General features: G+C 43.1%; 3 protein-coding genes across 3 annotated transcripts in view; 1 reads left to right on the top strand and 2 right to left on the bottom strand.

The window, feature by feature from the left end:
- Positions 1 to 15,881, bottom strand: part of trpc5a (transient receptor potential cation channel, subfamily C, member 5a) — a 100,655-nt gene extending 84,774 nt beyond the window's left edge. Inside the window, exon 1 of the mRNA XM_070993409.1 lies at positions 15,360 to 15,881. The gene's annotated coding sequence lies outside the window, so the exon portion shown is untranslated. The remainder of the gene's footprint in view (positions 1 to 15,359) is intronic.
- Positions 15,882 to 69,732: 53,851 nt separating this feature from the next.
- Positions 69,733 to 97,791, bottom strand: LOC139351753 (trichohyalin-like). Its single transcript, XM_070993757.1, has 10 exons — positions 97,206 to 97,791; positions 94,163 to 94,795; positions 91,107 to 91,739; positions 88,051 to 88,683; positions 84,997 to 85,629; positions 81,994 to 82,626; positions 78,992 to 79,624; positions 75,936 to 76,568; positions 72,880 to 73,512; positions 69,733 to 70,496 (listed from the first exon to the last, which is right to left on the bottom strand). The coding sequence occupies exons 1-10, from the start codon at positions 97,789 to 97,791 to the stop codon at positions 69,733 to 69,735; spliced, it is 6,414 nt and encodes a 2,137-aa protein (XP_070849858.1).
- A 25,131-nt stretch (positions 97,792 to 122,922) lies between these two features.
- Positions 122,923 to 137,076, top strand: LOC139351838 (GRB2-associated-binding protein 1-like). Its single transcript, XM_070993844.1, has 13 exons — positions 122,923 to 123,396; positions 128,444 to 128,572; positions 129,258 to 129,423; positions 130,080 to 130,272; positions 130,992 to 131,668; positions 132,634 to 132,716; positions 132,814 to 132,923; positions 133,119 to 133,414; positions 133,766 to 133,837; positions 134,874 to 134,970; positions 135,401 to 135,530; positions 135,760 to 135,894; positions 136,177 to 137,076. Exons 1-13 carry the CDS (start codon positions 123,322 to 123,324, stop codon positions 136,357 to 136,359), a joined length of 2,346 nt encoding a protein of 781 aa, XP_070849945.1. The 5' UTR covers positions 122,923 to 123,321; the 3' UTR covers positions 136,360 to 137,076.
- The last annotated feature ends 7,103 nt before the right edge of the window (positions 137,077 to 144,179 follow it).

Below are 144,179 nucleotides of genomic sequence, written 5' to 3'. Positions count from 1 at the left end.
CGGCTTCAAAGACGCCGGCTGCAGCCCGTTTCAACACATTAGCACATTGTCTTCCCTTGATGTCTCCCAGTAAGTGATGAAATCCGCTACCAGCTACAAATGCGAGCCCCTCGAGCACTCGCGGTTCAAAGTTGGACGGCCCTTACGACCAATAAGTCTCCTGGATTCACCCCGAAAGAAGAGGAAGAAAACTGTAAACTGCTGTGAGTCTGTCACAGTTGATGCTTGTTAATCTGTCTGGGATTAAATGCTTCATCTTTTAACAGGCAAATTAACACAAATGATTCCCAAACGTGAGGTGAGGCTTCCTCGCCGTGACCCCGTCTGTGGGATCAGCACGAACCCCTGCTGACAACGTACAGAATATCTAAATACAGGTTGAACTGCTGGACAACAGGTGCTTCCTGTTTCAGCGTAAAGCTTTAAACACTGGACCAATGTATTCTTTTTGGCAGCAATCTTTCATCATCCTCCTCCTCCTCGACTCGAGCCAGCACAGCATCCAAAGGTAAGACGTTAACTTGAACCGAAGGCCCTGTTTTATTTTCGGTGAAGTGGTTTCTCTCTCCTCCTAAAGCCCGTCTGTCAGGTAACAAGTGCCGAGTGTCCTTGAATTACAGCCCTCACGTCTGCCGGCTCATTCGCTGTGAGCTGCGCTGAATCTGAGCATCGGACATGTGCTGACGCTCTGCCTGATCTCAGCTTCCTGCCGTCAGCGGCTGCACGAGGAGACGGACGTCATGAAGAGGTTAACCAGAATCCTTAATTGGCTGAGAGGTCTGGAAAATGCTAAATACCATGTAAATCAATATAACGTCCCTATGAGCGCAGGTCAAATGACCAATAAAAAGTCTGATTGCTTCTGAAACAGCTTGATGAAGTCAGTTAGAGACAAATATTTCACAATAAGAGCTGGACCCTCTTTCCTGTGAGGTTTGAGCTCGTGTGAAAAGGTTAAAAATGGATTTCTTCACTTCTAAATTGATTAGTTAAGCTTGGCTTAAGGTGATAAAATCTGTGTTTCGGAGGGACCATGTTTTCTTATCATATTACTTTGTCATTACTACAGAGAAGCTGCTCTCATTGTCGACATCAGGAACGCTGGCTAACCTGTCGGCAGGTGTCTGTCTGTTAATGGATGCTCATTGGATGTTAAAGTAAATGAACTTGTGAGCTTTAATTTGCACAACAGGCGCCAGAAAAACCGCCGGTCAAGCAGTCGGCTCACCTGGTCCTCTTCCCAGGGTCCCGTGATCCAGGGTCCCATGTTCCAGGGTCCCATGTTCCAGGGTCCCGTGATCCAGGGTCCCATGTTCCAGGGTCCCATGTATCCAGGGTCCCATTTTCCAGGGTCCCATGTTCCAGGGTCCCGTGATCCAGGGTCCCATGTTCCAGGGTCCCGTGATCCAGGGTCCCATGTATCCAGGGTCCCATGTATCCAGGGTCCCATGTTCCAGGGTCCCATGTTCCAGGGTCCCGTGATCCAGGGTCCCATGTTCCAGGGTCCCATGTTCCAGGGTCCCATGTATCCTGGGTCCCATTTTCCTGGCAGTAGGTTTAGGGTTTCAGGAGGACCCGGGACTCTGGGATTATATCTAGGCTCCGTTTTGCTCACCTGCTGAGTTGTGAAACCTGGTGTCTTCCTCACGAAGGCAACATAACAGCATCTGTCCTCTGATCAGATTAGATTAGACTTTATTGATCCCTGGAGGATAACTGGCTGGCTGTGGGAGCAGCAGTAATGGGATTCATGACAGCAAAAAAAAAAAAAAGAACAAAAGCACTCAAACAGAATATAAAATAATCAATAAAGAGGAGAGCGTCATTTCAGCTCAGTCTGGAGCCAAGAGGCACTTAAAGAATGAGACGAGGAGACAATGGACATCTGGACAAACTGTTGATGAGCATCAGGTGGTACGATCCAAAGCTCCAGGACCGTCACTGACTGACCTCATGCTCCGTCAAACGCTGCTTTCAATGTCCAGAACGAACCTGAGCCGATCCCGAGCACAGTATCTGACATCACCTTCGTCCAGGTGAGCTCCGCCCCCTTCAGACCGGGAAGAGGAGCACGGACAGACACACAAAGGCAGGCGTCTCTGGTGTGATTGTCAGAGTCTGTTGTTTTGGACGGAGGCTCGCTGACTGGACGTCTGTGTGAACGAGTCTTTCGGCTAAATGACTCTAAAGCGGACCTCTCGGGGACGGCGGCGGTGTTCACACCTGTCTCTGAGCCAGGATCCCCGCTGAGGAGAAACCCTCCGACAGCAGCGAAACAGTCCGGTTTCACACTCACGCTGCTGATAAATCCCTCCAACACAAAGCCTTTTCTCTGACTGACGCTTAAAAGGGTCGCCGGTTTACAGGAAGTGCAGCGAGAAGGTGAACCGTCTGTCAGAGGCCATAAAGAGTGGACGTACAGGGAGACGTGAAGTGGACTGACAGCTGCCTTTGATTCACGGCAGCAGACTTCATGCTTTTACTGCCGGCTGGGATCCGCTCTGCGGCTGCAGTCGGATGTTTCTTTTCCTTTTCCTTTACAGCAATGACCCTTCAGCTGAAAGTCGCCCTCGGCCAGGCTGTCACAGCAGCTGCTGCTTAGAGAGGCCAGAAAAGACGAGAGAGGGCGAACAGCGTGGGTAAAACTGAAAAGCTGGTGGAGAACTTTTATGCTTTTTTGCTTCAAAAATGATATTTGCACAACTATTAAAACAGTTGCTAATTGATCGATCAGCTAATCAGATCAAATCAATCAAAATTCAGCTCCAATCAGACGCAGAGGTCAGAGGTGAAATCCTTAAAAACGTCTTTAAAGTTGTGATTTAAAGCCTCAAACTCTGCTTTTTGAACCACTCTTTACTCCCTTAAACATCATTTCCAGGGTGGATTTTCAAGATAAAAGAAGTGCTACGGATCCCCAGAGAGGCCAAAAATGAGCAGATGTGAGTTCACGAACCCGCGAGGAGGCGCGTTCGTGACAGGAGGCGAATGAGGAGGACGGGACGTCGCCGTGGTGCCGTCAAATCAGGTGCTTTTAAAGAGTGTGCCGAGACGAACCGTTAAAGGCGATAAACAACGATGAGTTCAGCAGCAGCACACACACACACACACACACACACACACACACACACACACACACACACACACAGTGAGTGAGTGTTAATTTTTAATCCTATTTGCAGGCTGCAGACGGCCAGCAGGAGAGAGCGAGGGAGGGGAGACATAACGCGAGAGAGAGAGATGGGAAATGATGAGACAGGCCATGTTAGGACGCATACACACACACACACACACACACACACACACACACACACACACACACACGCACGCACACACACACACACACACCCAGCAGAGGTGAGAAGATGTGTGAGAAGCAGAGGAGACAATGGGACAGGCGGACAGAGCGGGGACGACTGCTGCTGCTGCCACTTCAGGACATTTCACCAACATTTCAGTAAAACTCCTCCGACGTCGGAGCTCATTTCTCACATCGCCGTGTTTTGGTTCGTGACCGTCGTACTTTCACATCAGCGCTGCCAACGGCGGCTCGCGCTCGGCCTCCTGAAGATGATACTACATGGAAAGCACAGACTTCAGCTTGATGTAAGTGTCAGCGCTGCTGCACAGAGGAGGCGGAACGAACACAGACAACAAATGAGCAGCGACGACGTCAACTGAAAGTTGTTTATCAAGCTAATGTGGCCAAATGCGAAAATTAGCTGCTTTTCTGCTAACATGCACAAATATGCAGTTGCAAATATGCTCTGCGCCAGACTCCATTTTAAAAAACACCCTTTTAAACGCTTCATCGCTTGTCAGCAGTCGTTTGGTAACTTCGCAGGCGATCTGGCCTTGTGTGCTCTTAATTTGGCACACAGTTAACACTCATAATTCTGTTTTAATGAAAACTCGACTGCTGGCATTTGCTCCTGGTGTTTGCACTGTTTCGGAAGATGGAAATAACGGGAGTATCCGGCATTAGAAGTGACGTATTTTGCTTTTAAAGAAGTGTTAATTTATGCCGTCCTTGATGTGGATTCCTCAAAATAATACATAAATATTGTTCTGTGAGTCTAAGCTGGCATGTAAGCAAAGAAACTTTAAAGTATTGAATTTAAGAATGGGGTTTGGTGTGGTGGTAAAATGGGTGTTTAATCAGCTGAGCAGCTAATCAAAGGGAAACCCTGCAGGTATTAAGAAAGACTATCCAGAGCATTGCGCACAAAAAGGGCGGATGGAGCTGATATAAACTGGGAATCTAATCTTCAGGGAGCCATAAAACAGCATGTTTGACTGCAGTAGTTCAGGAGTGACACCTGTCTGGCTGCGCTGTCTGAATCTGAAGCATCGAGTTGAATAAATGAAGATTCAGATGAGCGCTCGCTCCTCGCAGCTTGTTCTGTGGCACCACCGCTGTCTCTAAATCTCTTGTCCTGGTGAGAAGTCGCCTCTGCTGACTGATTTTCAGCGTAAGCCTCTTTAACCGTCGGACCCTAAGACGAGAGCTTTAGATAGTTTTTGGGATAAATCCCTCTGCAGACCTGAAGACTTAGCTGAATTTAATGCCGCTTTCCAGCCGCTGTGGGTTATTGATCTCACTGCTACGTGTGAGACGCTGCACTCGGCTATTCTAATGAGAGTCATCCTTCATTTTGGTTTGTAAACCTTCATTATCGCAGGCAGCGCCAATTAGCCGACTTCTCATTAACACACTCGAGATGTTCCTAACGACCGATTCCACTGACATTAAAACAGAAGTTTAAAAGTAAGAAAACACTCAGGAAACAGTTGAAATTAAGCACATCCTCCAGTAATCAGATCATATTTCAGAGACTTTGAAATGATTTCCTTTTGTTCGGGCGTCTCAGTTTGGACAGACAGCAGCAGAAAAACAGCATTTTCGCACAGAGCCGGCTCAGAGTCAAACGTCTCTGTAATGAAGGTCCTCCTTGACGGTGCGTTAAAGTCAGAGAAGAGGACGTTTGTTATTCCATTTGTGGGATTTGACAGCTGCACACGCACCAGTCGCTCCTGAAAACACCGAATACGCACTAATACACTACACGGCGTCAGAGGAGGCAGGTATGCAGCTGCTGTCCTCCACACACGGAAATAAAATTCAGCCCATTATCTCCAAAAGTAATTGCCGTGTTTTTGTAATGGCCCTGCTCTCATTGTTCCTCAAATCACGGGTGACTGCTTCTCCTGCGCATTAAGGCGAAAATAAATTGCTTCATTTCTGCAACGAGACGCTCATTGTGCTGCTGCTGGTTTGTGTGTGTCGAGTAATGGACCGAGGACGTGTATTAGGTTTAAACATGTCAGGCCAGAGTCGATGGAGGGCTCTGCACTTCAGAGGATCATGTGGCAGAATGTGGCGACTGTTGCCCCGTTTCCTTCAATTATCATTAAGTCAGAGCGAGGGTCTGCTGCACCTGAGGCCCGGCGAGGACGAAGAGGTTTCAGGCAGTCCTGCTCGTGTGAGGAACGTTTCAGACGACCGCTCGCTTCGCATCTCCTCATTAGCTGTAATAAGTTACAGCTCAGCCGAGTGGCCCCGCGAGGCTGCGACGCTAATTGCACAGCGGGAAGAAAGAAAGTGGAAAATAGAGAGAACTTTGCTTTTCAGTCTGACCTGAGGGTGACGCTACGGGAGAGGACGCGGCGCTAATTAAGAAAACCTAATGTAATTATGGTCAGCTGTGCTTTGAGCTGGATGCTAACGTTAGCACGTTTGGTTCACATCCATCGGTTAAACAGTCAAAGATGATGAAACTGGGATTTTCAGATATTTTGTGCTCGCTCTTGTTATCCATCTTGTTTTCCAGCACACTTTGATCTCGAGTCTCACCATGGGCGACTTCACCGCCATAAAGGTCAACAGGAAGCTGCTCAGAACCAGATGGTGTGGTGTAATAAGTGATGTCAACACATCAGAGTTCAGGACAGTTGCTTACAGTTACTGCTAACAGCTGTCGAGTGCGGTTCGATAAAAACCATAAAACATACTGAATGAAAGCAGTATTGGAAAGCATTGCAGCCCTTGGTGCTACATCCAAACACAAACATGTGACCCTGTTTTCATTTACTCAACAGCTTTAAACCATCTGTTGCCTCGCAGCATGCTAACGTTAGCCTTCAGTGCTGAGTTAGCAGCCTTATGGTGGCCACAACGGCTAAAGAAGTGAAATTCACAACAAGATTGATTTTTACTGTCACTGGTAATGATTAAGAGGCGATCAGCCAATCCTGCACATGCGAGAGGTGGAAACCAAAGAGAGGCTTTCAGGTTCCTCGCTGCATGAAAACACACGTGCAGAACACAGGAAGTGATGCAAACATGAGCGCACGGACGCCGGGATGATGAATATTGATGGAGAGCTCGGATGTAAATGAAGCTGCTAATATGTTCACGTCAGCCGCTCAATGTTCAGGTTCATCGGGGTCGACGTGAAGAGGAGAAGGCGTCGTCCAGGTCACCTGCCTCATGAACTCCATCAGCTCCATCAATACAATCAGATAGACAGGGAGGGCTGTGTGTGTGTGTGTGTGTGTGTGTGTGTGTGTGTGTGTGTGTGTGTGTGTGTGTGTGAGGTGTTTTCCATCATGTCTTAATTTCCTGCAGCCTTGGATCATTAAAGGGTCAGTTCACTTTTTTTTCTTTGCTTTATCGCATTACGAACAAACTGACAACTAAAAAACCAAAAGAATCAAAGAGGACTGATCCACTGACAGGCTCATGTTATACGATACAATATTATATTAAATTATATGATATCATATTATAAATACTGGTGGACTCCCTCCCTCACTGTCACCTCTCTACTGATTCACAGTAAATCCAAAAATGCCCCAAAAACGTGGTCAAATATGCAAATAAAAATTGTAACATATGAATAACTTCAGCTTTTTATTTGTTGCAACATTTTACTTTATTTCTGTTTCTCATTATTTTCAATTTTTTCTTGACAAATCGAGTCTTTGCTCCACAAAACAGTGAAGAATGATATTTGCAGATATTTCTGTATCGATGTGTGTCAGCCAATCAGAGACAAGACATTTTTGTAAAGAGAGGTCAAACTAGCTAATGTGACCTTACATTGTTTGTCCACCAGAGAGCGCTGATGAGTTAAACGGCTCAGTATGAATCTGAATAAAATAAAAACTGTTAATGTTGGTTGATTATTTTCTGTGTGATTTAGGATGATTGTTATTATTGATTTCATTCCAGCGAACATCAGGTTTTTTGTTCAGCTGTAAAACGTATTTCCTCTTTGTTACTTTTGTACTTTGAGTGCTTCTGTTCTCTTTAAGTACACCACTCAGATACTACTCTGATAACCGATTAATGATTTAATGATGCAAAAATTCAGATTATTCTCGGGTTCCAGCTTTCTTCAAAACACGAAATCTGAAGACACTACCGAGGACTCTGGGTAAATGTCCATGACAGGATTTCTTTCTTCTCTTGCAAAAAACTGATTATTTAACAAAAAAAGTCATTTTGTCAGCTGCAGCCTGAACATCAGTAAATATCATAATAAATCCAATTAAAAATCACAGACTGGCCGAAAGTCAAAAACATGAAACTAAAACATCAAACTGAGGCTGAAACGGGTCCAAAATGAATCACAAGTACAAAACTAACTGTGTCCTTTCTGCACACAGAAGGCAGATGTGAAGGAGGGACACTGGCAGGTCTTCTGTCCACCTGCTGGTCGTCCATCACTGCGGGTGAAGAACGGCAGCAACATAAAGCATCATGTCCCGCATGTGTCCACCGGGAGCGTCTTTACAGCCCTGGCTTCACTCCCTCATTATTCTAATGGGGAGGGTCTTTTCAGCAGCACTGCAGCAGATTGTCTCCGCAGAGGAGACAGAGACCTGCTGAATGAACACAGACTGACTGTCCTCTCTCTTCACACCACCTTTATTTTCCTCTCTGACCTCTGAGCCTCATTTCTTACATCAAGTCTGGTCTGATGGGATCAACGCGTCGAATATCGCAGACCTTATTTGTGCCGGTTATATAATCAAGATGGAGCAAGAAAGTTCAATTTATTCTGAAATTCAGGAGCAACTTTCTTTAAACACTGATGGACAGAATCAAACATGATAACGTGACCACACTCATGCTGCTGTGTGGGACATAAAGTGGGATCAATACGTGCACAGAGGGGGCTGCTCAACAGTCACATCCACCTTAAAACGTCTAAAAATCAATATTTCTATCACATGCATCAGATGTCAAAATGGGGCTCGTCAGCTGAATCTGCAGCTTCCAGCTCTCTCATGGCGTCGTTTCGTCGTCTGCACACGACCTGCAAACAGCAGACGGACGCGCTCAGAGACGAGCTGCTGGACACGATGGAGCGTTTAGCGTTAAGAGTTTAATGTTAGCGCTGCGAAAACCTGCTTTAACGGGACAGTTTGTTAGCGCTCCACCGCTGTGCAGCTTCCTGGACGGTAATTTATTGAAAACATTGATTTTTTAAGACTACTGAGAGCTTTATCAAAGCAGAAACTGACCTGAAAGTAAATTTTTTATTCATCAAAACCCCCAAAATGTGAATGTTTTCATAAAGGACGACGAAAACATTCACGTCTGTCCGCTCAGCTCTGAGCTGATGAATAATATTACACTTTTAATGTTTTCACCAGTCTTTCCAAAGCTTTCTCTCTTTCTAACACACACACACACACACACTCACACACACACACACACACACACACACACACACACACACACACACACACACACACACACACACACACACACACCTTCCTCCAGCCTCGATGACTAAGCTGCAGAGGTCAAAGGATGCACATCAGATGTCTAGACAGCATTCTCCAGACAATTTGACATTACACCCCTTCACGGTGTTATTACAGGTGTGTGTGTGTGTGTGTGTGTGTGTGTGTGTGTGTGTGTGTGTGTGTGTGTGTGTGTGTGTGCCAGTTTTCAGCTCGTCCTGTTTGTTATGTAACAAAAACAAGCCGACAGACATTAACCTGTTCGGCTAATTCTCCTAAAAATAGCCGTGTTATGTGGCTGCACGGCTCAGCGGAGCGAGGCCCCGCTCGGCCCGGGCTGCCGGTTCGATTCCCACCGCTGACACCCGCACTGCTGCTTTGCACGAACAGGAAACGCCAATTAAAATGAGAGCGTCATTAACATCTCGCCGGTCAGAGTGGAAGTGACAGACCAGCAGCGGCGGACTTAACTGACCGCTGTCTCTCCGCCATCTGTCTCTGTCTCTGACGCCGTTTGACAGATCGTGTGACGAGAAACATCACTGGACTGCTTACACCTGTCCACACCTGTCAGAGCACACCTGAGCAGCCAGACTCAGGGAAACTAAACGTGTCTGGAGGACTGTGGTCTCTCGTGTCAGCCTGACCCTTCGTCATCATCTCTGCTCTGCTGTTCACACACAGCTCACATGAAACCAGAGAGATCTTTGAAAACCTGCATCAGAGCCTCATTTTCTGTCCACTAACGAGCTTTAAAACAAGCCAAAAAGAACCGAAAAGCAAATAAAAATCTTCATCTGCAGGTTTTTATGATATGATCTGGAAAAAATCTGGTTTTCATCAGTTTGTTTTATTCTTTCAGAGCTGCAACTTAAAGTTTGTTCATTATCAATGAACCTGTATGATATTTTCTCAATTAATCACACAATTAAGGTCAGAAAACAGTAAAATGTCTTTCAGATCAATAATGTCGCTCGACGAGCAGCAAACCAAAGCGCACACACGATCACACACAGCAAATTTTCATATTTCAGAGCTGGAAGCATCAAAATTCATCTTTTTATAGATTGATTCGATCTTGCAAAAGAAAAGTTACTATTTGCACTTATTGCTTGGCTGCGACCTCTAGTGGCCATATGAATTATGACAGAAGCAAAAGAGGAAGTCAGGTGACGAAGTATAAAGAGCAGGAAAGTCCACAGGTGGAGGACGGTGGACGGACGAGTCAAGCACACACAGGACTCAACGTGTCAGTCGTTCAGGTCTGAGGAAGTGTCCATTAAAAGACGTTGAGGCTCACGTGGACGCCAGCAGACGCACTGAAAGGCATCATTTCCTCGATGTTACATCAGCAACAGGAAGCTTGATTACAGAAGTCCATTAAGTCCATTTAGGGGAATGAAAGCCGCTGTGGTATCCACCAAACCATAAAAAGACACCCATAAACCCGTCCATAAAGACACGGAGCCGCTCCGAGTCAATACCTTCCAAAGTTCCACATATTGTGGTGCATTGTGGGAAACGTTGGCTCATTCGTTTCCTGCACAGGAAGGGACCCTGAGGTCGTCCCAGAGTGACGCCTGCTGGACGCCGAGGACTCTCATTGGCTAAAGGCAACAGCCAGTCCAGTGTGAATGAGGGAGAGGACGGCAGCACGATACGGAGACAGACGGAGCCTCGCTGAAGGTCCCGCTGCGCTGAGACGCACCGCACGTCCACAGATGAGTGGATCCTGTGAAGTGGTGGATTCATGGATTCACGCTGCTCGGTTAAAAACTGACGACTCCCCCTCAAAGCGACAGCAGAAGATAATCTGGGTGTCAGCTCGAGCCTGAGGCGCCGTCTGTCCCGGCAGTAATTCAACATTATTGGTTTTGGAGCAGCTTTCATGGATTCTATCTCATCATGTTTCCAAACAAAACTGCAGCTGCAACTCATAATTATTTTCAGTATCGATTAAACTGTGAAGCACTTCAGTTTATCTCGTAAAGAGTACAAAACTCAGAGACTGCAGTGATATGACAGAGAGGAAATAGAAAGTCCTCATGCTGGAGGAGGAAGAACAGGATATTTTTAGAGGTTCTGCCTGAAAAATGACTGATTATCACAACAGCTGTCAATTAATTTACAGCCAATCAGCAAATCGATTAATTATTTCAGCTTTAAACAGAGATTTGAACCAGCTGTGATCAACTCTGGACTGACAGCCCATCAGCAGGTTTGAAAAGCCTGTTTTCTTTAAAAAAAATCACCAAAATGACACCATTCAGAGTCAGAAACTGTAAATCTAAAACATGTCAATGGATTTTCCAACGGTCTTTGAACGAATCACGTGCCAGGAAACCAAATCTAACTGTTAAATAGTTCAACTTCAACAAAATCTGTTTAATTAATCTAATCGAACTCTCAATTCAGGAGGAGGAGCGGCCAGGAGGAGGCGACAGAGAGCTATTTAAAGATTTCACCCAGCTGGTTGCACTCATAGACTCCAAACACTCAAAGAATACTTGTGACTTGTGATTTGTGAGACCTCCATGATTGTGTTTACCTGTGAACACACACACACACACACACACACACACACACACACACACACACACACACACACACACACACACACACACACACACACACACAGGAGGGGATCGTGTTGATGCCGCTGTTTCGAAGGACGGGTGATGATGTCATTCTCCTCGCTGATTAATACGACTGCTGCCAGCTGTGTGTGTGTGTGTGTGTGTGTGTGTGTGTGTGTGTGTGTGTGCGTGTGTGTGCAGAGTGATCAGTGACGCAATTCGCTGATTAATAGCTACCGCTTCCTGTGCCATCAAAACAACTGCATTAACTGTTTCTGAGTGTGTGCGTGTGTGTGTGTGTGTGTGTGTGTGTGTGTGTGTGTGTGTGACAGAGCATTTATAACACACTGAACATCTCTTGTGCAGCTTCTCTAAGTACAGTATTCATCACTGTTAGTGAAGCCAACACACAAACAAATGCATCTGTGTGTGCGTGTGTGTGCGTGTGTGTGTGTGTGTGTGTGTGTACACTGCAGCACATGTTGGACGTGCAGTTGTTGTCATGCATCGATGCGTCCAGTCATGTGTGCTCAAATATACATGAATATGTAGTGTGTGTGTGTGTGTGTGTGTGTGTGTGTGTGTGTGTGTGTGTGTGTGTGTGTGTGTGGTGATCTATCGTCATATAGGCTGCAATCATTTGCCTTCAAATTGCCTCCTGAGAGGGTCATTGTGAGCGTCATTACAGCAGAGGAGAAGAGAGGAGATAGGAGGAGAGGAGACGAGAGGATGAGGAGAGAGGAGACGAGAGGATGAGGAGGGAGGAGACGAGATGATGAGGAGAGAGGAGACGAGAGAAAAAAGGAGAGAGGACAAAGAGAAGGGAGGAGTGGAGAGAAAGGAGGAGAGGAAGGAAGGAGAGGAAAGGAGACAGGGTGAGGAAAAAAGGAAAAGAAGAGCGAAGAGGAGAGAAAACAAGAGAAGAAGTAAGGAGGAGAAGAAAGGAGACGCGAGGAGAGGAATGAGAAGAATGAACAACGGGTGGTGGAAAAGATGAAGAGGAGAAGAGGTGAGTTATTGCTCAAAACAGGAGGAGAGGAGAGGAGGGGAGGAGGAATCAGAACAGAAATAGAGAATCAAGCTGGGAGACGAGAGGGAGGAAAAGGAGGTCGCGTGAGACACTCGACGTCGAGTGGAGCGAGGAGGAGAACAAGGAGCAGGAGGAGGAAATGAATGGAGGAAAACTGAAAGAGAGAATGCAGCGGAGGTGAAGGAGGAGAGATGGAGGAGCAAAGAGGGAGCAGCCTGGAGAAAAGCTCTGAGTGATGAGAAAGAGAGATGGAGGAAAAGGAGGAGGAGAAGCTCCACGGCGGGATGGAGCTGCCGGCGTCTCACTCTGCTGCACAAAACAATCACAAAGCAACCTCCCTCTACCGCTCCCTCCATCCATCTGCGTGAGAAACAAAAGACGAGTGGAGGAGGAGAGCGGGAGGGAGGGAGGAAGGAGAGGTGGAGGTCCTCACCCACACAGGCCAGAGTGAGACGAAAACCAGAAGAAGAAGATTGTGAAGTTTCTCCTCATCACTCCTGAGGAAGAGTCGACGCTAACGAGTGTCTGATCATTAGACTTTAATCATTAATTAATTAATTATTAATCAACGTTGCTTTTACAGTGAAAATTTACAGATTTACAGTGAAAATCAGAGAAAAGAAGCTGCTGCAGCTGAAAGTTCAGCTCATTAATCAATCGACTTGTTTGTTCTGTCAAAGGTGACAAACGTTACACATTTCCTCCTGTTCTGCTGAGTCGTGTTGTCTGAAGATATTTCTTATTTCCTTTGACCTGATTCCTCCGCAGGGATCAATGAGGTGATTGATCCTGATGGCGTCCTTCAGTTTCGTGTCACAGAGGAGCGAAGAAACGGAAAGATCCGCATTTAAGAAGCTGAAAATCAAACTGATTGGCACGCTAATCAATCGATCACTGCAGCAATGGAATACTTAAGATAAGTCCTTTCTGACTGTCTCTTACTGTAAAGGAAAATGTGTAAGTGGCTCCGTCCTCCGTGTCTGTCCTCTGTGTCTGTCCTCTGTGTTTGTCTTCTGCTGCTTTAAAACGACTTGATTTGTTAACAGATGACCCAGATTTTCTGTCTCCACTGGCAACCAAAGTTTGTTTTCTCGTGCTGAGTTTACAGCCGACGAAGAGCCTCTCGCATCGGTTACAGCGGAGAAAAGTTCCCGTCGAGGGCGAGAAGGCCGCAAACGAGCAGCTGAAACCTCCACAGGCCGCCATGAGCCACACGTCCTCAGAGGTGGTGACAGCTCAGCTCGTCTTCACTGTTCGTCTGCTTTTTTAAAGACATTAGGTCTTTTTTTTGCTGAAGCAACATTTGGATGGAGCACAAAGAAAGATGAGGAAGAGGGATGAAGGAGCACCACTGGGACAAACGTCCGAGCTGAAAAACGAGAAAAACTGCAGCAGTTTCTGTCCCAGGAGACGTCCAGTGTCAAAAAATAAGATGGTGCATCCACTGCCTGTCAGGACGATCTTTGTTAAAGTTGAGCATTTTCATGATCAGCATTTTTTAATCAGCTGTTTATTGTAAAAAAAAAAAATGCCAGAAAATGATGAAAATCGTCCAAAGAGTCTTTAAAGTGCTTGTTTTGTTTGATATTCAGTTAAAACTCAGAAAATGAGTGTTTTTGCTTGAAAAGCTCACTGGAAGTCACAGCTCTGCACTGGCCGACCATCATTCTGCATCACTGGACGAGTGGGGTCAAAACTGTGTCTGTCTCATTAACTGTCAGCCATCTTTGACCAGAAGCTGAAATTAAACCCGCTGACGAGCCCGCAATCCAGAATTAACGACTATCTCAAGATGCAATTAGGCACAATTATTGTTCATCCACTGCTGCATGTTCACACTGTAGATCTGCTGTTTGCCATCTGTGCTGAGGCTCTGCGTGTGCGTGCGTGTGTGTGTGTGCGCGCGCGCGTTGCGGCTGCAGAAACTTAATGTTTTGGCTGACATTTACAGGGAGGCTGCACTTTCCCTCAGGTGGACAGGGGAAACACTTAAGAGGGCTTTAATATGCAGGGAAAACCCTTTGGGCCCGCGTGCACGCGCCGCCGTGCACGGACACACGCAGGTTAACACCACAGCGCGCGCGCACACACATTCTGCAGCTCCATCAGTCTCTGTTTCTCTTTTTTGATTCTTCCTCTCATGCGCGTGAGCGTGCACACACACTGAGATCTGTGCATAAACACACATGCACATACACACACGCATGCACACGCGCAGAACCTGCACAACCTCCATCTCGTGCGCACGCAAGAACGCACGAACGCGCAGAGCCTACAGAGACCCACACAAACTCTGCAGCCCGCCCTCTCTCTCTCTCTCTCTCTCTCTCTCACACACACACACACACACGCACGCGCGCTCGCACGCACTTTCTCTGCACCCCCTCTCTCTCCAGCATTAGTCAATAGAGTCAGGATACATAAACCACCCACCAGTCACCCAAAGCATCTCCCAGCCGAGCCCACAGACAACCTGCAGCAGCGCGCGGCAGCACATCCACCAGCGCGCGCTCAGACGCTCAAAGCACATGAAACACGGGGAGTTTAAACGGGGCTCCGCGCGGCTCCACAGCGCATCCACAGCAGCCTGGAGGAGCCGCTCAAGTGCTGCGAAGGTGTAACAGTGTCAGGACATGTGGGAGGGATGCAGGGAACATCTTCCAACAGGCTGCCACGAGACCGAAACACCCAATCCAGTCTGAAACCACGAGCACTTCAAACAAGGCAAAACTCAGAAATCTGATCCGAGCGCAGCTCCAGCAGCCCCGTTCCTCTCCTCTAACAGCACACTCCTCATTATGGCCGACGGTTAATTGAGGGAAAGCGGGGTTAACGTGGCTCCAGGTAGCCGAGCCGTCCGGCCGCGCGCTGACCGTCACAGCTGCGCTTCATTAATCAATCACGGACGCTTACAGGTGTTAATTCGCGCCGTTTGAGGCTTTAATCCGGATGCGAAAGTCAAAGAGAGAGAGCAGTTGGGGGTTGGCGTCTCTTACCTTTAGTCCGGAGATCCTCTCTCTCCGTCTGCGTGGAGAACAGAAAGAAACGAACCGTCGCTCTCCTCCAGATGAACGGTTAGTCCCCTCTCCCGGGGGTCTCGCGCACCTCACGTGCGGCGGTTCCTCACTCTCCTCTCCTCTCTGCTTTCTGCGTGTATCTCAGTCCGTCTCTGCTCTTTTCTCGCGGGATTTCCTCCTCCGCCTTCCTCCCGTCTTCTCCTCCTCCTCCTCCTCCTCCTCTTCTTCCTCCTCTTCCTCCTCCCTCTCGTTCTGCTCGGCGGGGATCAGCTCGTCCTCCTCGCGCCACCTGCACGGGGACGGAGCGGCTCGCGACGCTTCTGCTCGCGGTGCTGATGCTGCGTCTCCGGGCGAGGCATCCTGATGCGCTGCGGCGGGGAAGAGGAGCGGGAGGAGACGCGCGCGCGCTCTCTCTCTGCCTGCCTCGGTCGTGAAGCTACAGGTGATGGAGAAGCCAGAGCGGAGCGCCGGTGCAGCTCCCCGCAGGGCGTCCCGGTTCCTGGAGCACGCGCCGGAAACGGCAGCGTCGCCGGTTTGAAACCGGCAGGAAACCACCGCAGACCCGCGCGCTCTCCACATTTCTGCACCGTTTAACGACTAATATGGAATAAAATGGAACATTTCTACTTTGCGTGTGATTTCAGAGTTTATGTACGTCTGACACACAAAACACACATCAGTGGATAAAATATGATGCAGTTTTATTGCTACATTTATATGTACTTGTACTGCACTCGAGTACTTCATGCTTTCACTACCTTCATTTGACAGGTTAGCTCAAGCTAACATCGGCAGAGATAACGCAGTACAATAAAATATACTACAAAGCTCACTGGGGCTTTGAGCTTTCATACTTTAAGTGCTTTTGCTAATAATGCTTTTATTTTGGTAAAATGTCAATGCTTTTACTTGCAGAGGAGTATTTTTACAGTGTGCTATTTCTACTTTTACTTATCCAATATCCAAATATTTCTTCAACAGCTACCACCTTAAATTACTGCGTATACGTTCATGCAGTAAAAATACTCACAATCTGCCTAATGAGCAGTTTTACTTGTACATTTTGAGTAATATAACTCTGGGCTGCTGGTCCAGGCCTCCCTTGCTAATTAGAGCTGTCAATCATTGCCAGGGGGAGGGCCCCAGGGGCAGGGGCAGCTGGAGATTAGAGGGTGCAGCCTGAATGCTGAGGAGGCTTTGAAGCGAAGGTCCAGGTCGACCTGCGCTGAAAGCAAATGATGACCCGGGGGACTCCATGAGGGGAAGGTGGAGGATCGGCGTCAAGAAGCAGCAGTCAGGACAAACAGGGAAGAAACCTCTGATGAACGGGGTCTCCAAAAACTGCTGACCGCGTCCAGCCATGTTACCAGATGACGCTCGCAGACTCAAACGTGACCGACGACGAAAAAAATCCCGTGAGACTGACTAAAGAGACTAATGAGACTTCGAGAGGCAGAGCGATGCTGACATCGTGCTAGCATGCTGCTGTTTCACAACTGCAATGTTTCCTATGTTGACCATGTTAGCTTAGCATGTTAGCATGCTAACATTCGCTAACTATCGCTGAGCAGACAACAGACTGCCTGTAGCTCTGAAGGTATTTGCTCATAAATCAAATTAAAACTCTGTCCTGACGATGGGGAACCAGGGGATCATCACAGTCTGCTGGATGTGTCTGATGGTGATGAAGAGCACGGCTCCTGATTTTACCTCCATTTTTGACCATGTTAGCAGAGTCTGTTAGCATCTGCGCAGAAGACTCAGCCGACGAGGTGTAACTCATGTTCAGCTATTCCAGATGTGCTGAAGGCACGTGTGCTAATCCCGTCTGCTAAGTGTTCCAAAGAGAATGAATGGGTGTGTGTGTGTGTGTGTGTGTGTGTGTGTGAGTGTGTGTGTGAGTGAGTGTTCATGGGAACATGTATAATCCATCATAACACAGACACCTGGTGCCACTACTATTACTCCTGCTGTGGTCTGGACAGTGTGTGTGTGTGTGTGTGTGTGTGTGTGTGTGTGTGTGTGTGTGTGTGTGTGTGTGTGTGTGTGTGTGTGTGTGTGTGTGTGTGTGTGTGTGTTTGTTTGTTCTGCCCAGTGTGTGGGAGTCGGTATCCATGGGACACCTGATTCAATTACTGTACCATCAGGAAGAGATGAATGGAAAGGGAGGAAAAGGAGAGAGGGCTGAGGGAGGAGAAGAGGAGGAGGAGGAGGAGGAGGAGGGAGGAGGGGAGGAGGAGGGGAGGAGGGGAGGAGGGGAGGAGGAGTGAGAAACAAGGCAAGGAAAGGAGTGAAGGGACAGGAAAGAGGAGGAGAGAGACATGGGAGGAGGATTCAGGAAACAAAAATTAGATTTAAAGACAGAGAGAGAAGGAGGAAGAGGAGCAAGGAAAGAATGGAGGAGGAGGAGGAGGAGGAGGAGGAGGAGGAGGAGGAGGAGGAGGAGAAATGGATGACAGAGCAGGAGGTGAAAAGAGAGATGGACAGAGGAGTGAAAGGAAGTGTGTGACATTTTCCAGAGCAGCTGCTTGTTGAAGTGGAAGCATTGTGACGAGTGTGTGTGTGTGTGTGTGTGTGTGTGTGTGTGTGTGTGTGTGTGTGTGTGTGTGTGTGTGTGTGTGTGGATTAGTCGGAGCTTAAACAGTGTCTACATATACATCAACACACACACACACACACACACACACACATACCGAGCCTACAGTACAGTTTGAGCTTTGCTACCATATTAGCAGACGTCCTGCGTTTTGATACGATGTGTGTGTGTGTGTGTGTGTGTGTGTGTGTGTGTGTGTGTGTGTGTGTGTGTGTGTGTGTGTGTGTTTGTGTGTGTGTGTGTGTGTGTGTGCGTGTGTGTGTGTGTGTGTGCGCGCGTGTGTGCTCATGTTTGACCTCCGTCTGTTTGACCTTCTGGTCAGAGCGTCCAGGTGTCAAAGTGAGATTTAAGGTGAGCTCAGAGGAACTTTCCACCTGCAGCAGGTGAGTGAAAACAGGCCGAGCAGCTCTGACATCAAAGAGCGGAAACAACTGAAGAACGACTGGAAAGTTCTCCGCTCTCTTCAAAATACGCCGCTGCAGTATTTCTCTCTCTGTCATGCTCAAATTCAGCTCTTGTACTTCGCTGACGCTGGCTTTCAAGCAGTCACTGAGTACTACTTCAGTAATACTTGAGTGTACTTGAAGTGCAAATTGTTGCTACATTGGCTCAAACTTTGCAGTACTACAGTGAAAATCAGCACACTCGCAGTACAATGTGTAGAAAATATACTATTACTACTACTATACTATACTACTATTATACTTCAAATGAAGTGCAATTAAAGTACACTTTAACATGCTAACAGTGTATTACAAAGTACACTTAAGTACAATTTATAATACACTTACAATACAGTACACTTTCATAAGTACTTGACTTGAAGTGTGCACAGTTAATGTATTCATTCTGAATACATTTTAGCAGTACTAGAAGTACACTTTTTAAGTATGCGTCAAACATACTTTAAATGAAGCACAAAAGCAAAAATGTACTTGTAATGACTTTTCTATACTTCAGTTTTCTACTACACAAACGTGTACTACCTGTTCACCTGGGACCTGCTGCATGTGAAGTAATGATGATGAAAAAACATCAAACTTTTCTTTCTTTGAATTTTTCTTCCTGATTAAAACCTGTAGAAACGAGAGGAAACATGGAGATGACTGAAAGCATTACTGCAAAGAATGAAGTATGTCGTGTTTTATGTGTTAAAGTAGCATCTTAGACAGTAAAAGTACTTATACTTGTGGTAATACTTGAACTTCAGTCCAATGAGGAGGGAGCAGTGAGAAGTAAAATGAGTCTTCTCAGATCTGACTGATCCTTCATCTCCCCCTGCTGGTTCATGAGTGAACTACACCACACAAACCTCCTCCTCCTCCTCCTCCTCCTCTTTTTCTTGCCCCATCACCACCTCTCCTCCTCACCCATCATCTTTTCTTTCTCCTCTTGGCCCTTCCTCTCTGACTTTTGCTCCTCTTTCAACTCATTGTCCTTCATCTCCTTACGGTCTCTCCTCCTCTTCCTCCCTCTTATTCTCTTTTCATCACACTCCTGCTCCTGCTGCTCCTCTTTCCTCCTCACCTCACCTCCTTATGCACTTCCTTTCCTCACAGCCTCCTCCTTCTTCTGCTTCATCGACTCTGCTCCTCCTCCTCCTCCTCAATCACGCCTCCTCCTGTGTTCACCGTCCCATTTTTCTCTCGTTAACGAGTTGGTGTCAGCCGTGACGTTCTGGTTAAACTGTGAGATCTGCCTCACTAACCGCTTCGCTTTGGTCCGACGAGCAGCAAATTAGGCCTGCGCATGTGTGTGTGCGTGCCTGTGTGTGTGCGTGTACGTGTGTGTGTCTTGCAAACATGCACAAGTGATGAGTGAGAGTTTCTGCGTGTGTGCACATGCTGTGATGCGTTCACGTGCGCTATTGTCTGTGGGCGTTTTGTATATGTGTGTTTGTGTGTGCGTGACAGGAAGTGTGTTCGTGATTGAGGAAGCTCTTATCACTTAATTAAGATGGAAGAGAGACTGAAAGAGAGGAAGCGGGCGAGGAAAACAGAGTCAGACAAACTAATAAGAAAACAAACGTGACTGAATAATAAATGTTAATCGAACAAAACATGGTTGGAGGAGGCGACACGAGCTGAGAACGCTCCTCGTCTGTGTCAGGATTCATCTCGCTGATGATGACGATGGTTCGGCGAGGAGCAGAGGGAGCAGAGCGCTGATTAAATCTCCATCGCTGTGATTATGGCGTGGCAGGGAGCTGCCAGGAGGAGCTCAGCCAACAGCGACTGCTATCATCTGCTGCAGTTAGCCCGGGTTCAACTCCCCAAATCCCGTCCTGACAAGGCAAGCTGCTCGCGTCACGCTGCTGTTGCCCGGAAACTTTCAGCACATTTACAAATCAGCTTCAGCAGCGCGGACTCATCGCAGCGCGGACTCATCGCAGCGCAGTCAGGCCGCTCGGGTTCGGTTTAAAGGTCGAGTGGTTCTGTGGTCTTTAGACGAGGTGAACCTGAAGCGATCGTCTTCTTGCATCTTGCAGCTCTGATGCGGCTCAGCCCGCCTGACACACTCTGAGCTCCTCGCCGATTGGTCGATATCTGCAGCGGAGGGCAGAGGCCGAAGGAGACGACTCACATTAAATTCTCCTGTGAACAGAAGACTTTGGCTGGAGGATTAGAAGCAGCTTCTCTTTCTCCCTCCATCCTCCTCCTCCTCCTTCATGCCTTGCTCTCCCTCTGTGTCTCTGTGGGTTTTCTGTGCCTATAAAAACCCGAATTGCTGGATTACGGAAAAGTCACCTCGGCCTGGCATTTCGGCTGTGAGACACACACGCTCGCTCGCAGACAGCTGAGGAGGCGCAGGAGTTCGGTATGACCTGATGGAGGCGCGAGAGGAGACAAAGGTTTAAGAAAGACGATTTCACGCTGCGCCCTTTTCTTCAGGTGTAGCTGAGGATAATTCACAGGCTGTGCTCATCGCTCTCCCCGGGGCGGCGAGATGAACTTGAGCAATTTGCGCTTTTCGGTCCGTAAAGGAGATTCAGTGATGAAGTCGGATGATTCCCAGACGTCCCTGAAGGACACCAGAGACATCTGTCCACCAGTTTCCTTTGGCTCCACTCGTCTCTGCTCAGGGTTCGTTATTTCTGCCGATCCCTCGGCTCTGTGGGACGTTTTACAGCCTTTCAGCTCGTTGTTTTGGCTTCACTGCTCTCACAGTGTGTAACTTCAGCGCTTCTATACGTCACAATCATTCACTGCGGCATGACATCGACAGCTAAATATCGCCGCGATGGAAACGGAAAATTCGAACAATTTTGCTTAAAGTTTTTCCACTCACTCGAGGTGGTTTTTGTCTTTTTCAAAAAGGTGTTCGTGCGCTGAACGGCAGGCGGAAACAGCTTTCAGAGCAAGTTCTGACGTAGCAAAAGTAAATCGCGTCAGCTGTTTCTGGCCAAAACCAGCTCACAGGGAAGAACAATTACAAACGAAGCGAATTCCTGGAGACCTCCTTGTTTCTCTCTTCTCTCTTTCATCTTCTTCTACTCTTTTTATTATCGCCCTGCGTAATGTCGCAATGCTGCCAACTCCTGACGAAACCACGCTGTCATAGCTAAGTTTATTCACTGTGTCTCACTTTAAATTCTACATTTACATCGAAGTTTTCCTGCGGCAGAAATGAGAAACTTCTCAACAAACGTTGAGGTTTCCAGCTACATGAAGTTTCGCAGCACATGAAGCGTCGATGACTTTGGCGTCGCCTTTAATGACACTTTGTTTTAATTGAGTTTACCGGCAAGAAAGAGCGAGTCGGGTAACATTAATCAAGAGCGAGTGAAATTAACGGCGACCCCGATGATGGATGCAACCAATCAGCAAGCATCGATTTTAGGAGGGAAGAGGAGGAGAGTGAGAAGAGGAGGATTCTGAAGGATGAAGAGGAGGGAGGAGGCGCAGCGTCACTGATGTGAAGCACCAAGGAGGAGGGACTCATTTCAGAGGAGCCAATTACACGAATGACCTGATGTTTATCCATCCATCCATTATCTATACCGCCTATCCCTTTCGGGGTTGCGGGGGGCTGGAGCCTATCCCAGCTACAATGGGCGAGAGGCGGGGTACACCCTGAACCAGTCGCCAGCCGATTGCAGGGCCACATGTAATGACAAACAAACATTCACACTCACACTCACACCTATGGACAATTTAGAGTCATCAATTAACCTAATGAGCATGTTTTTGGTCTGTGGGAGGAAGCCGGAGTACCTGGAGAGAACCCACGCATGCACGGGAAGAACATGCAAACTTCACACAGAAAGGCCCCGCCTGACCCGGGGATCGAACCGGCAACCTTCTTGCTGTGAGGCACGCGCACTACCTGCTGCGCCACCGTGCAGCCGACCTGATGTTTATATTTATTTAATTTCATTTAATCGTTTCTTCTCTCGTCATATTTTCATTCAACTATCTGATGTTCAGATTTATTTCGAGTGTTTACAGTTTTCCTGTTGGACACTGAACACAGCAAGTTCCTGTTTGCATCAGGTCTCACTGAAACGAGAGATGTTGCTTTAGTTCCATGTGAAGTGAGATATTATACAGCATTAAGAGGGGCTCCTGACCAATTTCTCGGGCCCCCGGAGGCCTGTGATCGGCCCCGAGGGAGGCAGAGTATAATCTGTGCTGTATCCTCTCCTATTCCAGCTTTACCTCATCGCAGCTCAGCCGTCCTCCTTTCACCTGAGCTGGTAAACAGATTAGCATCCTGTCCTGGAAACGCCGCCGCACCAATCCCATCAGAGCCCACCTCCTCTTTCATCCCGTCTGTGAGTCTGTGCCCGGCTCAGAGTGTTTGATAACAGTGGTAAAAAAGATGAAGAGGAGGGGGGGGCAGGAGAGGGGCAGCGTCTTCATCAGATGAATGCTGTTTCAATTTTTCATTTCTGCAGGGTGTGAGACGCACGCCAGTGAAGTGTGGAGCGCTGCCGAGGAGAAGGAGTGTGTGTGTGTGTGCGTGCGTGTGTGTGTCTGTGTGTGTCTGTGTGTGTCTGTGTGTGTGTGAAGGAACAGACAGGCCTAGATACCTGACTGACACAAAAACACACAGAGAGGCAGATTTAGTTCGACTCAGATGTCCTGCAGGCAGAATTAATCTTATTGGTTGAGCTCCCCGAGTGGCTGGAGGCCTTAAACGGCCATTTTTAGGACGTCAGCTGCAGCGAATGGATGTGAGACAGCGACATAACAAATGATCTCATGAAGAAATATACAGAAACACTTAGTGTGACGTTTCTTCAGCTGCTTAAAACCAACAAATCTGAACCGTAGCGAGTGAGAAGGTCAGGAACGATAAACACAGCAGTTCAGAAACCAAATTACAATGATGTGTTCAAAAGGAAAACAGGAGCAGTGTGTTTCTGTTCCCACTCGTGTCCTTAGGCTGACCTCTGCCCACGGTCCCTGCCTCTGCAGGAAGGCGCTGAACTATAAAATGGACACTAGATGGCGACAAAACACTTAGAAACTGAACATCTTCACGGACCATCGTGGACGGATGATTGATGATGGGAGATGAAAACACAGAGCACTCTGACTGACGTTTTCCAACAACGCATAAAATCCAAAGAGAGTCATTTCCTTCTAGAAAAACCCTTCATGTTTGAATGATGGGGTGTGACCGCTGCTGAGATATCTGACTGCTTTTGTCGCTTTGTGTTTCAGATTCCTGCAAACCAAAGCAAACACATTGAGTGGAACATGCTGCTGTTAAAGAGCCATCAAGAGCCACTATGACACTTATTTTATCTACATTACACTACACACTTATTTACTGCACACGAGGGGATATCTGCTGAGCCTGTTGCAAAATGCCTTCAGGAGTTAGAACTACCGGTGCAAACGAGGCCGGTCAGTTAGTCTGGTTTGCATAAAGTGCTGCTGTCAGATGTGAGATCCTGGTTAAACAAAGTTTTAATAATAAACCTAAAATTAACAGATGTTAAAAGCATCATTCCTCTGATGATGAATCAGGTGGAGCAGCTGTTTAGGCTGTTCAGTGTTTGACATGGCTGCACATCCTCAGTAATTATCCCCCATGGTCTATTTCACACAACAATAAAAGGCTGTCACTGAACTCTGAGAGTTCATTATGGTCAAACTCAGGCTGCCTTGTTAGTCCAAAACATGCTTTGCATCGGATCAGAAATGTGAGCACAGTCGAACACATGCTTTATGATTTCTGCTGCTCGAGGTCATCACACTCTGTTACCAGGCTGTGTGCAACAACTACAATACCCAGGATTCATTGCAAGGGCTGTGCTCTGAGATCCGACCCTCATGGCCAAAGAGTCTTTGACTGTAAGAAAAACTGTGTTCAACAAACTGCTTTGAAAAATGTGATGTTTGACTGCCGCTGAGTCCTTTACTCTAAAACATGACATTTCAAACGACGATCTGAACGAAGAAATGAAAAGACTAAATTATAATTGCACCTGATAAATCTCATCTTTGGTGAATCCATCAGATTAATTAAAGACTCAAACCTTGTGAGGAGAGTTTGTTGCAGGTCTTCCTTCCTGTGCGTCTCCACAGTCTGGACTGATGTCCTCCTGCTCTGCATTCACATTAATACATGCGTGTTAATGTGTTTCTGAGTGTGCACGTAAGACGAATGTGAGCAGGACTGAAGGGTCTTCGCATGCAGTGAAATCAATAATGACGTGGTCGCAATTATACTATAAATGACAGCAGTCAAATTTTCAGAGCACGGGGTCATCCGCAGAGCAGCAGCGCCGGCAGAGGCCCACTGCCTCGCTCAGAGGCACCTTCAGCATATCAGTCCTGGCTTTTTCTAATAACTGTAATAATACTACAATATTTTTTAATCATTTTCATTTTTGTCCTCTTGGTTGGACAAAGAAACAGTGTGAAGGTGTCACTTTGGGTTCTGGGTAGTTCTGATTTCTCATTATTTTCAGGATTTTTACAAACCAAACAACAAATTAAAGGAGAAAATAATCATCACTTAAATTCAAACGGTTCAAACGAGCTCCATCTCAACCAGCTGCAACAGAAGCTGCTTATACATTAATGCATGATGAATAATTATCTAACGATCTTATGCTGAATTACCGCCTTAATAGCTACAACCCTGATTCCAAAAAACTTCACTGATTTCTGTAAATATCTGCTTATTGTGAATCTGATGCAGCAACGCGTTTCACAGACTGAAAGTAAACCGGTCCACAGGTAAACAGGCTGATTGGTGACAGGTGAGAGGATCATGGTTGGCTATGAAAGGGGCGTCCTGGAAAGGCTCAGTCGTTCATAGAGGATGGAGAGAGTTCACCACTTTGTGAACACATGAAGGATGAAGGAGATGACTGATGTGAACACAGTTTGATTATTGATGATTGATCCTGCTTTTATTTATGTTGCAACTAACTTGTCTTTTATTGACAATTTTGGTACATTTTCAGCATCAAATCAGATGCAGAATTGAATATCAGGAGCTGATGGCGCCCATTCCAGCAGGAAGCGCTCTGGAAGCAAGAAGGGCATAAAGCTGCTCGGACAGGAAGTGACACCCAGCAGCACCATACAGATAATCTAACATTAAGCTGCTCATCTGAGGCAGTTTGTCATTCTGCCTCAGTGTCCTGATGTGACTCATGTCATGGACCTGTTTACAGTTTGTTAGACACTTTTAAAGCGTGACCACAGGGATGACTTTAGACGTTAGACTGCTTCTTTATTGATCCCAATTTTGAAATTATCTTGTTGCAGCAGCAATTAAACATACAGACGAACACAGAATGTTTATATGAATTGTTTAAGAAAGTAACAAAAAGTGACAAAAATATAGACAGGAATAACAAAAGATATAGTTATAAAATATGTATTATAATGTATTAGAATGTAGAATACATATTATACAATATTAAGTATATAAACATATATAAAAGTATTTACAGTAAAAAATTGTGCACTTTAGACTGGATGTGCAGTATTGCAGTAGTGCAGATAGTAAGTAAAATATTGGTGGATGAGCTGTTGAAGCTGCTGTTGCACAGTGTGATGCTCGTGGCAGGAATGACTTCCTGAAGCCGTCCTGGTGACAGCAGAGCTGGAGCAGTCTGCTGGAGAAGGAGCTCCGCTGTCTGTCCTCCAGGTGGTGAAGAGGATGTTCAGGGTCTGTCCAGTGTCCTCGTCTCCACCACCTCCTCAAAAGTGTCCAGTTTGCAGCCAATAGCGGAGCCGGCCTTCCCGATCAGTCTGCTGGTGTCCCGCCTCCTCCAGCACACTGCTGTCTGTTACTGGATGTTCATTCAGGGTGCTCAGGTATGTGTGAGGAAGATGAGGAGGAAGAGGAAAAGAAAGAAAAAAGCAGCATGCGTGAGAGGCACAGTGCATCCAGTTTGTCCTCATTCATTCAAATTGAGCCAATCAAATTTCAGTTTTAGTGCATTTTTAGAAAACACACTCTGGATTTTAGCTGTGACAGATTTCCAATGAGAGCAGCAGCACTGATGACGAACGACAGCCTACAAATGACCTGTGACACGAACAGGTGCTCATTCAAATCAGATGATGTCATGCGTCCCAGAACACCTGCCTGGACTGTGCGTGTGTGTGTGTGTGTGTGTGTGTGCGTGTGTGTACATGTGCATGCATGTGATCCGCTGCTTCTATCTTTGTGAGGACCTCAGGTTAAGGCTGAGTGAGGGCATTTTTGGAAAGTGTGTGTGTTTTGTCGTGTTCCCACCTTTCAAAGGTTAGATTGAAGTCATCATCCTAACCATCACCATCGCCATGAACGTAGGACACGAGGGACAGGAATGTCTTTGTGAATTTACGCACATGTACTTATGTGTACTATATTTTCCTTGTTGTGTATCTAATTGTGTATTTATCGGTACGTTATGTATTTGCTGTTTGTCAGCTTGTTTGTTTATTCAAATGAAACATATTTGAATTTCAGTGTCGTGATAAACCGCCTGTACAGTATATCCAGAGCACATACTCGGGCACAGGAGTCCACAGCGGGGAGACGCAGAGGGAGGAGGGTCAGGAACAAATCGTGATAAGGTTTGTCTTCTCGCTGCTTTTTATATCATCATCTTCTTAAATTCACATCAGTGTGAACGACTGACGGACAGAAAAGCCACTTCATCTTACTCAGCTGAGCCTGGCGTGAGACTAAAAACTCAGCTGACGTCTAATGAATGATGCATTTCAGCTGCATTATGGGAGATGTAGGATCCAGTGATTTTGAACCTCGACTCTCTTTTAACCTTTTATCTTTCTTGATATTATAATATTGCTCAGGAAATCACACTTAAAGGACTGTTGTTTGAATTTAGGCCACTCCACTCTTTGCTCTCCTCTCAGCTCAGTTTTGGTTGTCGCTGCTCCTGAGCTCCACATCAGCAGACACCAGATGTATTTCACTAACAAAGGCCACGCCACAGAGATACGAGTTTACAATCATTTAATATGTCTTGGGATGAAGGAGAGCAGGGATGATGAAAGGAGGGATGAAAGAATGAGGGTCGAGGGATGAAGGGGTGAGATCAAAGAGGACGAAAGGGAAAGGGGGTGGAACGAAGGAACGAAGGGATGGATGGTAGACTCTTGGATGAACGGGGTGACAAGACGAAGCCAGCGAAGGTAGAGGCTCAGGGTGGGGCAGCTGTCTCTTCTGATGTTCTTGGCTTTCAGTTAAGCCCCCCAGTGGTTCCTGTATTGAGATGGGAGACAAGAGAGAGAGAAAGAGAAGAGTAGAAGACGGGGGTTTGGGGGGAGATGAATGAATCAGGAGCGTCTAAATACCCTGGTGCGTAATTAAGGTGTGTTTGAGGCGTGGTCTTGTTCCTGAACTTCGTCATTGAACTTCGTTTATCGATCTTCGCCATCTGATCGTCGTGTCTTTCTCTTCCAGACATGTCGCTGAACTCGTCCTTGTCTTCCGCCAATCACTCCACTCCTCGTCCTAACCGTCCCTCCGTCACCTTCCTCCCGCTCAATGGAATGGAGTGCATCTTCACCGGACCAAGCGCTTTGAGCTACGCCGCGATCAGCATCATAACCATCGTCCTCTTACTCCCTCTCTACATCTTCATCCTCCACCTGGGTCTTCAACAATGGAGGAAACAGCGCTCCACCTCCACGGCAAGAATGACGAGTCACTCCGACAGCTTCACCTACCACATGGTCGCAATGGAGCTGTTCGGTGTGTTGGGGTGCGTCCTCTTCTGTGTTTGTACACAGGCTAATCTTTTCTATATGCGATTGGTATCGTTCTGTCTTGTTTCCTTCACCTGGTACGGAGAGATGTTCTTTCACGCCCTGACCTGTGTGGAGCGCTACCTGGCTGTCGTTCATCCCATCACCTACCTGAGCCTGAGAGGAGAGAGAGGGATCAGATGCAGAAATGTCGTCATCGGCTGCGTTTGGCTGCTTTGCTTCGGAACAACAAGCCTGCAGATTTTACCAAATGTCTCCTTTTTTCTGGACTTCTACCTCGTAATTTTCTCCTTGACCGTCGTCTCCTTCTGCAGCCTTTCTGTTCTCTGCATTCTGATTCGTCCAGGGCCAGGGGAAGGGGGTGGAGACAGGGGGAGAGGTCACAGTTCAAAGCAGAGGGCTTTCTACACCATCACGGCCATACTGGGAGTGCTGTTGCTGAGGTTCATCTGCACTCTGGTTTGGGTTGCTCACGTGTTGTTGAGAGGAAGTCTTGATTGTGTGATGATGGCGTTTGAAAACTGGTTTGGTATCCCCAGCAGTCTGGTCTTACCTCTGCTGTTTCTGCACAGAGCAGGAATGTTAGCATGTCGTAAGAACAACACAAAAAGAGGATGAGATTCAATTTGCATTCAATGAAATTACTTCAGATACAAGAAGCATATCAAACATATCCTCTTATATTGGAAGACAGTGGGGAGATTATGCTGCCTGAACAGATGTTTTGGTCACTTACTTTGCTGTTCATTTATTATGGCGTTAGCAATAAAAATTTAAAGATCCTCTGCTTTGTTCACCTACTCCTGAGAAAAATATGTTTCTTTAGCTGCTGGATATTCAGCTTCCTTCACTAGTTAGTCACTAACTCTGTGTGTCTGCTGTTGGGCAGGTAGTGTACAATGTAGAGAGCTATACAGTTGGGTGATAATCTCGTCATATCATGCAGTGTAAATTTTAGCAATGTTAATATACAGTTGTTTAATGGAGCCTTAATACTTAACACATTATATTACAGGTTTTGCATGCCTTTGCACCAATAACAGCAACATAGCAACATGCTCAAAATGACAATGCTAGCATACAGATCTTTAGCAGGCAGAAGAGAAAACCCTGTAGTTTTCCTCAGTGCATTTATAGATATGACTGGGATAACTGTCAAGATCATGTATTGATGAATTAAGACGCATATAGATATTAAACTTCCCTGCAACATATTTATCATATTATATATCTGTACTGCACCGTGTGTTTAAACTAAATTCTTACTCTTAACTTTTTAGTCTGGTCTTTATCTTTGTGTGTGGTTTCATAATCGTGGATAAGAAACAATCATCCAATGACAGAAACAAAACTGATGCTGGATATTTTTATTGTTGTTTTTGTTGTGTTCCTCTGGTAATTAAAGATGTTATCTTTTCTGTAATTAGTTCAAGTTGCTGTATAGTTTCTATGTGTTTCCTGTTATGTCACCTTTTCTTCACTGAATAATCACAATTAAACAACTATGAAATGTGGTTTGAACTGATTTATTTAAATAGAGATGAGTTTTTCCTCTTTGTATACTGACGAATATCTGTTCAAATGTTAGGATAGATAATTTACATGGTGTCTGAAGTGATGAGTGATGAATTAATGATGGCAAAATATATATAAAAATCCAAGAATGATTGAAAATGATCATGTCTAGTGTTTGGCCAGAGATGATAGTCATCATGCAAATGTAGGTTCCACTGGTTTGGTGTTATTTGTAGGCGCAACGGGTCATAAATACAGTTTCAGATATATATATATATATTGTTAACAGACAGAAATGAAGAAATAGAAAACAAGGGTAGAGATCACTGACAGATGTGGAATGACTTACAGCGCCGGACAGAGTCTGCATTAACCTCTGAGAAATCAGCGAGCTCCTTTAGCCCTATTTTCATTGACAAATTGATGAGCTGCTAATTTCAGGTCCTCATCCTGATTCAGACTTGTGTTTGTAACACAGCAGTTTTTCTGCTCTGTGTAGAAACAGCAGCGGCAGCACATAACAGAACCAGACTCCTGAAATCTGCACCACACAGCCGACACTGTAGCTCAACACAGAGGAAGAGGCCAGGGCCATGCAAACCAGATTCCCCCCAAACCTCAACAGCAGCACTGCCATTATGGACATGATGGTGATGAACGCCCTTTGCTTTAATTTGTCACCATTTTCCCTGTTCCCGCCTTCTTCCCCTGGCCCTGGACGAGTCAGGACACGGAGAACTGAAAGGCTGCAGAAAGAGATGACGATTAAAGAGAAAACCAAATTGCAAAAAAACAGGATCATGTTGAAGTTTCGGCTGATTAGAATTCTTAAGGCGATCAGTCCTGAGCATATTAACCAAACACACCCAATGCTGACATTTCTGATCGTGACCCCGACTGTCGTGCTCAGGCTCAGGTAGGTCATGGGGTGAACAACAGCCACGTAGCGCTCAACACAAGTGTGGACGTGAAAGAACATTTTCACACATGAGATGATGGCATACATATTACATCCCACCCCCATCATCATCTGGTGATCAGTGAAGGCACCACAACAGCAGACAATGGACGACAAGATGCCAATCAACTCCATGGCGACCATGTGGTAGGTGAAGACATCTATGGGATTCATGGCTGTGCTGCAGCGCTCTTTACGCCAGCGCTGGAAACCGAAGGAGAAGATGAAGATGAAGAGAGGGAGGAGAAGAAGGATGTTGATGACGGTGAAGGCAGTAAAGACGGAGGAACCAGGTGTGGAGTTGAAGCAGCTGTCGAGGAAAGAATTGTGGGAGGGGTTGGGGGTAGAATGGTAAGAAGGAGGGAGGGAGACATCAGGGGAAGAAGAGGCGTTCATGTACATTTCCATCTGCCTGAGAGAAGGAGAGAAAAACAAATGAGGAGAAAAGAGGACAAATCAAGAGAGGGAAAAAAGGGGGAAGGACAACAGATTAGATCAAATAATAGGCAGACAAGCTGTATTAACAAATAAAGGCCTGCCTCTAATAAAGGCCAAGTAAAAAAAACAGTTGCCTATTACAACACCTCACATTTTAGCATTATGTCCAATACAATGCACTAATTCTATCATTACAACAGCATCACCACTCTGCTGCTGCTTTTAACAGATATAATGTTTTTAAACTCTAATTAATTCTAGTAATTTCATTAAAAGCCAGCCTATGAAAGTATGTGCTTGCTTGCTGCATCAATAGGTGCGACAGAAATAATGTTTGATGTCATGTAAGCATTCTGTCAACTAGATGTAGTGCGTCTTTAAATAGCTAACAAATTCTCAAAAAACTGAACACAGTCTTTTGAACATTTTTCAAAAAAATAAAGGATGCCAACCTTGTCAAGAGCGCTTGTCTCTGAGTTCAGGGTCATTTGCAGAACAGTAGCACTAGTAGTGATACGTCTTGCCCAAGGACATTCTGGCAAGGCAAGGCAAATTTATTTGTATAGCACCTTCAACAGCAATGGCTATTCAACGTGCTTTACATAAGACATAAAGACGAGATAGGAAAGAAACACAAGGTGATATAAAGACACTAAAAAAGACACATAAATAAGATTTTAAAAGATTAGCACAAAGTAAAATTTATTTTAAAACAAGACAGAAATAGAGTAAGACATATTTAATAATAGACTAAAAAATTATAGTGCAGCAACAGTGCAATAGTGGATATGATAAAACAGTCCCAAATGTATCCTGATAAATGCAGCAGTAAACAAAAATAAAAGTCTTAAAATACAGTCAATCATGGACAAACGCTTTCACCTGTCAAGGTGAAATTCATATTAAAATTCCCCAAAGTTGAACTCAACATAAAGTGAAGATGCAAATTTGATCATGTGCTTCTCTAATGTGTGTGAGAGCTATGTGGTGCACAAAAAACTGAATGCTTACATAATAATATAAATCAGTGTGTTGTCTGTATTATTATATTTCTGTTGTTTTCCATACTCAGTATTAGTGGGAGCATGTAAATGTTGAACAGAAGAGGCCCAATAATGGCGCCTTGGGGGACTCCACAAGTCACTTTTGTGACCTCATATATGTAATTTCCAATCTAAACAAAGCAGCCCCTGTCCTTCAACTAGGACTCAAACCAGTTTAGTGGCATGCCGGAAAGTCCCACTCAGTCAGTGATGTGGCATGGTCGAAATCGTGACTGGTAAACAAGCCCTGTGTCACAGGGTTTATAATGCAGCATCTCTTAACAGTGGATGACTCTGTTACACAAATTTCCAGAACTTATAATTGTACCTGACAGTCAAATGAGCACTAAATTGGGTACTCATTCAAATCATCTCAGAACACTTGAGTATGTGGTTGTGTGATTTAAAATTCAATCCATTCAAGTAAAACAACTCTCATTTTTCTTCTCTCAACCAAAACATTGCCAAACCTGCAGACCAAATTCTAGTTGAGATACTAACAGTAACATTAATGAAAACTCAAAAAACATTTCCTGATACTAAAACATATATTATTTAAATGGTTTTTGAATGCTGAGTCAGTGCGTGCTGGTTGAAGTGGAATATATATGTAAAAATGCACATACTATTACATACTATATGTGGAATAAAAAGATGAGAAAATTCAGGATTTTTTAAAATACATGATGATTTATTATAACTTTCTTTCCACAGGGTCAGCAGCACATCAGGAGCATTGGCAGGGATTCAGTGTGTTCAACACAAAAGCACAACAAACTGAAATCAGAGACCAGGATAATGTGGACGTCCACAAAGTGCACATGAAAACATGTTAAGGGCCAAAAATTAAAACACCAACCATGCAAAGATCAATAATCCAGATTTTTTAATGTCAGCACATTTTTAGAGATTTAACAGTCAGACTGAACAGCAAACATCCTACTTTAACAGCACAGATACAGGATGTGCGACATCTACACATGATAAGTCCACTCAACTAATTACAAGCATTAAACATCAACTTGCATTTGCTGAACAAACATTTGATAAACCTTGATTTAAATTCTCCATTAAAATGGATATCTGACAGGATCTAAACGGCCTGTGCTCTTGTTGACTTTGCCATCGTCTATTCAAATGAATGAGTGTCACCGAGGCAGAACGCCTGCCTGCTCTGTCTGCTGTCAGGGACCTGCTGAAGTGCCAACACAGTTCTGGTGCTAATTTTGGCATGAAATTGACCGTTAGCTAAACCCTGACCCTGAACAGTGGTTAACAAATCATAGCTTAGCTGCAGTTTACTGTCAAGATTTGGATATCTAAACACAAACATCATAGGTTGAAAATAGTAACAAGCATGCAAGCGCAAAAAAACAGGGTTATATTAGCAAACAACCAACCTGAAGAAACAATAATAGAAAAAATAAGTGTGGGTCAGGCCTTGCTTTATGGTCAGTGGTGCCAATGTTTCTGGCTGAACACGTCTCCTCTTTTCGCAAGTGCAGAGGAAAAGTATTTATATTTTGGCTTTTTGCCTTTAATTGATAGTACATCTGGAGAAATATGTGTAGGAAAGGGAATCAAACTCAGTCCGCCGTGATAACCACATAGCCTTAGTGCATGAGCCATTGGCCGGCTGTACCAGGTGAGTTATTAGGGCGCCCCCAGAGGGTAATATTTGTGACCTTATTTGGCCGAGTTGCGAAAGGCCCTCTGACATAACAATACTTTATTTACAATTAATCTAAATATCCATCATCAACAGAACTTCCTTGATTTTTGGCAGGTAGTTTTATTTGCTCCTCATAATAATGTCACCAAATGCAAGTCAGGGTTTTTGCTCTCACAGTAATTATTTTCCATTTTTAGATACTTTAGATTAATCTAATCTGGTCCTTGTCCTGCTTTATTGTTCTTCTTACAGCACAGTAGTTTTCCTGCTCTCTGTAGAAATAGCAGAGGTAAGACCAGACGGCTGGGCAGACAGAACCAGAATATGGACAACAACAGAGCACATCTCTCATCCTTCCCAAGCAGCGGTGAGTCAGACAGAAAAGAGGTCACTATGTTCCCCCCAATCCTTAACAGCAGCACTCCCAGTATGGCCATGATGGTGTAGAACGCCTTCAGCTTTGATTGGTCAACCCGCTGTCTGCCCCCTCCCTCTCCCCCTGGCCCTGGACGAATCAGAACACAGAGAACAGACAAGCTGCAGAAGGAGACGACAGTTATGGTGAAGGTCATGGCGAAAATATAAAACTTGATGATGGGATCTTTGTCCGCTGCAAATATTTCACAGGCCTCCACAACAGACAGCAGCCAAACACAGCCGATGATGGCATTTCTGAGTCTGATCCCATTTGTCTCCTTCAGGCTCAGGTAGGTGATGGGGTGAACCACAGCCAGGTAGCGCTCCACACAGGTCAGCATGTGAAATGACAACTGTCCAGATAAGCTCAGGGAGAAAATGTAGATACCCACTATCAACATTTGTGTGAGATCAGTGTGGACAGCACAAGATGTGAGTATGGACCCAAAGACACTCATCAGCTCCATGACGACCATGTGGAAGGTGAAGACATCAGAGTGGCTCGTTGACTTGCTGGAGTGTTGGCGCCATTGTTGGAAACCCAGGTAGAGGACAAAGATGAAGAGAGGGAGGAGGATGAGGAGGCTGGTGATTGTTAGGGTATTGATGCTGAAAGCGCCAATTGTGGACATCAAGCAGAGCTGCAGTTGATCACTGACGATGGCAGGGGAAGAAAGAGGAGGAAGGGAGACATTGGAGGAGGAAGAGGAGTTGACTGACATATCACCTGCCGAAGGGGCAGAGATGGAGTGAAGAGGAGGGAACAGAGGAGAGAAAAGCAAAATTGTCAAGTGGAAATAGTGAAATGTAAAATGTGATGTGAGAATTAGCAGAATGAGGCACTACTTTGGTGCTTTGAGTTAAATGTTAATGCTAACATGCTGTCAATGACGATGCTAACGTGGTAGTGTTTAGCAGGCAGTACTCACCATGGTCACCACTGTTGTTTAGCGTGTTGCCATGCTAGCGTTTGCTAATTAGCATGGAAAACAGTGTGCAGCTCAGGCTGATGAGGATGCCATTATTTTTGCAGATATTGGGCGAAAAACCAAGTTGTGAGGTATCATGTAAATATATGTCCAATAGTTATTGAGACATTTTAGGCTGTATTAGTGATACTGACGGACCAACACCGTCATGCTGTCAGTGTGGCTAAAACGCACTCAAAGATTTGCAACATTAATTAGGACACAACGCTGTCAGATAAAGCATCTAAGCACAGAAAACCATTTAAGTTAGTCTGCTGAAAACTGAGAGATCATTTAAGGCAGTTTGACTGATAAAAGTTGCACTGAAACTGTCATTTTCATCTAATATGTACTCAAGCTGTATTTCAAATAACTGAAAAAGATTGTTCTGGTAAGCAGAAAAATATGTTGTGTGTGTAGAATTTTAACATTTAATGTGAAAAAAATGTCTATGAAAGATCATTAAAATAAACTCACCTGGTCTGTAGTTTTTAGACTCTGATCTCTGATCGACTGTCAGCTGCTGTGTCCTGGTGTGTGTGTGTGTGTGTGTGTGTGTGTGTGTGTGTGTGTGTGTGCGTGTGTGTGTCCATTGTGGCTTTTTTTGCATGTTGTATAACCAGTAAATATTGCTCGTTCACTTCGCATTGCTTCTGATTGGCAGCTGCAGTTTGCAGTTTGTCATCTTCCTCCTTCACAGGTGCAGAGTCGCTCCTTCCACTGCCTTGCTCAAAGACACTTCAACGCTCAAAGCTGTTGAAAGACCAACTTAAGGTCCTCAGTAAGTACATGCCACTGTAATCCTCCTCAAAAATACATACAAACGGGGAGTCATTTTTCAGTTATACGTCAAATTTTCCCCCATACCAGAATAAAAATGGGTGCAGTCACTTTGAGTCAGCTAACAGGACTGCTAGCCACACGGCTAACTGAGCCAACTCCCTTTTCTTTTTTTTACTTCTTATTATTGTTGATTTTGACAATACATAAAAGAAATTTTGGCAGAGATTATATAAATATATTATTGCATAGTAAAATTCATTAGTACTCATTTAAAGGAAAACATATTTTTTAAATAGTTTCCAGACAGGAGCTCTTTTCGATGGAGGCTCTGGTTGCCCTTCTGTCCCCATGACTGACAGTTGCTGTACTCACACAGGATCGTGAAATGGGATGTAATGTGATTGGTCGGATATTACACCATTAAGAAAAACTTCTTTCCAAATCAGTGCACGTGGGGTCTGACCACAGGGTCGCTGCTCATCAGGAGCAATGGAGGGGTTTGCTGTCGTCCCCAAAAGCACCTGAAATGCTTGAATGCAGGAAACTACAACATCCAGTGTAAAGAAAAATAATGCGCACACGAACACGTGTTAAGAGCCAAACATGAAAACACCGACCACATAAAGATTAGTTATTCAGATTGTTTAATGTTTTTTGGAGATTTAACAGTTTGACTGAACAGCAAACAATCGACTTTAACAGCACAGATACAGGATGTGCGACATCTACACATGATAAGTCCACTCAACTAATTACAAGCATTAAACATCAACTCTCATTTGCTGAACAAACATTTGATAAACCTTGATTTAAATTCTCCATTAAAATGGATATCTGACAGGATCTAAACGGCCCGTGCTCTTGTTGACTTTGCCATCGTCTATTGAAATGAATGAGTGTCACAGAGGCAGAACGCCTGCCTGCTCTGTCTGTGTCCACCGCTCTGACACACAGACCTGCTGAATTTGGGTATTTTTTCATTGGCTGAGGTGTCAGCTTTGATTGGTCAACCCGCTGTCTGCCCCCACCCACTTCCCCTGGTCACTGGAACATCAGTGTGGACACCACACCAAATGAGTGTGGACCCAAAGACACTCATCAGCTCTATGACGATCATGTGGAAGGTGAAGACACCGGAGTGGCTCGTCATCTGGCCGGAGCGTTGTTGGCGCCATTGTTGGAAACCCAGGTAGAGGACGAAGATGCAGAGAGGGAGGAGGATGAGGATGTTGGTGATGGTGAAGGTGATGGTGAAGAAAATGCTGACTGTGGAGTTCAAGCAGCCTTGCAGTTGATAATAGCCGCTGAAAGAGGACAAGAGGGGAGGAGGAAGGGAGGCATTGGAGGGAGAAGAGGAGCTGACTGCCATAACTTTGGGCAAAGGAGAGTCAGAGTGAAAAAGATGGAGAGAAACAAAAAATGGAAAATAGTGAAATCATGTAAGAGCTCTTCAGCTCTAACAGGTTAGAGCTCAAAGACTCAGTGAGGTTGGCAAGTTCAGAGTATCTTTACAAAGAATCAGTACTTTAAATGACAAACAACAAAGTACAAATTACTGGAGGCAAAAGTCTGGTGATGATATTTATATTTAAATTCATACTCAGAAATACAGTTTACAAAGAGAATCTGTGGAAAATGACATCAAATATGCGACCAGCTGTTTTTTCTTTCAATGAAAATACGATGAACCCTCTCTGCTGCCAGCTCCTCAAATGAGAGGACTTTTCTCCTTCATGTCTTTGTCAAATAAATATCTTCTGGTTTTGGAGTTTTGATCGAACAAAATGAGAAATTTGAAGACGTCATCTTGACTCTGAGAAGCTGTGATGGTTGTAAAATAATGATCAGCTGCCGCTGTAGACAGTAAAAACCCAAAGATGTCACCATGTCTTTAGAGGACACTCACCTCGTCTGGAGAATCTGTTTCTGACCTTCCGTCTGCTGCCTTTCAGAGTCAGTGACGCCTCAAAACTGATATCACACCAGATATACAGCGCGTTAGTGAGCTGCGAGTGTTAACATCAGGTTACGTTTGACAGCTGAAACATGAACAAACTCACTCTGAACTCTGAGGATGAAGTTTTACTGTAAACCTCAAATCAAAGCTGCTCTTCAAATCATTCCTGAGTTATTTATGTGGACTCCCACAACAAAACTTACAACAATGACCACATGAAGATTAGTTACAGGTGTCTTTAATGAAAGATGGTTTTGGAGTTCTAAGGGTTCTACTTTACAGCAAACTTTGAAAGCATTGAAACAGGATGTGACATTCACAAATGAAAAAGCCTTAAAATAAACAGTCATTAATGAATAATGTGAACATTTTATACACAAAGCCTTGACAATCTTTGATTTCAATTGTTTTTAAGGGTAGATCATGCATCATTTTCTTTAAAACAATGCATACACTCATACAAGTTTCTACCTTATCACATTTCTCTTATCACTAACACATATTATAAGACCCTCTGGCCTTTGTTGGCTGAGGTGCACATCAGCCCTCCAAAGTCAGGATCTTGTAGCTGTAACTAACTGAAAAGTGGATGCTTTAATGATGTCATCCACATGTCACTGCACACAATCTTAGCTCCTGTAAACTAATCTAATCTGGTCCTTGTCCTGATTTATTGTTCTTCTTACAACACAGCAGTTTTCCTGCTCTCTGTAGAAAGAGCAGAGGTGACACCAGACTGCTGGGCAGAGAGAACCAGAAAAAAGAGAACCATAGAGCACATCTGTCATTCTTGCTCAGCTGTGGTGAGCACAGAACAGTGGCAATCAAGTTCCCCCCAAACCTGACCAACAGCACTCCCAGTATGGCCATGATGGTGTAGAACGCCTTCAGCTTTGATTGGTCAACCTGCTGTCTGCCCCCACCCCCTTCCCCTGGTCCTGGACGAATCAGAACATAGAGAACAGACAAACTGCAGAAGGAGACAACAGTCAAGGAGACGACTATCATACAATAAGACATGGCGGTGGCGGTAACTTGGTCTTTAACGTACATGAGACCTATTCCTGAAGGACACAGCAGCCAAGCACAAACAATGCCGACATTTCTGACTCTGATCCCATTTGTCTTCTTCAGGCTCAGGTAGGTGATAGGGTGAACCACAGCCAGGTAGCGCTCCACACAGGTCAGAATGTGAAATAACATCTGTCCAGTTGCGAACATAAAGAAAAGGTAGATACCCACCGTCAACATTTGTGGGGCATCAGTGTAAGAACTACATGTGATGAGTGTGGACCCAAAGACACTGATGAGCTCTGTGACGATCATGTGGAAGGTGAAGACATCGGAGTGGCTCATCGTCTGGCCGGAGCGTTGTTGGCGCCATCGTTGGAAACCCAGGTAGAGGACGAAGATGTAGAGAGGGAGGAGGATGAGGATGTTGGTGATGGTGAAGGTGGTGATGCTGAAAGTGACAGCTGTGAAGTTGAAGCAGTTCTGCAGTTGATGAAAGATGTTGTTGGAAGAAGAGAGGGGAGACAGAGGGACGGAGACATCGGAGGGAGCAGAGGAGTTGACTGACATAACTGCAAGTTAAAAAATGTGAAATGGAAAACGTTTCATGAGCGTTAGCAGATCTGTGAGGTTCTACTTCAGCACAGCGTTGCTTTGGGCTAAATGCTAATGTTAGCATGCCAACACTCTCATAGTGGTGATGCTAACATTGTGATATTAAGCTGGTCGTGCTTAGCGTGCTCATCATCTTAGTTTAGGATGTTAGCATGCTAGCATTTGCTAATTAGAACTGAACACAAAGTACAGCTCAGGCTAATGGGAAGGTTATAGGTTCATATCCATCCCACTGTTGTGTCAGTGTGATGTAGTGAATGACCGACATTGCTGTGCTGCTATCATCCATTATGGACAGCTGCTTGTCCTTTGGAGGGTTGTGGGGGGATCTCAGCTGCCACAGGGCAAGAGGTGGAGTTCACCCTTTACAGAGGAAAACAACCATTCGCATTTCCAAGCAATTCAGAATCACAGATTAACCAAACCTCCATGTCTTTGGACTGTGGGAAGAAGCCAGAGGCAAGGAAGTGACTGCTGTGAGGCGGCACCTCACCACAGATTCAATGACAGAATTCATGGGTTCATATTAGTGGAATATAAATGTCATTTCTGAGACAGGGTTGAACTTCGATGTGCTTAAACAGCCGTAAACACTAGTGCCGCCAAAAATATCACGTTATTAACGCATTAACACGAATCAATTTTAACGGCGTCATTTTTTTTAATCGCGAGATTAACGCTCTTTGTGACCTAGTGAACTTGTGGTTTATTGTAAGCTGTGGCCACTGCTAGTAATGTAAGAAAAACTACAGAATCCGATTGTAAACTGGAAACAATAGGCACGCCCCACGCACGTGTTTGGTTTTGCCTGCTCGCTAGCTGTAAAAAGTAGGCTACTAGTTTGTGTGGATGTTAAGCACGAAATGCCGAAATGGATGCGAACAAGATTCTGAATGGAAAGTTTAGTTTCAAAAAGTTGCCGGATGGGTCGACACACAAGACCAAAGTTATCAGTGTGTATTGTCGGTGTGAACTGAGTTATCACCGCAGCACATCCAGTCTGAAACACCAGTTGATGGCCAAACACACGGCGAATGCGAATTCTCCGCCGCCTCCTCGTCAAAACCAGGCGACAATGGATGGCTTTCGACAGAGGCATGTGGATGCTGTTATGTTCAAAGGAAACTTAAGAAATGAAAGTTTAAGCCATGGTTTAACTGCACTATAGGCTGAGTCCTAGTTTACAATGATGTGCACTTTGTAACTTTATCTTGTATCACCCTGTTTTGATCCCTTAGAAAGGGCTGTTGAAGGGGCTTTTTTATAACCAAGTATTTTTTTTTGTCATCTGTTTATTGACAGTGTTAAATTGTGAGAGATTTGATTCATTCAAATGTGAATGACTGCTCAAAGTGAGAATGTTAGTGTGAGATATAACAATACATGTTGTTGTTTTCAATAAAAAAAACATTTGCACAAAGCAAGCCGATCCACTTTTCCATGTTGGTAAGAGCATTATGATGCTTAATATGATAATTAATGGGACCTTTAGAATAGATAAAAATGTCCGATTAATTTGCGATTAATCGCGAGTTAACTATAACATTCATGAGATTAAACGCGATTAAGTATTTTAATCGATTGACAGCACTAGTAAATACGCATGAAATTTGCACTGATGGTATGCAACTTTGCAAGAACATTCATTCCCTGTGTGGAGAAACACAACCTGTACAAACAGCTGGAGTCTGCCTGGACAACAGTTTGCCTTTGATACACCTGACGTTTCACGTCTGTGAAAGCTGCTTCTTTAAAATATCATCATTTCAACATGTAACAAGAGTAATAACAACAAGCTGTGTTTCAAACAATAAAGTGCAGATTGCTTCAGGCAGCATTATTTCATTCTATGTCATTTTAATATGTGAGATCAGATAAACTCACCTGGTCTGTAGTTTTTAGATTCTGATCTCTGATCGTCTGTCGTCCGTCTGTCTGGACTGTCAGCTGCTGTGCTGTCCACATATATGTTAATCTCTGTGTGTGTGTGTGTGTGTGTGTGTGTGTGTGTGTGTGTGTGTGTGTGTGTGTGTGTGTGTGTGTGTGTGTGTGTGTGTGTGTGTGTGTGTCCATTGTGGCTTTTTTTGCATGTTGTATAACCAGTAAATATTGCTGGTTCACTTCGCATTGCCTCTGATTGGCAGCTGCAGTTTGAGGTTTGTCATCTTCCTCCTTCACAGGTGCAGAGTCGCTCCTTCCACTGCCTTGCTCAAAGACACTTCAACATGTTATATTATTGGTATAATCAAAATACACACATCAACTGCACACAAACATATTTGAGAGTCATTATTCTCTCTGTCTATTATTTCTATCAATACATATATTAAAAAACTGATCAGTGAATGTAAACATTATAACATGAAGGTAAAATAGCAATCAGGTTTATTTACACTCATCCTCTTCTCAAATTTCACAAAACATGACATTTTTTATGAGATACAATAAATAATAATACAGTACAATTATTAATTATTTTGGAGGTGAGAAACGTCCTTTTCCTCAACTGTTCTTCACCTCGTGGATGTTTGACAGGATTCAAATGAGCTGTAACTTAAAACTGCTGTTTATTCAAATCAAACAACCATTTAGAGCAGAACACCTGTGTGTGTGTGTGTGTGTGTGTGTGTGTGTGTGTGTGTGTGTGTGTGTGTGTGTGTGTGTGTGTGTGTGTGTGTGTGTTGTCTTCATGGCCAAACATCATCACACTGTGTTTAATTGTTAAATCATGAATCATCCTTGTTACCAGGCTGTGAGTTGCAGTGACAAAGCACAGAAATAAAACAGAGTGGAGGAGAAGAGAATAACTGAACTGCTGAAGCTGAAACAAACATTCAATTGACTGCATCAAATCCAACTTCAGATGCTCGACTCCAACTCCTCTCCTCATTCAGCGCTCTGCTGGTTTTCCAGAAGAGCCATTACGGCCGTGAAGAGTCAAAGATTAAAGCAGCGACCACAGCAGCCACCACAGATTAGTCGCAGGTATCTTTTAATGGCAGTATGTTTGTGGAGTTCTAATAGTTACAGCAGATCTTCTACTTTGCAACACACTTAATCCAAAATGTGACATTTGCAAAAGATAAAAGTCTTAAAATGATTAATCATTGATGAATTATAAGCATCATGCTGACGTTACATTTGGTACACAAAGCCATCTGATCTGTCCATTGGTTTATGGACGGCAATTCTGAAGCCCTGAGTTTGGCAATATGGCCGTCACCATCTTGGTTTTGTGACGCCACTGTATTTAGATGAGAGGGTGGAGCTGCCATGGACACTCATTTCTACGTCTCTGTCCTGATCTGACTGAGACCCCGAAGACACTGTACATGTTAGACCCCGTCAAAAGATTCTTCTTTTAAAACAGTTAAAGTCTGCATTTTAAACTAATTCATGATGCTAATGTTTAGCATTAGCTTCGCTGACAAAATCAGTCAATGACAGGTGCCATTTAAGGTGGCAAAGCGATGTCCTTCAGCATAGAACTTGCTAGATTATTTTGGAAGTAGATTTATGGGCTCCTCATAATAATGTGAGCGTGTCACCTCATAGAATCCAGAGTTTTAATCTGTAACTATTTTTTTCTGTTCTCCTATCGCTAACGCATGCGATGAAACCCTCTGGCCTTTGTTGGCTGAGGTGCACATCAGCCCTCCAAAGTCACAATCTTGTAGCTGTAACTAACTGAAAAGTGGATGCTTTAATGATGTCATCCACATGTCACTGCACACAATCCTAGCTCCTGTAAACTAATCTAATCTGATCCTTGTCCTGATTTATTGTTCTTCTTACAACACAGCAGTTTTCCTGCTCTCTGTAGAAAGAGCAGAGGTAACACCAGACTGCTGGGCAGACCAAGCCAGAATGAGGACAACCACAGAGCACATTTTGCAGTCTCCCCCGTGTGGGGTGATGCATACAAGGCAGTGGTCACCATGTTCCCCCCAAACCTCAACAACAGCACTCCCAGTATGGCCATGATGGTGTAGAACGCCTTCAGCTTTGATTGGTCAACCTGCTGTCTGCCCCCACCCCCTTCCCCTGGTCCTGGACGAATCAGAACATAGAGAACAGACAAGCTGCAGAAGGAGGCAACAGTTAAGAGGAAGACTATGATAGACATCATCATGGTGACTGTGGAGACTTTGCCTTCTACAGACAAGAGACCTGCTCCTGCAAAGCACAGCAGCCAAACAAAGCTGATGATGGCATTTCTGAGTCTGATCCCATTTGTCTTCTTCAGGCTCAGGTAGGTGATGGGGTGAACCACAGCCAGGTAGCGCTCCACACAGGTCAGGATGTGAAATAACATCTGTCCAAGTGAGTTGATGGAGAAAAGGTAGATACCCACCGTCATCATTTGTGGGACATCAGTGTGGACAGCACAACAGATGAGTATGGACCCAAAGACACTCGTCAGCTCTATGCCGATCATGTGGAAGGTGAAGACGTCGGAGTGGCTCATCGACTGGCCGGAGTGCTGTTGGCGCCATCGTTGGAAACCCAGGTAGAGGACGAAGATGTAGAGAGGGAGGAGGATGAGGAGGCTGGTGATGGTGAAGGTGGCGGTGCTCAAAGCACCAACTTTGCAGTTAAAGCAGTTGTACATTTGCTGATAGATGCTGAAGGAGGAAGAGAGGGGAGATGGAGGGAGGGAGACACTGGGGGTAGAAGAGGAGTTGACTGACATGACTTTGGACAAAGGAAGAGACAGAGTGAAAAAGAGGGAACGATGGAGAGAAAAGCAAAATGAAAATGTTACGTGAGAATTAGCAGATCAGTGAGGCTGCGCTCGCCATGGTGCTTTGAGCTAAATGCTAATGTTAACATACTAACATGCTGACAATGGAGCTGCTAACGTGGTGAGGTTCAGCTAATGCTAACCATGGTCATGCCTTAGTTTGACACGTGTCATTCTAACATTAAGCACAAGGGAAGCTCAGGCTGGTCGAGACATTATTATTATTGCAGGTATTTGGTCTGCACTGACCAAATGTAGGTTTGTCCTCAACACTGGGAGGGTCATTCAACCATGTGATAGGCTCAGAAAGGCAGACCAGAAAGAAATGCATGTTACATTGAGATGGGCTCTGTCAGCACTGTGGACAGCACCGTGGATTTGCTCAAACCTCAATCAGACAAAAGACAAAAAAGTAAGATGGACTGAACTCGCGGAGCTGGGAGCCGAGGACAGACACAGACACACAGTTTGACGTTCGGTGATGTCACACAGTCAAAGCACACAGTCAACAAACACACGACAACAAAAACCTGCTTTTACTACATTAACCAAGCACACGCTGGTCTACAGCGACGGTAACAGCATACACTATTTATCGAGAAGAGGACAGACAGCAGCATCTACGACAAGCCTGAGTCCTCAAGCAACGATGTTTTCACCCTGCAGCTGCCGGTTTGAGTCCAATCCTGCAGAAATTATTTGGAATCCACCTTCGCCTGTGTGACATGTCCAACATCTGAACATTTGAAAGAACATTTGCTGCGCATGAAAACCTTAAAAAACCTTCAAGAAACAGTTTTCCTTTGATGAACCTGACATGTATATGAAACCTGCTTCTTCAAAAAAATGTAAACAACTGAAAACAGATCGTTTTATTAACAGAAATGTTTAGTTATACCTCATGAGATGTCAACAATTAGATCGTGAGATCGTTCAGATAAACTCACCTGGTCTGTAGTTTTTAGATTCTGATCTATGATCGTCTGTCTTCCGCCTGTCTGGACTGTCAGCTGCTGTGCTGTCCACATATATGTCAGTCTGTGTGTGTGTGTGTGTGTGTGTGTGTGTGTCCATTTAATTGTGGCTTTTTTTGCATGTTGTATAACCAGTAAATATTGCTCGTTCACTTTGCATTGCTGCTGCACTTCGCAGTTTGCACACAAACATATTTGACATTCTTGTTCTTTCCGTTTATTTAAAGCCAGCATTTACATTTTTTTTAAATATTTTTTCCATGTTTCCACTGAAACCTGTCTTTACTGAACAAACTGGACTGAAAACAGGACAGTTTCCATCAGACATCAACAGAATTTATTAATTTACCACAAACAAAAACCCTGCAGGCTGTTAGAACTCATCAAACACAGATATTTTGTATATTTCTTTATTAGATACAATAGATGACTCTGATGTGGAGACATGTCTCATCCTCAGCTGTTCTTCACCTCGTCTGTCCACTGGATACTGGTTTCTCTCTGCTGGACCGGCGGCTGTCCGGGGACCTCCTCCTCTGATGGACGCTGGTGTCTCATTGTGACGTCTGGATTGGGATCATCGTCCTCCGGGACATTCAGCCTGTCTCTCTCCCCAGTTTGCACGTCTCTCCATGTGTCTCTCCTGTGTGTGTGAATGTTGTGCTTCCTCTTTTGTCTTCATGTGGCCTGTCCTCCTCCGTCCAGGCCACGTGGCTCATGTTCTTCCTGTCTCGTGACACCTGAAGTAGCTCAAAGTCCTCCTGGATCCATGCTCGTCACCCGAGTTTTGCGGTCTTCAAATGTCTCTGTTTTTGTCTGTCCATGACATCTGTTGCATGTCCTTGAAGAGAGACCCCTCCTCTGTTGTTCTTCTTGAGGTTTCTTCCATTTTTCCCTCATCAGTCCAGTAAACATTAAACTAAAAGGCAGACCCACCCAGAAGTAAACTGATGGCTGTTCTTGAACCACTTGGAGTACATTTATGGTTCTGGTCTCTTTTGAAAGGCAAAACTCTGAACTTTTATCCCCAGCAGTTAAAACCACTATGAGTGCTGCTGCCATTGAGTAATAGAAGTTTGAACTCACTGAAATCCACATTTTTCACCTATAAACCCACTCATTAGGTGGAAAACGGAATGGGACCACACAGAGTTCAAGAAAAACTGGTAACAACACCACAAAAGCTGAATATTTTCATGTTTCCTTTAATGGTATATTCGCTAACAAAACCCACGGCAATAAGATTAACGGTGAAGGATGATATATTAGGATGAGGGTCAAGGGATGAAGGGAAGGCAGGGTGTAGGGAAGGAGGGATGAGACTTTAAGTCAGGGTAATATAACGAGTAAACTCAATCCTTCTATGATCTGAGCTCAGATGTGAGCTGCTCTGCTCTGATCAGTGTCCTGATTCGGTGTTGTTCTGCCGACGCAGAAGTTTTCCTGCTCTGTGTAGAAACAGCAGAGGTAGCACCACACTGCAGGGCAGACCGAACCAGACTCCTCCCAGCAGCATCCCACACTTGACATCCTCACTCATTACAGGGGAGCTGTAAAAGGCAAGAACGAGCAGATATCCCCCAAACCTCAACAACAGAGCTCCCATTATGGCCATAATGGTGTGAAATGCTCTTATCTTTGATTGGTGGACCCTCTCCCTGTCCGTGCCCCCGTCCCCTGGCCCTGGGACCCTCAGAGTGTGGAGAACACTCAGGCTGCAGAAAGAGACCACCAGTATGATGACAACTGAGACACATAAAGACAGGACCGTGCTGTAACTGCTGACCACTCCGCTTAGAAAAGCCGATGCAAGAAGAAGCAGCCAAATGCATCCGATGGTGACGTTTCTGATTCTGATCCCACCCCTGTTCCTCAGGCCCAGGTAGGTGATTGGATGAACAACAGCCAGGTAACGATCGACACAGGAGATGACGTCAAAGTAGATCTGTCCACTTGCAGTGACTGAGAAAAGGCGCACGCCCACCACTGTCAACAATGGCACGCCACCGAAGGTGCCGCAGCAATAGAGGAAACACCCGAGGACGCCGGCCATCTCCATGAAAACCATGTGGTAGGTGAAAACGTCAGTGTGACTCGTTGTGGAGGTTATGGAAGCCGAGCGCTGTTTCTGCCATCGTTGCAGACCCACGTGAAGGACGCAGATGCAGAGAGGGAGGAGGATGAAGATGTTGGTGAGGGAGAAAGTGATGAAGATGAAAAAGCTTGATATGTCGTTAAAGCAAAGGAGCGAGTCAGGATGGAGGGAGGAATTAGAGGAGGACAAGGAGTTGAAGGCCATACCTGTTTATATGAAGACGTGATGAGGAGAGACAAAAAGGACAAAAATGACAAAAATCGAAGTGAGACAAGATGAAATCATTCTAAATAATGAGAGAAACACATGACTGAAGGGTCAGGAAAACAAAAGGAGGAAGGGTTTTTACTGCCAACAAATGATGTAAAAACAAGTTTATATTGACCAAAGAAAGAACTTCAGTAGTTTAAAAGCAGACGCTCACCTTTTTTTCCTGAAACTCTGCTGTGTCTGCAGACTGGCTGCAGAGCTTCCTCTTTATACAGTATATGTTTATGCTCATGGATGGAGGCGTGTTTGGTTTGACGGTATTTGCGTGTCTGAGGATGGGCCACAGACAGTCTGGAGGTTTTTTGCATGTCGCAAAGCAACCAAAAGGTATTATTTGTATCGATACTTTATAAATCTGAGTAGGCAAATGTCCTGTTCAGGTCTTCTTTCCACGAACTCGTCAGACTGCAGGGTCAGATTCAGAACGCACTGACGGCTTGTTTGCATTTTGTTTATTGAAAACGATGATCAGCATCAGCTTCAAACACAGCTGACTGTAAGCATCCAAAAACAGACATTACTCTGTAATCAGTAACACTACATAAAGACAAAAGCCTTAAAGACGGTCCTCTTTTTGTGATGAACCTTTGAAGGTACGACCTTACGGCAAAGGGTCAAACTTAATGTACTGACATCGGCTGTCAGAGTACATGTGAAGCACAGATAAACAATATGACTTTACTCAGAAGGAGTTTATTTGGTTATTTTCCCTTGATATTTGTGCCTCCTTGAATATTTCCTCTGGTGCATGTTAATTGAGAAAATTCTGAAATAGACTACAAATAGATGTTGCGCACACAGTTTAATTTAGGGTCACGTTATCCTCATTGCCATTCCTTCAGCCAAACCAGGTGTCTTTTCATTAAACTTGTTGATCAATGATGTTTTTGTCTGTGTTAATGCCCATGCAGGTTTGGTCATTTCATCAGCGAAGACATCATCATCATCATTACCACATTAGTGCGAGGGTTGAAGGACGGAGGGAAGGCACGATGTAGGTATGATGGGATGAGGGCATGAGAGGTGGAGGGATGAAGGGAATGAGGGTTGGGGGTTGAGGGATGAAGGGGCGTCTTTTCATCAATTGATCTTTTATAAAAATGTCCACATTTCTTAAATAAAGACAGAAAAACTGCGGTACAAAAATGTAAACTCTCTGTCAGTTTTGGGCCTGGCTTTGCTCTGACATTGTTGCTGCAGTGGTCTGAGTGGCTGTGGGCTAAGCTGGGTCTGGGACTGTGACTGGCTGGGTGTCTAGCTAGCTACGCCCGCAGGCGCTTATGGAGCTTCTCAAGGAACTCTTTTTCAATTCATCATCAATTTTCTTTAAACTGCCACTACTCGAAATCTACACACTTGATGAATTTTGTGTTGAATAGCAAACAAAAACTGTAAAACCTTCCCATTATTGGCCTGGTTGGTTGGTTGGACCGTTCCAGATCGGTGCATTGTGGGACATGAGAAATGCGATACACTGGCACAGGAGATTTTCGCCAAATTAGCTTAGCGTTTAGCTTTGCAATTCCAGTAAGTATGGACACAAGAAACATATATTTATAAAGGAACGGTGGGTCAGCATAGGGCAAGCTATCCTGACATAATGTCCCTACGTGCTGTACAAACTCCAGATCCTACAGTTCCCATTTTGAACCTCAATGGCATCTTTGATCAGACCCTCCCTGCATGGTGCAAATACAAACCAGCCCCAGAGTGCAGGACAATGTTCCCATCCAACAGTTTACTTAAGTTAAATAACTAATCAAAAAGCATGTTTTGTAAATCCATTAATAATTCATTTAGTGTCTGAGCTGACATTCGTGGCAGTTTCCAATGATATAATATCCCAATGCAAATGTCAGTCAGTGTGTCTGTCCATTGAGAACATTTGTCAGAATCCAAATGACTTTGATGGAAGCAGTGGCTGCTGAGTATTCAAATCAATGAAGTGACTGAGCTCAGAGCGGCTTCCAGTCAAATATGAGCATGCAGGGAAAAGATTAAGATCATGTGCGGTTTGATTTTCTAACCTATAAACAATATGGATACGAATTAAACCATCATGTTTTGTCTGACTTTCACATGTTGAAGGATTTGTTCATTGGTCATTGATTACTGGTTTGAAAAGGCGACCACTACATGGTGTGTTTGTAGTACTTAAAATGGTCATGAGAGCATTTATTTTCTAAATTTGCACAGACTGAATTCAGCATCATTCAACATAATAATCCATCTCAACTTTCTTAGAAATCTGTAAAATATCAGTAAGAGTCAGAGCTGTCACTCTTCTGGTCACGTCTGAGTTCAAAGTCACACTGAAGGAGGTTCAGTTATGAGGAGAACGACTCGTCCTGTGACTCTGGACAGACCTGTCTGCTTTCTAACTGCATTAAGGGAAATGTAGGATACAGCATTTCTGAAGCTTGAGCCATGTCATACTGTCAAAAATGAAAACAACCACATAAAGATTAGTCACATTTTTTAATGTCAGTACATTTTAGAGCTACAATGGTTCAACTTCACAGCAAACATTCTACTTTAAAACAAACTTTAAAAACGCGGATACAGGATGTGACATTTACAAATCATCGAATAATAATAATAATAATAATAATAATAATAATAATAACCAAACAAAACTGGAGAAGTGACGCCAGTTAAAATTACAACTGTAAGAACACAAACCAACATTAAAATGCATGAAAATAAAGAGAGAAACACCCCAAAGCAGCGAGGCTGAACAGACTGCTGCTAAATATCTCCAAAATCACAGAATCACAAGCACAAACATGTCCCACAGTAGAAGAACAGCACACAGAAGAAGGTCACGAAGGGCCTCAGCATTGGGTCAGTTGTGGAGACCTTTCAGACCTCATGGCCTGAGTCGACTGAGGTGCACCAACAGCTGTCCAACATCACAGTTCTTTTCTCAGTTTCTCAGTTTTCTCAGTTTTTCTCTATCGCTGTTTTCTGTTCTTGGATCCTGTAAACTAATCTAATCTGATCCTTGTCCTGATTCATTGTTCTTCTTACAGCACAGTAGTTTTCCTGCTCTCTGTAGAAAGAGCAGAGGTGACACCAGACTGCTGGGCAGACAGAACCAGTAGCTCGACAACGACAGAGCACATTTTTCATTCTCCCCTGTCAGTGGTGATGCATACAGAGCAGTGGTCAATGTGCTCCCCCCAAACCTGATTGTCAGCACTCCCAGTATGGCCATGATGGTGTAGAATGCCTTCAGCTTTGATTGGTCAACCCGCTGTCTGCCCCCACCCACTTCCCCTGGTCCTGGACGAATCAGAACACAGAGAACAGACAAACTGCAGAAGGAGACGACAGTTAAGGAGACAACTACCATAAAAATGGAGACAATGACTATGGTACCGTGGCCTCTCACAAACAAGAGACCTGTTCCTGCAAGGGACAGCAGCCAAGTACAGCCAATGGCGACATTTCTGAGTCTGATCCCATTTGTCGTCTTCAAGCTCAGGTAGGTGATGGGATGAACCACAGCCAGGTAGTGCTCCACACAGGTCAGGACGTGAAAAAACGTCTGTCCAGATGCGTTGATAGATAAAAGGTACATACCCATCACTGTCAATTGTGTGACATCAGTGTGGAGGACAGCACAACACATGAGTGTGGACCCAAAGACACTCATCAGCTCTGTGACGATCATGTTGAAGGTGAAGACGTCGGAGTGGCTCATCGACTGGCCGGAGCGCTGTTGGCGCCATTGTTGGAAGCCCAGGTAGAGGACGAATATGTAGAGAGGGAGGAGGATGAGGAGGCTGGTGATGGTGAAGGTGGTGATATTGAAAGCTGCAGTTGTGGAGGTGAAGCAGGCCAAATAAACGTTGAGGGGAGAGGAGAGAGAAGGAGGAAGGGAGGCATTAGAGGAGGAAGAGGAGTTGACTGACATAACTAAGAAAAGAGAGACAAAGAGGGAAAGACAAGAAGAGGGTGAGAAATAAAATCATGGAGGGAAAATTCTGTAAGTTCTGTAAATTGTGTCTGACAATTTTGACGAAGAGTCTGCAGCCATGCGAGCAGCTGTCAGGTTGTACTTGGACACAATGCTGCTTTGAGCTAAATGCTAACACAGAATGCTCACCATAACAATGAGAACATGCTAATGTTTAGTTGTTCACCTTTACCACGGTTGCCATCTTGATGTAGCTTGTTAGCATGCTAACATCTGCTAATAGCTTCAACACAAAGTACAGCTGAGGCTGATGGGGAGGTCATTAGTTTGAGGTATCTGGTCACAAAACAAAGAACGATTTCAAGCTTTGACCTGGTTCATATTCCTCGTAAATATTCATCCCAACAGTTGTTTAGATGTTTGGCACCAGATGAAGGACTGACCTTTTGGTCATGCTGATAGCATGGCTGAAAATTCTACATGGATTTCATCACATTCAGATATTCATGCCTGCATGTCGAGAAGAATACCGTGCTGATGCTACGCCTTCATATGTGCGAACCTTTCACGCCTACGTGAGACAAACTGTGACACTGACACGATAACCTGTCCTGGATCAGGGGTCTATTGTGCGATATGGCCAGAGACTGAGCCAGGACGTTGACACTGGAGATGATGCTTGTGTCCTGAGTCCTGTGTGGTCAGCTTTAAGGAACAAAAGCATTTGATTCAGATTGGTGTAAATTCGACTTTTGGTTTAATGTTAATGAACTTCTGCTTTGTCACAGCAGCCTGATTCTATATTAAACCAAGACCTTCATCTTTTGTAAACCTTGACCAAGTGCAACCAGATCCTACCATCAAAAATACTTTGCTATAAAATTATTTGCTATAATCACATTTTCAATATTAGGATTGGAAATTGTGGCTGAAAATAATTGAAATACGCTCCGTAAGTCACTATTTTATTGATGTAACACCCTTTACATCCTTTATGTAATTATCCTTCATCCTTTATATTATAGACATGGCCTCAGGAAGACTTTGTGAACAAACACAAATATTTGCATCCTGTTTCTATTTATTTGTCCACCCTTCTTTGGAATCAGGGCTGCAAACCACAAAATTCAACAAGAAACATGAAATGACATCATTTGTCCTTCGTAAAAACCTTAAAAACACAACCTGTACAAACAGCTGGAGTCTGCCTGGACAACAGTTTGCCTTTGATACACCTGACGTTTCACGTCTGTGAAAGCTGCTTCATCTTTTCAACATGTAACAAGAGTAATAACAACAAGCTGTGTTTCAAACAATAAAGTGCAGATTGCTTCAGGCAGCATTATTTCATTCTATGTCATTTTAATATGTGAGATCAGATAAACTCACCTGGTCTGTAGTTTTTAGATTCTGATCTCTGATCGTCTGTCGTCCGTCTGTCTGGACTGTCAGCTGCTGTGCTGTCCACATATATGTTAATCTGTGTGTGTGTGTGTGTGTGTGTGTGTGTGTGTGTGTGTGTGTGTGTGTGTGTGTGTGTGTGTGTGTGTGTGTGTGTGTGTGTGTGCTCATTTAATTGTGGCATTTTTTGCATGTTGTATAACCAGTAAATATTGCTCGTTCACTTTGCATTGCTTTTGATTGGCAGCTGCAGTTTGCAGTTTGTCATCTTCCTCCTTCACAGGTGCAGAGTCGCTCCTTCCACTGCCTTGCTCAAAGACACTTCAACACACACGTCAAGCCCTTAATAAGGACACATCACTGTAACCTTCCACTGTCATCAAAAATACACACAGACTGAACACAAACATATTCTTTCCATTTCTTCCATCATTTAAAGTTACACATATTTTATTAAACTGGATTTACAGTGCTTAATGCCAATGCCACAGCTGCCCTAAATTAACAGCATTGGTAATTACCAAAATCATTTTTTATGTTTCTGTAATGGTTAATACACCAATATGTAGAAGCTCTGTAACTGAAATGATATTTTTCATGATAAAACATAATTATTATTGTTATCCACGAATTTTCAAATTTACTGATTTACAAAAAAAATGAAAAAATAGTAAAGCACATTATTATTTCTTGATTAATATGTCAAATTATATCATTGCTTGAGGACTCAGGCTTGTCGTGGATGCTGCTGTCTGTCCTCTTCTCGATAAATAGTGTATGCTGTTACCGTCGTTGTAGACCAGCGTGTGCTTGGTTAATGTAGTAAAAGCAGGTTTTTGTTGTCGTGTGTTTGTTGACTGTGTGCTTTGACTGTGTGACATCACCGAACGTCAAACTGTGTGTCTGTGTCTGTCCTCGGCTCCCAGCTCCGCGAGTTCAGTCCATCTTACTTTTTTGTCTTTTGTCTGACTGAGGTTTGAGCAAATCCACGGTGCTGTCCACAGTGCTGACAGAGCCCATCTCACTGTAACATTTCTGGTCTGCCTTTCTGAGCCTATCACATGGTTGAATGACCCTCCCAGTGTTGAGGACAAACCTACGCTCGGTCAGTGCTGTGATCCAGTGTGAAATGTCTCTGCAACCACTGGACGGATATTTACAGGAAATGTAAAGTTTGAATTTGGCCAATATTTGGGTTTGTGACCAAATACCTGCAATAATAATAATGTCTCGACCAGCCTGAGCTTCCCTTGTGCTTAATGTTAGAATGACACGTGTCAAACTAAGGCATGACCATGGTTAGCATTAGCTGAACCTCACCATGTTAGCAGCTCCATTGTCAGCATGTTAGTATGTTAACATTAGCATTTAGCTCAAAGCACCATGGCGAGCGCAGCCTCACTGATCTGCTAATTCTCACGTAACGTTTTCATTTTGCTTTTCTCTCCATCGTTCCCTCTTTTTCACTCTGTCTCTTCCTTTGTCAAAAGTCATGTCAGTCAACTCCTCTTCTACCCCCAGTGTCTCCCTCCCATCTCCCCTCTCTTCCTCCTTCAGCATCTATCAGCAAATGTACAACTGCTTTAACTGCACAGTTGGTGCTTTGAGCACCGCCACCTTCACCATCACCAGCCTCCTCATCCTCCTCCCTCTCTACATCTTCGTCCTCTACCTGGGTTTCCAACGATGGCGCCAACAGCACTCCGGCCAGACGATGAGCCACTCCGACGTCTTCACCTTCCACATGATCGGCATAGAGCTGACGAGTGTCTTTGGGTCCATTCTCATCTGTTGTGCTGTCCACACTGATGTCCCACAAATGATGACGGTGGGTATCTACCTTTTCTCCATCAACTCACTTGGACAGATGTTATTTCACATCCTGACCTGTGTGGAGCGCTACCTGGCTGTGGTTCACCCCATCACCTACCTGAGCCTGAAGAAGACAAATGGGATCAGACTCAGAAATGCCATCATCAGCTTTGTTTGGCTGCTGTGCTTTGCAGGAGCAGGTCTCTTGTCTGTAGAAGGCAAAGTCTCCACAGTCACCATTATGATGTGTTTCACAGTCTTATTCTTAACTCTTGTCTCCGTCTGCAGCTTGTCTGTTCTCTATGTTCTGACTCGTACAGGACCAGGGGAAGGGGGTGGGGCCAGACAGCAGGTTGTCCAATCAGAGCTGAAGGCGTTCTACACCATCATGGCCATACTGGGAGTGTTGCTTTTCAGGTTTGGAGGGACCATTGTTACCATTGCCTTGTATGCATCACCCCACATGGGGGAAAATGGAAGATGTGCTCTGTGGTTGTCCTCATTCTGGCTTGGTCTGCCCAGCAGTCTGGTGTTACCTCTGCTCTTTCTACAGAGCGCAGGAAAACTGCTGTGTTGTAAGAAGAACAATAAATCAGGTCAAGGACCAGATTAGATTAGTTTACAGGAGCTAAGATTGTGTGCAGTGACATGTGGATGACATCATTAAAGCATCCACTTTTCAGTTAGTTACAGCTACAAGATCCTGACTTTGGAGGGCTGATGTGCACCTCAGCCAACAAAGGCCAGAGGGTCTTATAATATGTGTTAGTGATAGAGAAATGTGATAAGGTAGAAACACGAGGGGCCTTTCCAAAAGTGCATTTCTGGACCTGAATTACAGCGCCACCATCTGGCAGATTAGGCTCATATTTATTCAGAGGCACTTGTGCATCATTTCAAGTTACTGGGCCGACGTTCATGTTTCTAGCTCACTGTAAGCAGAGAGCACCTCATGATAGCAGTAATAAACCGGCACACACAGAGAGTCTCTGCAGATCAGCAGTGCCAAACACTTGTATGAGGGTATACATTGTTTTAAAGAAAATGCTGCATGATCTACCCTTCAGTACAATTGAAATCAAAGATTGTCAAGGCTTTGTGTATCAAATGTTCACATAATTCATTAATGAGTGTTTATTTTAAGGCTTTTATCATTTGTGAATGTCACATCCTGTTTAGATGTTTTCAAAGTTTGCTGTAAAGAACCATTAGAACTCCAAAACCATATCACATTAAAAGACACAACATGTGGTCATTGTTGTAAGTTTTGTTGTTGTTGTTGTTGTTGTTTCTAGTTTCAAGCATTTCAAGTGTTTATGGGCAAGACACTGAATGCCTTCCAGTGCTGCTGATGTGCAAGGCCAGGCAAATTCATTTGTGTAGCACAATTCATACACCAGGCTTTGCAGAAGCATAAAAATACATTAAAATCATACATTTCAAAGAAAGAAAGAAAGAAAGAAAGAAAGAAAGAAAGAAAGAAAGAAAGAAAGAAAGAAATTAGAAGATAATAGAAAAATAAAAATAAAATACATTTAAAGGAAAAAAAACAGAAGCCAGTAAAAGACAATAATTTAGCATTTAGAATGATTAAAATCATTGAGCAGATATATTTACTTTAAGTAAAAGCTGTAGCAAATAATAATGTTTTCAACCCTGATTTAAATGAGCTGACACTTGGTGCAGACCTCAGGTGTGCAGGGAGATTGTTCCACAGGTGAGGAGCAAAATAACTGAGAGCTGCTTCACTTTGTTTGGTTCTGATTCTGGGAACACACAATAGACCTGTCCCTGATGACCTGAGGGGTCTGGATACCTCATGTGGGGTTAATAAATCTAGAATATATTTTGGTCTTAGACCATTTAATGCTTTGTAGACCAACAGTAAGATTTTAAAGTCTTTTCTTTGACTCACAGGAAGCCAATGTAGTGATCTGAGGACTGGTGTGATATGGTCCATTTTTCTGGTGTTTGTAAGGACTCGTGCAGCATTATTTTGAATCAGCTGTAGTTGCCTAATTGTTTTTTTTGTTTGCTTGTTTGTTTAAGCCAGTAAAGACTCCATTGCAATAGTCCAACCAACTGAAAATGAATGCACAAACAAGTTTTTCCATGTCTTCTTTGGACAGACATCGCTTGATTCTGGTTATATTTTTCAGGTGGTAGTAGGCTGATTTGGTAATGAGCTTTAAATGATTGATAAAATTCAGGTCAGAATCAATAATTACACCAAGATTTCTGGCTTTATCTGTTGTTGTCAGTGACATGGAGTTGACATGGAGCACTGATCTTTGACCTTTCATTTTGGGGCAAAATACAATCACTTCTGTCTTATCTGCATTAAGCTGAAGAAAATTCTGGCACATCCACCCACTGATATGATGAATACACTCACTCAGTGAAAGTAAGGGACTGTAGTCATGTGATGACACAGAAATATAAAGTTGAGTATCATCTGCGTAAGTATAAGAAATATTATGATGCTCCATAATCTGAGCTAGGGGCAACACGTAGATATTGAAAAGAAGTGGTCCGAGAATGGACCCTTGTGGCACCCCACACATCATCTTTTTTCATTCAGACACATGCTCACCAATTGACACAAAGTAGTCTCTATCTTGTAAATAGGATTTGAACCAGTGTAGTACAGTGCCAGTTTCTTTGATAAGTACCGTCTCAGTACTGTGGTGTCGACAAAATCCAGACTGAAATGCATTAAAAAGATTGTTCTGCATCATGAAAGCATGCATTTGTTGAAAAACAACCCTTTCAATAATTTTTCCAATAAAAAGGGAAGATTTGATATTGGCCTGTAGTTACTTTTTACTGAAGCATCCAGATTAGTCTTTTTTAGGAGAGGTTTTATTACTCCATTTTTAAGGCCTGGGGAAACTGACCAGACTGAAGAGAATTATTTATTATCAGCAACACATCTGGAGCTATGCAATGAAAAACATTTTAAAAAAACTTTGTTGGCAGAGTATCAAGCCAGCATGTTGTGGATTTTAACTGTGATACAGTTTCTGTCAGCCTTGTATGATCTAGACGGTTAAAATGTGCGAGATTAACTGGAGAACAAGAAGGCACAGATGGACTTATCATTTTGCCTGAGCTGAAGCTGCACACTGTTTGTCTTATCCTTGAAATTTTATCTGTAAAAAAGGCTGCAAAATCAATTGCATGACTTGTTGGATAGCAGTGTTGGATAGCCACCTGCGCTCTGCCTGTCTGCAGACTCTTTTCTGGACTTTGATCAGCTTACATTAATGCAGTTCAACAGAAAGAAGGCAGCTCAGCTTCCCTCGGAACAAACCAATAATTGATCACACTGATCTGGTTCAATAACGAGCAACAATAACAAGCTATTAACGCTCGGACGCAAACCCTGTGGTGTCATGATAATCTGTGTTAGTCATCAAGTTGTTTACGTGGTCTAACCTTGTTTACTCTGCTGTTTATCTGCTTATTTACATGATAATGATAATAATAATAATAAAAGCACTCATGATATGAATCTTCTCACTGACTGAAACAATACAGAGAGCCGCTGTGAGCTCAGCCACTTCATTTGATTTGAATACTCAGCAGTCATCGCTCACATAAAAGTCATTTGAATGCTGACAAATGTTCGTCTTCACAGAGAGACAGTGACTGACATTTGCATTGATGTATCATTAAGAAAGTGGCGCAGATGTCAGCTCAGATACTAAATAACTCAGGAATGATTTGAAGAGCAGCTTTGATTTGAGGTTTACAGTAAAACTTCATCCTCAGAGTTCAGAGTGAGTTTGTTCATGTTTCAGCTGTCAAATGTAACCTGATGTTAACACTCGCAGCTCACTGTGTGCTCTGCTCTCCAAGGAAAAAGGGAGCGCGAGGAGAAAATTTGCAGGCAGAAATGAACTGTGGAAAAAGTATCATGAAATCTGGATTTGTTTTACAACATGCAAAAACCCCACAGTCCTGCTTCCACCTGCTCCACACAAACACACACACACACTGTGTGTTAACGCGCTCTATATCTGGTGTGATATCAGTTTTGAGGTGTCACTGACTCTGAAAGGCAGCAGACGGAAGGTCAGAAACAGATTCTCCAGACGAGGTGAGTGTCCTCTAAAGACATGGTGACATCTTTGGGTTTTTACTGTCTACAGCGGCAGCTGATCATTATTTTACAACCATCACAGCTTCTCAGAGTCAAGATGACGTCTTCAAATTTCTCATTTTGTTCGATCAAAACTCCAAAACCAGAAGATATTTATTTGACAAAGACATGAAGGAGAAAAGTCCTCTCATTTGAGGAGCTAGCAGCAGAGAGGGTTCATCGTATTTTCATTGAAAGAAAAAACAGCTGGTCACATATTTGATGTCATTTTCCACAGATTCTCTTTGTAAACTGTATTTCTGAGTATGAATTTAAATATAAATATCATCACCAGACTTTTGCCTCCAGTAATTTGTACTTTGTTGTTTGTCATTTAAAGTACTGATTCTTTGTAAAGATACTCTGAACTTGCCAACCTCACTGAGTCTTTGAGCTCTAACCTGTTAGAGCTGAAGAGTTCTTACATGATTTCACTATTTTCCATTTTTTGTTTCTCTCCATCTTTTTCACTCTGACTCTCCTTTGCCCAAAGTTATGGCAGTCAGCTCCTCTTCTCCCTCCAATGCCTCCCTTCCTCCTCCCCTCTTGTCCTCCTTCAGCATCTATCATCAACTGCAAGGCTGCTTGAACTCCACAGTCAACATTCTTAGCATCACCAGCTTCACCATCACCAGCCTCCTCATCCTCCTCCCTCTCTACATCTTCGTCCTCTACCTGGGTTTCCAACAATGGCGCCAACAACGCTCCGCCCAGACGACGAGCCACTCCGATGTCTTCACCTTCAACATGATCGTCATAGAGCTGATGAGTGTCTTTGGATCCACACTCATTTGGTGTGGTGTCCACACTGATATCCCAGAAGTGACAGTGGTGGGTATGTACCTTTCCTCCATCAACACAATTGGACAGATGTTATTTCATGTCCTGACCTGTGCTGAGCGCTACCTGGCTGTGGTTCACCCCATCACCTACCTGAGTCTGAAGAAGACAAATGGGATCAGACTCAGAAATGTCACCATTGGCTGTGCTTGGCTGCTGTCCTTTGCAGGGACATATTTCGTGTTTTTCACAAGCTACGTTACCACAGTCATTTTTTTTTGTTTGTACCCTAACCTTCACCTTTAGTGTCGTCTCCTTCTGCAGTTTGTCTGTTCTCTGTGTTCTGATTCGTCCAGGACCAGGGGAAGTGGGTGGGGGCAGACAGCGGGTTGACCAATCAAAGCTGAAGGTGTTCTACACCATCATGGCCATACTGGGAGTGCTATTGGTCAAGTTTGGGGGGAACATGGTCAGCACTGTTGTGTATAACTTACCACAGCTGGGGAGGAATGACAGATGTGTTCTGTGGTTCTCTTTTTTCTGGTTCTGTCTTCCCACCAGTCTGGTGTTACCTCTGCTCTTTCTGCAGAGAGCAGGAAACTACTGTGCTGTAAGAAGAACAATAAATCAGGACAAAGACCAGATTAGATTAGTTTACAGTATATAAAAATAGAAAAAAATTGGAGAGCAAAACCCTGGATTGCATTCGGTGACGTGTCAGCAACATTATTATGAGGAGTGAATAAAGCTCCTCTTTATCAGTTCAGGAAGTTCTGTGCTGATAGAGATTTCCATCAGTTGTGGATAATGGATTGTTTTTCAGACAGCCAGCTGTGCGCCTCATGTCAGATCTGCTCTGTTCAGTTTTGTGACTTCCTGTTTTATTTTGAAGTCTTCCCCCCTGTGTCGGATTTTACTTTGCTTCCTGTGTTTTCTCGCCCTTGTGATTGTCTGATTCATTTAGCCTGTGTCCAACCAGTTCTCCTGTCTCTATAAGTCAGACTGTTCTTCTTTGCCTTTGTTTACACATAGCAGGGTATTTTGGAAAATTGATATTTTGGCTCCTCCATTTTTAAAAATAACATTGTGCACATTTTTCAAAAATGTTGTCGTTTACATGAACCCGGATAAATATGCCATTGAGCGCATCATAACTATGCCAAACCAATGGCGCAAGTGTAAACATGGGTCGCTTACATGACGTTAAGTATTCAGTCGCATGTTGCGACGTTTCGGAACCTAAAACGCCGTTTAACCCTGTTTACACCACCAAACCGCATGAAAACATATGCGTTTTCCCTAAGTGTAAACATAGGCTAAGTTTTTGTTGGTTCCTTGAATGTGGCGTTCCTGCTTCCTGTATGAGTGGTCCCTGGTTTTTCTGCTTGTTGGATCCGTGTCTAGCTGTTTCCCTGGAGCTTGCTCTTGTTTTTTGCTTTTTTTCCTGGTCCCATTATAACACCTCAGCCAATGAAAAAATACCCAAATTCAGCAGGTCTGTGTGTCAGAGCGGTGGACACAGACAGAGCAGGCAGGCGTTCTGCCTCTGTGACACTCATTCATTTCAATAGACGATGGCAAAGTCAACAAGAGCACAGGCCGTTTAGATCCTGTCAGATATCCATTTTAATGGAGAATTTAAATCAAGGTTTATCAAATGTTTGTTCAGCAAATGAGAGTTGATGTTTAATGCTTGTAATTAGTTGAGTGGACTTATCATGTGTAGATGTCGCACATCCTGTATCTGTGCTGTTAAAGTCGATTGTTTGCTGTTCAGTCAAACTGTTAAATCTCCAAAAAACATTAAACAATCTGAATAACTAATCTTTATGTGGTCGGTGTTTTCATGTTTGGCTCTTAACACGTGTTCATGTGCGCATTATTTTTCTTTACACTGGATGTTGTAGTTTCCTGCATTCAAGCATTTCAGGTGCTTTTGGGGACGACAGCAAACCCCTCCATTGCTCCTGATGAGCAGCGACCCTGTGGTCAGACCCCACATGCACTGATTTGGAAAGAACATTTTAATTGTACGTAATTGTGTTAAAAAGGTCAAATTTCCTTTCTTTCAAGCTCATTAAGGCAAAAGAAAATAAACAAACGCAAACTTTAAAGATGATGTTTTCTTATATTATCTTCTATTCAAGAGACATTAGATCATATTATTGAGCTTTAAGCATGATTTCAGTGGTTGTTTGTTTGTTTGTTTCAGGATTAATTAAGAGTCATTTAATTGCTGTTGACGACCTGGTGCCTTGACTATTTGAACTACTGAAAAAATAAGTTTTAAATTAAATGAACACCAATATACATTCAAGCCCAAAATTATTCATATGCCTGGCAAATTTTGAGTTGAAGTTACTTTTATTCAACCAATGAGTTTTTTCTTGATTGGAAATGATACTGGCATCTCCCAGAAGATAATAAGACGATGTATAAGAGGCATCATTGTGGAAAAAAATATTTCTCAGCTTTTATTTACATTTGAACAAAAAGTGGCATGTCCAAAATGATTCATACCCTTCTCAATAATCCTTGAGCCTTTATTGGCTATTACAGCGATCAAACACTTCCTATAATTGCTGACCAGCTTCAGTTTCCACTGGTATTTTTGCCCATTTTTCAACTTTAGCGATGAGCTCCAACTCTTTCAGGTTGGACGGTTTTCCTGCCATCACCCTGATCTTTAGCTCCCTCCACAGATTCTCTGTTCAAGTCAGGACTCTGGCTGGGCCACCGCAAAATGTTACTGTTTTTGTCCACTAACCATTTCTTCACCACTTTTGCTGTGTGTTTTGGGTCATTGTTGTGCTGAAATGTCCACTGGTGCCCAAGGCCAAGTTTCCCTGCAGACTGCCTGATGTTGTTGTTGAGAATCTTGATGTTTTGCTCTTTTTTCATGGTGCCGTTTACTGTGACTAGGTTCCCTGGTCCATTGGCTGGTAAACACTCCCAAAGCATTAGGTCCCCACCACCATGTTTGACAGTGGGGATGGTGTTCTTGGGATTGAAGGCTTCTCCTTTTTTAAGCCAAATGAAGGATAGATCACTGTGGCCAAACAATTCAATTTTTGTTTCATCTGACCACAAAACAGAAGACCAGAAGTCTTCTTCTTTGTCCAGATGAGCATTTGCAAAGGCCAAGCAGGCTTTTGTGTGCCTTATCTGGAGAAGTGGCGTCCTCCTTGGTCTGCGTCCGTGGAACCCAGCAGTATGCAGTGTCCGTTGGACTGTCATGACTGTCCACAAGCCAACTGCAGAGAGCTGCTGTTTTTCACCTGTTGAGTTGATTAAAACAGCTGTTCCCAATGAATCAGGGTCATTCGGACGCTTTAGAACAGTTTGGACGATTTGGAATGAATAGAACTTTGGATTTTCCCAGAGACTGTGACAGTTTGCAAAGGAATAATTTGAATATGAATAATTTTGGACATGCCACTTTTTTGTTCAAATGTAAATAAAAGCTGAGAAATATTTTTGTCAACAATGATGCCTCTTGTACATCGTCTTATTATCTTTTGGGAGACACCTGTGTCATTTCCAATCAAGTAACTTTCAGTCAAAATTTGCCAGGGGTACAGTATGACAGTATATTTAATATATATTCAAACCGTCCAGTCTCTAAATTTAATACATTTGGGTTTCAACATGATGTGTCCTGAGTTTTTTTTTTCCAGTATTTTGTCTCATGATGCACTTTGCAATGATGACGCCCATAAGATTAAGACGAGAGTGAGTTCGCTCAGATCCTTCAATTTATATCAAAATCAACATGCATGATGAATCAAAGTGGTTTCGAGCTGTTTTCATTGATTTTCTGTGCTTGTTGCCTTGTGTTGGCAGAAATGTGAACAATATGAGAAATGTAGAAATATAAAAAAAAACAAAAAAAAAACAACCCTACAGTTTTACCTTCATACTGTGTTTGTATGTGTTCTAATGCAGCAGTTCTCAACCCTTTTCACATCAAGGACCCCATCTGAATAGATTTTAGATTTTTGGTGTTTGTGTGTTTGAGCAAGGCAGAGGGAGGGTGCAATTCTGGAGAATGATGACATGTTAAAAACTAAAGCTGTAAATCAAGAGCAATGCAAAGTGGACAAGCAATATTGACGGGTTACACAACATGCAAAAAAACCCACAATTAGACGACTGCACGTACACACACACACACACACACTCAAACACACACACACACACACACACACACACACACACACACAGGAAAAGGAATAAAACATCTGTGGACGACACAGCAGCTGACAGTCCAGACACTCAGGCGACAGACGATCAGAGATCAGAACCTGAAAACTACAGACCAGGTGAGTTTATTGTCACAATCTCATGATGTCAGTGAATCATTTTAGACATCAAGCATCAAATTTATGTCGAATTTCCTCAAATTGTGGTTGTTGAAACCATTTGTTTTACAGTTGTTTTCTTAAAAAGGTGTGAAAAAGGCTTTTGAAGGTCTTGTTTTAGAGGAACAGGTTTCACTGACATGTCAGGTGTTTCAAAGGCAAACTGTTGTCTCCAGAGACTCCAGCGTGTTTGTGCATGTTGTTTTTTAAGGTTTGTCGTGTCAAACGGGCAAATGTCACTTCATGCTTTCATGTTTTCTAGTGTGATTTAACAGTGTTGGGAAAGTTCACTTTCTACATGAACTAGTTCAAAGTTCAGTTCACAAATTTTAAGATGAACTAGTTCATAGTTCTTTTTTCCATATGTTGCTACGAGCTGTTATTTTTCTAAATTATTGCCACAGCTCATATAGAACCACAGACAGCAATTATTTTGACTAGTTTTAACACTGTAATTATGCATCAGATTTCATCTTCATATCCAATTTTGAATCCTTATCCAACCAGGGTTTACATTAGCATTGAGGGGACACATATCCCTGGATATTCTTTTTGAAATCTGGCGGGCAAAGTTTGCACAGAAATGTCAGATTTTTCCCATCCTCACCAATCTTGTCATAAAACTCGTTTAAATGATCATACGATGCCTCCCTGCCACTTTGTTGCCTCCATGCTCCTTTTTGTTTTGATGATACATGTGGTGGTGCAACGCTGGTGGCTGGTGTTGCCAGATTGGGTGTTTTTTTTTCTGCTTCATATTAAGGCCTGTTTATGGTGTGTTTTAGCCAGGTTTTCTTCTGGAAGGCTCTATAAAAATCTGCCACCCTATTGAACAAAGTTAAACTGAGAGAGCGTGCCGTTCACAGACACCAGAATGAACGAACTCACAGTAACCTTCATCGGGCAGTAATATAGTATGTTCAGTTCACGTTCGCCCAAAATATGAACAAGTTTATGAACTATCATTCAATAAATACATTCAGACACAACACTGGATTTAAGTATGGTGGCTGACAAGGAGAAAATGCACTTCAACAGCCAAAAACATTTCTACTGGGCGAATTACTGCAGCCTCAGAAACGATCTGAAAATCTGAAAATCTAAAACAAATACAATGATGGAAGTAAAGCAGAGAAGAAAATGTTCAGAAAAAGATTTTAAAAAACGTACATTTTTACATCTGTACATTCCACTGTTCTCTCGTCTGACATCTCTCATGAGTTGAAAACCGAGCTGTTCCACTCAGTGCTCCCCCTAGAGGTCTGGAGAACGTCCACGACGTTGACTGGAAGTTTTTAGGTTTGGTCTTTGTGACACGTTGTATTGTTTCTGTATTTGCAGAGTGTTCACTCTTCATGTATTTGACTTCTGCAGTACATTTCTCATTTGGAGCACATTTCCGTTGTTGTATTTGTTTTGGAATTTGGTTCGTGATTTTGAACCGGCATCGTTGCTGAAGCTGCAGCAGGTTTTCTCCCAATGTAAATCTTTCAGGACGTCGTGGCGTCTTTGCCCTTTTCCCTTTTTTAATGCCTGATCAGCCCACTTTGGTTTGCACAGCACGACTGAGGGAATTAGAGGTGAACCTTTTAAAAAATAAAGATTTCTCACTAAAACACAGACTGGTTGGTCTCTCAGATACACTTCGGATTAAACATCAACTCAAAACACTGTTTTGAGTGCATTATCATGCTAAAATTAGCATTTAGCTCAAAGCACCATTATTTCTAAGCAGTGCCTCAATCTGCAAATTCTAAAATCACATTTCTTTATTTCCACTTGTTAATTTTGTTTTTCTCTCCTTCGTTCCCTCTGTTTCGCTCCATCTCTTCCTCTTGGCAGGCGGTATGTCAGTCGACTCCTCTTCCTCCTCCAATGCCTCCCTTCCCCCTTCTCCCATCTCTTCCTCCATCAGCATCTATCATCAACTGCAGAACTGCTTGAACACCACAGTTGGTGCTTTCCACGTCACTGGCTTCACCATCACCAGCATCCTTGTCCTCCTCCCTCTCTGCATCTTCGTCCTCTACCTGGGTCTCCAAGGATGGCGCCAACTGCGCTCCGACCAGAAGATGAACCACTCCGACGTCTTCACCCTCCATATGGTCGTCACAGAGCTGATGAGTGTCTTTGGGTCTATACTCATCTCTTGTGGGATCCACGCTGATCTCCAAATAATGTTGGTGGGTATCTACCTTTTCTCCATCAACACAGTTGGACAGATGTTATTTCACATGCTGACCAGTGTGGAGCGCTACCTGGCTGTGGTTCACCCCATCACCTACCTGAGCCTGAAGAAGGAAAATGGGATCAGACTCAGAAATGTCGCCATTGTTGGTTTTTGGCTGCTGGACTTTCTAGGAACAGGTCTCATCTTAGTGGAAAACTCAGTCCCTGTTGTCATCCTCTTTCTTTGTTTCATGGCCTTTGTCCTAACTGTTGTCTCCTTCTGCAGCTTGTCTGTTCTCTATGTTCTGATTCGTCCAGGACCAGGGGAAGAAGGCAGACAGCGCGTTGATCAATCAAAGCTGAGGGCGTTCTACAGCATCATGGCCATACTGGGAGTGCTGTCAATCAGGTTTGGGGGGAACATAGTGACCTCTACTCTGTACAGCACACTAGAGCTATTACAGAATGAAAAGTGTGGCGTATGGTTGTCCAGATTCTGGTTCTGTCTTCCCAGCAGTCTGGTGTCACCTCTGCTCTTTCTACAGAGAGCAGGAAAACTACTGTGCTGTAAGAGAACCATGAATCAGGACAAGGACCAGACTAGATTAGTTTACAGGATCCAAGAACAGAAAACAGTTAGCGAGAGGTCTGAAAGGTCTCCACAACTGACCCAATGCTGAGGCCCTTCGTGACCTTTTTCTGTGTGCTGTTCTTCTACCGTGGGACATGTTTGTGCTTGTGATTCTGTGATTTTGGAGATATTTAGCAGCAGTCTGTTCAGCCTCGCTGCTTTGGGGCGTTTCTCTCTTTACTTTCATGCATTTTGATGTTGGTTTGTGTTCTTACAGTTGTAATTTAATCTGTCGTGGCTTCTCCAGTTTTGTTTGGTTACTGTTACCTTATTTTCAGATTAGCCTGTTTATGAAAGGCACAATTACTAATCCTGTATCCATGTTTTGAAAGTTTGTTTTAAAGTAGAATGTTTTCTGTGAAATTGAAACATTGTAGCTCAAAAATGCACTGACATTAAACAATGTGACTAATCTTTATGTGGTCCTTGTTTTCATTTTTGACAGTATGACATGGCTCAAGCTTCAGAAATGTTGGATCCTAAATATCCCATAATGCAGTTGAGTAGACAAAAGACAGGTCTGTCCAGAGTCACGGACGAGTCGTTCTCCTCATAATGAGTCAAGTGATTTTCTTCAGTGTGACTTTGAACTCAGACGTGACCAGACTGACAGCTCTGACTTTCACTGATATTTTACAGATTTCTAAGAAAGTTGAGATGGATTATTACGTTGAATGATGCTGAATTCAGTCTGTGCAACAGTTCAGGAAATGAGATTTGAGACATGAGAGTGTAACATGTTGATACTTTTTTATAGATGAACATAGAATTGAAGACTGATTAAAGACATTGTTGACGATGTAAATCCCTTTACATACTTTATGTAATTATCCTTCATCCTTCATATTATAGACATGGGCTCAGGAACACTTGGTGAAAAAACAAAAATATTTGCATCCTGTTTCCATTTGTTTGTCCACCCTTCCACACGCACGCACACACACACACACAAAGATACACACAACCACCCAACCACCACAAGTGCGTGCAGACTTTGGGAAACATTTAAAATCTAACTTATTTGTGCTCACGAGTTTAAAGAAAAGTGTTTTAGTTGAATCAGAAACACAGTAAGCATAACATGAAAGTTCAGTTTAATACATGTGTAATATGTTATTATCTGAAGTTTACCACTATCATCAATATCATTAGTATATATTAGCACATTGTCCACTTTGTTTGTCAAAGACTAAATTGATTTGACTGAGGCAGTCTGCTGTTATGGTAATTGTAGACTCAATCATGAAAAGCCAGTGATGCTCATTTCTGGACTTGGTATTATGCATCCATCCATCCATCCATTTTCTATGCCGCTGATCCCTTTCGGGGTCGCAGGGGGGCCGGAGCCTATCTCGGCTGTCAACGGGCGGGAGGCGGGGTACACCCTGGACCAGTCGCCAGCCGATCGCAGGGCACAAGCGCACAATCATTCACTCTAGTTAGTTTTCACAACTGACCAAGCGGACTCGGTTCGATTGGGGAGCTGAAAGTCACAACATTGTTGCATTTATAACTAGTTTCGGTTCTGCATTCACACTGTGATTTCTAAAGCGCACCGAACTTTCTGAGCAGCATCACGTGGTTGAAAGCCTATCCCAACGGGTGAGAAGCCGGCTACACCCTGAACGGGTCGACTTTTTACCAACACTGGAAATAATTTTCCTGTAAAATAACAATAAAATGCTGAAAGCAGAAACACCAGCCTTACATTGTAATTCTACAGCCATCATACTTTTGATCGATATCACAGTCTATTACAGTTAAAATGAATGCAGTATATTTCTGTGATTGTTTGAATATTACACTAAAATTCTCCTCATGGGGTTACTTTAAATTACTAATACTTATATTAGAAATGCATAATTAATAGGCAATAATTCAATTAAATACCTCGAAATATTTTAAAAAAATCAAACTTCAATGCAATTAACATGTGAACTTCATTGTTCTCTGAGCATCAAAACATGCAATATTTATAAGAATGTGCAGACACAAAGAAACAAGGCCAAAGAGCGTCTGATAGAAATGACAGTAATAAATTCCTGAGACATAAATTTGAAATGATCTCCTTCCAAATTATTGCTAGAAGTCATTAATCGTACCATCTTGAAGTTGACTTCTGAACAATCAACTTGTAAAACGAAAATAAGTGTTCAACCTGTAAAGAATCCTCTGAGGGACACTTATGTTTTCTAGGTGTACTTCAATGCATTCTCTGCTTTCTATGATAATATCAAGAAAACCCCTCTGACAATATGCATCATTAGCAGCATTACTGTTCTGTTAGGAACATGTTGAAAATGTGTATGGAAACCATTTTGGAAGAAGAAGATTATGAAAAATATGCACCAGCAACATCTGGGGAGAAAAAAAGTTGTTGCTAACTCACTAAATTAAGATAGCTAACAGCCTCACAGACCTAACGTCATAATTTCTTGCTCTAGTTCCATTTTGTTTATTTGATATCTTTTTGAAACTGGATTTCTATATATGTGAACACAACACTTAATCTAACTGTAGTTAAATTGTAACATGAAACATACACAACATACACTTGAAAGCAGTTTTCAATGACATAAGTTCAGATTTATTTTCATATTTTTTTGATTTATTATTTATATCTTATTGTTTTTGTGGTTTACATGATTGGAAATTTTTATCTAACATTTTAGCTGATTATTTAGAATCTTTTCTTTATTCTTTATTGCCCAAATTAATTCTCTATTTCTTATTACTGTTCTTGGTTTAGTGTAGTCGCAAATTTCAAGTCTTGATTTGGAGTGACTTGACTTTCGAGCTGGAATTGTATGTCCTTCACTGCATTCTGTGCTGCATTCTTCACTGCAGCATCATCTTCCTCTGTGTGGGTCTGACTTAGCTGGATCATCCTAGAGTATCATATGGGACTTGGTCGGGTGGAGGCAGAGGTTTTAAGGTTTGAGGCAGGACGTACCCACCAACAGATATGTAAACATTAGAAGTTTCACGAACTGTGCTGCCTCTATTCAGTGCACCTGGGGTGCCACTGTGGGGAGTATCCAGAGGATGAGGTCTGCCAAGTCCGGTATCTGCAAGAATGTGACTGAGACCATCTTTGGTGGAGGTATTTACATCCTTGGTAGCTAGGTTGTATTTGGGTGGTTTGGAGATGGGAGGGAAGCGGGTGGATGCCAGGCTGTTGCCACAGCGCTCCAGTGTCTTCCTTAGGTCCTCATCGGCCTTGTCAATTGCATGCTGAGCATGCTGACGGAAGTTGCGGTCCCACTCATCATTCTGATGAAGCCTCATTATAGCTTCCTGTTTCTCAGGTTTCGGCTGCTGGAGGCGGGCATGGTTGGCGGCCCTGAGGGAGGCATTCACCTCATTTACGTACATTTTGCGTGCTTTGATCTCTTCATCCTTCAGTCTCATCTCCGCGATGAATGCCTCTGCATTCCGTTCGTCGTGCAGACGCTGCTCCATCCTCATTTTACGCTCCTCTCGTTCCCTTTTCTCTACGTTCAAGGCATGCTCTTCAAGATTCTTTGAAGCATTGCGGAGCGCTTGGACTCGAGAGTCAAGCTTCCTCATCATGCCTTCGTTGTGACACTTTTCAAACATGTTCACATCGACAAGTGACTTCCTGTCTGTCATGAATTTCGTCTTCTCTGCAGCGAGAGTATGGGACAGAGTATCTCTGTCATTCTGTCTGTAGTTTCCTGCCATGGGATCTTTGCTGTAAAAGCGAGTATGTGATGAAATGTCTTTCTGTAGCTCTATTACGGTCTGTACTGTGGTGCTGGTACTCTGACGATGCTTTTATAGCAAACTAACATCAAAGCAAACATCCTTTGATCTTGAGCTCTTTTATTTGGCCTTTGATCTAGAGCGATTCCTTTTCAAAGTTGAGACATTGTCGTGTGACGTCATCGCATGACGTCATCGCATGACGTCACGCTCGGAGTGGACAGCGCAACTGACCCAAAAATGCCGGGAAGAAATGACTCGTTAAGCCTCTGCAATCGGAGGAGCCGCATCCTATAATGGTGGAAATGGTGTAACATCAGCCATTGTATTAAATCTATGGTGAAAGATTTAAAGTAACGGCTACAAACAACACGACTAACAATTATTAAATCGGCGTTAACAAATGGAAATCTCATACAGATATCACATACTTGTTCAGCTTTTATTATTGACCTTATTCTTTTGATTGTTTAGGAATTTACTCAGTTCCATGATGCTTTTCAAATCTGTGGTGATGGTATATCTTTGCATTATAGTCAAAGATATCTAAAATCTGGTCCACCTTATTGACACGAATGATTTTCAGTTTTTCTGCTCATTATTTTTACGGCTACAGTCGTGTCCGTCCCATGTTAGAATTACAATTTAAAATTTCAAACATTATTCGGAAAAAAACTCTCATCCCTGCAGCACCACGGCCTGTGCCGATGTTGACATGCACATCCGTGGCGCTGATGAGGAGCGACGCGGAGGCAGCTGCAGAGAGCCACTGAGGATACGATGTTACCATCAACGGGCAGCTGATGACCTCCTGCAGAAACAACCTGCTGCGTTGGGAGCAAGAAACGGGCTTTGTTTTTGAACTCTGATTGTGCTTTTACTGTAAGAAAATCATGGCACTTCTTCCTGCGTATTAAATTAGGGTTTGTAGCCCCCATTTTTAAGACTCAAAATTGATATGAATTGAGGTGCCACATTTTGTGAAAGCAGAGGACTTCAAACAGATTCCACTGAAATGATGGTGTTAGAAATAACCATAGAAAACAATTACCAGTCTTAACAAAATACAACATTACAGTACCTTTGTCCTAAATAAAAAACAACACAAAGCACTTCACAATATCTTACGTGTCCACACGCACACATTGATTCACTGCTGGAAGTGCTACCACGCATGGCGCTACGCCGCTCATCAGGAGCACTTCGGGGCTTAGTGTCTTGTTCGTAATTCATTTCGGAGACGCCAGGGATCGAACTACCAACCCTGCAATTACTGGACAACATGGCTGACATGAGCCTCTGTCAGTGTGCATGTCACGGTCTCATAATAACTCAGCTGACAATAAGAATACAAACTTCTTTCTCAGTGTGTAATCCACACAAATCCTGAACAGGATGAGCTTCACCTGTTAATGTGATTTTGTTCACAACCAAAATAAGTGTTCAACCTGTAAAGCATCCTCTGTGGGACACTTATGTTTTCTAGGTGTACTTCAATGCATTCTCTGCTTTCTATGATAGTATCAAGAAAACCCCTCTGACAATATGCATCATTAACAGCATTACTGTTCTGTTAGGAACATGTTGAAAATGTGTATGGAAACCATTTTGGAAGAAGAAGATTATGAAAAATATGCACCAGCAACATCTGGGGAGAAAAAAAGTTGTTGCTAACTCACTAAATTAAGATAGCTAACAGCCTCACAGACCTAACGTCATAATTTCTTGCTCTAGTTCCATTTTGTTTATTTGATATCTTTTTGAAACTGGATTTCTATATATGTGAACACAACACTTAATCTAACTGTAGTTAAATTGTAACATGAAACATACACAACATACACTTGAAAGCAGTTTTCAATGACATAAGTTCAGATTTATTTTCATATTTTTTTGATTTATTATTTATATCTTATTGTTTTTGTGGTTTACATGATTGGAAATTTTTATCTAACATTTTAGCTTATTATTTAGAATCTTTTCTTTATTCTTTATTGCCCAAATTAATTCTCTATTTCTTATTACTGTTCTTGGTTTAGTGTAGTCGCAAATTTCAAGTCTTGAGTTGGAGTGACTTGACTTTCGAGCTGGAATTGTATGTCCTTCACTGCATTCTGTGCTGCATTCTTCACTGCAGCATCATCTTCCTCTGTGTGGGTCTGACTTAGCTGGATCATCCTAGAGTATCATATGGGACTTGGTCGGGTGGAGGCAGAGGTTTTAAGGTTTGAGGCAGGACGTACCCACCAACAGATATGTAAACATTAGAAGTTTCACGAACTGTGCTGCCTCTATTCAGTGCACCTGGGGTGCCACTGTGGGGAGTATCCAGAGGATGAGGTCTGCCAAGTCCGGTATCTGCAAGAATGTGACTGAGACCATCTTTGGTGGAGGTATTTACATCCTTGGTAGCTAGGTTGTATTTGGGTGGTTTGGAGATGGGAGGGAAGCGGGTGGATGCCAGGCTGTTGCCACAGCGCTCCAGTGTCTTCCTTAGGTCCTCATCGGCCTTGTCAATTGCATGCTGAGCATGCTGACGGAAGTTGCGGTCCCACTCATCATTCTGATGAAGCCTCATTATAGCTTCCTGTTTCTCAGGTTTCGGCTGCTGGAGGCGGGCATGGTTGGCGGCCCTGAGGGAGGCATTCACCTCATTTACGTACATTTTGCGTGCTTTGATCTCTTCATCCTTCAGTCTCATCTCCGCGATGAATGCCTCTGCATTCCGTTCGTCGTGCAGACGCTGCTCCATCCTCATTTTACGCTCCTCTCGTTCCCTTTTCTCTACGTTCAAGGCATGCTCTTCAAGATTCTTTGAAGCATTGCGGAGCGCTTGGACTCGAGAGTCAAGCTTCCTCATCATGCCTTCGTTGTGACACTTTTCAAACATGTTCACATCGACAAGTGACTTCCTGTCTGTCATGAATTTCGTCTTCTCTGCAGCGAGAGTATGGGACAGAGTATCTCTGTCATTCTGTCTGTAGTTTCCTGCCATGGGATCTTTGCTGTAAAAGCGAGTATGTGATGAAATGTCTTTCTGTAGCTCTATTACGGTCTGTACTGTGGTGCTGGTACTCTGACGATGCTTTTATAGCAAACTAACATCAAAGCAAACCTCCTTTGATCTTGAGCTCCTTTATTTGGCCTTTGATCTTGAGCTCTTTTATTTGGCCTTTGATCTAGAGCGATTCCTTTTCAAAGTTGAGACATCGTCGTGTGACGTCATCGCATGACGTCATCGCATGATGTCATCGCATGACGTCACGCTCGGAGTGGACAGCGCAACTGACCCAAAAATGCCGGGAAGAAATGACTCGTTAAGCCTCTGCAATCGGAGGAGCCGCATCCTATAATGGTGGAAATGGTGTAACATCAGCCATTGTATTAAATCTATGGTGAAAGATTTAAAGTAACGGCTACAAACAACACGACTAACAATTATTAAATCGGCGTTAACAAATGGAAATCTCATACAGATATCACATACTTGTTCAGCTTTTATTATTGACCTTATTCTTTTGATTGTTTAGGAATTTACTCAGTTCCATGATGCTTTTCAAATCTGTGGTGATGGTATATCTTTGCATTATAGTCAAAGATATCTAAAATCTGGTCCACCTTATTGACACGAATGATTTTCAGTTTTTCTGCTCATTATTTTTACGGCTACAGTCGTGTCCGTCCCATGTTAGAATTACAATTTAAAATTTCAAACATTATTCGGAAAAAAACTCTCATCCCTGCAGCACCACGGCCTGTGCCGATGTTGACATGCACATCCGTGGCGCTGATGAGGAGCGACGCGGAGGCAGCTGCAGAGAGCCACTGAGGATACGATGTTACCATCAACGGGCAGCTGATGACCTCCTGCAGAAACAACCTGCTGCGTTGGGAGCAAGAAACGGGCTTTGTTTTTGAACTCTGATTGTGCTTTTACTGTAAGAAAATCATGGCACTTCTTCCTGCGTATTAAATTAGGGTTTGTAGCCCCCATTTTTAAGACTCAAAATTGATATGAATTGAGGTGCCACATTTTGTGAAAGCAGAGGACTTCAAACAGATTCCACTGAAATGATGGTGTTAGAAATAACCATAGAAAACAATTACCAGTCTTAACAAAATACAACATTACAGTACCTTTGTCCTAAATAAAAAACAACACAAAGCACTTCACAATATCTTACGTGTCCACACGCACACATTGATTCACTGCTGGAAGTGCTACCACGCATGGCGCTACGCCGCTCATCAGGAGCACTTCGGGGCTTAGTGTCTTGTTCGTAATTCATTTCGGAGACGCCAGGGATCGAACTACCAACCCTGCAATTACTGGACAACATGGCTGACATGAGCCTCTGTCAGTGTGCATGTCACGGTCTCATAATAACTCAGCTGACAATAAGAATACAAACTTCTTTCTCAGTGTGTAATCCACACAAATCCTGAACAGGATGAGCTTCACCTGTTAATGTGATTTTGTTCACAACCAAAATAAGTGTTCAACCTGTAAAGCATCCTCTGTGGGACACTTATGTTTTCTAGGTGTACTTCAATGCATTCTCTGCTTTCTATGATAGTATCAAGAAAACCCCTCTGACAATATGCATCATTAACAGCATTACTGTTCTGTTAGGAACATGTTGAAAATGTGTATGGAAACCATTTTGGAAGAAGAAGATTATGAAAAATATGCACCAGCAACATCTGGGGAGAAAAAAAGTTGTTGCTAACTCACTAAATTAAGATAGCTAACAGCCTCACAGACCTAACGTCATAATTTCTTGCTCTAGTTCCATTTTGTTTATTTGATATCTTTTTGAAACTGGATTTCTATATATGTGAACACAACACTTAATCTAACTGTAGTTAAATTGTAACATGAAACATACACAACATACACTTGAAAGCAGTTTTCAATGACATAAGTTCAGATTTATTTTCATATTTTTTTGATTTATTATTTATATCTTATTGTTTTTGTGGTTTACATGATTGGAAATTTTTATCTAACATTTTAGCTTATTATTTAGAATCTTTTCTTTATTCTTTATTGCCCAAATTAATTCTCTATTTCTTATTACTGTTCTTGGTTTAGTGTAGTCGCAAATTTCAAGTCTTGAGTTGGAGTGACTTGACTTTCGAGCTGGAATTGTATGTCCTTCACTGCATTCTGTGCTGCATTCTTCACTGCAGCATCATCTTCCTCTGTGTGGGTCTGACTTAGCTGGATCATCCTAGAGTATCATATGGGACTTGGTCGGGTGGAGGCAGAGGTTTTAAGGTTTGAGGCAGGACGTACCCACCAACAGATATGTAAACATTAGAAGTTTCACGAACTGTGCTGCCTCTATTCAGTGCACCTGGGGTGCCACTGTGGGGAGTATCCAGAGGATGAGGTCTGCCAAGTCCGGTATCTGCAAGAATGTGACTGAGACCATCTTTGGTGGAGGTATTTACATCCTTGGTAGCTAGGTTGTATTTGGGTGGTTTGGAGATGGGAGGGAAGCGGGTGGATGCCAGGCTGTTGCCACAGCGCTCCAGTGTCTTCCTTAGGTCCTCATCGGCCTTGTCAATTGCATGCTGAGCATGCTGACGGAAGTTGCGGTCCCACTCATCATTCTGATGAAGCCTCATTATAGCTTCCTGTTTCTCAGGTTTCGGCTGCTGGAGGCGGGCATGGTTGGCGGCCCTGAGGGAGGCATTCACCTCATTTACGTACATTTTGCGTGCTTTGATCTCTTCATCCTTCAGTCTCATCTCCGCGATGAATGCCTCTGCATTCCGTTCGTCGTGCAGACGCTGCTCCATCCTCATTTTACGCTCCTCTCGTTCCCTTTTCTCTACGTTCAAGGCATGCTCTTCAAGATTCTTTGAAGCATTGCGGAGCGCTTGGACTCGAGAGTCAAGCTTCCTCATCATGCCTTCGTTGTGACACTTTTCAAACATGTTCACATCGACAAGTGACTTCCTGTCTGTCATGAATTTCGTCTTCTCTGCAGCGAGAGTATGGGACAGAGTATCTCTGTCATTCTGTCTGTAGTTTCCTGCCATGGGATCTTTGCTGTAAAAGCGAGTATGTGATGAAATGTCTTTCTGTAGCTCTATTACGGTCTGTACTGTGGTGCTGGTACTCTGACGATGCTTTTATAGCAAACTAACATCAAAGCAAACCTCCTTTGATCTTGAGCTCCTTTATTTGGCCTTTGATCTTGAGCTCTTTTATTTGGCCTTTGATCTAGAGCGATTCCTTTTCAAAGTTGAGACATCGTCGTGTGACGTCATCGCATGACGTCATCGCATGATGTCATCGCATGACGTCACGCTCGGAGTGGACAGCGCAACTGACCCAAAAATGCCGGGAAGAAATGACTCGTTAAGCCTCTGCAATCGGAGGAGCCGCATCCTATAATGGTGGAAATGGTGTAACATCAGCCATTGTATTAAATCTATGGTGAAAGATTTAAAGTAACGGCTACAAACAACACGACTAACAATTATTAAATCGGCGTTAACAAATGGAAATCTCATACAGATATCACATACTTGTTCAGCTTTTATTATTGACCTTATTCTTTTGATTGTTTAGGAATTTACTCAGTTCCATGATGCTTTTCAAATCTGTGGTGATGGTATATCTTTGCATTATAGTCAAAGATATCTAAAATCTGGTCCACCTTATTGACACGAATGATTTTCAGTTTTTCTGCTCATTATTTTTACGGCTACAGTCGTGTCCGTCCCATGTTAGAATTACAATTTAAAATTTCAAACATTATTCGGAAAAAAACTCTCATCCCTGCAGCACCACGGCCTGTGCCGATGTTGACATGCACATCCGTGGCGCTGATGAGGAGCGACGCGGAGGCAGCTGCAGAGAGCCACTGAGGATACGATGTTACCATCAACGGGCAGCTGATGACCTCCTGCAGAAACAACCTGCTGCGTTGGGAGCAAGAAACGGGCTTTGTTTTTGAACTCTGATTGTGCTTTTACTGTAAGAAAATCATGGCACTTCTTCCTGCGTATTAAATTAGGGTTTGTAGCCCCCATTTTTAAGACTCAAAATTGATATGAATTGAGGTGCCACATTTTGTGAAAGCAGAGGACTTCAAACAGATTCCACTGAAATGATGGTGTTAGAAATAACCATAGAAAACAATTACCAGTCTTAACAAAATACAACATTACAGTACCTTTGTCCTAAATAAAAAACAACACAAAGCACTTCACAATATCTTACGTGTCCACACGCACACATTGATTCACTGCTGGAAGTGCTACCACGCATGGCGCTACGCCGCTCATCAGGAGCACTTCGGGGCTTAGTGTCTTGTTCGTAATTCATTTCGGAGACGCCAGGGATCGAACTACCAACCCTGCAATTACTGGACAACATGGCTGACATGAGCCTCTGTCAGTGTGCATGTCACGGTCTCATAATAACTCAGCTGACAATAAGAATACAAACTTCTTTCTCAGTGTGTAATCCACACAAATCCTGAACAGGATGAGCTTCACCTGTTAATGTGATTTTGTTCACAACCAAAATAAGTGTTCAACCTGTAAAGCATCCTCTGTGGGACACTTATGTTTTCTAGGTGTACTTCAATGCATTCTCTGCTTTCTATGATAATATCAAGAAAACCCCTCTGACAATATGCATCATTAGCAGCATTACTGTTCTGTTAGGAACATGTTGAAAATGTGTATGGAAACCATTTTGGAAGAAGAAGATTATGAAAAATATGCACCAGCAACATCTGGGGAGAAAAAAAGTTGTTGCTAACTCACTAAATTAAGATAGCTAACAGCCTCACAGACCTAACGTCATAATTTCTTGCTCTAGTTCCATTTTGTTTATTTGATATCTTTTTGAAACTGGATTTCTATATATGTGAACACAACACTTAATCTAACTGTAGTTAAATTGTAACATGAAACATACACAACATACACTTGAAAGCAGTTTTCAATGACATAAGTTCAGATTTATTTTCATATTTTTTTGATTTATTATTTATATCTTATTGTTTTTGTGGTTTACATGATTGGAAATTTTTATCTAACATTTTAGCTTATTATTTAGAATCTTTTCTTTATTCTTTATTGCCCAAATTAATTCTCTATTTCTTATTACTGTTCTTGGTTTAGTGTAGTCGCAAATTTCAAGTCTTGAGTTGGAGTGACTTGACTTTCGAGCTGGAATTGTATGTCCTTCACTGCATTCTGTGCTGCATTCTTCACTGCAGCATCATCTTCCTCTGTGTGGGTCTGACTTAGCTGGATCATCCTAGAGTATCATATGGGACTTGGTCGGGTGGAGGCAGAGGTTTTAAGGTTTGAGGCAGGACGTACCCACCAACAGATATGTAAACATTAGAAGTTTCACGAACTGTGCTGCCTCTATTCAGTGCACCTGGGGTGCCACTGTGGGGAGTATCCAGAGGATGAGGTCTGCCAAGTCCGGTATCTGCAAGAATGTGACTGAGACCATCTTTGGTGGAGGTATTTACATCCTTGGTAGCTAGGTTGTATTTGGGTGGTTTGGAGATGGGAGGGAAGCGGGTGGATGCCAGGCTGTTGCCACAGCGCTCCAGTGTCTTCCTTAGGTCCTCATCGGCCTTTTCAATTGCATGCTGAGCATGCTGACGGAAGTTGCGGTCCCACTCATCATTCTGATGAAGCCTCATTATAGCTTCCTGTTTCTCAGGTTTCGGCTGCTGGAGGCGGGCATGGTTGGCGGCCCTGAGGGAGGCATTCACCTCATTTACGTACATTTTGCGTGCTTTGATCTCTTCATCCTTCAGTCTCATCTCCGCGATGAATGCCTCTGCATTCCGTTCGTCGTGCAGACGCTGCTCCATCCTCATTTTACGCTCCTCTCGTTCCCTTTTCTCTACGTTCAAGGCATGCTCTTCAAGATTCTTTGAAGCATTGCGGAGCGCTTGGACTCGAGAGTCAAGCTTCCTCATCATGCCTTCGTTGTGACACTTTTCAAACATGTTCACATCGACAAGTGACTTCCTGTCTGTCATGAATTTCGTCTTCTCTGCAGCGAGAGTATGGGACAGAGTATCTCTGTCATTCTGTCTGTAGTTTCCTGCCATGGGATCTTTGCTGTAAAAGCGAGTATGTGATGAAATGTCTTTCTGTAGCTCTATTACGGTCTGTACTGTGGTGCTGGTACTCTGACGATGCTTTTATAGCAAACTAACATCAAAGCAAACATCCTTTGATCTTGGCTCTTTTATTTGGCCTTTGATCTAGAGCGATTCCTTTTCAAAGTTGAGACATTGTCGTGTGACGTCATCGCATGACGTCACGCTCGGAGTGGACAGCGCAACTGACCCAAAAATGCCGGGAAGAAATGACTCGTTAAGCCTCTGCAATCGGAGGAGCCGCATCCTATAATGGTGGAAATGGTGTAACATCAGCCATTGTATTAAATCTATGGTGAAAGATTTAAAGTAACGGCTACAAACAACACGACTAACAATTATTAAATCGGCGTTAACAAATGGAAATCTCATACAGATATCACATACTTGTTCAGCTTTTATTATTGACCTTATTCTTTTGATTGTTTAGGAATTTACTCAGTTCCATGATGCTTTTCAAATCTGTGGTGATGGTATATCTTTGCATTATAGTCAAAGATATCTAAAATCTGGTCCACCTTATTGACACGAATGATTTTCAGTTTTTCTGCTCATTATTTTTACGGCTACAGTCGTGTCCGTCCCATGTTAGAATTACAATTTAAAATTTCAAACATTATTCGGAAAAAAACTCTCATCCCTGCAGCACCACGGCCTGTGCCGATGTTGACATGCACATCCGTGGCGCTGATGAGGAGCGACGCGGAGGCAGCTGCAGAGAGCCACTGAGGATACGATGTTACCATCAACGGGCAGCTGATGACCTCCTGCAGAAACAACCTGCTGCGTTGGGAGCAAGAAACGGGCTTTGTTTTTGAACTCTGATTGTGCTTTTACTGTAAGAAAATCATGGCACTTCTTCCTGCGTATTAAATTAGGGTTTGTAGCCCCCATTTTTAAGACTCAAAATTGATATGAATTGAGGTGCCACATTTTGTGAAAGCAGAGGACTTCAAACAGATTCCACTGAAATGATGGTGTTAGAAATAACCATAGAAAACAATTACCAGTCTTAACAAAATACAACATTACAGTACCTTTGTCCTAAATAAAAAACAACACAAAGCACTTCACAATATCTTACGTGTCCACACGCACACATTGATTCACTGCTGGAAGTGCTACCACGCATGGCGCTACGCCGCTCATCAGGAGCACTTCGGGGCTTAGTGTCTTGTTCGTAATTCATTTCGGAGACGCCAGGGATCGAACTACCAACCCTGCAATTACTGGACAACATGGCTGACATGAGCCTCTGTCAGTGTGCATGTCACGGTCTCATAATAACTCAGCTGACAATAAGAATACAAACTTCTTTCTCAGTGTGTAATCCACACAAATCCTGAACAGGATGAGCTTCACCTGTTAATGTGATTTTGTTCACAACCAAAATAAGTGTTCAACCTGTAAAGCATCCTCTGTGGGACACTTATGTTTTCTAGGTGTACTTCAATGCATTCTCTGCTTTCTATGATAATATCAAGAAAACCCCTCTGACAATATGCATCATTAACAGCATTACTGTTCTGTTAGGAACATGTTGAAAATGTGTATGGAAACCATTTTGGAAGAAGAAGATTATGAAAAATATGCACCAGCAACATCTGGGGAGAAAAAAAGTTGTTGCTAACTCACTAAATTAAGATAGCTAACAGCCTCACAGACCTAACGTCATAATTTCTTGCTCTAGTTCCATTTTGTTTATTTGATATCTTTTTGAAACTGGATTTCTATATATGTGAACACAACACTTAATCTAACTGTAGTTAAATTGTAACATGAAACATACACAACATACACTTGAAAGCAGTTTTCAATGACATAAGTTCAGATTTATTTTCATATTTTTTTGATTTATTATTTATATCTTATTGTTTTTGTGGTTTACATGATTGGAAATTTTTATCTAACATTTTAGCTTATTATTTAGAATCTTTTCTTTATTCTTTATTGCCCAAATTAATCCTCTATTTCTTATTACTGTTCTTGGTTTAGTGTAGTCGCAAATTTCAAGTCTTGAGTTGGAGTGACTTGACTTTCGAGCTGGAATTGTATGTCCTTCACTGCATTCTGTGCTGCATTCTTCACTGCAGCATCATCTTCCTCTGTGTGGGTCTGACTTAGCTGGATCATCCTAGAGTATCATATGGGACTTGGTCGGGTGGAGGCAGAGGTTTTAAGGTTTGAGGCAGGACGTACCCACCAACAGATATGTAAACATTAGAAGTTTCACGAACTGTGCTGCCTCTATTCAGTGCACCTGGGGTGCCACTGTGGGGAGTATCCAGAGGATGAGGTCTGCCAAGTCCGGTATCTGCAAGAATGTGACTGAGACCATCTTTGGTGGAGGTATTTACATCCTTGGTAGCTAGGTTGTATTTGGGTGGTTTGGAGATGGGAGGGAAGCGGGTGGATGCCAGGCTGTTGCCACAGCGCTCCAGTGTCTTCCTTAGGTCCTCATCGGCCTTGTCAATTGCATGCTGAGCATGCTGACGGAAGTTGCGGTCCCACTCATCATTCTGATGAAGCCTCATTATAGCTTCCTGTTTCTCAGGTTTCGGCTGCTGGAGGCGGGCATGGTTGGCGGCCCTGAGGGAGGCATTCACCTCATTTACGTACATTTTGCGTGCTTTGATCTCTTCATCCTTCAGTCTCATCTCCGCGATGAATGCCTCTGCATTCCGTTCGTCGTGCAGACGCTGCTCCATCCTCATTTTACGCTCCTCTCGTTCCCTTTTCTCTACGTTCAAGGCATGCTCTTCAAGATTCTTTGAAGCATTGCGGAGCGCTTGGACTCGAGAGTCAAGCTTCCTCATCATGCCTTCGTTGTGACACTTTTCAAACATGTTCACATCGACAAGTGACTTCCTGTCTGTCATGAATTTCGTCTTCTCTGCAGCGAGAGTATGGGACAGAGTATCTCTGTCATTCTGTCTGTAGTTTCCTGCCATGGGATCTTTGCTGTAAAAGCGAGTATGTGATGAAATGTCTTTCTGTAGCTCTATTACGGTCTGTACTGTGGTGCTGGTACTCTGACGATGCTTTTATAGCAAACTAACATCAAAGCAAACATCCTTTGATCTTGAGCTCTTTTATTTGGCCTTTGATCTAGAGCGATTCCTTTTCAAAGTTGAGACATTGTCGTGTGACGTCATCGCATGACGTCACGCTCGGAGTGGACAGCGCAACTGACCCAAAAATGCCGGGAAGAAATGACTCGTTAAGCCTCTGCAATCGGAGGAGCCGCATCCTATAATGGTGGAAATGGTGTAACATCAGCCATTGTATTAAATCTATGGTGAAAGATTTAAAGTAACAGCTACAAACAACACGACTAACAATTATTAAATCGGCGTTAACAAATGGAAATCTCATACAGATATCACATACTTGTTCAGCTTTTATTATTGACCTTATTCTTTTGATTGTTTAGGAATTTACTCAGTTCCATGATGCTTTTCAAATCTGTGGTGATGGTATATCTTTGCATTATAGTCAAAGATATCTAAAATCTGGTCCACCTTATTGACACGAATGATTTTCAGTTTTTCTGCTCATTATTTTTACGGCTACAGTCGTGTCCGTCCCATGTTAGAATTACAATTTAAAATTTCAAACATTATTCGGAAAAAAACTCTCATCCCTGCAGCACCACGGCCTGTGCCGATGTTGACATGCACATCCGTGGCGCTGATGAGGAGCGACGCGGAGGCAGCTGCAGAGAGCCACTGAGGATACGATGTTACCATCAACGGGCAGCTGATGACCTCCTGCAGAAACAACCTGCTGCGTTGGGAGCAAGAAACGGGCTTTGTTTTTGAACTCTGATTGTGCTTTTACTGTAAGAAAATCATGGCACTTCTTCCTGCGTATTAAATTAGGGTTTGTAGCCCCCATTTTTAAGACTCAAAATTGATATGAATTGAGGTGCCACATTTTGTGAAAGCAGAGGACTTCAAACAGATTCCACTGAAATGATGGTGTTAGAAATAACCATAGAAAACAATTACCAGTCTTAACAAAATACAACATTACAGTACCTTTGTCCTAAATAAAAAACAACACAAAGCACTTCACAATATCTTACGTGTCCACACGCACACATTGATTCACTGCTGGAAGTGCTACCACGCATGGCGCTACGCCGCTCATCAGGAGCACTTCGGGGCTTAGTGTCTTGTTCGTAATTCATTTCGGAGACGCCAGGGATCGAACTACCAACCCTGCAATTACTGGACAACATGGCTGACATGAGCCTCTGTCAGTGTGCATGTCACGGTCTCATAATAACTCAGCTGACAATAAGAATACAAACTTCTTTCTCAGTGTGTAATCCACACAAATCCTGAACAGGATGAGCTTCACCTGTTAATGTGATTTTGTTCACAACCAAAATAAGTGTTCAACCTGTAAAGCATCCTCTGTGGGACACTTATGTTTTCTAGGTGTACTTCAATGCATTCTCTGCTTTCTATGATAGTATCAAGAAAACCCCTCTGACAATATGCATCATTAACAGCATTACTGTTCTGTTAGGAACATGTTGAAAATGTGTATGGAAACCATTTTGGAAGAAGAAGATTATGAAAAATATGCACCAGCAACATCTGGGGAGAAAAAAAGTTGTTGCTAACTCACTAAATTAAGATAGCTAACAGCCTCACAGACCTAACGTCATAATTTCTTGCTCTAGTTCCATTTTGTTTATTTGATATCTTTTTGAAACTGGATTTCTATATATGTGAACACAACACTTAATCTAACTGTAGTTAAATTGTAACATGAAACATACACAACATACACTTGAAAGCAGTTTTCAATGACATAAGTTCAGATTTATTTTCATATTTTTTTGATTTATTATTTATATCTTATTGTTTTTGTGGTTTACATGATTGGAAATTTTTATCTAACATTTTAGCTTATTATTTAGAATCTTTTCTTTATTCTTTATTGCCCAAATTAATTCTCTATTTCTTATTACTGTTCTTGGTTTAGTGTAGTCGCAAATTTCAAGTCTTGAGTTGGAGTGACTTGACTTTCGAGCTGGAATTGTATGTCCTTCACTGCATTCTGTGCTGCATTCTTCACTGCAGCATCATCTTCCTCTGTGTGGGTCTGACTTAGCTGGATCATCCTAGAGTATCATATGGGACTTGGTCGGGTGGAGGCAGAGGTTTTAAGGTTTGAGGCAGGACGTACCCACCAACAGATATGTAAACATTAGAAGTTTCACGAACTGTGCTGCCTCTATTCAGTGCACCTGGGGTGCCACTGTGGGGAGTATCCAGAGGATGAGGTCTGCCAAGTCCGGTATCTGCAAGAATGTGACTGAGACCATCTTTGGTGGAGGTATTTACATCCTTGGTAGCTAGGTTGTATTTGGGTGGTTTGGAGATGGGAGGGAAGCGGGTGGATGCCAGGCTGTTGCCACAGCGCTCCAGTGTCTTCCTTAGGTCCTCATCGGCCTTGTCAATTGCATGCTGAGCATGCTGACGGAAGTTGCGGTCCCACTCATCATTCTGATGAAGCCTCATTATAGCTTCCTGTTTCTCAGGTTTCGGCTGCTGGAGGCGGGCATGGTTGGCGGCCCTGAGGGAGGCATTCACCTCATTTACGTACATTTTGCGTGCTTTGATCTCTTCATCCTTCAGTCTCATCTCCGCGATGAATGCCTCTGCATTCCGTTCGTCGTGCAGACGCTGCTCCATCCTCATTTTACGCTCCTCTCGTTCCCTTTTCTCTACGTTCAAGGCATGCTCTTCAAGATTCTTTGAAGCATTGCGGAGCGCTTGGACTCGAGAGTCAAGCTTCCTCATCATGCCTTCGTTGTGACACTTTTCAAACATGTTCACATCGACAAGTGACTTCCTGTCTGTCATGAATTTCGTCTTCTCTGCAGCGAGAGTATGGGACAGAGTATCTCTGTCATTCTGTCTGTAGTTTCCTGCCATGGGATCTTTGCTGTAAAAGCGAGTATGTGATGAAATGTCTTTCTGTAGCTCTATTACGGTCTGTACTGTGGTGCTGGTACTCTGACGATGCTTTTATAGCAAACTAACATCAAAGCAAACCTCCTTTGATCTTGAGCTCCTTTATTTGGCCTTTGATCTTGAGCTCTTTTATTTGGCCTTTGATCTAGAGCGATTCCTTTTCAAAGTTGAGACATCGTCGTGTGACGTCATCGCATGACGTCATCGCATGATGTCATCGCATGACGTCACGCTCGGAGTGGACAGCGCAACTGACCCAAAAATGCCGGGAAGAAATGACTCGTTAAGCCTCTGCAATCGGAGGAGCCGCATCCTATAATGGTGGAAATGGTGTAACATCAGCCATTGTATTAAATCTATGGTGAAAGATTTAAAGTAACGGCTACAAACAACACGACTAACAATTATTAAATCGGCGTTAACAAATGGAAATCTCATACAGATATCACATACTTGTTCAGCTTTTATTATTGACCTTATTCTTTTGATTGTTTAGGAATTTACTCAGTTCCATGATGCTTTTCAAATCTGTGGTGATGGTATATCTTTGCATTATAGTCAAAGATATCTAAAATCTGGTCCACCTTATTGACACGAATGATTTTCAGTTTTTCTGCTCATTATTTTTACGGCTACAGTCGTGTCCGTCCCATGTTAGAATTACAATTTAAAATTTCAAACATTATTCGGAAAAAAACTCTCATCCCTGCAGCACCACGGCCTGTGCCGATGTTGACATGCACATCCGTGGCGCTGATGAGGAGCGACGCGGAGGCAGCTGCAGAGAGCCACTGAGGATACGATGTTACCATCAACGGGCAGCTGATGACCTCCTGCAGAAACAACCTGCTGCGTTGGGAGCAAGAAACGGGCTTTGTTTTTGAACTCTGATTGTGCTTTTACTGTAAGAAAATCATGGCACTTCTTCCTGCGTATTAAATTAGGGTTTGTAGCCCCCATTTTTAAGACTCAAAATTGATATGAATTGAGGTGCCACATTTTGTGAAAGCAGAGGACTTCAAACAGATTCCACTGAAATGATGGTGTTAGAAATAACCATAGAAAACAATTACCAGTCTTAACAAAATACAACATTACAGTACCTTTGTCCTAAATAAAAAACAACACAAAGCACTTCACAATATCTTACGTGTCCACACGCACACATTGATTCACTGCTGGAAGTGCTACCACGCATGGCGCTACGCCGCTCATCAGGAGCACTTCGGGGCTTAGTGTCTTGTTCGTAATTCATTTCGGAGACGCCAGGGATCGAACTACCAACCCTGCAATTACTGGACAACATGGCTGACATGAGCCTCTGTCAGTGTGCATGTCACGGTCTCATAATAACTCAGCTGACAATAAGAATACAAACTTCTTTCTCAGTGTGTAATCCACACAAATCCTGAACAGGATGAGCTTCACCTGTTAATGTGATTTTGTTCACAACCAAAATAAGTGTTCAACCTGTAAAGCATCCTCTGTGGGACACTTATGTTTTCTAGGTGTACTTCAATGCATTCTCTGCTTTCTATGATAGTATCAAGAAAACCCCTCTGACAATATGCATCATTAACAGCATTACTGTTCTGTTAGGAACATGTTGAAAATGTGTATGGAAACCATTTTGGAAGAAGAAGATTATGAAAAATATGCACCAGCAACATCTGGGGAGAAAAAAAGTTGTTGCTAACTCACTAAATTAAGATAGCTAACAGCCTCACAGACCTAACGTCATAATTTCTTGCTCTAGTTCCATTTTGTTTATTTGATATCTTTTTGAAACTGGATTTCTATATATGTGAACACAACACAATCTAACTGTAGTTAAATTGTAACATGAAACATACACAACATACACTTGAAAGCAGTTTTCAATGACATAAGTTCAGATTTATTTTCATATTTTTTTGATTTATTATTTATATCTTATTGTTTTTGTGGTTTACATGATTGGAAATTTTTATCTAACATTTTAGCTTATTATTTAGAATCTTTTCTTTATTCTTTATTGCCCAAATTAATTCTCTATTTCTTATTACTGTTCTTGGTTTAGTGTAGTCGCAAATTTCAAGTCTTGAGTTGGAGTGACTTGACTTTCGAGCTGGAATTGTATGTCCTTCACTGCATTCTGTGCTGCATTCTTCACTGCAGCATCATCTTCCTCTGTGTGGGTCTGACTTAGCTGGATCATCCTAGAGTATCATATGGGACTTGGTCGGGTGGAGGCAGAGGTTTTAAGGTTTGAGGCAGGACGTACCCACCAACAGATATGTAAACATTAGAAGTTTCACGAACTGTGCTGCCTCTATTCAGTGCACCTGGGGTGCCACTGTGGGGAGTATCCAGAGGATGAGGTCTGCCAAGTCCGGTATCTGCAAGAATGTGACTGAGACCATCTTTGGTGGAGGTATTTACATCCTTGGTAGCTAGGTTGTATTTGGGTGGTTTGGAGATGGGAGGGAAGCGGGTGGATGCCAGGCTGTTGCCACAGCGCTCCAGTGTCTTCCTTAGGTCCTCATCGGCCTTGTCAATTGCATGCTGAGCATGCTGACGGAAGTTGCGGTCCCACTCATCATTCTGATGAAGCCTCATTATAGCTTCCTGTTTCTCAGGTTTCGGCTGCTGGAGGCGGGCATGGTTGGCGGCCCTGAGGGAGGCATTCACCTCATTTACGTACATTTTGCGTGCTTTGATCTCTTCATCCTTCAGTCTCATCTCCGCGATGAATGCCTCTGCATTCCGTTCGTCGTGCAGACGCTGCTCCATCCTCATTTTACGCTCCTCTCGTTCCCTTTTCTCTACGTTCAAGGCATGCTCTTCAAGATTCTTTGAAGCATTGCGGAGCGCTTGGACTCGAGAGTCAAGCTTCCTCATCATGCCTTCGTTGTGACACTTTTCAAACATGTTCACATCGACAAGTGACTTCCTGTCTGTCATGAATTTCGTCTTCTCTGCAGCGAGAGTATGGGACAGAGTATCTCTGTCATTCTGTCTGTAGTTTCCTGCCATGGGATCTTTGCTGTAAAAGCGAGTATGTGATGAAATGTCTTTCTGTAGCTCTATTACGGTCTGTACTGTGGTGCTGGTACTCTGACGATGCTTTTATAGCAAACTAACATCAAAGCAAACCTCCTTTGATCTTGAGCTCCTTTATTTGGCCTTTGATCTTGAGCTCTTTTATTTGGCCTTTGATCTAGAGCGATTCCTTTTCAAAGTTGAGACATCGTCGTGTGACGTCATCGCATGACGTCATCGCATGATGTCATCGCATGACGTCACGCTCGGAGTGGACAGCGCAACTGACCCAAAAATGCCGGGAAGAAATGACTCGTTAAGCCTCTGCAATCGGAGGAGCCGCATCCTATAATGGTGGAAATGGTGTAACATCAGCCATTGTATTAAATCTATGGTGAAAGATTTAAAGTAACGGCTACAAACAACACGACTAACAATTATTAAATCGGCGTTAACAAATGGAAATCTCATACAGATATCACATACTTGTTCAGCTTTTATTATTGACCTTATTCTTTTGATTGTTTAGGAATTTACTCAGTTCCATGATGCTTTTCAAATCTGTGGTGATGGTATATCTTTGCATTATAGTCAAAGATATCTAAAATCTGGTCCACCTTATTGACACGAATGATTTTCAGTTTTTCTGCTCATTATTTTTACGGCTACAGTCGTGTCCGTCCCATGTTAGAATTACAATTTAAAATTTCAAACATTATTCGGAAAAAAACTCTCATCCCTGCAGCACCACGGCCTGTGCCGATGTTGACATGCACATCCGTGGCGCTGATGAGGAGCGACGCGGAGGCAGCTGCAGAGAGCCACTGAGGATACGATGTTACCATCAACGGGCAGCTGATGACCTCCTGCAGAAACAACCTGCTGCGTTGGGAGCAAGAAACGGGCTTTGTTTTTGAACTCTGATTGTGCTTTTACTGTAAGAAAATCATGGCACTTCTTCCTGCGTATTAAATTAGGGTTTGTAGCCCCCATTTTTAAGACTCAAAATTGATATGAATTGAGGTGCCACATTTTGTGAAAGCAGAGGACTTCAAACAGATTCCACTGAAATGATGGTGTTAGAAATAACCATAGAAAACAATTACCAGTCTTAACAAAATACAACATTACAGTACCTTTGTCCTAAATAAAAAACAACACAAAGCACTTCACAATATCTTACGTGTCCACACGCACACATTGATTCACTGCTGGAAGTGCTACCACGCATGGCGCTACGCCGCTCATCAGGAGCACTTCGGGGCTTAGTGTCTTGTTCGTAATTCATTTCGGAGACGCCAGGGATCGAACTACCAACCCTGCAATTACTGGACAACATGGCTGACATGAGCCTCTGTCAGTGTGCATGTCACGGTCTCATAATAACTCAGCTGACAATAAGAATACAAACTTCTTTCTCAGTGTGTAATCCACACAAATCCTGAACAGGATGAGCTTCACCTGTTAATGTGATTTTGTTCACAACCAAAATAAGTGTTCAACCTGTAAAGCATCCTCTGTGGGACACTTATGTTTTCTAGGTGTACTTCAATGCATTCTCTGCTTTCTATGATAGTATCAAGAAAACCCCTCTGACAATATGCATCATTAACAGCATTACTGTTCTGTTAGGAACATGTTGAAAATGTGTATGGAAACCATTTTGGAAGAAGAAGATTATGAAAAATATGCACCAGCAACATCTGGGGAGAAAAAAAGTTGTTGCTAACTCACTAAATTAAGATAGCTAACAGCCTCACAGACCTAACGTCATAATTTCTTGCTCTAGTTCCATTTTGTTTATTTGATATCTTTTTGAAACTGGATTTCTATATATGTGAACACAACACTTAATCTAACTGTAGTTAAATTGTAACATGAAACATACACAACATACACTTGAAAGCAGTTTTCAATGACATAAGTTCAGATTTATTTTCATATTTTTTTGATTTATTATTTATATCTTATTGTTTTTGTGGTTTACATGATTGGAAATTTTTATCTAACATTTTAGCTTATTATTTAGAATCTTTTCTTTATTCTTTATTGCCCAAATTAATTCTCTATTTCTTATTACTGTTCTTGGTTTAGTGTAGTCGCAAATTTCAAGTCTTGAGTTGGAGTGACTTGACTTTCGAGCTGGAATTGTATGTCCTTCACTGCATTCTGTGCTGCATTCTTCACTGCAGCATCATCTTCCTCTGTGTGGGTCTGACTTAGCTGGATCATCCTAGAGTATCATATGGGACTTGGTCGGGTGGAGGCAGAGGTTTTAAGGTTTGAGGCAGGACGTACCCACCAACAGATATGTAAACATTAGAAGTTTCACGAACTGTGCTGCCTCTATTCAGTGCACCTGGGGTGCCACTGTGGGGAGTATCCAGAGGATGAGGTCTGCCAAGTCCGGTATCTGCAAGAATGTGACTGAGACCATCTTTGGTGGAGGTATTTACATCCTTGGTAGCTAGGTTGTATTTGGGTGGTTTGGAGATGGGAGGGAAGCGGGTGGATGCCAGGCTGTTGCCACAGCGCTCCAGTGTCTTCCTTAGGTCCTCATCGGCCTTGTCAATTGCATGCTGAGCATGCTGACGGAAGTTGCGGTCCCACTCATCATTCTGATGAAGCCTCATTATAGCTTCCTGTTTCTCAGGTTTCGGCTGCTGGAGGCGGGCATGGTTGGCGGCCCTGAGGGAGGCATTCACCTCATTTACGTACATTTTGCGTGCTTTGATCTCTTCATCCTTCAGTCTCATCTCCGCGATGAATGCCTCTGCATTCCGTTCGTCGTGCAGACGCTGCTCCATCCTCATTTTACGCTCCTCTCGTTCCCTTTTCTCTACGTTCAAGGCATGCTCTTCAAGATTCTTTGAAGCATTGCGGAGCGCTTGGACTCGAGAGTCAAGCTTCCTCATCATGCCTTCGTTGTGACACTTTTCAAACATGTTCACATCGACAAGTGACTTCCTGTCTGTCATGAATTTCGTCTTCTCTGCAGCGAGAGTATGGGACAGAGTATCTCTGTCATTCTGTCTGTAGTTTCCTGCCATGGGATCTTTGCTGTAAAAGCGAGTATGTGATGAAATGTCTTTCTGTAGCTCTATTACGGTCTGTACTGTGGTGCTGGTACTCTGACGATGCTTTTATAGCAAACTAACATCAAAGCAAACCTCCTTTGATCTTGAGCTCCTTTATTTGGCCTTTGATCTTGAGCTCTTTTATTTGGCCTTTGATCTAGAGCGATTCCTTTTCAAAGTTGAGACATCGTCGTGTGACGTCATCGCATGACGTCATCGCATGATGTCATCGCATGACGTCACGCTCGGAGTGGACAGCGCAACTGACCCAAAAATGCCGGGAAGAAATGACTCGTTAAGCCTCTGCAATCGGAGGAGCCGCATCCTATAATGGTGGAAATGGTGTAACATCAGCCATTGTATTAAATCTATGGTGAAAGATTTAAAGTAACGGCTACAAACAACACGACTAACAATTATTAAATCGGCGTTAACAAATGGAAATCTCATACAGATATCACATACTTGTTCAGCTTTTATTATTGACCTTATTCTTTTGATTGTTTAGGAATTTACTCAGTTCCATGATGCTTTTCAAATCTGTGGTGATGGTATATCTTTGCATTATAGTCAAAGATATCTAAAATCTGGTCCACCTTATTGACACGAATGATTTTCAGTTTTTCTGCTCATTATTTTTACGGCTACAGTCGTGTCCGTCCCATGTTAGAATTACAATTTAAAATTTCAAACATTATTCGGAAAAAAACTCTCATCCCTGCAGCACCACGGCCTGTGCCGATGTTGACATGCACATCCGTGGCGCTGATGAGGAGCGACGCGGAGGCAGCTGCAGAGAGCCACTGAGGATACGATGTTACCATCAACGGGCAGCTGATGACCTCCTGCAGAAACAACCTGCTGCGTTGGGAGCAAGAAACGGGCTTTGTTTTTGAACTCTGATTGTGCTTTTACTGTAAGAAAATCATGGCACTTCTTCCTGCGTATTAAATTAGGGTTTGTAGCCCCCATTTTTAAGACTCAAAATTGATATGAATTGAGGTGCCACATTTTGTGAAAGCAGAGGACTTCAAACAGATTCCACTGAAATGATGGTGTTAGAAATAACCATAGAAAACAATTACCAGTCTTAACAAAATACAACATTACAGTACCTTTGTCCTAAATAAAAAACAACACAAAGCACTTCACAATATCTTACGTGTCCACACGCACACATTGATTCACTGCTGGAAGTGCTACCACGCATGGCGCTACGCCGCTCATCAGGAGCACTTCGGGGCTTAGTGTCTTGTTCGTAATTCATTTCGGAGACGCCAGGGATCGAACTACCAACCCTGCAATTACTGGACAACATGGCTGACATGAGCCTCTGTCAGTGTGCATGTCACGGTCTCATAATAACTCAGCTGACAATAAGAATACAAACTTCTTTCTCAGTGTGTAATCCACACAAATCCTGAACAGGATGAGCTTCACCTGTTAATGTGATTTTGTTCACAACCAAAATAAGTGTTCAACCTGTAAAGCATCCTCTGTGGGACACTTATGTTTTCTAGGTGTACTTCAATGCATTCTCTGCTTTCTATGATAGTATCAAGAAAACCCCTCTGACAATATGCATCATTAGCAGCATTACTGTTCTGTTAGGAACATGTTGAAAATGTGTATGGAAACCATTTTGGAAGAAGAAGATTATGAAAAATATGCACCAGCAACATCTGGGGAGAAAAAAAGTTGTTGCTAACTCACTAAATTAAGATAGCTAACAGCCTCACAGACCTAACGTCATAATTTCTTGCTCTAGTTCCATTTTGTTTATTTGATATCTTTTTGAAACTGGATTTCTATATATGTGAACACAACACTTAATCTAACTGTAGTTAAATTGTAACATGAAACATACACAACATACACTTGAAAGCAGTTTTCAATGACATAAGTTCAGATTTATTTTCATATTTTTTTGATTTATTATTTATATCTTATTGTTTTTGTGGTTTACATGATTGGAAATTTTTATCTAACATTTTAGCTTATTATTTAGAATCTTTTCTTTATTCTTTATTGCCCAAATTAATTCTCTATTTCTTATAACTGTTCTTGGTTTAGTGTAGTCGCAAATTTCAAGTCTTGAGTTGGAGTGACTTGACTTTCGAGCTGGAATTGTATGTCCTTCACTGCATTCTGTGCTGCATTCTTCACTGCAGCATCATCTTCCTCTGTGTGGGTCTGACTTAGCTGGATCATCCTAGAGTATCATATGGGACTTGGTCGGGTGGAGGCAGAGGTTTTAAGGTTTGAGGCAGGACGTACCCACCAACAGATATGTAAACATTAGAAGTTTCACGAACTGTGCTGCCTCTATTCAGTGCACCTGGGGTGCCACTGTGGGGAGTATCCAGAGGATGAGGTCTGCCAAGTCCGGTATCTGCAAGAATGTGACTGAGACCATCTTTGGTGGAGGTATTTACATCCTTGGTAGCTAGGTTGTATTTGGGTGGTTTGGAGATGGGAGGGAAGCGGGTGGATGCCAGGCTGTTGCCACAGCGCTCCAGTGTCTTCCTTAGGTCCTCATCGGCCTTTTCAATTGCATGCTGAGCATGCTGACGGAAGTTGCGGTCCCACTCATCATTCTGATGAAGCCTCATTATAGCTTCCTGTTTCTCAGGTTTCGGCTGCTGGAGGCGGGCATGGTTGGCGGCCCTGAGGGAGGCATTCACCTCATTTACGTACATTTTGCGTGCTTTGATCTCTTCATCCTTCAGTCTCATCTCCGCGATGAATGCCTCTGCATTCCGTTCGTCGTGCAGACGCTGCTCCATCCTCATTTTACGCTCCTCTCGTTCCCTTTTCTCTACGTTCAAGGCATGCTCTTCAAGATTCTTTGAAGCATTGCGGAGCGCTTGGACTCGAGAGTCAAGCTTCCTCATCATGCCTTCGTTGTGACACTTTTCAAACATGTTCACATCGACAAGTGACTTCCTGTCTGTCATGAATTTCGTCTTCTCTGCAGCGAGAGTATGGGACAGAGTATCTCTGTCATTCTGTCTGTAGTTTCCTGCCATGGGATCTTTGCTGTAAAAGCGAGTATGTGATGAAATGTCTTTCTGTAGCTCTATTACGGTCTGTACTGTGGTGCTGGTACTCTGACGATGCTTTTATAGCAAACTAACATCAAAGCAAACCTCCTTTGATCTTGAGCTCCTTTATTTGGCCTTTGATCTTGAGCTCTTTTATTTGGCCTTTGATCTAGAGCGATTCCTTTTCAAAGTTGAGACATCGTCGTGTGACGTCATCGCATGACGTCATCGCATGACGTCACGCTCGGAGTGGACAGCGCAACTGACCCAAAAATGCCGGGAAGAAATGACTCGTTAAGCCTCTGCAATCGGAGGAGCCGCATCCTATAATGGTGGAAATGGTGTAACATCAGCCATTGTATTAAATCTATGGTGAAAGATTTAAAGTAACAGCTACAAACAACACGACTAACAATTATTAAATCGGCGTTAACAAATGGAAATCTCATACAGATATCACATACTTGTTCAGCTTTTATTATTGACCTTATTCTTTTGATTGTTTAGGAATTTACTCAGTTCCATGATGCTTTTCAAATCTGTGGTGATGGTATATCTTTGCATTATAGTCAAAGATATCTAAAATCTGGTCCACCTTATTGACACGAATGATTTTCAGTTTTTCTGCTCATTATTTTTACGGCTACAGTCGTGTCCGTCCCATGTTAGAATTACAATTTAAAATTTCAAACATTATTCGGAAAAAAACTCTCATCCCTGCAGCACCACGGCCTGTGCCGATGTTGACATGCACATCCGTGGCGCTGATGAGGAGCGACGCGGAGGCAGCTGCAGAGAGCCACTGAGGATACGATGTTACCATCAACGGGCAGCTGATGACCTCCTGCAGAAACAACCTGCTGCGTTGGGAGCAAGAAACGGGCTTTGTTTTTGAACTCTGATTGTGCTTTTACTGTAAGAAAATCATGGCACTTCTTCCTGCGTATTAAATTAGGGTTTGTAGCCCCCATTTTTAAGACTCAAAATTGATATGAATTGAGGTGCCACATTTTGTGAAAGCAGAGGACTTCAAACAGATTCCACTGAAATGATGGTGTTAGAAATAACCATAGAAAACAATTACCAGTCTTAACAAAATACAACATTACAGTACCTTTGTCCTAAATAAAAAACAACACAAAGCACTTCACAATATCTTACGTGTCCACACGCACACATTGATTCACTGCTGGAAGTGCTACCACGCATGGCGCTACGCCGCTCATCAGGAGCACTTCGGGGCTTAGTGTCTTGTTCGTAATTCATTTCGGAGACGCCAGGGATCGAACTACCAACCCTGCAATTACTGGACAACATGGCTGACATGAGCCTCTGTCAGTGTGCATGTCACGGTCTCATAATAACTCAGCTGACAATAAGAATACAAACTTCTTTCTCAGTGTGTAATCCACACAAATCCTGAACAGGATGAGCTTCACCTGTTAATGTGATTTTGTTCACAACCAAAATAAGTGTTCAACCTGTAAAGAATCCTCTGAGGGACACTTATGTTTTCTAGGTGTACTTCAATGCATTCTCTGCTTTCTATGATAATATCAAGAAAACCCCTCTGACAATATGCATCATTAACAGCATTACTGTTCTGTTAGGAACATGTTGAAAATGTGTATGGAAACCATTTTGGAAGAAGAAGATTATGAAAAATATGCACCAGCAACATCTGGGGAGAAAAAAAGTTGTTGCTAACTCACTAAATTAAGATAGCTAACAGCCTCACAGACCTAACGTCATAATTTCTTGCTCTAGTTCCATTTTGTTTATTTGATATCTTTTTGAAACTGGATTTCTATATATGTGAACACAACACTTAATCTAACTGTAGTTAAATTGTAACATGAAACATACACAACATACACTTGAAAGCAGTTTTCAATGACATAAGTTCAGATTTATTTTCATATTTTTTTGATTTATTATTTATATCTTATTGTTTTTGTGGTTTACATGATTGGAAATTTTTATCTAAGCTTTTAGCTTATTATTTAGAATCTTTTCTTTATTCTTTATTGCCCAAATTAATTCTCTATTTCTTATAACTGTTCTTGGTTTAGTGTAGTCGCAAATTTCAAGTCTTGATTTGGAGTGACTTGACTTTCGAGCTGGAATTGTATGTCCTTCACTGCATTCTGTGCTGCATTCGTCACTGCAGCATCATCTTCCTCTGTGTGGGTCTGACTTAGCTGGATCATCCTAGAGTATCATATGGGACTTGGTCGGGTGGAGGCAGAGGTTTTAAGGTTTGAGGCAGGACGTACCCACCAACAGATATGTAAACATTAGAAGTTTCACGAACTGTGCTGCCTCTATTCAGTGCACCTGGGGTGCCACTGTGGGGAGTATCCAGAGGATGAGGTCTGCCAAGTTCGGTATCTGCAAGAATGTGACTGAGACCATCTTTGGTGGAGGTATTTACATCCTTGGTAGCTAGGTTGTATTTGGGTGGTTTGGAGATGGGAGGGAAGCGGGTGGATGCCAGGCTGTTGCCACAGCGCTCCAGTGTCTTCCTTAGGTCCTCATCGGCCTTGTCAATTGCATGCTGAGCATGCTGACGGAAGTTGCGGTCCCACTCATCATTCTGATGAAGCCTCATTATAGCTTCCTGTTTCTCAGGTTTCGGCTGCTGGAGGCGGGCATGGTTGGCGGCCCTGAGGGAGGCATTCACCTCATTTACGTACATTTTGCGTGCTTTGATCTCTTCATCCTTCAGTCTCATCTCCGCGATGAATGCCTCTGCATTCCGTTCGTCGTGCAGACGCTGCTCCATCCTCATTTTACGCTCCTCTCGTTCCCTTTTCTCTACGTTCAAGGCATGCTCTTCAAGATTCTTTGAAGCATTGCGGAGCGCTTGGACTCGAGAGTCAAGCTTCCTCATCATGCCTTCGTTGTGACACTTTTCAAACATGTTCACATCGACAAGTGACTTCCTGTCTGTCATGAATTTCGTCTTCTCTGCAGCGAGAGTATGGGACAGAGTATCTCTGTCATTCTGTCTGTAGTTTCCTGCCATGGGATCTTTGCTGTAAAAGCGAGTATGTGATGAAATGTCTTTCTGTAGCTCTATTACGGTCTGTACTGTGGTGCTGGTACTCTGACGATGCTTTTATAGCAAACTAACATCAAAGCAAACCTCCTTTGATCTTGAGCTCCTTTATTTGGCCTTTGATCTTGAGCTCTTTTATTTGGCCTTTGATCTAGAGCGATTCCTTTTCAAAGTTGAGACATCGTCGTGTGACGTCATCGCATGACGTCACGCTCGGAGTGGACAGCGCAACTGACCCAAAAATGCCGGGAAGAAATGACTCGTTAAGCCTCTGCAATCGGAGGAGCCGCATCCTATAATGGTGGAAATGGTGTAACATCAGCCATTGTATTAAATCTATGGTGAAAGATCTAAAGTAACGGCTACAAACAACACGACTAACAATTATTAAATCGGCGTTAACAAATGGAAATCTCATACAGATATCACATACTTGTTCAGCTTTTATTATTGACCTTATTCTTTTGATTGTTTAGGAATTTACTCAGTTCCATGATGCTTTTCAAATCTGTGGTGATGGTATATCTTTGCATTATAGTCAAAGATATCTAAAATCTGGTCCACCTTATTGACACGAATGATTTTCAGTTTTTCTGCTCATTATTTTTACGGCTACAGTCGTGTCCGTCCCATGTTAGAATTACAATTTAAAATTTCAAACATTATTCGGAAAAAAACTCTCATCCCTGCAGCACCACGGCCTGTGCCGATGTTGACATGCACATCCGTGGCGCTGATGAGGAGCGACGCGGAGGCAGCTGCAGAGAGCCACTGAGGATACGATGTTACCATCAACGGGCAGCTGATGACCTCCTGCAGAAACAACCTGCTGCGTTGGGAGCAAGAAACGGGCTTTGTTTTTGAACTCTGATTGTGCTTTTACTGTAAGAAAATCATGGCACTTCTTCCTGCGTATTAAATTAGGGTTTGTAGCCCCCATTTTTAAGACTCAAAATTGATATGAATTGAGGTGCCACATTTTGTGAAAGCAGAGGACTTCAAACAGATTCCACTGAAATGATGGTGTTAGAAATAACCATAGAAAACAATTACCAGTCTTAACAAAATACAACATAACAGTACCTTTGTCCTAAATAAAAAACAACACAAAGCACTTCACAATATCTTACGTGTCCGCACGCGCACATTGATTCACTGCTGCAAGTGCTACCACGCATGGCGCTACGCCGCTCATCAGGAGCACTTCGGGGCTTAGTGTCTTGTTCGTAATTCATTTCGGAGACGCCAGGGATCGAACTACCAACCCTGCAATTACTGGACAACATGGCTGGCATGAGCCTCTGTCAGTGTGCATGTCACGGTCTCATAATAACTCAGCTGACAATAAGAATACAAACTTCTTTCTCAGTGTGTAATCCACACAAATCCTGAACAGGATGAGCTTCACCTGTTAATGTGATTTTGTTCAGGTCTTTTAATTAGAAGCCTTTTATTGAATATGTGAGTGTAGCTGTAACAATAGTGTGTACAGTCACGGAAAAAAGGAACTAAGACAGACGGATGTTTTTCTCATTGTTGCTTTCTTTTCTGGATCGAGTCCACACACTAACTATGTGATTTCATGTTTACAAATATTTACAAGACAACTCATGCAAAATGTCACAAACAGATAAGACGTACCATAAAAAGGGGCGTCTAAAATAACTTGAATACATTGTGCAGATTTGGACAGCAGCAACAGGGAATTGTTGGTTGGTGGGTTTTGTGGGGTTCTCGCTTGTCAGCGTAAAGGCTGAAGTTTCATATAATCCTGTGATACTGTCTATATGTGCACAGTGTCTCAAAGGTAAAATCACCAGTGCATTCTTTGTTTGTTTAGACTGTGTTTATCTATTGTTGGAATTTGGATGAAAATGCATCTCATTTTGGGGACAACATTCCTTTTTCTTTTTCGTTAATGTTACAAACATTAATGAATCACACAATATTTTGCGCTATATACTAATATCTCACGTAGGCTGTATTTCTCTATGTAGTTAATTTATTTTAGGTGCTTCTGTGGTGACAATTCGAATTTGTGCGGCAGATTAGTAAACCTGAGCGAGATTTCATTTATCTCATGTACTGAGTGCAAGGCGAACACAGCAGTCAATGCAATGCAACACAATCATTCTTGCTGATACTCTTTGTCCACCCTTATTGTATCCTGTTTTATGTTTATGGAAATGAAGCTGAGAGAAGTCAATCCTGTAATATTAACAGCAAATGCTGGAGCACCTGCTCCTTTGCCCCTTGATGCCCAAAGTGCCCTTTTGTCAAAGTGATTTTTTTTTTGTGTGTGCGTGTGTGTGTGTGTGTGTGTGTGTGTGTGTGTGTGTGTGTGTGTGTGTGAGAAAGTCCGTCTGTGTGGCCCAAAATAATAAAAAATAAAACAAATTAATAATAATTTAGACCTACCTTGCCCTCACTCTGCCGTCGCTGCCCTGACGTGCCCTGCTGCTGATCGCTGAGCTGCTGGAGACGTACGGCCACTGCCAGTCTCGTGAAACCGAAGTGTTTGTCATGTGTTATTTTACTGTCAAGCTGTTTTTTCCTGTGTTTCTGGAGGCAATGAGGCATAGACTATGTTATTTTACTAAAACTATGCAATATGCATATTCACATAATTTTGAACTATTACAGTATAAATACAACAATAATAGAAAAATTTGAATTTTGATTTTCTCAACCTCTCATTTAAACATATCAGTACTTGTTTGTTTATAACATTTACACACAAATTAAATATAATATGCATTCAAATTATAGAACTTTTAGAACCTTGCTGTCAAAGTCGATAGTCAAACTGAATAAAAGCACAAAAATATTTAAATACATGATTTCTATATCATTTAATTATTTTTCTACTTTATTAATTTAGCACTAGGAATAATAAAGGGCAGATTATGAATTCAATTCAATTCAATTCAATTTTATTTGTATAGTGCCAAATCACAACAGAAGTTGTCTCAGGACACTTTCCATTTCGAGCTGGTACAGACCAAGCTCTTTGGATGGATTAAATTCGTGGCTAGACAGTAGTAGGCAGTAGTACAATTTTTGAAAAGGTATGAAATGTCATATCAGCAGCAGCCTCCTCACCAACCCCCTCAACAGAAGCTGTTTAATGTACCCCATCAGGTAAAACAGAGACTAACGTTGCTTTGCACTGGCCTCTAACAGATATGTGAGGTGTGGACGATGATATGGTATGTAGTGATTCCATGTTACATTCTTTATGAATATGGGTTGCTACCATTCAACAGGTTACATTGCAAGGTATGTTTCTGTATGGTGTTTCAAATTCGTGCTCCATGTGCCCCCTTTTAACTTTGAGCACCTGCCCTCCAAAGGTCTCTGCACGGCCCTGAAACGGAGTGAAAACTTGTGCACGTTTTTAATCAGCCGCATTCTGTTCCTCTGCAGTTCATCATTGCTGGAGTTGTTTCCAACTTGGATTATTAGCCGTAAGTACGACTCAACGCAAACCGAGCAAAACATACAGTTGGTAAAGGTGATTATTAGCCGGATGTATGAAGTCAGTAATGAAAGACGAATGTGTGGCTCATGTTCCACGTGTCCCTCATCCTTAACGGTGGCTGTATTGTTGCAGCTGTAGTTGCAGCTTGTCTGATAAATGTTGACGTGGCTCACTGGAGTCCAGAAAATGAGCAGCATTTGAGGGTAAGACCATGCAACTGATACGACCAAATGAAACACGTCAAACTGCATATGTAGCTATAAATATTGACATAAATAGAACTGATAGATTCTTGATGGTCTGCATGTTTTTAACAGATGGAGCTGCTGGGGTTCAAGGGTTTTCTCTCTGCGGTCCTCTGCTTCTGCTTCTCAAAAGAGAAACGCCAAGATCAAGCTGTTGAAATTATTTAAGAAGAAATCGGAGAATACTTTTAACTAATTGTTTGTGTGAAAGGACCAGGGGCCTATACATGTGTGCTTCAAAGAAGTTCTGTATTAGCAAACGTTTTATTTTTATTTTTTTTATTTTATTTTTGTTCTTTTGTTTTTTTGTACGTCTCTGTGTCTTTCTGTTCTGTCTGTGAAGGAAAAAGCATTTTTTTACCATCTCCAGAATAATACAATCCAGTGAGCACATACTGTTGGGTTTTTGTTTTTGTTGTTTTAACTCAGAGGGTTAACTCATCTTTTGCGCATAAAGAATTAACTTTTTTCCCTGTGCTGTGAAATGTTCACAAGAAAAAAAATCATTTTCTGATGCAACACATTTTAATCTTAACAGGTACATGTTTAGAGATTGTCCCGCAGCACAGGACAGCGTACCAGAGACCGCAAACTAAGATACTGATATCATGAATATATATATGAATAATATATGAATGATTATACACAGAAATGCAATACTACATATTGCAGAATATCAAAAGAATAGAAGATAAATTAGATAGAAATGGAAATGCATGAGGAATGGCTTTTTAATTCTATTTTCCTGCATTCTTTTATTTAGATTTTTCACTGAAGTGAATGATGTCAATTTAATATATGAGATCAGATAAACTCACCTGGTCTGTAGTTTTTAGATTCTGATCTCTGATCGTCTGTCGTCCGTCTGTCTGGACTGTCAGTTGCTGTGCTGTCTACATATATGTTAATCTGTGTGTGTGTGTGTGTGTGTGTGTGTGTGTGTGTGTGTGTGTGTGTGTGTGTGTGTGTGTCCATTTAATTGTGGCCTTTCTTTGCATGTTGTATAACCAGTAAATATTGCTCGTTCACTTTGCATTGCTGCTGATTTTATTATACTGGATTTACATACACATATATCAATCCAGTTTAACAAAATATGTACTTATATGTATGGATAAATATAAATACAATATAATAAAACATCTATGACTTTGAAATATGGAAGACATGGAATGCGACTCTGCACCTGTCGGCCTGACGTGTGTGTGTTGAAGTGTCTTTGAGCAAGGCAGTGGAAGGAGCGACTCTGCACCTGTGAAGGAGGAAGATGACAAACTGCAGCTGCACGAGCAATATTTACTGGTTATACAACATGCAAAAAAAGCCACAATGGACACACACACGCACACACACACACACACACGCAAACATATATGTGGACAGCACAGCAGCTGACAGTCCAGACAGACGGACGACAGACGATCAGAGATCAGTATCTAAAAACTACAGACCAGGTGAGTTTATCTGATCTCACATATTAAAATGACATAGAATGAAATAATGCTGCCTGAAGCAATCTGCACTTTATTGTTTGAAACACAGCTTGTTGTTATTACTCTTGTTACATGTTGAAAAGATGATATTTTAAAGAAGCAGCTTTCACAGACGTGAAACGTCAGGTGTATCAAAGGCAAACTGTTGTCCAGGCAGACTCCAGCTGTTTGTACAGGTTGTGTTTTTAAGGTTTTTATGAAGGACAAATGATGTCATTTCATGTTTCTTGTTGAATTTTGTGGTTTACAGCCCTGATTCCAAAGAAGGGTGGACAAATAAATAGAAACAGGATGCAAATATTTGTGTTTGTTCACAAAGTCTTCCTGAGGCCATGTCTATAATATAATGTCGCACAATAGACCCCTGATCCAGGACAGGTTATCGTGTCAGTGTCACGGTTTGTCTCACGTAGGCGTGAAAGGTTCGCACATATGAAGGCGCAGCATCAGCACGGTATTCTTCTCGACATGCAGGCATGAATATCTGAATGTGATGGAATCCATGTAGAATTTTCAGCCATGCTAACAGCATGACCAACAGGTCAGTCCTTCATCTGGTGCCAAACATCTAAACGACTACTGGGATGAATATTTACAATGAATTATGAACCAGGTCAAAGCTTGAATTCGTTCTTTGTTTCGTGACCAGATACCTGCCAAACTAATGACCTCCCCATCAGCCTCAGCTGTACTTTGCGTTGAAGCTATTAGCAGATGTTAGCATGCTAACAAGCTACATCAAGATGGTGACCATGGTAAAGGTGAACAACTAAACATTAGCATGTTCTCATTGTTATGGTGAGCATTCTGTGTTAGCATTTAGCTCAAAGCAGCATTGTGTCCAAGTACAACCTGACAGCTGCTCGCATGGCTGCAGACTCTTCGTCAAAATTCTCAGACACAATTTACAGAACTTACAGAATTTTCCCTCCATGATTTTATTTCTCACCCTCTTCTTGTCTTTCCCTCTTTGTCTCTCTTTTCTTAGTTATGTCAGTCAACTCCTCTTCCTCCTCTAATGCCTCCCTTCCTCCTTCCCTCTCCTCTCCCCTCAACGTTTATTTGGCCTGCTTCAACTCCACAACTGCAGCTTTCAATATCACCACCTTCACCATCACCAGCCTCCTCATCCTCCTCCCTCTCTGCATCTTCGTCCTCTACCTGGGTTTCCAACGATGGCGCCAACAGCGCTCCGGCCAGACAATGAGCCACTCCGACGTCTTCACCTTCCACATGATCGTCACAGAGCTGACGAGTGTCTTTGGGTCGATACTCGTCTGTTGTTCTGTCCGCACTGATGTCCCACAGTTGACAGTGATGGGTATGTACCTTTTCTCTATCAACTCATTTGGACAGACGTTTTTTCACGTCCTGACCTGTGTGGAGCGCTACCTGGCTGTGGTTCATCCCATCACCTACATGAGCCTGAAGACGACAAATGGGATCAGATTCAGAAATGTCGCCATTGGCTGTGCTTGGCTGCTGTGCTTTGCAGTGGCAGGTATCATGTCAGCAACAAGCCATGTTACCTCAGTCATTCTCTTCATTTGTACCCTAACCATCACCTTCACTGTTGTCTCCTTCTGCAGCTTGTCTGTTCTCTATGTTCTGATTCGTCCAGGACCAGGGGAAGTGGGTGGGGCAGACAGCGAGTTGACCAAGCAAAGCTGAAGGCGTTCTACACCATCATGGCCATACTGGGAGTGCTGTCGATCAGGTTTGGGGGGAATATACTTTCCTGTTCTGTATGTATCACCACTGATGGAGGAGAATGAAAGATGTGCTCTGTGGTTGTCTATCGTCTGGTTCGCTCTGCCCAGCAGTCTTGTCTTACCTCTGCTCTTTCTACAGAGAGCAGGAAAACTACTGTGCTCTCAGAAGAACAATAAATCAGGACAAGGACCAGATTAGATTAGTTTACAGGATCCAAGAACAGAAAACAGTGAGAGAGGAAAATTCTCTAAGGAGCCAGTAAAGCTACTTGCTAACAGTCGAGGACGTTCTGCATTTCAGTTTGTCGTAGAAATAGAACTGTGATGTTGGACAGCTATTGGTGCACCTCAGTCAACTCAGGCCATGAGGTCTGAAAGGTCTCCACAACTGACTCAATGCTGAGGCCCTTCGTGACCTTCTTCTGTGTGCTGTTCTTGTACTGTGGGACATGTTTGTGCTTGTGATTCTGTGATTTTGGAGATATTTAGCAGCAGTCTGCTCAGCCTCACCGCTTTGGGGCGTTTCTGTCTTCATTTTCATGCATTTTAATGTTGGTTTGTGTTCTTACAGTTGTAATTTAAACTAGCGAGGCTTCGCTACAGCTTTGTGTGTGAGGCTTCAATGTGATTCTAAAAATTCATCAATGATTATTATTTTAACACTTTTGTCATTTGTAAATGTCAAATCCTGTATCCATGTTTATAGAGTTTGTTTTAAAGTAGAATGTTTGCTGTGAAGTTGAACCATTGTAGCTCTAAAATGTACTGACATTAAAAAATGTGACTAATCTTGATGTGGTCGTTGAAGTGGTCATTTCCACTGAACGTGTCCTGTTCTGGTAATTTTCCACTCAGCTCTGGCCCACAAATAACAGCCTACATGACTTCCTCCTGAAATCATTATCTGATCCCCGGCTGATTTTGTAAGTTTGCCACCTTACAAAGAAATGAATGGTGGATAATTTTCATGGTAGGTGTATTTTAGCGTCTAGAGTGAGACAGAATATCAACAAAACATCTTGAAAAAACACATTATATAAAGATTAGAAATTGATTTGCATTTGATCGTCGGAAATAAGTATTTGATCCCCTACCAACCAGCAAGAATTCTGACAACAGTCACCAAGAAAACCATTGGTAACACACTTCACTGTAATAGATTGAGATCCTGCAGTGCCCGCAAGGTCCCACTGCTCAACAAGGCACATGTACAGGCCCACTGAAGTTTGCCAATGAGCACTTGAATGATTCAGATAAGGCTTGGGAGAATATGCTGTGGTCAGATGAGACCAAAATTGAGCTCCTTGGCATCAAGTCGACTCGCCATGTTTGGAGGCAGAGAAATGCTGACTATGACCCCAAGAACACCATCCCCACTCTCAAGCATGCAGGGGTTCACATCATGCTTTGGGGCTGTTTCTCTGCTTAGGGTACAGGAAGACTTCACTGCATTGAGGGGTCAATGAACGGGGCCATGTACCGTAGAATCTTGGAGGAGGATAACCTCCTTCCTTCACCAAGAATACTGAAGATGGGTCGTGGATGGGTCTTCCAGCATGTGCAATGACCCAAAACATATGACCAAGGCAGCAAAGGAGTGGCTAAAGAAGAAGACCATGGAGCGGCCTAGCCAGTCTCCGGACCTTAATCCCATAGAAAATCTGTGGAGGGAGCTGAAACTTCGAGTTGCAGCCTCGAACCCTTAAGAATTTGGAGAGGATCTGTAAAGAGGAGTGGACCAAAATCCCTCCTGAGATGAGGGCAAACCTGGTGACCAACTACAAGAAAAGTCTGACCTCTGTGCTTGCCAACGAGGGTTTCTCCACCACCTACTAAGTCATGTGTTGCTTGAGGATCAAATACTTATTTCACTTGATCAAATGCAGATTAATTAATAACTGTTATATCATGTGTTTTTCTGGGTTATTTGTCAATATTCCATCTCTTTCTGTTAAAAAAAAAAACCCAACCATAAAAAATTATACACTGTCCATTTCTTTGTGAAGGGGTAAACATACAAAAATCATCAGGGGATCAAATAATTATATCCCCCACTGTATATGAAACAAAGCAAATATATGAATAAAAAAGGATATATATGAAGACAAATATGAAATCTCCACCTTTTGCTTTGGACAAAATGCTACAATTGTCCTGCACCTCAACTGCTCAAATTATTAAAAACAACTGTAGCCCCCTCACTCAATTCTATTTTGTTTAGTAAAGGATTATATGACACACACCTTTAATGCCCTTTTGCATGGGAGATGAATTGGTGAGAGCTAGAAAAAAAAACAAATCAATTTGGGATCTTCAGTGCTGTAACAGTTAAAGGAAAATGACCTCCACTAAAGTGCTAAGAGGCCCGGTTAGCTTACTGAATAGCTAAACTGTGGTGTGAGCTTAAACTCCCATGCATCAAATTTTAACAACACATACCTTATATTTTTAATCATAAAAAAATAACAATATTTATTTTAAAACTCCAAATAAAATAATAAATGAATTAAATCATATTTAAATAATACTCGGGATTTGTTACTCAGTTAATTGGTACCATAACCGTTAGCGCGCGGTTGGAGCTCATGTGAAAACCTTTGGCGGAGAATTGTCTGTACTCACAGTCCCGTGGACACTGTAGAAAGAAGATGTAACAGTCAGTTCAAACCATCTGTCCATTGGTTAGCTGAGTGATGAGGAGAAGCAGCCCTGACGCCTGGTCTGCGTGTGCAGGAGCAGGTTTCTCTGGCAGCAGCGAGTCCTGAGCACCTCTACTGTGGCAGTGTCCGAAGCACACTATCAATAAGATTCAAAACCTCTAATAAACACACTATCTGTAAACCATAAATTTACACTTCTTTACAGTTTCCAGAATCCATACTCACTCAGAAGCTTAAACAAAAACGTGCTCCTCACAGGCTTTCAGTCTCGTTCTCCCCCAATCCAGCAAGGTCACAGCTAGCTAGCGAACAAAAGTCCACACGTGGCTATGATATACGTGCTAACAAAACAACATTTCGGACTGTATATTTCTTTCACAACATGGCTAATTCTCTTGTCTCAACAGGCTACATTCATTTAACAAACAACCAGCCCTCTTTTATGACTAAATACAGCAATTTCACACAGTTTAAGAAACTTACAAACAGCGCTCGACGTCTCTCTCTTCCTCCTGTTTCTGTCTCGTTTCTCTGCATTTACGTCTGCAGCGCATTCTGTGTTAATTCCCGCCCTTCCAAGAATCCGGTAGGTTACCAAAATTATCCCGACTTGGCATTGATTGGCTATAACAACATGGTGCCATCTGACTAACCAATGTACAACAGAAACAGGACCTGAAAAGTTCAAGGTCTACCCAAACCGTGGGATATTTCAACACTTTTCCAAAATCACACAATCCACTTATTTATGCCAAAAAAATTAACCCAAATAACCCGTGACGTTACATATTTAAAGAAACAATATGTAACAAAAAATTAGCAGGGCACTACACAACTGAGATCAAGCAAAGTTAAAAAATGTAGATGAATACTTACTTCCAGAAAATTTGGGGACTCACAAGAGACAGATGAAAAAGTGAAAACTGGTGCAGCAGTGGCCGAGAAATCCTGCTGTTCAGAGTCCAGTATGGCTCAAGCTTCAGGAATGCTGGATCCTACACTTCCCATAATGCAGTTCAGTAGAAAAAATACAGCTGAACAACTGATCGTCCCTCAGTGTGAAACAGTGACAGCTCTGACTTTCACTGATATTTTACAGATTTTTAAGACAGCTGAGATGGATTATAATATTGAATGATGCTGAAGTCTGTGCAGCAAGTCAGGAAATGAGACTTTGAGACTGACATAAACTTAGAGACAAATGCTGACATCTAGTGGACTCTTTAAGTACTACAAGTACCATTTGTCATAGCCTGAGCTTTTTTGCTGAGTTAGAGAAGAACATGTGCTAATGATCATCAATTTCACATGTTTTTATATCACTCACTCATTTGAATTATATGAAGACTTAAATGTATACATTATGAGTTTTGAGCATTGGGTAGCATTGTTCGGTTAGTGTTAAGTGTCCAAAATGAAAACAACCACCACATAAAGATTGGACACATTTTTTTAATGTCAGCACATTTCAGAGCTACAATGGTTCAACTTCACAGCAAACATTCTACTTTAAAACAAACTTTAAAACATGGATACAGCGTGTGACATTTACAAATGATAAAAGTGTTAAAATGATAATCCAATAATAATAACAATAACCCAACAAAACTGGAGAAGTCACACCAGTTTAAATTACAGCTGTAAGAACACAAACCAACATTAAAATGCATGAAAATAATGAGAAAAACACCCCAAAGCAGCAAGGCTGAACAGACTGCTGCTAAATATCTCCAAAATCACAGAATCACAAGCACAAATGTGTCCCACAGTAGAAGAACAGCACACAGAAGAAGGTCGCGAAGGGCCTCAGCATTGAGTCAGTTGTGGAGACCTTTCAGACCTCATGGCCTGAGTTGACTGAGGTGCACCAACAGCTGTCCAACATCACAGTTCTATATCTACGACAAACTGAAATGCAGAACGTCCTCGACTGTTAGCAAGTAGCTTTACTGGCTCCTTAGAGAGTTTTTTTCTCTCACTAACTGTTTTCTGTTCTTGGATCCTGTAAACTAATCTAATCTGATCCTTGTCCTGATTCATGGCTCTTCTTACAGCACAGTAGTTTTCCTGCTCTCTGTAGAAAGAGCAGAGGTGACACCAGACTGGTGGGCAGACAGAACCAGAATATGGACAATCACACACCACATTTTTCATTCTTCCCTATCAGTGGTGAGTTATATAGAACAAAGGTCACCATGCTACCCCCAAACCTGATCGACAGCACTCCCAGTATGGCCATGATGGTGTAAAACGCCTTCAGCTTTGATTGGTCAACCCGCTGTCTGCCCCCACCCACTTCCCCTGGTCCTGGACGAATCAGAACATAGAGAACAGACAAACTGCAGAAGGAAATGACAGTGAAGCTGAAGGCTATGAAACAATAAGTTGCAATGTCCTTTAAATGTTGGTCATCTGCTAACATGAGACCTGTTCCTGCAAAGCACAGCAGCCAAGCACAGCCAATGGCGACATTTCTGAGTCTGATCCCATTTGTCTTCTTCAGGCTCATGTAGGTGATGGGGTGAACCACAGCCAGGTCGCGCTCCACACAGGTCAGCATGTGAAATAACAACTGTCCAGATAAGTTGATGATGTAAAGGTAGATACCCACCATCATCATTTGTGGGACATCAGTGTGGACAGAACAACATGTGAGTGTGGACCCAAAGACACTCGTCAGGTCTATGCCGATCATGTTGAAGGTGAAGACGTCGGAGTGGCTCATTGACTGGCCGGAGCGCTGTTGGCGCCATTGTTGGAAACCCAGGTAGAGGACGTAGATGTAGAGAGGGAGGAGGATGAGGAGGCTGGCGATGGTGAAGGTGGTGGTGCTGAAAGCTGCAGTTGTGGAGTTGATGCAGTTTTGCAATGAAGGAAGATTATTGGTGGAGGAAGAGAGGAAAGGAAGAAGGGAGGCATGAGAGGAAAAAGAAGAGTTGACTGACATAACTGAGAAAAGAGAGACAAAGAGGGAAAGACAAGAAGAGGGTGAGAAATAAAATCATGAAGGGAAAATTGTGAAATTCTGTAAACTGTATCTGAGAATTGCTTTTGATGAAGAGTCTGCAGCCATGTGAGCAGCTCTGCAGTCTTATTCTGCATTAAACCAAGACCTTCATCTTTTGTGCAGCCACTGCCTAAGAAGAAAAACTATTTACTATAATATTTGCTACAATCACATTTTCAATTGCAAGTCACTATTTTAGTGATATCTTACAGTAAGTATCAACATGTTACAGTTTGCCAGACATGATAATCAACACGTTGTCATCGTCTTAACATGTGGTCGTTAACAGTTAATTATGTTCTCCAAAGTGTATTTGTTTCAGAAAAGCAGCGTGAAATGAAGTGAAATACTTCCATGAACATATCAGGTACATCATGTTGAATGATGTAGGTTGAATGAAGGTTGATACACCCTTTCTGTAATTATCATTCATCCTTTATATTATAGACATGGCCTCAGGAACACTTGGTGAAAAAACACAAATATTTGCATCCTGTTTCTATTTATTTGTCCACCCTTCTTTGGAATCAGGGCTGTAAACCACAAAATTCAACAAGAAACATGAAATGACATCATTTGTCCTTCATAAAAACCTTAAAAACACAACCTGTACAAACAGCTGGAGTCTGCCTGGACAACAGTTTGCCTTTGATACACCTGACGTTTCACGTCTGTGAAAGCTGCTTCTTTAAAATATCATCTTTTCAACATGTAACAAGAGTAATAACAACAAGCTGTGTTTCAAACAATAAAGTGCAGATTGCTTCAGGCAGCATTATTTCATTCTATGTCATTTTAATATGTGAGATCAGATAAACTCACCTGGTCTGTAGTTTTTAGATTCTGATCTCTGATCGTCTGTCGTCCGTCTGTCTGGACTGTCAGCTGCTGTGCTGTCCACATACATGTTAATCTGTGTGTGTGTGTGTGTGTGTGTGTGTGTGTGTGTGTGTGCGTGTGTGTGTGTGTGTGTGTGTGTGTGTGTGTGTGTGTGTGTGTGTGTGTGTGTGTGTGTGTGCGTGTGTGTGTGTGTGTGTCCATTTCATTGTGGCTTTTTTGCTTGTTCTCTTTGCATTGCTTCTGATTTGATAATACTGGTTTAATATACACACCTCAATATACCTACCTTATTGAGGGCCTGACGTGTGTGTGTTGAAGTGTCTTTGAGCAAGGCAGTGGAAGGAGCGACTCTGTGAAGGAGGAAGATGACAAACTGCAAACTGCAGCTGCCAATCAGAAGCAATGCAAAGTGAACCAGCAATATTTACTGGTTATACAACATGCAAAAAAGCCACAATGGACACACACACGCACACACACACACACACACACACACACACACACACACACAGATTAACATATATGTGGACAGCACAGCAGCTGACAGTCCAGACAGACGGACGACAGACGATCAGAGATCAGAATCTAAAAACTACAGACCAGGTGAGTTTATCTGATCTCACATATTAAAATGACATAGAATGAAATAATGCTGCCTGAAGCAATCTGCACTTTATTGTTTGAAACACAGCTTGTTGTTATTACTCTTGTTACATGTTGAAAAGATGATATTTTAAAGAAGCAGCTTTCACAGACGTGAAACGTCAGGTGTATCAAAGGCAAACTGTTGTCCAGGCAGACTCCAGCTGTTTGTACAGGTTGTGTTTTTAAGGTTTTTACGAAGGACAAATGATGTCATTTCATGTTTCTTGTTGAATTTTGTGGTTTGCAGCCCTGATTCCAAAGAAGGGTGGACAAATAAATAGAGACAGGATGCAAATATTTGTGTTTGTTCACAAAATCTTCCTGAGGCCATGTCTATAATATGAAGGATGAAGGATAATTACAGAAAGGATGTAAAGGGTTTTTCATCTTCTACAATGTCTTCAATCAGTCTTCAATTCTATGTTCATCAATAAATCGACCTCCCTCTGTCTGACATGACGTACCTGATATGTTCATGGAAGTATTTCATGTCATTTCACGCTGCTTTTCTCAAACAGCAAATACACTTTGGAGAACATAATTAACTGTTAACGACCACATGTTAAGACGATGACAATGTGTTGATTATGTGTCAACGTCCCGGCTCAGTCTCTGGCCATATCGCGCAATAGACCCCTGATCCAGGACAGGTTATCGTGTCAGTGTCACGGTTTGTCTCACGTAGGCGTGAAAGGTTCGCACATATGAAGGCGCAGCATCAGCACGGTATTCTTCTCGACATGCAGGCATGAATATCTGAATGTGATGGAATCCATGTAGAATTTTCAACCATGCTAACAGCATGACCAACAGGTCAGTCCTTCATCTGGTGCCAAACATCTAAACGACTCCTGGGATGAATATTTACAATGAATTATGAACCAGGTCAAAGCTTGAATTCGTTCTTTGCTTCGTGACCAGATACCTGCCAAACTAATGACCTCCCCATCAGCCTCAGCTGTACTTTGTGTTGAAGCTATTAGCAGATGTTAGCACGCTAACAAGCTAAATCAAGATGGTGACCATGGTAAAGGTGAACAACTAAACATTAGCATGTTCTCATTGTTATGGTGAGCATTCTGTGTTAGCATTTAGCTCAAAGCAGCACTGTGTCCAAGTACAACCTGACAGCTGCTCGCATGGCTGCAGACTCTTCGTCAAAAGCAATTCTCAGACACAATTTACAGAACTTACAGAATTTTCCCTCCATGATTTTATTTCTCACCCTCTTCTTGTCTTTCCCTCTTTGTCTCTCTTTTCTTAGTTTTGTCAGTCAACTCCTCTTCCTCCTCTAATGCCTCCCTTCCTCCTTCTCTCTCCTCGCCCTTCAACGTTTATTTGGCCTGCTTCACCTCCACAACTGCAGCTTTCAATATCACCACCTTCACCATCACCAGCCTCCTCATCCTCCTCCCTCTCTGCATCTTCATCCTCTACCTGGGTCTCCAACAACGGCGCCAACAGCACTCCAGCCAGACAATGAGCCACTCCGACGTCTTCACCTTCCACATGATCGTCACAGAGCTGATGAGTGTCTTTGGGTCGATACTCGTCTGTTGTTCTGTCCGCACTGATATCCCACAGTTGACAGTGATGGGTATGTACCTTTTCTCTATCAACTCATTTGGACAGACGTTTTTTCACGTCCTGACCTGTGTGGAGCGCTACCTGGCTGTGGTTCATCCCATCACCTACCTGAGCCTGAAGAAGACAAATGGGATCAGATTCAGAAATGTCGCCATTGGCTGTGCTTGGCTGCTGTGCTTTGCAGTGGCAGGTATCATGTCAGCAACAAGCCATGTTACCTCAGTCATTCTCTTCATTTGTACCCTAACCATCACCTTCACTGTTGTCTCCTTCTGCAGTTTGTCTGTTCTCTATGTTCTGATTCATCCAGGACAAGGTGAAGTGGGTGGGGGCAAACAGCGGGTTGACCAATCAAAGCTGAAGGCATTCTACACCATCATGGTCATACTGGGAGTGCTGTCGATCAGGTTTGGGGGGAGCACATTGACCACTGCTCTGTATGCATCACCACTGATAGGGGAGAATGAAAGATGTGCTCTGTCGTTGTCTAACTTCTGGTTCTGTCTGCCCACCAGTCTGGTGTCACCTCTGCTCTTTCTACAGAGAGCAGGAAAACTACTGTGCTGTAAGAAGAACCATGAATCAGGACAAGGATCAGATTAGATTAGTTTACAGTACCCAAGAACAGAAAACAGTTAGTGAGAGAGGAAAACTCTCTAAGGAGCCAGTAAAGCTACTTGCTCACAGTCGAGGACGTTCTGCATTTCAGTTTGTCGTAGATATAGAACTGTGATGTTGGACAGCTGTTGGTGCACCTCAGTCAACTCAGGCCATGAGGTCTGAAAGGTCTCCACAACTGACCCAATGCTGAGGCCCTTCGTGACCTTCTTCTGTGTGCTGTTCTTCTACTGTGGGACATGTTTGTGCTTGTGATTCTGTGATTTTGGAGATATTTAGCAGCAGTCTGTTCAGCCTCGCTGCTTTGGGGTGTTTTTCTCTTTATTTTCATGTATTTTAATGTTGGCTTGTGTTCTTACAGTTGTAATTTAAACTGGTGTGACTTCTCCAGTTTTGTTTGGTTACTGTTATCTTATTTTCAGTTTAGCCTGTTTATGGAAGGCACAATTACTAATCCTGTATCCATGTTTTTAAAGTTTGTTTTAAAGTGGAATGTTTGCTGTGAAGTTGAACCATTGTAGCTCTAAAATGTGCTGACATTAAAAAATGTGACTAATCTTTATGTGGTCGTTGTTTTACTTTTTGACACTTAACACTAAACAAACAAGGCTACTCAACGCTCAAAACTCATTATTCATAACTTTAAGTCTTCATATAATTCAAATGAGTGAGTGATATAAAAACATGTGAAATTGATGATCATTAGCACATGTTCTTTTCTAACCCAGGAAAAAAGCTCAGGCTTTGACAAATGGGGGTTGTAGTACTGAAAGAGTCCACTAGATGTCATTTCATTTGTCTCTAAGTTTATGTCAGGAAGTCTCATTTCCTGACCTGCTGCACAGACTGACTTCAGCATCATTCAACGTAATAATCCATCTCAACTTTCTTAGAAATCTGTAAAATATCAGTGAAAGTCAGAGCTGTCACTCCTCTGGTCATGTCTGAGTTTAAAGTCACACTGAAGGACGTTCAGTTGACTCATTATGAGGAGAACGACTCGTCCGTGAGTCTGGACAGACCTGTCTTTTATCTACTGAACTGCATTGTGAGAAGTGTAGGATCCAGCTTTTCTGAAGCTTGAGCCATACTGGACTCTTGTGAGTCCCCAAATTTTATGGAAGTGCAAGTATTCATTTACAGTTTTTAAGCTGTAGTGATCTCAGTTTTTTTTTTTTTTGTTTTGTTTTGTTTTGTTTTTTTTGTTGTTGTTGGTTTTTTTCCCATAATTTGAGCAGTTGAGGTGCAGGACAATTCAATCATTTTGTCCAAAGCAAAAGGTGGAACTTTCATATTTGTCTTCATTTATGTCCTTTTTTATTCAAATGTTTGCTTTGTTTCATATACCTGCTTGTTGTTAACATTTGCCTGATGCGGATGTTCAGGGTTCAAATGGTGCCTGAACGGGCTTGCAGTCTGTTACTTTGAAATATTTGGGGTTGACCTTGCCATGATGTCTATAAGGAAATGTGGAAGATACAAAGGTTGTAGCATTTGTGCATGTTCCCGAGTGCGTGGCTTACCTCCCTTCTGCTGCATTAAAGTGCTAACAGTGTGCAACACTAGCTAACTTTGGCTTAGAACTGGAGTATGTTTACATCAACAAACACCAACAGGACTGCAAAGTATGCATGTGAAATACATTGATATGATGGCTTTAGCTAGCTAGTGTTAGCTAATGTTAGCTTGCATGTGTCAAAAGAGATTGACATCCCGACTTACGAGGCTTAAAGTTATGCATAATGAGTTTTGAGCATTGAGTAGCCTTGTTTGGTTAGTGTTTTGTGCAAAATGACCATAGTACGATTCGTCACATTTTTTAATGTCAGCACATTTTAGAGCTACAATTCACAGCAAACATTCCACTTTAAAACAAACTTTAAAAACATGGATACAGGATTATTAATTGTGCCTTCCATAAACAGGCTAATCTGAAAATAAGGTAACAGTAACCCAATAAAACTGGAGAGGCCACGCCAGTTTAAATTACAACTGTAAGATCACAAGCCAACTTTAAAATGCATGAAAAAAAACACCCCAAAGCAGTGAGGCTGAACAGACTGCTGCTAACTCTTCACTGCAAACACCAGCAGTGCTTTAGCAGAAGATGCTGACTGCTTTGCATCATGATCGCTGACAGAGGGACAGAGTGCTCAAGTGATTATTGTGGTACAAGCAGGAACTAAGACAACACTTTGTCCCGCTGTGTTGTCTCTTATGCCAGGATCAGATTACATGATTTTTTTTGTCTTAAACGATGGTCACCGGGTCATCAGTGCCATAAACTTGTGCAGTGTCTTGGTGGGGTGACTGGCAAGACTACACATATGACCCCAACCAATCACAGCACGTCTTATTACCATGGAATTAGTAATGATAAGTATGTTCTTGCTGTTTGGACCGGGGACAATGTGACGACAGCACAGCCACGACGAAATGTTTGATCCAATGAGTTTGATCCTGGCACCAAGTGCAAACATGTCTATTGTTGTTTAAGGCAGCAACAGCTAAAAATAAGAAACTCAAAAATAACCAGGGAATGGAGTAACTAAATGAAGGGCCTCAGCATTGGGTCAGTTGTGGAGACCTTTCAGACCTCATGGCCTGAGTTGACTGAGGTGCACCAACAGATGTCCAAGTGTCAAGTGTTAGCAAGTAGCTTTACTGGCTCCTTAGAGAGTTTTCCTCTCTCACTAACTGTTTTCTGTTCTTGGATCCTGTAAACTAATCTAATCTGGTCCTTGTCCTGATTCATTGTTCTTCTTACAGCACAGTAGTTTTCCTGCTCTCTGTAGAAAGAGCAGAGGTGACACCAGACTGCTGGGAAGACAGAACCAGAAGTTAGACAACCACAGACCACATCTATCATTCTCCCCTGTCAGTGGTGATGCATACAGAACAAAGGTCACCATGCTACCCCCAAACCTGACCGACAGCACTCCCAGTATGGCCATGATGGTGTAAAACGCCTTCAGCTTTGATTGGTCAACCCGCTGTCTGCCCCCACCCCCTTCCCCTGGTCCTGGACGAATCAGAACATAAAGAACAGACAAGCTGCAGAAGGAGACGACAGTTAAGGTGAAGGTTTGGAAACAATAAATCATAATGTTGCTGAAATGTTGATCATCCAAATCATGATACCTGCCACTGCAAAGCACAGCAGCCAAACAAAGCCGATGATGGCATTTCTGAGTCTGATCCCATTTGTCTTCTTCAGGCTCAGGTAGGTGATGGGGTGAACCACAGCCAGGTAGCGCTCCACACAGGTCAGGACATGAAAAAACGTCTGTCCAGATAAGTTGATAAATAAAAGGTACAGACCAACTATTATTATTATTTGTGGGACATTAGTGTGGACAGCATAACACATGAGTGTGAACCCAAAGACACTCATCAGCTCTGCGACAATCATGTGGAAGGTGAAGACGTCGGAGTGGCTCATCGTCTGGCCGGAGTGCTGTTGGCGCCATCGTTGGAAACCCAGGTAGAGGACGAAGATGTAGAGAGGGAGGAGGATGAGGATGCTGGTGATGGTGAAGGTGGTGATATTGAAAGCTGCAGTTGTGGAGGTGAAGCAGGCCAAATAAACGTTGAGGGCAGAGGAGAGGGAAGGAGGAAGGGAGGCATTAGAGGAGGAAGAGGAGTTGACTGACAAAACTAAGAAAAGAGAGACAAAGAGGGAAAGACAAGAAGAGGGTGAGAAATAAAATCATGAAGGGAAAATTGTGAAATTATGTAAATTCTGTAAATTGTGTCAATTGTGTAATTATTATTAAGAAACGTGAAATGACATCATTTGTCCTTCATCAAAACCTTAAAAACACAACCTGTACAAACAGCTGGAGTCTGCCTGGACAACAGTTTGCCTTTGATACACCTGACGTTTCACGTCTGTGAAAGCTGCTTCTTTAAAATATCATCTTTTCAACATGTAACAAGAGTGATAACAACAAGCTGTGTTTCAAACAATAAAGTGCAGATTGCTTCAGGCAGCATTATTTCATTCTATGTCATTTTAATATGTGAGATCAGATAAACTCACCTGGTCTGTAGTTTTTAGATTCTGATCTCTGATCGTCTGTCGTCTGTCTGTCTGGACTGTCAGCTGCTGTGCTGTCCACATATATGTTAATCTTTGTGTGTGTGTGTGTGTGTGTGTGTGTGTGTGTGTGTGTGTGTGTGTGTGTGTGTGTGTGTGTGTCCATTGTGGCTTTTTTTGCATGTTGTATAACCAGTAAATATTGCTCGTTCACTTTGCATTGCTTCTGATTGGCAGCTGCAGTTTGCAGTTTGTCATCTTCCTCCTTCACAGAGTCGCTCCTTCCACTGCCTTGCTCAAAGACACTTCAACACACACACGTCAGGCCCTCATTCAGGACACATCACTGTAACTTTCCTCTGTCATCAAAGACACACACATAGACTGAACACAAATATATTTGACAGTCATTTTTCTTTCCATTCATTTAAAGCCAGCATTTACATTTTTTTACATTTTTCCACTGAGGTTTGTCTTTATTAAACAATCTGGATTGTCTCAACACTTTATTGTCACAGCGTTTAACACAGGATGTGGTTTTCTTCAGACATCGAGAGGCATACACTGTAATTTTCTTTATTAGATATTCTGATGCTGGGAAACGTTTTATTCTCAACTGTCCTTCACTCATTTGTCCGTTGAAGTGGATGATTCAAATGAGCTGTAACTTAAAACTGGTGCTTATTCAAATCAAACAGCCAAGAGCAGAACACCTGTTTCTGTGTGTGTGTGTGTGTGTGTGTGTGTGTGTGTGTGTGTGTGTGTGTGTGTGTGTGTGTGTGTGTATGTGTCGCTTGTTGTCTTCGTCCCCAAACAATCTGTCAACCAGGCTTTAGTTCTGTCTTTATTAATTTTGGGTCAAATTTGACTCATTTAGATTTTTTACTGCAGTTTGTCACCTTGACATTTTATGTTCATAAATGTCTGATCCTCTTTATGCCAAAACAACACATTCTCAACGTTTCATTAGATAAAAGCGTCTTACGCTGCATTTCTTACTGATATTGTTAATTTTGCTGAGTGTCCTTCTTGTTTTAGTAATCATCTCATGCTTCGTAATACATCCTTTATTACATAGTACTTTCACTGCCACTAGATGTCGCACTGGAGAATGTCATGCCAATCAAATGAGTCAACGTCACCAAACCTCATTGACAAAAACAGTAATTTAAGAAAGAGTAAGTTCGAGATAGATCTGAAAATATTCTCAATCTGCACACTGTTTCCCCAATGAATAGAGATTGCTGGTAGTTTTATTTTTTAACTGCATATTAGTCTCATCTTTTGTCGTCAACAGTACTGCCTGTTGATGTAGTCACGGATAGTATTTAATGGCATCTTGTCATCACCTTGTGATCGTCATGGAAAATGAGGTGGCTCACAAACATATATCTTAGATATGCTCCCTAGACTAACATATAGTTAAGGTGTTAAATAGAAGTTGAGATGAAGACCCTGACAGCAGTAATTGTTTTAGGTTTTTCTGTTACTGCATCCCACACATGGACAAAGGCATCTGACGGGAGAGAGATTAATCCGGCGTGTGGATGTGTGTTTGTGTAACAGGTCCATGTGGACATGTTGACATGCGGACATCTCATGAAACCAGTAAAAATCACTTCTTTTGTTTCCTCGTGCTGTCGGTAAATGATCTTTCCATACGTTGTTCTGTCAGGTTCAAGGTGCAGGGAAAAGCCAACCTACCATTACCTGAAGTACTTGTAGTACTTAAACGGGGCCACTAGATGTCAGCATTTAGCTCTAAATTCATCTCTGGAAATCTAATCTCAATCATTCAACACTACAATCCATCTCAACTTTCTTATGAATGTGTAGAAACATCAGTGAAAGTCAGAGCTGCCACTTTTCTGGTAATGTTCGACTGAAGGAGGTTCAGTTGACTCGTCCTGTGAAGACAGTTTGTCCTCTGTGACTCTGGCGGGAGCTGTGTGGGTTTCTCCTGAACTGCATTGTGGGAAATGTAGGATCCAGCATTCCTGAAGCTGGACTCTATCTGGAACATCTGTTTTTACTGATATGGCATTTGATATTTGGTCGAACCAACCTGAAAATGAACATGCAAGGTTTAGACAGATTATGTTGTGTAAGAAATCACTGCTTTATATGCACCAATTACATTACAGTTACTACTCCAAGAAATATGTCATTATTTCAATAGTTTGGACATGGACTTTTATATTTATGTGTCTTTTTGTAACACAGGCTTAAGTAAGTTTTCTTTCCAGATTCATACACATGGAGGTCACATCCAGTTGGATGCAAAGACAGTGTGGACGCCCACAACGTCCACACGAATACATTTAAGAGTCAGAAATTAAAATAACGACCACATTGAGATTAGTTAGTCAGATCTTTAATGTAAGCACATTTTAGAGCTGTAATGGTTCAACTTTACGGCAAATGTTCTACTTTACAACACACGTTAAAAACATCAATACAGGATGTGACATAAAATAATTAATCATTAATGACTCATAAGCATCACATCAAAGTTGCATTTAACACACAAAGCCTTGACGATGCCTGATTTAAAGTCTACCTAAAGGACTGTTGAGTCCTGAAACGAATCAGTCATATAGTCCACAACAGCTGGCTGCTCTGTCTGTGTGCACTATGGATGCATGTTTTGCTCAAGCCAGGTGTAGCTGAACTTGGGTTTGGACGATGTGTTAAAAGTGGAGCCGCTGCCCTGATATTCAGGCCACGATTGATGTGCCATTGCAGTTTTTGTATTCCTTTGGGCACAACCATTAGCTAAGCCCTTCCCCATGTTAGCAGAGGCAATAAGATCCGTCCAGCTGTTGAGCTGCCTTGAAGTCAACTTTTACCTGACATTATGCTGGTCTTGGAGAGGTCTGCTGGAACATTATGTTAGCTAATTTTAGCGATCGTAGCTAATGCTGAAAACAGTGGCAGAGAGAAACAGACTTATTTAGGATTTGTAGACGAACTTGCAGAAGCCATCTCTGCAGGTGTGCGGTCATGTTAGATGATTATTGTAGCGTCGACGTATTCGTCCACATACGGGAGTAGGTTAACGTTAGCGACAAAATTTACTCTGCAGCAACCCCAGCTAATATTACCTGAGAAAGTATTACATCTGACAAACTCTCTGGTAACTTGTCATCCTAAAAGCCTTTACTCTTGTAAACTCGAGAGAGATGTTCAACAATCAAGCCATCATGTTTTATGCCTGATATTTATTTGCTTTTTTTCACTTCATAGTTCATGTTTAAGGATTTGTTCAATCATTAGTTTGTTCTTTTCTAATGGGGGAAAAAGTGAACATACTATTACATGCAGTCCTTGTAGTGCTTAAAACAACCACTAGATGTCGGTATTTATCTCTAAATTAATCTGAGGAAATCTCACTTCTGAGCTGCGTCACAGTGAAGTCAGAATAATCCATCTCAACTTTTTTACAACTCTGTAAAACAGCAAAAAGGGTTTGAGCTCTTGAGTCTTTATGAGGAGAACTAAAACTAAAACTAAACCTTAAAGTTTGTATCCTGTGGCTCTGGACAGACCTGTCTTTTTTCCACTGAACTGCATTATGGGAAATGTAGGATGCCTTCATATATAACTTTCACGACAACAACCTTGTCGCTCCAAAAGTTGCATCATTCTATACATTTGTTGGAGCTTGCAAAATGTAATGAATGGACCATCTCTTCTTTACCTAATACTTTGTCCATATTTGTCCCATAATTAGTTTGCACATCATATGAACAGGTACGATCATGAACAGTGTTGGAGAGTACAGTTACAACTCCAAATGTTCATGCTAATAAAGTTCTTGCAGAGAGATATCGAAAAATCACCTGGATCCATGATATTACATGATTTCACTCTGCTAGCTCAGCCTGCTGGCGCTTAATTGTGCATGAATAATATCCCACTGTTTTAAGTCATTTCCTGTGTCATCATAACATTCATAAATATCGATGCTCATTTCCAGTGTCCCCAAATTCATGTCTTGTGGTAAATTATATTTTATTGTTAAACCCATACACAGTAAAAGCTAAGCTAAAGCTAACCTTAACCCAAGTCTGCACGCTAAAATTTTGTGATCTACATTAGGAAGGCGAGTCCCCACAATGTGAGTGTATAAACAGCCCTATGTCCTCGCAACGTGAGGAATACATGTAAACACACACACACCTTTGGTTTTCATCACTTTTGGGGACACTATATAGACTTACATTAATTTCTTGAGGACTTACCCGAACCAGAGCCAGAACCACTACCTGCCCTTACCCTAACCTTAACTTAAACCTAACCCTATCCCCAGTCTTCCCCTTAAAATTTAATGATTAACATTATGGGGACCTGTATTTTGTCCCCATAAATACAGTGAGTCCCCACAATGTGACTGTGTAAACAGATTAATGTCCCCACAACATAAGGAATACAGGGCATGGGCACACACACACACACACACTTCTCCACAGGGGGAGTTTCCTGTTATACTGAACTGGAGCAGAAGGGGAGGAGTGAGGAGGAGGAGGAGGAAGAGGAAAAAGTGGGAGGAGAGGAGGGAAGGAATGTCCGAGCAGATGCATTGTGTTCGGTTATCACACGACCAGAGAGAGAGAGGGTGAGGAGGGAGGGAAGAGCAGCTCTGCTGGGAAGTAGTAACTCTCTCAAAAGGAGGTGTGACTCAGCCGTGGAGAGAGGAGCGGCTCCTTCATGTGTGGATGGAAACTGTCGGAGACGTGGATCAGTCGACCAACAGACCTGCAGCAGCTCAAAGCTGATCCAGACACCTCTGACGTGTTGAGGAGTGGACGCCTGGAGACCAAGCTGAAGCTGCATCGATGATTTCAAGTCTGAAAGAGGCCTGAAGAGTGATGGCAAGTCTAATGGATCAGTTCAACACCTGATCAGAAGCCTGATTGAAAAGTCTGTGCCAAATTGACTGATTTGACACTCGATTGGTTGAGTCTGACTGGCTCTTAATTGACTTCGTGGGAGTCAGCTTTGACAGCTGATTGGGAGCCCAGTCGATTGATTGGAACCTGCTGGAGTCTGTTTTGGCATCAGGATGAGTGGAGCAGAGGAGGTGGTGTGCGAAGGCTGGCTACGAAAATCCCCACCGGAGAAAAAACTGCGGCGTTATGTGAGTACTTCACTTCTTCTTCAGGCAAAAACAAACACAAAGAACAAAAGAGCAGATTTCTGAAGCCCTGCCGTGTTTGTCAGGTGCCTCGCTTCAAGTAGGTCAATAGTGACTGTTTGTCAGATTCTGACATGCATTTACAGAACACATACACACACATACACACACACACACACACACACACACACACACACACTCACACACTCCTGAGCAGTTTTTAATGAAGCCTGAAGATTAGCTCTCATTTCATCACTGCTGACACTCTGAGTCATTTCCTAACATTTCAGACTCCTGATCATAAACTAATAAAACCTTCAGCAGAGCACAGCTGTCGCTTCTCCACCTTCAGTTTAATCTGCTTGTTTCTAACAAAATTAAAGCACAAGAAGTTAAAAAACAAAAATGCTGAGCACGATGGGCACGTTTTGTGCAACAGGCAGTGTTAGTGTTATGTTTCAGGTAGGACTCAATGGCAGACGGAGACAGGGATGAAGAGACAGATTTTATTGAATGTGCAAGGAGGCGAACAGCAGGTGAGGCACGAGGTAATGAGGTGTTGAGCAGGTGGTGTGAGTATGGAGGGTTGGAGGCTGGAGATCAGTGCTGGTGAACTCATTGATCCAACACAAAACTCTGGAGAAACCAACACTCAATGGTAACAAGCACCACTCACACTGACAACCGGCCGACCACACCACTGAGGAGCAGAGACAGTCTGGTGACGAGTCCTCAGCCGTCCACAGTCTTTATACTGTGCTGATTGTGACGAGTCCCAGCTGTGATGGAGCCACCTGGAGAACCACGCCCAGCCTCTGCCCCACCCCCTCCACAGCACACAGACACAAGAGGACCGTTAGATGAATTCACACAGATTAAACAGGTCTAAATCGTTATTGATAGGGATGAAACCAGGGTGGTGCGGCCCTTAGCCTCCGCTCAGAGCAGCACCAATGTCTGATGAAGGCAAGCGCCTCTAAAGGCACAGTGGCCAACATGCGCAGATCATGACTGTGAAGCTCTTAACGCCTACTTGCATGAGAAGGGGATTTTAATTCCTTGCTAACTATCACAGGCTGGGAACATGTTTGGAAATCAGCACTGAAGTCCTTTAAATGTGTGAGATATGAGGTCAGTCCGTACAGGACATTGATCTGATGAATGTTTTTCAATTGTCAACTGACAAAAAGGCAGTTCAGATAGATAGATGGGTGGATGGGGTATCTTATTTTGAAAGAAAATAGCCTATAAGAAGTTATCGTATCCCAAAATCCAGTAAAATCTGGAACAATTCAAATCAGCATGAGGCTGTTTGTCCGACTTCAGCCCGGCTCGCTTTCCAGTAAAGAAGCAGCTTAGTCAGTTATTCACACACACTCTCACACACACACACACACACACACACACACGAGCTGCATATCTGGCATGCCTTGCCAGTGAGTTGAGCTAATCTCATCTCCCCTCTCCATATTTTCACTTAATCTTTCTTTCTTTGAGAGAAAACTTTGGTCTGTCGTCTCTTTCCTCTTTCACTCACTTTCTCTTTTTCTGAAAGCTTTGGGGGGTGCAGGAGGACTGAACGGAGCAGAAGAAAAGTTATTGTTCAGCTTCTGAAATAACTGAGTGGAAAAACAAGAGCTGTATCTGTTTTACATATGAGGACCTCATTACCCACAATCCCTGTTCTCTGACATCAGTAAACTGAATGTCAGCCCAGCAGCGAAAGCGTGAGAGTGAACAGACGTATTGCACAGACAGTTTGCTTGTAAATGAAGTCCCAGTCGGTGGGAACGAAGAAGAGGAAGAAGAAGAATTTCTGCAGGCAAAAGTGAAAGAAGAAGAAGAAAACAAGAGTAAGAAGACGAGAAGAGAGACGGCAAACAAGAGAAGAAGAAGGCCTCCAAATGACAGAGCCCATTGTCCAGACTGTGTATACATTCAGCCATGATGGTATATACAACCCAGTGTGTACACACACACACACACTGTCTGGGCAGCTGTGTGTCGAGTGTCAACACACACTCTCACACCGAGCTGCCGATACTGGCTGCAGCAGGCTGAGTCCATGTTCATGTTTTCATGATCAGTATTGGGCCAGGGTTCATGGAGCGTACCTCAGCATACACTCCCTGTTCTGTCGTAAGCTGTGTGTGTGTGTGCGTGTGTGCGTGTGTGCGTGTGTGTGTGTGTGTGTGTTATGTAATGAACTAATCACTTTCAGCTGGGCCTGGTTTGAAGAGGGGGCCTCCCTGAAGATTTAGAAGATTTGGAAACAAACACACGGACTGGAACAGAACCAAGGAGACTGAAAACTCTCTCTGCAACCTCCAGTGCAAAACACACATCTCACACACACACACACACACACACACACACACACACACACACACACACACACACACACAAGGTCGAACACAATGTAAAGAAAGCTGTGTCCATGAAGGTGTCTGATATCACAGACTTTGGTCCTTTCCACCTGTCGGTAATGATAGCATGTCTAGCACTGCTAGCTAGCTAAAAACAAGTCTGAAGATCTGGCAGGTTGTGAACAACTTCATCAGGATCATCACCTGAAGCAGCGATTCCCAACCACCTGGAGACGTCCCTGAAATCTGCTGTTCCTGCTTCTTGTCTTTTGGTTTTTGAATTGTGGAATACTTTCACATCCCAAACCACAAATCTTCAAAATGCAACCATTATCCAGGCCACCACCCAGCGACATTCGCAACCTGCGACAAGAGAAAGTCAGTTTATATTTTGGAAACCACTTGTTCCGATAATCTAGATCAAGTAATCAGCAGTGATGGACAAGAATTGTGCTTTCATTTAAAATAAAGCATGACTGGATTTGAAACCTGTTTTGGTCCTTTTCAGGTCCATCTTGGGAACTGAAAATAAGACTGAAAGTGTCGTGTGGTCACATGTTTGCAGCCCGGAGAGCTTGAGTGTGCTGGGAGGAGGTGGAATAGATCAGCGAGTGAGGAACTGACTAGAGGGACGTTTGTTTTTCAGGCCCGGTGTTAATTTTGGTCTGGAGGCAGGATGGAGGAAGTGTTATTTTAGATCCATTGTGCCCTCGTCCTGTCGGGGTCAGAGGTCAAAGGAGGAAACAAAACGAAAGGAGTGGGGGAGGGATGAGAGAGAGACAAGGGAGACGAGATGAGAGGAGGTGTTTCATCTTTTAAAGGCAGCTTAGTGAGGATAATCAGGATCATTTGTACAAGCAGAGAAAAAGTGTGTAAATGAACAGAAGCAGCTAACACACACACACACACACACACACGACTGAAACCTTAGGAGCTAAGAAACACTTAAGTTTTAAAGAGGACAGATTCTTGTTGTCATGTGATGTTAATGCAGATGGACAAAACACATATTGTGTGTAAAAGCTGCTTTTTCTGTCCGTAATGATGCAACCTGATTTAGTAAATCTCCAGTTTGAAACTAGCGCCGTCACTAAGAACTTAGGAAGGACTTCACACACGAGCTCGTGGTGATGCTGCAGCAGCTCGGTCCTTTTCCTTTAATCAGATGTTGTCATACAAGTTGTTTCCACCCTGCCGCTTTTATTTGGCCTGCACAACTGATCATCAAACAGAGTGAAGGGAACAGAAAACACACACACACACACACACACACACACACACACACACACACACACACACACACATCTACTGCCATCTCTTACCGGCATTTCCTGTTCAGCTATTTCCTCTTCCTGTCAGTGTTTGGAGAGAAAGCGGGGGCTAAATGTGCTCTATGGTATTTAATTGCTGTGTACTTTGATCACACACACACACACACACACACACACACACACAACCTTTGGAGTCACGTTGGTTTGGTTGAGAAACACAATTAAACAGGGATCGGAGGAGAAGGATTTGGTTTGTTGGATTGGTGGAAACTCGTCTGTAAACAGACACACACACGCGCAGACTCGGTGGTGTTTGCGTTGTTTCACATAGACTTACATTCATTTCTTCAGGATTCACCCTTGACCTTCACCATAACCCCAGTTTTCACTCTGAAATTTAAAGATTTATATTGTGGGAACTTTTGTCCCCATAAGGAAGGCGAGTCCCAGCAACATGACTGTGTAAACACATATATGTCCCCACAACGTGAGTAATACAAAGTTACACACACACAGGCATGTGCACACATACTGCAGCCGTATTCTGTGTGTGTGTGTGCGCACACACATGCTGCTATTGGATTAAAATCCCTCTTCATGCTCTGCTTCACACCTTTAAATAATCATGGTGTGTCTTTCACACATCCTACCTACACACTAACACTAAGCCCAAACACACACACACACGTGCGCACACACCGCGCACACACACACGGGTGGTGAGTCATGTCTGAAATATGAGGTGTCATTCTGCGGATCCTCATGGGAGCTGCCTGTAATAGCACATGATGGGAACAACCTGAGGACAGTGTCAAACATTTAGCAATTTGTGTGTGTGTTCCCATGTATTACTCACGCTGTGGGGACATATATCTGCTTGCACACTGTGGAGTCCCACAGTGTGCATGGGGACAAAATAAGTCCCCATAAATCATTCAAATTTAGGTTGAATTTTATGGTTTATAAGGACACACTTAGATCTTGGATCTTGGGTTGTAAATCTATATATTGTCCATTGTCTCACTGTCCGTTTGTTTGTCTGTTCCCATGTATTACTCACGCTGTGGGGACATATATTTGTTTACACAGTCACATTGTGAGGACTTGCCATACTTGTGGGGACAAAATGCAGGTCCCCATAATGTAAATCATGAAATTTTAGTGTTTAGCTAGTGTTCATGTGCAGTGGAGTGTAAGACCTCGGATATGGGAGCAGGACACCGTAGCCTGAAAGTTGCAGAAAGTGAGAGGGACATGAAGTTTCTGTCTAATAAGATTGTCTTTTGATGATGTTGACGTCAGTAATGAGGGTTTTCATGTGTATGAATTACTTTTCATTTTATCTCAACTAGGATAGAAAATGGTCATGGTTCTTCTCTTCGAGTAGTAACACGTGTCTCTGACTCTCTCCAGGCCTGGAAGAGGCGATGGTTCGTACTGCGAAGCGGCCGGCTGAGCGGGGAGCCGGATGTCTTGCAGTATTACAAGAACCAGCAGTCCCGTCGACCAATCAGGACCATCAACCTTAACCTGTGTGAACAGGTAAACAGACAGACTCAGGACGGTCTGACACCATGTTGGAGAGTTACTGACCAATGATGTTTTTATGACGTCATAGCTTTTCAAATTGGGGAAAAAGACTTGAAAACTAATTTAGCCTTGGTTACATTGTTGACATTGTTTAAGGGTTGAACATTCCAGTAAGAATTTGCTTAAAACAACACAAAATAAACTGATGGTTGTTCTTGAACCATGTGGAGTACATAGATGGTTTTGGTCTCTTTTGAAAGGGAAAACTCTGGACTTTTATTCCCAGCTGAGAGAATCACTGAATCACAATCACTGTAAAGTGCAACTGACATTGAGAAACAGAAGTTTGAACACACTGAAGAAGATGGCATTTTTCCACCTGACCTCTGCGGTCACTTTGTGTTCAGTTGAAGCAAAAATGGTCCTGGAGTAACATCAATTATGATTTTATAGGAACAACACTGAGACAGTGAAACCAGCAACATGTTCTTGATAACTTGTCTGCAGTTCTGTTATACAGCCGATTCTTTGGACTTTTAATTTAGGATGCCAATTAGAAAGTTGATTCTGTCCGTCAGGACTCAGACTTTGTTGCAGGAGGTTTAAGACTGACTCTGTGTAATGCTAACTGAGGGCTAATGCTAGCTAACTGCAGCATTTCACTTCTTTTCCTTTACTGTACCCCCATCTCTTTCAGGTGGATGCTGGCCTGTCGTTCACGAAGAAGGAACTGGAGAGCAGCTTTGTTTTCGACCTGAAGACAGAGGAGAGGATCTGGTACCTGGTGGCTGAGTCTGAAGAGGACATGAACCGCTGGGTCTCCTCCATCTGCCTGCTCTGTGGCTTCAACCCGACCGACGATGGTGAGGCGGAGAGCGGGAGGGAATCAAAATATTCCTCACACCTTTCTTGCTTTGCATTTGAAATGGATAGATGCGTGGGCTGTGGCTGTGAGTCAGTGTGAAAACCGGTGGGAGGAGAGAGGACATGCAGAGAGAAAGATTGACAAAAATGCCTTCAGGATTGTGCTTGTGTCGGTGACTCAGATGTGTATATGGGAAAACATTTGAATATGTTGTTATGTATAAGCTTTACTTTGTCCAGTCATTTCTACTTGGTCTTGTTTTGTTAATGACAGGTAACACTTTAAAACCCACAATGAGTCAGTCTGTTTTCAGTCTTGTAACTCATGTTTGGGTAACTTTTTTATCATTTTGCAAACAGACAGAGACTAATAATATGGATACAAGAGACAATGTAGATTGGTCCATAGGTGGCGCTGTTACAAGGACTCAAAGCCAAATGTTAGACCATGCAATATGTTAGCTGTAGAGAAGGTTGTACCTCCAGGTCCCGAGTTGCATTGTCTGTAGTCAATGCAACTTGACTACAGGCAGAGATTTGGGTGTGTTATGCTAGTAGCGGCTAACATAGCCTCAAGTCACTCATGTAGAGATGACGAACAAACGTTACATATTGTTATTTAACTTCTCATTTGTATGACTGTTTCTTTCTGCAGTTCCAGACAGACCACCTGCCTCTGGCTCGTCCTCCATCACAGCAATAACCACAACCAGTGGCACTGCCACTGTTACCACAGTAACAGGGCCAGTCCCACCCCCCTATGACCCAGTGAGTGTGAGGAATGTGGACCACCATGGCAGTGCAGAAGAAGATTACCTCTGGTTATCGCACTGCCAGAGTCATATCAGGTAAGTACACACAGCCAAATAAAGGAAACAAGACTTCATTTTGGGACGTGAAAGTTCAGTGATGGCATTAGAAACTCAGTCCTAGAAAAGGATCAAATCAGAGTAAACAAATGTTGGAGTAAATACTGCGATTGAGTGTATCATCCAGAAGAAACAAGTATTTCAGCTGTATTTCTTTGTCCTAAAGTTTAAAGTTGAACCTCTAAGATGTTACAAACTAATGTTTGAGTTTTTGCACGTTTGAATGAACAATCAAACGGGTCCATCATGCAGAAATAGGAAGTGAATTCAGCCTCGGCTGCTAAAACAAGCAAAACAAACAATAACACAGCCAACAGGATTATAAATCAGTGAACCAGTACATAAATCCTGTGAGTTTGTTTAAAATGTTGGCTTCTATTTGAGTTTGCACCATCAGGTAAAGTGAACATTAATCACCCCAAACTGCGTGAAATGCCCACAGTCGACTTTTACACTCAGTTTAGTTCAGACTAAACTGAAGCTAAATCAACTGGACTAACAGTCGAAGCTACAGGTTCAGACGTGTTGGATCTGAGGAGGGGATTAGAGGTTTATCTTAGCCTGGATCACACCCACGGTTTTCTAGGTTGACTTCAAATCTTCATGGAACAGTTCACCAGAACACAACGAGAGCTCATTTTCTCTTTTGGTCTGCTTAAAACCTGATTCAACTCTTATTTGTGTTTCTTTGTCTCCAGGCCTCCCTTAGGTTCCTCCACCTCTCTTGAAACCGACTACAACGACAACCTCTACCCTCCTCCCTCCACCACCTCTTCCTCTTCTTCCTCCTCCTCATCTCCTTCCCTCCTTCCCAACGGCCTTCCACTTCCATCCTCCTGCTCTTTCTCAGGTTTTAAGACAGCTCCTTGGACAGTCTCCACAGCAGCAGGCCCTTTCAGTCAGTCCCTGGATGCCAGCGTGACTTCTGACCCTCAGAAACGAGCCGGCAGACTTCGTTGTCACCCATCTCCTCATCCCAGGAAGCACTCGCTGGATTTCCACCTGCGACCAGTGGCGATACCTCTCTGTGATGATACACACTCCACCATGCATCCAAATACACACTCATACATCACCAGCGGTTACCAGATCCCACGTCCAGCATCCACCCCCCAGCCACGACCCCCTCGCCGCCCCTCCTCTACCCCCAGTGTGGATTCCTTAACCCAAGCGGAGCTCCACACCTCCACCCCGACTCCCCCTCCACGCCCACCAAAGCCCCAGACTGTCGCGGCCCAGGGAGAAAGCTCAGCTGTGGGCACGCTGCCCCGATCCACCTCAGAGACAGAGAGGAGGGATGGATATGTGGAGGGAGCAGGAGGAGGAGGTCTGCCAAGGAGTAACACTGTCACTGCACCTGGACGCCCAACAACAGGTGAGACGAGAACAGTCTGCCCTGACTTAGCCTTAATTTAAAGCCTTATTATCCCTCTGAAGTCACTCCACCCAGGCAAGAAATAGTCTGGCACATGACGACCTGTAAAACCACAACGTGACATTTTTACACTTTGGTTCTTGAACAGATTAAACAAATGTGACGTAATGTGTGAATTAGGGAGATTTAGAGGTGCTGGGAGGTGGATGTTGTTACCTTTGGATGGAGGCAGGTGTCACTGTTTCCAGTCTCACTCAAACAAAGGCTGATGCTAACTGATAGCGTACCTGTGGTGCAAATCAGTAGTATTGACAGTAAATCAATGAAAATCAATATTATTCCCAATTTAACACATACGGAGCTGCAGTGAGGAGTGAGGAGATCACAGAGCACTAAAGCAGCTTTATTGTGCAGAACTGGATTATATCCTCACAGCTGAAACAGTGCGTGCCTGTTTGCATCACAATTTGATTAGTTTCATTCATAAGAGGAGAACTTTGTCCCACAAGAGCACAAAGAGTTTTTGCAGCCAGATTCCAGCAGTGGTGCAAGAAATGCTCATATCTTCTACTTAAGGAAAAGTATTAATGCTGCTCTGTAAATATACAAGAAAATGCAAACAATTATGTAAAATTTTAAGGAATAGTCTGACATTTTGGGAAATGTTTGTCTTAGCTTTCTTGTTGAGACACAGATGAGAGGATCTACACTACTCTCACGCCTATATGAAGATACAGCCAGTTAGCTTAGCTTAACATAAAGACTGGAAGTAGAGGTAGCCTGGCCTTTCACAAACAAGTTGCAGTGTCAACTAGATGTTAACTGGCAGATATTTGAACTGTGGATAGAATCAGTGTCCACTGTTTCCAGTCTTTATGCTAAGCTAACATCCTAGCTGCATCTCTATTGGGAGTGAACTGGGCGTCAGGCGGTTTACGAATCAATCGATTTGCTCTGTGTTTCAGGTTGTGAGTCGTTTTACATCCCTCGGTCTCTGTCTGACAGAGCAAGCATGTTTGAGTTCAGCGAGAGCTTCAACAGCTACTTCGTAAGTTAAAGCTAAAATACAACATGCGTGACAGCCCGTTTGATATTTACCTCTTTATTTCATCAGTTTTATTGTGAAACGTGTCTTCCTCTCTCAGTTTAATAAAGGCATGGTACCTCTGGGTAGTGTTTGCTCGGAAGATGACGACGTGGATGAAAACTACGTCCCCATGAGCGCTGCCACCACTGAGCCTCCTGTAGCACCACGGTGAGTCAGAAGATGCATGAAATGTTCGTTTGATGACTTGTTTTGAAAGGATTTAAAGGACTGGACCTTTTCAACCGGAAGACAGTTTGAGCAAAAAGCGCTGACAGATGTAATTTTTGTGTTTTTACATATTTTTGATTTAGAAAATTTTCCAGTCATAGACCCAAACTGGACCATCTTCTTCTCTTCTTCCAGGGTGCCTCCACCTCCTTCCTCTGACCCCTCGGTCCAGCTCCAGGATGCCAACTACGTCCCCATGACCCCCCTCACCCCTTCCCTTCCCGCCCATCCCAACCCCGCCACAGGTGACCTGGCGTCTCTGGGGAGACAAGTTCCCCCACCTGCCCACATGGGTTTTCGTCACTCCCCCCTTACTCCGGTCACCCCCCTCACCCCACCACTCCGGAGGAATACCATGAACACGGGCAGTGGCGTGGAGGTCGAAGCCATGCCTCCTCCGATCCACCGCAACCTAAAACCACAACGCAAAGGTGGGCAGGAGCTTAACGCTAACACACGACTCCAAGAAAAGGAGCTTGACCTGTTTATGTTTATGATTATACAAATAGAACTGTCATGTGCACGGAAGTAGGTAAAAAGATATATAAATATAGCATATATAAAAAGCAAAAACACATGATGTATAGGTCAAACATTTCTGTAACTTGTAAACAGTATAAATAGTGCAAAGTAATAAATACTGAATGGATACGCTGCACCTGAAGCAGGTGGATCCGTACAGTTATAGCGACCGTTGGTGGGGATTCAGCCGCTGCAGTCTTGCAGCCTGCTCGATGCTTTCCGCCGTCTCATGTTGTATGTTGCATGCTGCATCACTGCAGGAGTTTGTGTCAGTCAGCCTGCGGAGAGAACGGACATTCAGACCGCCGCAGAGCCGACGCACCGAACCAGAGGTACCGACAACCTTCATTTAAGGTCTAATCACTGGATTTTTCTAGAGCTTTCAAACACAATCACACAGTTCATGCATTGATTGAGCTGCAGTTGACCACTGTGGTTCCTGAACCTTAACCAGGTGTTTCAGCCCTTTAACCTCAACTAGAGTTTTTCATGAGAACCACAATCTTTCATCAACCTTAAATGCACCGTAGTTTCCACGCAAACATTTTTTACAAAGCAGGGATTTTAAAACTAACATAATGCAGGATTTTGCAGGGTCGTCCAACATCAGCGTTTTTGTCTTTGGTTTGATAGTCAGGATTCCTGTGGATAATAAATATGAGGCTGGTGAAACTTGATAAAGCAAATTCTGCACTCTTGTTTCCCATCATCTGCTTTATACCACTGAATAATTCCTGTTTTTGGTGGCGTCTTGGCAAAGCAGATTTCTACCATCATTTGCACACGACTGTTTCTGTTCCTGAAATGGTCGATCGTTTCTTCTTCTGTCACAGTGGCTCTTTCTCTCTCTCGCCATGTTCCCTCCACCGTGTCGTCGCTCTGTTAGTCATTTCTCATCTCTGTTGTTCCCCTTCAGCCTCTTTTGGTTTTAATTATTTACCCGTTTCCACTTTGCTCAACGAGGCAGCAGCACGAGGTCGTGACAGCCACACACTCAAATATACGTCGAGCTGGAGCTTATAGAAACCTTCCCATTAAATATTAGTGAAGGTTTGCAGTCAGAGAGCTGACTCTGCGACACTCCACACGCAGCGTCTTACTTTGACGCTTTACTTCCTGTCAAGAGCTCGTCAGACCCATTATCCCATGTGAGATGTCAGGTCAGACCCTTCAGCTTCTTCCCTGCCATTTTGTACAACTTTCCAGAATTCTCTTATCTCAAAGTGCATCAAAGAAACAAGCAAATATCCCACTAAATTGTTAAACTGCTCATTTTTCCTTTTCATGTCTTTAGTTTCCTTGTTTTTGACATTAACTGTGTTTCAAAAAGTCATAAAAAGTGAAAAAACCTCTCTCGCTCCCTCCCAGTGAAACCAGCTCCTCTGGACATCACTCCAGTGCAACATGACTGGCAGGAAGTCCCGCCCCCTGTCCGCTCGCCTGTCACTCGAACCTTCACACGAGAGTAAGTGTGTGTGACAGAGACACAGAGAGAGACAGAGACAGAGAGAGACAGAGACAAGCGCCGTGTGTGTGAGCAGGAACATTCGGCTGCTGTACTCTGTTGCCCCCTTGTGGTGCTGATGTAGCGCTGCAAGTCAGTGGTGGAAATTAAGTACATTTACTCCCATTTAAGTTTTGTACTTAAGTGCAATTTATAGGTACTGAGTGTTTCTATATAATGTCACTGTATTTTACTCCTGAATAAATACATTTTACTGATAATACTTTTTTATCCAGTGGTGGAAGAAGTCAAAGAGCTGCAGAACTGAAATTATTAAGAGTAAAAAGTGCAACATGAATAATTAAGAACATTTGGTGTGTGTGTGTGTGTGTGTGTGTGTGTGTGTGTGTGTGTGTGTGTGTGTGTGTGTGTGTGTGTGTGTGTGTGTCAGTCCATCCAGCCGTCGGTCAGTCAGGCCGAGCTCTGCTCACAGCTCGTCCCCCTCCTCCGATTCTGATGACCCTGATGACAACTACGTGGCTATGAGCACATCCAACCTCAGTTTCAGCGCTGGGGAGCCGGTAAGACATTTCTTCCTTCCTTCCTTCCTTCCTTTCTTTCCTCTATCCTTCCTTCTCCACATCCTTCTTCCTGTCTGTCATCTTTCTTTTCATCCTTACTTTTCGCCCTTCCCTTCTAACCTTATTCACTGCATAGTATATAGACCTTTAAGTAAACTCCACTCTGTGTGTGTGTGTGTGTGTGTGTGTGTGTGTGTGTGTGTGTGTGTGTGTGTGTGTGTGTCCACAGTCTCTGAGGCTTATGCTGCACCGGGCCTCGGAGGGTGGAGTCAGCAGCCCGTTGCTACGGCGAGCCAGAGGTGACAAACAGGTGGAGTACCTGGACCTGGACCTCCACACCGGGCGATCGACACCAACAAGACAGGTAAAACCACTCTCTCTCTCTCTATGTGTCAAACAAACCTCAAATTGGTCAGTCGAGGGAAATGTGTGTATGGTAAACGTTCAGCCACCAGGGGGCGCCAGGTTGGATTCAAGTATTACAGTATTTACTCGATATTTGCTTCACCAATTTTTTCTCATGTTTTTTGTGATTTGTATAATTTGTGTAATAATTGATATCTGGCAGCATCACGTCTTTCTTGCAGTGGAATAATCAATATATCAATTTATCATTTTGATCAAAATGAATTTTCACCATCACCAGAAACGCTGCACGGCAGAGGGCGGAGGCGGCGGCAGTGAGCACGCTGGAGCAGGCGAGGAGCGCGCACGAGGCGGGCGTACACGTGTGGACTACGTGGTGGTGGACCCCAAAAGGACGAAGGCCCTGAGGAACACCAGAGAAGCATGGCATGATGGGAGGATGTCCACGGAGAAGGAGAAATGAGAGAGAAGCAGAAACACACAGAGACTGTTTGACACTGATTTACAGATCAAAAGAAATAAATTCTTTACTCCTTAAGAACGTCAACACATCCTGAAATGTACTACTGTACTACTAGTGTGTACTACTAGTCGAGGTAATCTAACTGTCTTCTGTGGAGAGTTTTTCAGGTCTGGTTTAAGGAAGACGCTGCTCAGCGTGAACTTTACATCAACAGTCGCATCAAACCAGCTTCTCCAAGACCTCTGAGATCTGAGTGGACTGATGAGGTGATTCTGCCCCCAGAGCATCTTCACCTCTGAGAAATTATAAAACCAAGCGTCAGTCAGAGCTCTGTTACAGTCGGAGGAGTCTCATTCGTCCCTGTCATGGTATCGCTAAGTGCTTTCAAAGGCCACTGGACCTGATGAGGTTCTAGAAGACGTTTGGTCTCATACTGAACTGCAGAAGCCTCTTGGACGAGAGACGAAACGTCTTCTAGGACCTCAAACAAGTCCAGGTGCCTTTGGAAAGCACTTAGAAGCTCTGTTGCTCTTTAAACACTGTCTCCTGGTGGACTGGGATGGTTCAGATGCTCTGACGATCAATAAATCAGAATAACATGATAATTGTGTCAAATCAAATCCACCTGAGGGATGTTCCTGCTGAAGAAATTCATTGATTCTGTGATTATAGCGTTGACTGTTCAATAGAAAATAAAGGAATAAGCAACACACATCACCCTCTGAGCTTTTATTGATTTTCATAAAACACAAAGTCTGAAGCAAATTAAACCTGCAGTTCCTCTAGTGGCCACTAGATGCTGCCAATCATCATAACTGTGGACCAGCAGAGGACACCAGCTTCCACAGTCACTCCAGACAAGGGGTGCTTTTCATTCCATAAATTGGTCTCCTCGTCTCCTCCACTCGCTTCCTCTCCTCGCGTCTTAGCTCCGCCCAGTGAGGACATGAAAGAGGGATGCGAGGAAGGGACGTGAGGACGGAGGAAACGAAACTCCGAAATGAAAAATCCTCGCTCCACAGCGTCAGTCCGAAGCGACGTCAATTACTGATGACGTTTGCACAGCTGTAAAAGCTGTAAAACGTGATATTATGGTCAGATCTGCAGTCAGACTGTTCTACTCCTGATTGCTATTGATGAGGTTTCAATTATATGCCGTTAGAGGCATAACAGAGGACGGCTGTGTGGTAGATTAAACCAACAGCCTTGTAGCCTCGCTTTAAAAAACGTAATATACCAAGAATTTTCATTAATTTCTTGGTGACAGATACGATTGTTAAAAGGACACAGATGAAACAAGAATCACGATTACATTTGTGAAGACCTGCTGCCGCCATGATTCAAACGTGTGCCACATACGACACGCCCCTTAAATAATAAAAGACTTCGGCGTAGGATACACCAGTGTATCCTCACTCTGATCTCCTTCAGAAGCCTCCTCTCTCCTCGCTCCTCGTCTCCTTCAGGTGCATTTAAGCAAGTGGAAGATCCTTCATCATGGCGGAGGGGAAACGACTTCCGGGTCGCCGAAGGAGAGAGAAGACGAGGAGGCACAATTCAACGTAATGAAAAGCACCCAAGAACATCCATCCATCCATTATCTATACCGCCTATCCCTTTCGGGGTTACGGGGGGCTGGAGCCTATCCCAGCTACAATGGGCGAGAGGCGGGGTACACCCTGAACCGGTCGCCAGCCGATTGCAGGGCCACATGCAAAGACAGACAAACATTCATACTCACACTCACACCTACGGACAATTTAGAGTCATCAATTAACCTAATGCGCATGTTTTTGGTCTGTGGGAGGAAGCCGGAGTACCCAGAGAGAACCCACGCATGCACGGGAAGAACATGCAAACTTCACACAGAAAGGCCCCGTCTGACCCGGGGATCGAACCGGCAACCTTCTTGCTGTGAGGCACGCGCACTACCTGCTGCGCCACCGTGCCGCCCCCAGACAAGGACAATACATCTAAATTCAAGATTTACGTCCTGAATCAAAGTCTCCAAAAGCAGATTTCAAGTCCAGATCGTCCAGTCAGTCATTTGGGTCTCTAAACGCAGATCAAGGAAACAGTTTTAACAGGTTCTTTCAAAGTTTGTTTTTATCTACGGCTGTGATGTTTCCGACCCATTTACACTTCGGGAAAACGCATATGTTTTCATGCGGTTTGGCCTTGATCAGAAAACGATCCTTTTTAATAACTCCGGCCAAAGAGGAGATTTCTGACCACGGCAGTTATGTGTTTGCGTGTAAACAGGGTTAAACAGTGTTTTAGAGGGGCTAAAATATCCATTTTCCAAAATACCCTGCTACATGTAAACGCAGGTTAAGTCCTTTCAATAACAAAAACTGGAGATTTGAATGTTTCAGGTCTGAAGTCAAGCCACCATCAGGTCGCGGACAGTCTGGATTACCAAAGACTCACCACGTGGGGACTGTGAACACTTTTTGAATAAAGACTAAAACTTTCAAAGGAGAAGTCACAAAATATCAAAGCAGTGTAGAGAAGGAAGAGCTTGGCCGAACAGTCCACAGAAGGCTTCAGAGTTATGTGGTCACTTCTATATCAGTCCATTTATTTTTGTTGAGTAAAAAACTTTTCCTCTGAAACTTAACACACAAATGTAAGGAAGCATAAGATGGACGTAAACAAAAGTACAAATACCTCGAGTGCAAGTAAGCAGCTGCTTTCTGACGCACTGGAAAATAACTGAACAATCATACACCGCTCGAATGATGTCAGCGGAAACAAAGGTCATCACCCCAAAGAGGGCAGGATTCAAAAGAAAGTGAAAGTGAAAGTGAAATCGAAGCTGATCCAGTGAACAGAACTCAAACTAGAGGTGAATGAGTCAGAGAGGATCAGCAGAGAACAACTGTCTGCGGCCACCACATGCAAAGTCAGTGTTGCCTCTCGGTTGCACCTGTTGTCACTTTTGTTTGCACCACAGCAGGTGGAACTGGTCCACAATCACCTGTGCTTCCCAAGTGGACAGATTGATTTCCCTGAAGTGTCACTGACTTTGCCTACATTTACACGTAGCAGGGTATTTTGGAAATGGATATTTTGGCCACTCCGTTTTCAAAAATAACATCGTGCACACAACATCGTTTTCAAAAATGTTGTTGTTTACTTGGATAAATACGCCGTCGAGCGCATCATAGCTATGCCAAACCTGTGGGCGCGAGTGTAAACAAGGTCGCTCACGTGACGTTAAGTATTCAGTCGCATGTTGGGACGTTTCAGAACCTAAAACGCTGTTTAACCCTGTTTACAAGCCAACACATAACCAGCATTTTCAGAAATCTCCACTTTGGCCGGAGTTTTTAAAAATGATCTTTTTCCGTGAAAAGACTGTGTTTGCGTGTAAACGAGAGGCCAAACCGCATGACTGCAAACCGCAGACATACGCGTTTTCCCTAAGTGTAAACGTAGCCTTGGTGTTATACTGAGATGATTAAGTGTACAAAGAGGCTTGTAAAGTTATTGATTTCTCGTGACGTTCATTCAGAAAACACTGACTGGTTGAGCCTTGAGCAGCCTGTAGAAACTGGTGAATGAGTCTGGCTGATTGATGATGATTGGGTATGAGAGTGTTGGATGAAGGAGATGAACACACGGTATCAGCCTACGTTTACACTTAGTGAAGACGCATATGTTTTCATGCAGTTTTGGCCTCTCATTTACACGCAAACAGAGTTTTTTTCATGGAAAACGATCATTTTTAAAAACTCTGGCCAAAGTGGAGATTTCTGAAAATGCCGGTTATGTGTTGGCATGTTTAAACGGTGTTTTAGGTTCCAAAACGACACAACATGCGACTGAAAACACTTAACATCATGTGAGCGACCTTGTTTACACTCGCGCCCATAGGCTTGGCATAGTTATGATGCGCTCGACGCCGTATTTATCCGGGTTCATGTAAACGACAACATTTTTGAAAACGATGTTGTGTGCACAATGTTATTTTTAAAAACGGAGGGGCCAAAATATGTGTTTTCCAAAATACCCTGCTGCGTGTAAACGTAGGGTCAGAAACACTTCAGAAAACTGCTGCCAGTGAACAGTTTGATTGGAAACGATTGATTCTGGTTTAGTTATCGATGTTCCACACAGACTTTTCTGGAATCAGGGTTGTATGAACACACACTGTCCACACATGCTGAGCTCAGATGATGCTGAAACTACCAGAACACCTTTTGATTCGCTGCTGTCGGGTTTCTGTGAATGGAGGTTTGATCATGTTGTTCTTCTGCTTTTATGTTGTGTGTGTTCTTATTGCTGCAGTGTGGAAAGCCGGAAGACATTCTCTGGATGTGGATCTGACGCCCATGTTTGGAGCTACACCCACACCAACACCCACATGAACTAAACCTGGCACCACCCAAATGTGAGCTTCAGCCCAACACTTAAGATACAGATTTACACAAAAACAACTGACGCCACAAACAAAGAACACCCAGAGTCTTCAGCCAGCAGCTCTGTGACACTTCACTGATGAACAACATGCTAACATGCCGAGGTTTAGCAGACATAATGTTTCCCTGAGGGGGGCATGATTGTCTGAACATAATTTTGCTGCAACTTATCCTGTAGAAAACCACAAACACCACCCTGAAGGTGGCGCTGGAGGACAACTCTGGAGGATTCTTCCTCTGGGGACCATGAATGTCTGCACCACATGCAAATGCAAACCATCCCACAAATGCTGAGGTATTTCACTAAACAGCAACAATGTCAACCTGATGGTGGCGCTAGAGGAAGAGTCAGAGGATTACCAAAGTCCTTCAGGTTAATCCTCATGAATATCTGAAGTGAGTTTCACATCAATCCATCGAACAGTTGATGAGATATTTCAGTCTGACCCAAAGTGGTGGAGTGCAAACATCATGTGGACGAAAACCTGTTGGCACGTGTGAAAGCACAAATGTAAAAGATCCTTCAGCTTCACACCCGTTGTCCGAATATTGTGCAGGAGGAAGTCCTGTTGGTTTGTTTATTGTTTTTGTTATGCAGTTTAGCAACCGCATCCAAGGGGCGGGACCAGAGAAAGACCCGTCCATTACAAAGCACACTTTGACGCCAGCTGTCTGATTTGAAACGTGACTATGGAGGTGCATTCAGCTGTTCTTTAACACACACACACACACACACACACACACACACACACACACACACACACACTTTGACCCATTTCTTCACATTCGTCATCTGGATCCATGAAAGCGTTTTGAAAAACTAATCAGTGAACTGAATCTTTCGTTAGCATGCTGTAAAACAAGCTGCTAATGGTTTAGCGCCACACGTCAGCTGCTGTGCGCTACTGTTACTCACTGTTGTTGTCTTCGCTGATGGTACCTGAACTGTTTTCTCGAGTGTTTGCTCATGAGCTGAGTCATTGTAAACCTCTTCCTCTTGGCTTCACGGGAATGTTTTTTTTCCTTGTTGTGAGTCATCTGCCGCCGCCACCACTACACGGAGAAAGTACCTGAGAGGTAGTGCAACGAGTCAAACTGCTGCTCTGGGTCTGACGTCCACACCCTGCAAAGGAATTCAAATAATTTATATTCATCTGAAGTATTTGGGCAGTTATTTTGCACAACCTGCATGACTTTGCAGACCTTAAGAAACATATTAATGAGCGTTTATATGCACATAATGAATATTGTGCAATATTTGATATGATTCTAAATAATGGGGTCAAATTCTGCAAAATCACGATGGATATATTTTAAATATTTTTATCCTTCTGATACAATGAAATGTTGTTCCACAACACCTTGCGGAGGCTGTGTATTGTCATATTTCGATCATGGGATGCTGGTACATCAGGTTAGTCATTCTTTGGTTCCCACAGCAGTACACTCATTTTTCCATGCGCAAACAACATGACAGGAACCAGTCTGACAACATTTGATGGGAGCGCCTCGTCTGCTGTGACCTGCAACTCCACCCCTCTAAAATCATTTACATAGAGCAGGAGGAGCAGGAGGAGCAGCGGTCATTGGAGGACAGACAGATCTATTAGCAAACTAACGGCTGGGCGGCGGCTCATGTTGGAGCTTACTGACGGACGTGGATGTGTGAGTTCACACTGCAGGAAGCGATCGAGGAGACCTGACTGCAGGTAGGAGAAAAGCATTTCGTGGGAATTGTGCAAAGTTTCTGTCTGCCTGTAACAGGACAGAGAAGTGTGAGACACTGGGATGCTGGGACTTTAAGGGTGCCTGCGGGAACAAATCAGTGGTGCAGGATTTGCAGAGCGGGCAAACAAATGACTCACTTGTCTGATCTGATGTTTGACTTGTCTGATTATAAGGAGGTGAGGACTTCGTGCTCTCTGCAGCTGCTGTTCATACGTCGTGTTCTTCCACAGTGAGAAGATGACCTTCAGGATCCTGCTGCTCTTCAGCCTGGCCAGCTGTGTCTCTGGTCAGTTCACACCTTCACTTCACTTTACAGACAGAAAAAGGTTCAAATTAGTGTCAACTGCACTTTCTCTGACTCCACTGGCCTCACAGCTCAGACAGAAGACATGGACATCCTGCTTTCTGGTATTTGGGGTTTTAGCAACGTTGGAAATTCATTCTATCCTAACAAGACATATAAGACATGGTGGGTGTAACACAGGTTGACCTCAGGAGTTTAACCATGCCAGCTGTGTGGCCTTATGGATGGGTTAGAGTTAGGGTCAGCTGGTCCGCCACTTTGATCCGGACTGAAGCAGATCAGCAATTATTGGATGGACCAACATGACATTGATGGGCCACAGGGGAGGCATCCGAAAGATTTTGTGATCCTCTGACTTTGTGACATGTCTATTTTTTAGTGATTTAGTAATTGCCCTCATGACCCCCTCAGGATGAACCATGATGACTTTAGTGATCCCTCAACTTTCATCTAGCACCATCCAAGTTTGAATATCTTCACAATTTTGTGTTCAGCTAATACCTGCAGAGCTCATGACATTCCCATCAGCATCAGTTCTGCTTCATACTTAGAGCTGAATTAGAGCCACATTCAAATCTGCTATTAGCGATGCATTTCAGGAGTTCGGGAGGACAAATCCTGCTTCAGTCATGGCCTAATTTAACAGGAAATTCACAGCGGAGAGCTGAGTCATGTCAGCGCAAGTATAAATGACTTATGTCATGATAAACATTCCTCCAAGCACACACAGTCTTTTGTTTTCCATTTGTAATCCAGTGGATCTCTGCACTGGTAGCTGAAAGGTGTGGCATGTGCAGTCTGCGCTCACAGTGCTCATTATCTCCTGTTCCTGCCCTGCAGGAGCTGAACAGAAGGTCATTGTATGGTCCGGCTCCAGCAAGAACAAAAGCACTGAAACACTTTGGTTTAATGCATCGGTGTGTGACAACGTTCAGAGCATCAGCAAACTTTATTCTCTCCGTCTCCTCCTCTCAGGAATGTATGAGCCTCCTAACGTGGGTCTGAACTATCAGGCGGAGGAGAGCAACAACGTGACGGTGGGATGGCGCTTCTCCTCCAAAGCCAACATTTCCATCCCCTCGCTGAAGATCCACTGTCTGTTTGTGTTACCTGAGCTGAAGGTGTTTTACCACCTGGACCACGGTGCCGAGTGGCCTCAGCACGAGCAGTTTGCAGGACGGGTGCAGTGCGACAAAGACGCTCTGAGGAGAGGACGCGTCAGACTTCAGCTGATCAGAGTCCGGACCGCTGACTCGGGCTGGTACCTCTGCAGGATGGTCACTGGATCCGTGAAGAAGGTCCAGGAGTTCTCTCTCCACGTCGCTGCGAAGCCGCCTCAAGGTTGGCCCTCATATCTGCTCGTA

The sequence above is a fragment of the Chaetodon trifascialis genome, chromosome 23, assembly GCF_039877785.1.
Source record: "Chaetodon trifascialis isolate fChaTrf1 chromosome 23, fChaTrf1.hap1, whole genome shotgun sequence".
In the NCBI taxonomy this organism is placed as follows: domain Eukaryota; kingdom Metazoa; phylum Chordata; class Actinopteri; order Chaetodontiformes; family Chaetodontidae; genus Chaetodon; species Chaetodon trifascialis.
The sequence above is the reverse complement of the archived record's forward strand: the minus strand, read 5'-3'. Positions and strand labels throughout refer to the sequence as shown.

Coding starts and splice junctions, on each gene's coding strand:
- LOC139351753 (XM_070993757.1), bottom strand. CDS start 97,791: ATGTTTGAAAAGTGTCACAACGAAGGCATGATGAGGAAGCTTGACTCT. Junction 94,796..97,205: donor TCCCCACAGTGGCACCCCAG/GTGCACTGAATA, acceptor CTCTCGCTGCAG/AGAAGACGAAATTCATGACA. Junction 70,497..72,879: donor TCCCCACAGTGGCACCCCAG/GTGCACTGAATA, acceptor CTCTCGCTGCAG/AGAAGACGAAATTCATGACA.
- LOC139351838 (XM_070993844.1), top strand. CDS start 123,322: ATGAGTGGAGCAGAGGAGGTGGTGTGCGAAGGCTGGCTACGAAAATCC. Junction 123,397..128,443: donor AGAAAAAACTGCGGCGTTAT/GTGAGTACTTCA, acceptor GACTCTCTCCAG/GCCTGGAAGAGGCGATGGTT. Junction 128,573..129,257: donor ACCTTAACCTGTGTGAACAG/GTAAACAGACAG, acceptor CATCTCTTTCAG/GTGGATGCTGGCCTGTCGTT.